Source organism: Dama dama, chromosome 7 (assembly GCF_033118175.1).
Source record: "Dama dama isolate Ldn47 chromosome 7, ASM3311817v1, whole genome shotgun sequence".
Lineage (NCBI taxonomy): Eukaryota > Metazoa > Chordata > Mammalia > Artiodactyla > Cervidae > Dama > Dama dama.
Window position 1 is genome coordinate 36,765,002 of NC_083687.1, and position 121,896 is coordinate 36,886,897.

Sequence of the window (121,896 nt, forward strand, 5' to 3'; positions counted from 1 at the left end):
TCTCTTCAACTGCTTACAGTTCCTCCACCATTTTCTGCATGTACAGTTACCATTACCTCTAATAATCTAAAGCCTGGTAAGCTACATACTGTCTCATTTGATCTAGTGAAAAACCCAGGTGAAAGACTCACGGTCATCTGTTGGGCTTTTTCTCTTTCTTCAGGAGCATGGAGGTCATTGGTGTGACAGTCATTGGTGGCATTGATATACTCAGGTTTACTCTGGGAATACTTTTCATCCTGAAAGTGATCAGGCAACTAGTTAGGGTAGTTGGGCATTCAATAGATGAACCCATTACCAGAACATTAACATGTTTGATAGGCATGTAATTTTTTAACTGGGGGGAAAAGGCATTACAAAATTTGAAAGTCACTCTTTTCCTACTTTTTCTATATATTTTTTCTATATATTCTATATTTTTTCTATATATTTTTCTATATTTTCTATATATTTCTATATATTCTCTCTATAAAAATGATTTTACATCTAACATTTCTAAGTTCAAACTTTTCCCTTCTCTATTTTATCATTATATTTTTTTATTTTTTAGTATTTGAAACAAATATAGAACTTTTGTACCAATACTTGGTGCCTCCCAGGTGATGGTAGTGGCAAAGACCATTCCTGCCTACGCAGGAGATAAAAGAAGCCTTAGGTTTGATACCTGGTGAGGAGCATCCCTTGAGAGAGGGTACAGGAGCACACTCCTAGACTCTTGCCTGGCGAATAATATGGACAGAGGAGCCTGTTGGGCTACAGTCAGTAGGGTTACAAAGAGTTGGACACAACTGATGTGACTTAGAATGCATGCATGCACCTATATTTAACCATTTAATCTCTTGTGTACTGTGATTAGAGCCACTATATTACCTTATAAGGAATAATAACAGTAATGACTCTGACTTATCTCTGAACCCACTCACTAAAAAGCTTAGTGTTCATCCCAGGTTCAGAATACAATCTTGTTTATGGTGACAAAATGATACGTCAGAAAAACATAGCATAAAGTTATAGGAAATACTAAGCAATGGACTGAGAATAATAAGAATAGAAAAATCTAACTAACACTTTGATAGAGAAAAACTAATCTTTAGCACAATTTATGAACATTTGAATACATTACTGGGAAGATTTGGACAAAAATGGACAGTCAAATGGAGGATGACCACTACAATATTGTAAAGTAATTAGCCTCCAACTAATAAAAATAAATGGAAAAAACAAAAAAATTTAAAAATATAAAAATAAAAATGGAAATACTTCGGAAAAAAAAAATGGAGGATGAAACAATAACTAGCGTTTACAAAAAACTACTTGAATTTGATAGAAACCTTTAGCACCACCTTTTATTAGCTGTCTGCTCTATTCTGTGCTCCTTGATTGATATAAAAGAATTAACATACAACTTTCATATACCTTCATCAGAAAGAGAATAATTGTTTCCAATTGTAAACTCCCCTTCTATTGTAGCTCAAAACCTATTCACTGCAAATCTTAAAACAATAATTTGTAGCATTAAAAAAACTACCATATTTCGTTTTTGTGACCAGGATTCAGCTTTGTTTAATAATTTCCATCCACCCAGTTCACTACAAAGCAGTTCTCATTTATTGGCTATTTACTCTGAGCCTGGAGAAGAAAGCCCAGAGAGACCCTGAAGGACCAGAAAATCACCATGCTTCCTTTTCCCCAATCCAAAATAAAAGTGCTTTCTGTCAGGTAGTATTATGGACTGAATGTGTGTTCTTCAAATTCATGTGTGAGAGCCCGATCTGCCAAAGCACTGTGTTTTGAAAAGGGTTCCGCCTTTTTGGCACGCCATGGTCTATAGCCCACCAGACTCCTCTGTCCATGGATTTCTCAGGCAAGAATACTGGAGTGGCTTGCCATTCCCTCCTCCAGGGAATCTTACAGACCCAGGGATAGAACCCAGATCTCCCACTGAAGGCAGATTCTTTACCATCTGAGCCACCAGCAAAGCCCATTAAGGTTAAATGAGCTCTTAGGGTGCAACACTCATCCAATAGGTTTAGTGTCTCCATGAAGCAAAACACCAGAGAATTTTTTTCTTCTGTCTCTGTGTCTGTGTGTCCTTTCCTCTGTCTCTCTTCCCCACCCCTACCCGGTGTGAGGACTCACGGAGAAGCCATCCTGGGAAGAAAGAGTTCTTACCAAACCTCACCTTGATGGTGCCTGATCTGGGACTTCTAGCCCCCAGAACTGTGAGGAAATAAATTTCTGGTGTTTATTCCACTGAGTCTAATCTACTCTTTTATGGCATTCCTAGCTGACAAATACAAAATCATTTATTTTGGAAATTTAAAGAAAGAAAATGAATGAAAGGAAATTGACACAGTTGTTGCACTTCTTTGGAAACTTTGAGATTTCACAAAACTGGTCCTTTCTTCGATTTCCACATCTTATGAGCTGACTGCGTCTTTAACGTAGAGAATGTTTTATTTGAAGTTTGGCTGATGCAGCCCTCTTGTTGAAAGGACAGTATGGCCCAGTCACTTACGCAAAGGTCCTTCTGGGAGCCTGGTGGTCAACAGTCCATGGGGTCGCAAGTGTCGGACATGACTTAGCTACTAAACGACCACCACCACAGTACTTACAAACTCATTGAACATTATTGTGGAAAGGTTATGCATGTCGTGGCACAGGATGGAGGCACGACTAAAGGTTTTTCTAAGGAACTCCAAGGGGACACCAAACACGTCAGGACCGCAGGGCGGGCATAAATTGCCTTGGCACAGGAGCAGATTTGACATGACCAGTAGCAGGAGCAGTCAGGACCCTGCTAAAATAAAAACATGAGCCATTCTGAGATGATCAGGTCACCTGAGGGTATCAAATCCATTCTGTGGAGGGAAGCCTTCTCTTTCCCTGTTGCTCTGAGCAGGAATTGGAGCTGTAGTAGCTGGGGTGGGGAAGAAGGAGCGCCTTCTGTGTGAATTTAGATGGATGATGATATTTGCAGAGATAGATAGTTGGAGAAGTAGGTTACTCCCTGCATTTTTGTATTGCTCCCTGAAGTACTTCTGTGCTCTGCAAACATTTAGAACTTAATTCTGAGCAGGAGTCTTTAGGCCATTATTTTAAGACACTTTATTGTTGGGACTCTGCAGACTCTGAGCAGCGAGGCCCTCTAGGAGTGTGTTATTTTTTCACTCTACATTGACTAGTGCTTGAATTTTAGACACGGAAATGACAAGAAGTGTACAGTTGATCTGTGTGGTTTACCATCACGCTGAGGTAAGAGTAAATACATGACTGACTGATTGCTACTATTGAGTACAGAGAGAATACTAAGAGAAAAAGGTACTGTACCTTGGATCTGCTAACTCATCTTCCTAACCACATGCATGTCTTTGATATTTTCCGAAAAGCTTTAAAACATCTTAAAAGTTGTGTTTCACAGTAACTCTGTGAGATAGCGTTCATCTTCACTGTGTTCATCAAATTATGTTAATGAAGATGCGATGCCTTGGAGAGGGCAAATAATTTTCCCCAGGTCACATTATTAGTAGATGGAGGTGACTGGGCACCAATGCAGTCATCTCTTCACTTCCTGATGTCACATCACACATGCCTGTGGGCTCTCGGTCTGTGTGTGTGTAACCAGGACCACATCAGGAGCTGTGATGACTCCCTGCTTAAAGCGAAAAATATCATGTCTTTTACTGCCAAACAAAAGTGACCCTAGAACATTGGTTTCATCCACTGGTTATGCTCTGTCTATAAAACACTCACTGTTAACGTCTTTGACAATTATCAGTGTGGGGGCCGGGTTCTCCTCACTAGCCTTTCTTCTAGGCAACGTGACAGCTCTTCTACTTTTATGCATCCTTAATCTTCTCATTAGGTTTGTTTCTTCGAGACAATGGCAGGTAAATCTCCAGATGGTCATCCAAGAATCTTGCCTCTCAGCACCAGGCCCCCATCACTGGCTCTGCGGACACGCCTGGCCTTTCCTGACTGTGCCGTTTCAGGGAGAAAATCCATACGTCTTGGGAGCACATCCTGACAACCATGGGGCTGAGTTTTCAAACCATCTCCAAACATCTCCTCTTTGATAGGAGAACTAGACCTTCATGCTTCAATGATTTACTGTAATATTTCAGAAATTATTCCTTGCCCTACCTTTGGCCAACAGAAGCATAAAATCATAGACACTTGCAAGCATGATTTTAATATTACTTTTCCTGTCTGTCCTTTGTCAGTAAGCAGAATTTAAGAAGGAGTGAGCAAGAATTGTGTCTAGACAAGAGAATTGATAAAACAGACATTTTCCTCCTGAATGAGATCTGAAAATGAATCTTTCTCCAATTTACCAGAAGAGTGATAATTTAATGAAGGATAAGATATCAGCATTTACTAGGTTTTCTCTGCTCTTAGTTAGTTTAAAGGGGCATGGTACCTAAGAATAAAATGGTTATTTAAAATTAGGTGGTGAAAATCAAAGAACTGGTTCTTAAAAAGAAGACATATAAGTTGGAGAAATTTGGGATTATCTCTCTCACCAACTATACAGACTTTTGTGACAGGCAAGGAGAATAATAGCTTCTATAATATAGAAGTATTTGTCTGCATATATTTCTGTGCATGTATACATGTGTTACGAATAAATATATGTTTAATTCCTACATGGAACTTTGGACCTTATAAAATTCAATTTTATAAGAGGCAGTAAATATAAAAGAATACCCTAATTCCTAATGTAATTGATCATTTGTTGGTAGATGACAAAATATATGATTTTTTTTTCTGTTAAAGTGTTATTTGTGTGTTTCCTTTGGTAGCACATATGTTAAAAAACTGGAATAATACTGAGAAGATTAGCATGGTCCCTGCCCAAGGAAGACACACAAATTTGTGAAGACTTCATATTTTTTCTCTAACAATTTTGAGGGGTACAATGGGAAGGAAGGTGGGAAAGAGATTCAAGAACGAGTGGACATAGGTATCTCTGTGGCTGATTCATGTTGATGTTTGGCCGAAAGTAGTAGAGTATTGTAAAGCAATTACCCTTCAATTAAAGATCAATAAATTTAATTATTAAAACTGTTATTGGGGATCATATAACAGGTTCAGATATCCACTGTATGACTAAAGAGGATCTGACTGGAAACTGATGGTGTCAATTATCATTGGTTAGTGATTCATTAACTTTATAGTTGAATGAGAAAAGTAAGCTAACAAACACTATCGTCTGTGACTCAGTGTCACAGCAAGCTATAATCCTTGTCTGCGTTCACTTTTAGGCGGTATAGCGCCCAAACTTTGAAACTGAGGCCGTTCCCAGAAGCGCACAGTCATGAGTCCTGTTCAGGGTTTCTGTTCCTGATGCTGGAGGCTTCTGTTTGCTGGTCCACTAGGTCCGAAACTTTCTCTCCTGAGCATTCTCTGGTTCTATCATGTGCACAAGTCTTTGTATTTTGGTTGTCTAATTTGATTCTCTTATTCTTTTGATCAGACTACCAAGTCTCTTTACGATTTACTTTCAGACCCTTGTGTGCTTTCATTTTTCTGATGCTCATTAGTGTATTTGCTTCCATGTCTACCTCTCTGAGTAGTTCTCAGTATCTACATAAACAATACCCTATTCGCTTACTGTCTGGATTTTGGCGTTCAGCATCAGCATATTTTTATTAACTTTATTTTCCTTATGGTGAAATTTCTGATATATAGCTTAAGCTGGTTGGCTCCCATATGGCTTGTTCGTGTTGTCTCCAAAAAACTCTGCTTTCTTTCTAGGCAATACTGTCCCTTCATTTGATACCATTGCTAATTTTCAGTGATTTCAGTTCTTGCTTCATAAGCTTTGTCTTTCTCAATCTACTGTAACTTGAGTGCTATGTGTCTCTATGTTGATATTACTATTTTATTTTATTTTGTTAATTTTAATTGGAGGCTAATTACTTTATAATATTGTATTGGTTTTGCAATATATTGACAGGAATTCGCCATGGGTGTACATGAGTTCCCCATCCTGAACCCCCTTCCCATCTCCCTCCCCATCCCATCCTTCTGGGTCATCCCATTGCACCAGTACTGAGCACCGTGGATCATTCATCGAACCTGGACTGGCGATTTGTGTCACATGTGATAATATACATGTTTCAATGTCATTCGCCCAAGTCAGACCGCCCTCACCCTTTCCCACAGAATCCAAAAGACTTCTATACATCTGTGTGTCTTTTGCTGTCTCACATACAGGGTTATCCTTAACATCTTTCTAAAAAGTCCATATATATATGTTAGTATGCTGTATTAGTGTTTTCCTTTCTGGCTTACTTCACTCTGTATAATAGGCTCCAATGTCATCCACCTCATTAGAACTGATTCAAATCTATTCTTTTCAATGGCTGAGTAATATTCCATTGTCTATATACACCACAGCTCTCTTGTCCATTTGTCTTCTGATGGGCATCTAGGTTGTTTCCATGTCCTGGCTATTATAAACAGTGTTGCAATGAACATTGGGGTACACGTGTCTCTTTCAATTCTGGTTTCCTCAGTGTGTATGCCCAGTAATGGGATTGCTTGGTCATCTGGCAATTCTATTTCCAGTGTTTTAAGGAATCTCCACCCTGTTCTCCATCATGGCTGTATTACTATTTTAAATAAATATCAACCTAGTATACCAGAGAATTAAGCAGAATAAAATTACAATAGTACTAGTAATAATACAGTCTCCCAAGCTATACTCCAGTAATGCTCCCAGTTTTAAATGACTTTCTACCCATGTGTTATTGAGGTCCCCTACTCACTCCTTCTAGGCGTTTCAATTTTGAAATAGAATGTAGAAAACAATGGAGTGGAAAATTCTGAAAATCACCTTGGATTTTAGATGCCTCCAGATTAAGTATGTAATGATTAGGTTTTTATAGTCAGTAGGGCTATTCTGAGCACACATGGCTCAATGTAGTGTGATTGCTATTGAGTGAAGGATATATACTGTGAACTTCAATCACCAATCAGGTGATTGGAAATAAAAAAAGGAATGCCAGGAAGACACAGGTTTCTGTTTTGGAAGGTAAAACTTAAAGTGTCTCTCATCTACAGTCTGATCTTCATATTTTTCAAAACACTTACTCTTCCTTTGCTCATTTAAATATTTGAGTTGTTTGATTTTTTTTTTCCTACTGAGTTGTATGAATCTCTTATATAAACTTGATATGAAGCACTTACCAATTATGTGATTTGCAAATATATTTTTTCTCATTCCATACGTCGCCATTTAATTTCACTGATGGCTTCTTTCACTGTGCAGAAGGATTTGAGTTTGATGTTGTCTCACTATTTTATTTTTCCAGATCTTGCCATTGCTTTTGATGACTGACATGTTTGAGCTGCTTGTATTTTGGAAAGTGATCCTTTATCAGTTGTTTTATTTGCTATTATCATCTCCCATTCTTACCAAAAGACACAGACTGGATGAATGGATACAAAAACAAGACCCATATATATGCAGTCTACAAGAGATCCACTTCAGTCCTAGAGATACAAACAGACTGAAAGTGAGAGGATGGACAAAGATATTCCATGCAAATGGAAATCAGAAGAAAACTGGATTGGCAATTCTCATATCAGAAAAAATAGACCTTAAAATAAAACTGTTATAAGAGATAAAGGACACTACCAAATGATCAAGGGTCAGTCCAAGAAAAGCACAAAACAATTTTAAATATTTATGAAGCCAACATAGGAGCACCTCAATACATGAGGTAAACACTAACTGACACAAAAGGGGAAATTGACAGCAACACAGTAATAGCAGGGCATGTTAACACTGCACCTATACCAATGAGCAGATCAACAAACCAGAAAATTATTAAGAAAACATAAGTCTAAAAGGAAATATTAAAGCAAACAGACCTAATTGATATCTTCAGCACATTCCATCCAAACACAGAATACACTTTCTTCTCAAGTGCAAATGGAATATTTTCCTCATCTTGGGTCACATATCAAACCTCAGTAAATTTAAAGAAATTGAAATTATATCAAGCATTTTCTCTGACAACAACACTATGAGACTAAATATAGATTATAGTAAAAAGAAACTTTAAAGAAAACAAACAGATGGAGATTCAACAACATATTTCTAAATAATAAACAGGTTACTGAAATAATAAGGGAAATCAAAACATTCCTAGAAACAAAGAAAAATGAAAACATGATGATTTAAAACCTATAGGATGCAACAAGAGCAGTTCTAAGAGGGAAGTTTATAGTAATACAAATCCTACCTCAAGAAACACATTGAATAGACAACCTAAACTTACATATCTTTAACTCTTTTAAAATTTCTCTTATCAATGTCTTAAAGGTTTTGTATAAAATCTTTCAACACCTTGCTTAAGTTTATTTCTAAGTGTTTTATCTTTTATTGATGCAGTAGTAAATGGGCTTGTTTTCTTTATTCAATTTCTGATAGTTCATTATTGATATATATGTAGGCAACAGAGTTTTGTATATTGGAATATAGTAAACACAATGTATGCTACATCTTTAAAGAATAGACATTTTCCCACAAATAAGACATATAGATGGTCAAGAGATATATGACAAGATGTTCAGCTTTGCTAATAATCAAAGGAAATGCAGATCAAAAGCACAAGAGATATCACCTCTTACCTGTTTGAACCGCTAGTACCAAAAATGTAAGAATTGGCAAATCCTGTTTAGGATGTGAGGAAAAAGCAGTGCTTATGCACTGTTGGTAAGGATGCATACCGGTGCAACTCCCATGGAAAAATACTGTGGAGGTTCCTCCAGAAATTTAAAAGAGAACTATTATGTGATCCATTATCCCACTTCTGGATATAGAGTCAAAGGAAATGAAATTATTGTCTCAAAGAGAGATCTGTATTCCCATGTTCATTGCAGCATTATTCACAGTATTTGGTATGGGAACAAGCTGAGTATCTTTCAACAGGTGAGTGGATTAAAAAAATGTGATGTGACACATATAGGTAAATATTATTTAGCCATTAGAAAAAGAAAGAAATCCTTCCATTTATGGCAACATGGATAAAATTGGAAGGCATTATACTAGATAAACTAAGTCAGACTAAGAAAAATGCAACACGATCTCAATTATAAGGAATCTCAAAAAACAATAATCTCTGTGAGAGTGGACATCATCGAGTGGCATAGTGCCTCAACGCACATGACTTTCAGTAAGCTCTGGGTGTCAGGGATGGACAGGGACGCCTGGCATGCCGCAGTCCATGGGGTCACAAAGATTTGGACACGACTGAATGACTGACTCAACTGAAGAGAATGGATCTTACCTGTGTTCTCCTCAAGAAGCAAAAGTTAAACAGGTGTGATGATGGCAATGTTACTTAATAGAAAGGGAAACTCGTTTCTAATACATGCACAAACGGGGGTGGACAAGATGATGGAGGGGTAGGTGGAAGTGGGGTACACCTCTCTCCACGATGCATCAAGAAAGTCTAAAGACGCAGCAATTCTCACTGAAGACCAGTTGAATACTGGCAGGATGCCCTGAATACTGAGAAGGAATATCCGGATCCACACAGAACTCGGTAGCACAAAGGAAAGAAGGGATGAGGAAGAAGGGGAAAGAAGGAGGAGAGCACGTGGGACCAGCCTGCACCTGGGGCTGAGGGAGCTGAAGTGCAGGGAAGAGATCCCCGCCTCCATGGCCGTCCACTGGAATGGGGGAGTCATTTGAAGCTGTTGGGGAGTGAACTAACTCTGCTGTGACCCTCTGAACAGAGTGAGAACCACATAGACAAGCCATGCTGCTGCCTTTCATACCTCGGACAGGGTTGTAAGTCCACTGGTGTCCACGGAAGCTGGGAGCTGGAGCCATGGGGATTGCAGAATGATCCCAGGAGGAGGACTCCTGTTGACCTTGGGGAGTCAGCCAGATGAAATGGGATGGAGGAAATCTGCTGCATCGAATGCTTGTTAAGGAAAGCCATGAAGCCATAAAAGCAGGGTTCAACTGCCTGTGAGGTAGAGCTATCTCTTTCTCCATGGTGGTACCTGTAGGTTGAGCAATAAAGAAAGACTTCAGTGAGGGTGGTCCTTGAGTGCCTGATGCACTAAGCAATGGAGAATTTTGAATGTCTATATACCATACCCTACCCTATTATCTGTCTAAATTGTGGTTTTTAGAATCGCAATTTTTTTTATGAACTTAAATTTCTTCTGGTAGATTTTCTGGTTTATAAATTAAGTAAATTCCTCACATCTGGCTCGTTCTTGGTATTTCAAGAAACTTTGAGAACCCTCCTTCCTCTCAAGGCTACACTGCCCTTTATTTACTACCATTGCTGATATCCCATTCTTTCACTTTTTGCCTAAATATTCTATGTCTTTCCCTATTCACTATCACTTTGGTAGTATGTGTCCCTATGTTGCTTTTAATACTTATAATAAATTATTAGCCCGATGCAGTAGAGAATCAAAAGGACTACAGGTTCAACACTAGTAGCAAATTACCCCCAAATTATAATCCATTAATGCTCCCATTTGAAACTGATTTTCAATCGATATATTAGTGAGGTCTCTTAACTCATTTCCCCTACTAGTTGGCACAAATTTGAAATGAAATATAGAAAACAATGGAGTGGTAAACTCTGGAAATTACCTTCCTTTTGATATGCCTCATTAGTAAGTATGCAAATATTAGTTTTGGGGTATTTTTTTGTTTGTTTTTTTCCCCCAGTGTGGCTGTTCTTAGTATATATTATAGTTCACTGTGGGGTTATTTCTATTGACTGAATAATGTACACTGTGAACTGTAATGTTCAAACAATTGAGTGGAGATGAGGAAAGTAATGCCAGGAGGGCACAGGCTTTTGTTGTCCTAGAAGGAAAACCTTGCTGTGTCTCTCATCTACAGTCTAATCTTCAGATTTATTGACACTCTTACTTTTCTTATGCTCCATTAGAAATTTGGATTATTTGGTGTTTTTTGCCCTTGAGTTGTATGTTTCATGCATTTTTGGATACTAAGCCCTTATGAAATATATGATTTGGAAATATCTTCTGTCAGTGTGTAAATTGCCATTTGATTTTGTCGATGTTCCTTTCTTTGGAGTTTGTTGTGGTCCCACATGTTTGTTTCTGCAGTTGTTGCTTTTCTTTTAGTGTGAAACCCCAAAACTCATTGCAAAGGCTGATGGCAAGAAGATTACCTCAATGTTTTCTCCTAGGGGTTTAATCACTTAGGTCTTAGGTTCAACTTTTTTATCCCTTTTTAGTTGATTTCTGTGTATGGTAAAAAAAAAAACAGGGACACAGTTTCATTTTTTCATAGGACTATCCGTTTTTCCCAGTGCCATTTTTGAAAAGCTTGTCCTTTCCCCACTGGATATTCTTCGCTCCTTTTTCATAAGCTAACTGACAATATATGGGTGTGTGTTTCTTTCTGGCTTTGTTGTTCCATTCTGTTGATCTATGATTCTGTTTTTGACCAGTCAATAAATATGAAGCATGTTTCCTTTTGTGTCTTTTAAACATTTCTTTCATGAATGACTTGAATATTTTCATATAGATCTTTCAACACCTTGCCTAAATTTATTGCTAAGTATATTTTTGATTCAATTATAAATGGAATTATTTATATTTCTGTAATTTTTTAGGTGTATGGATAGGTACCTGAGTCTTATATATTCAAATACAATATACAAAATGCATGCTATTTTTTACAGAATAGACAATTTTCCCCCCAAATAAGACATACAGAATGCCCAAGAAGTTTATGACAAGATGCTCAACATCACTATCAGGGAAGTGCAAATCAAAAGTACAACACATACCACCACAATCCTGTTTAAATGGCTTTTACCAAAATGTAAGAAATCAGTGTGATTGAGGATGTGTAGAAAATGGAGGTCTTAATGGATTATTAGTAGGAATGTATATTGTTGCAACTCCCATGGAATACCTTCGAGAAGTTTCTCAGGAAATTTCACACTTCTGGATATATATTCATTTCTGAATATATATTGAAAGGGAATGAAACAATTATCTCAAAGAGAAATCTGTACTCTCATATTCACTGCATCAGTATTGACAGTAGCCTGCTGCTGCTGTTGCTGCTAAGTCGCTTCAGTTGTGTTTGACTCTGTGCGGTCCCATAGACGGCAGCCCACCAGGCTCCCCCATCCCTGGAATTCTCCAGGCAAGAACACTAAAGTGGGTTGCCATTTCCTTCTCTGATGCATGAAAGTGAAAAGTGAAAGTGAAGTTGTGTCCAACTTTTAGCAACCCCATGGACTGCAGCCTACCAGGTTCCTCTGTCCATGGGATTTTCCAGGTAAGAGTACTGGAGTGGGTTGCCATTTTCTTCTCCATCACAGTAGCCTAGAAACAGCCTATTATAGGAACAATCTAAGTATCTGTCAGCTTGTGAAGAGATTAAAACAATGCGATGTGATGTTATATATGAATTTTATTTAGCCATTAAAAAATAAATTCTTCCATTTGTGGCAGCACCGATAAAATTGGAGGGCCTTATGCTAAGTGAAATAAGTTAGAGAAAGACAGATACTATATGATCTTAATTGTAAGCAATCTAAAAAAATAAAAATAAAAAGTAGAACAGAAAAACAGCATAGGAAAGTGATTGCCAGGGCTTGGAGAGTGGAGGAAATAGGAACGGATTGTAAAAGGTTATACATTTTAACATATGAAAATTATAAGGTCTGAGAATCTAATGTGTAGCATGATGACTATAACTGATAAAATTGTGTTGTTTAATTGGTGCTGTCTAAGAGAGTAGAACTTACATGTGTTCTCTTCAAAAAATAAAAGGTAAACATGTCAGATGATAGGTATGTTACTTAAGTTAATAGAAAGGGAAACTCTTTTCTAATACATATGTAAATGAGGGTCAGCACTATGGCAGAGGGGTAGGTGGAAATGGCAAGTGTACTGGAGTGGGTTGCCATTTCCTCCTCCAGAGAAGCTTCCTGACCCAGGAATTGAACCATCGCCTGTGTCTCCTGCATTGCAGGCAGATTCCTTAGCTGCTGAGCCATCAGGGAAATCCTAACAAAACTACCATATGACATAGAAATTCTACTATTGGGCATATACCCTGAGAAAATCATAATTCAAAAAGACACATGTACCCCAAAATTAATTGCAACAGTGTTTACAGTAGCCAGTACATGGAAGCAATCTAGATGTGCACTGAGATATGAACGGATAAAGAAGTTGTGGTACATCTATACAAGGGAATTTTAATTAACCTTAAAAAGAAGCGAATTTGGGTCACTTGAGCTGAGGTGGATGAAGCTACAGCCTGTTATGTAGAATGAAGTAAGTCACAAAGAGAAAACCAAATATTGTTTGTTAATGTATATATGGAATCCAGAAAAATGGCACTGGTTAACCTATTTTCAGGGCAGGAAGAGAGACACAGACAGAGAACATGTTTGTGGAAACAACAAGGGAGGTGATACAAGTTGAACTGAGAGTAGCACTGAAACACAGTACATTACCAAATGAAAAATAATAATAGATAGGCTAGCGGGAAATTGCTGTATGGCACAGGAAGCTCACCCAGTGCTATGTGACCACCTGGAGAAGAGGGACGGGGTGCGAGTGGGGGACTCAAGGGGGAGGGGGTATATGTACACTTCAGCCTGATTCACAGCATTGCACAACACATTTTAAAGAAATTATATTTCAATTAAAAATAAATTTAAAAAATAATATATGCATCTGTCTAATTCTCGTGTTATATACTTTAAATATCTTACAGTTTTATTTGCCAATTCTGTCTCAAACAATACTCTGCTTGCTAGTCACTATTCATGACATTTGTTTCACATATGTTTCATCTACATAGGAAAAAAAAAAAAACTCTGCAGTATCTACTGAGAAAGGCAAAATGGAGAATTTTTGATGCTTAAATATCACGTAAGCAAAAGGATTAATAATTAAGCAGTTATCAGTGGATGAGTAGCCTCACAGCCTCGCAACCAAAAAAATAAAACTGCTAAAAAAAGAATTATTGGTATCTTTCCAACATATTGGTTTTAAGTATGAACCTTGGAGTCCTATAGCCCTTGTACATACTTCACTCCATCACTCACTAGCCCTGAATCTTTAGGCAAGCCTTATTTTACTTCTCTCCATAATGCCATTCAAACTAGTATCTACCTCATGGAGTTGCATAAGAATTAATGAGGATAATGCAAAAAAAAAAAAAAAATTTTTTTTCAGAGAAAGACCAGAAGAAGATAAATGCTTGACCAATGTTTATCACTTCACATTTTCTTATTGTGAAGTTACAATGAGGGAGCCTTGTCAAGCAAAACCAGCAACTGGGCTGTGTAGTGAAGGGCTCAGCCTCACCCAAAGGGAAGTCTGTACTTTGCCCTTGTTTCCTGGGAGCTCCTCTCTAAACCCTTATGTTGATTCATCTGACAAAGAGTGACTAAAAGTGTCAAAGAGAAGTGCTTTTGTTTATTGAGGGTCTTGGGCCAGCCTGATAGAGATGTCAACAGTGTGATTTAGAGTAAATACTTTGGCCCACAAGACTGATTTGATTCAGGATGGTGGTTTTCGTCATGCAGTATCAGCTGCACCTCTAGAGAGGTTTGAGCCTGAGATCAGCTGTATGGACCATCAATCATGCCTTGGTGATGGAGCCCCAGTAAAAACTCTGGACACGGAGCCTGGAGTGAGCTCCCGTGTCTGCAAATCCTCACTGCCAGCACATTGGTGCTGGGAGCACAGAGCTGCCCATGACACACTGGGAAGAGGAAACCAAAATTCCATGTCTCACATTTCCTTTTGACTCTCACCTATATGACTTTTCCTGGGCAGTTTTTTATCTGTATCTTTTAAGAAGCTGCAATCCCCTGGATATATACCAAGAGAAAATCATACTTTGTAAAGATACATGCACCTCAGTGTTCCTTGCTTCATCAGGGCTCCCGTGGTGGCTCAGATGGTAAAGAATCCGCCTGCAGTGCGGGAGACCTGGGTTCGATCCCTGGGTTTGGAAGATCCCCTGAAGAAGGGGATAGCAACCAACTCCAATCTTCTTGCCTAATATTGTCCACGGGGACTGCCCCCATGGACAGATGTGCCTGGCAGGCTACAATCCATGGGGTTGCAAAGAGTCGGGCATGACTAAGCGACTAAGCATAGCAGTGTTCATTGCATCACAATTTACAATAGCCAGAACATGGAAGCAACCTAAATGTCCATTAACAGAGAAATGGGCAAAGAAGATGAAGTACAGATTTATAATGTAATGTTATTCAGTCATAAGAAGGAACAAAATAATGCTATCAGAAGCAATATGTATGGATGGACCTGGATATTGTCATACAAAGTGAGGTAAGTCAGAAAGAGAAAGACAAATGCATATGCTATCACTGATATGTGGAATATTGCAAAATGGTAGAAATGAACTTATTTACAAACAGGAAGAGAGTCACAATGTAGAAAATTATCTTATGGTTCCAGGGGGAAGTAGGGAGAGATGAATTGTGACATTGGGATTGACGTGTACACACTTATATAAGATAGATAACTAATAAGGACCTACTGTATAGAACAGGAAACTCTACTCAACTCTCTGTAATGACCTACTTGAGTTCAGTTCAGTTCATTCGCTCAGTCATGTCCGACTCTTCTTGACCCCTTGAACCGCAGCATGCCAGGCCTCCCTGTCCATCACCAACTCCTGGAGTTCACCCAAACTCATGTGCATTGAGTTGGTTATGCCAACTAACAATTTCACCCTCTGTCATCCCCTTCTTCTCCTGCCTTCAATCTTTCCCAACATCAGGTCATTTCAAATGAGTCAGCTCTTTGCATCAGGTGGCCAAAATATTGGAGTTTCAGCTTCAACATCAGTCCTTCCAATGAACATCCAGGACTGATCTCCTTTAGGATGGACTTCTTGGATCTCCTTACAGTCCAAGGGACTCAAGAGTCTGCTCGAATACCATAGTTCAAAAGCATCAATTCTTCAGCGCTCAGGTTTATTTATAGTCCAACTGTCACATCAACACATGACTACTGGAAAAAAACATAACTTGACTAGATGCATCTTTCTTGACAAAGTAATGTCTCTGCTTCTTAATATGCTGTCTAGTTTGGTCATAATTTTCCTTCCAACAAGGAAACGTCTTTTAATATCATGGCTGCAATCACCATCTGCAGTAATTCTGGAGCCCAAAAATAAAGTCAGCCACTGTCCAGTTTCACCATCTACTTGCTATGAAGTGATGGGATGGGATGCCATGACCTTAGTTTTCTGAATGTTATGATTTAAGCCAAGTGTTTCACTCTCCTCTTTCACTTTCATCAAGAGGCTCTTTAGTTCTTCCTCACTTTATGCCATAAGGGTGGTGTCATCTGCATATCTGAGGTTATTGATATTTCTCCTGGCAGTTTTGATACTAACTGTGCTTCATCCAGCCCAGCGTTTCTCATGGCGTACTCTGTATATAAGTTAAATAAGCAGGGTGACAATATACAACCTTGACATGCTCCTTTTCCTTTTTGGAACCTGTCTGTTGCTCCATGAGAAAAGAATCTAAACAAGAGTGGATATACCTGTATATACACAAGTTATTCACTGTTCAACAAAAACTGACATTTATAGCATTGTAAACCAATTATACCTCAGAAAAAAATAAAAATGAATTAAAAATAAATCAAAGATATGGAACAAACCATAACCACATCTATAACAGCGTTCAGTGAACTCTTGGAGTCCAGCTGATTATGGAACCCAAGAATGGTCTTGGGGGATCCCCAAACTTGTAATTGCTATCTGAAGTGAATAAAGTCTTGAGGATTTTCCACTCTGAAATTTGTGTCCATCAAAGGCCCCTTTCTTCATATGCATAGTCGTGATATTATCATATGGGTCAAATGGTACTTTGTCTAAGAACTAGTAATTAATTCATATTTCAAATAGGTACATGTATAGGACAGGGGGGATTCCTCAATAACTGAAAACCAAGGGAGATGCTGGAGATACTCATATATTGTTGTGAAATTCATCAAGGAGTATGCCATCTCAGACCCTCCACCTGGGGCTGCTGGTCCTTATTCAACTCCCTTAGTCCTCGGCTTCCTATCAGCACCACAGAGCATTCAGTATCCATGAGGCATTGCGTTACCTTAGACAAGTCAGCCTCCTCATTGGGTGCCATGGTCTAAATGCTTGTGTTCTTCCAAAATTCGTATGTTGAAAACCTAATCCCCAAAGTGATGATTATAGGAGGTGGGACCAGTGGGAAATGATTATGTCATGAGGGCAGAGCCCACATGAATGGGATTAGGGCTCTTGTGAAAGAGGCCTGAAATACTTGCTCATCCCTTCTATTCAGGGATATGTCCTGGAAGAGGCCCTCACTCACTCAACCATGCTGGCACCCTGATCTTGGACTTCTAGCCTCCAGAACAGTGACAAATAACATGGTTTATAAACCACCCAGACTCTGGCATTTTGTAACAGCAGCCTGCATGCACTAAAACACTGGGCATGATCAAATGGTGGGGGGGCGGGGGGGGGGATTGTCAATCTTGTTTTCCCTTCCAAGGTCATGAATATGGAACACGTAGCATAGATATTCAATTGCAAATAAAGTGTCACATGATAACATATTCCATAGAATTGCACATTTCTTTAAAATTGTACTTCTTTAACATGCTCACCTGGGAACATATTTTTTTAGAGGTAATTAACATTTATACCTATAGATTGTGGATTGTATGTGGTCAGTTGAGGGCTTAAGAGCAAAGAAAGAAGTTTCTCAAAATAAAAGCAATTCAGCCTGAAGACGGCACCATTACTGGTAGCCCAATCTCCAGCCTGTCAGCCTAAAGATGAGGCATCTGGACCCTAAGGCCTGTCAGCAGGCTCTCATCAGAATCTTAACATTACTACTCTTTGTCTTGGAAAACATACTTCACTTCTCTAGGGCTTGGTTTTCTCAACTGGAAAAGGAAAATTAGAGTAGAAAATCCTTTACCTTTCCAAAGATTATGCAAATCTTTGTATAAAACATGATTCCAAACTGAGGTTTGTTCTTTTTTCTGAAAAGAAAATTATCGATCGATTGAGCAGCTTCCCTGTTTGGATCTCTTATACTTCTCATTATTGCTCTATCTCACAATGCATTTCTCTGGCTTAGCTTTAAGAGCAAATCATCGATAGAAATAACTACTTGACTGTTATGGAACATCACTTTTATCTTTGATCTTCCATTGAAAATCAGGTGTTGCAGTTCAGTACACTAGTGAGAGAAACTGTGTCTAAATGTGAGCATGTCACCTTGAGAAGCTTGCTGTGTGTAGTTGCTCTGTCGTGTCAAACACTTTACGACCCCATGGAATGATGAACCCTTGGACTATAGCCAGCCAGGCTCCTCTGTTCATGTGGATTCTCTAAGTAAGAATACTGGAGTGATTGACATGTCCTCTTCCAAGGATCTTCCTGACCAGGGATGGAGCCTAGGTCTCCTGTACTGCACGTGGACTCTACTGTCTGAGCTGCCAGCTCCTAATGAAATGGGTCGTAAAGTATACAGAAGATGAGTGATTTGTCTACTTTTGTTTCGTTCGACAGTGGGTTTTTTTCCCAGGTAACATAATTCCCATTTCAATTTACCTGAATGCTATCTAGAATGCAAATTCTCTCTAAAAGGAAGACATTAACACAAAGGGAACCTTTTATGGAAGAGCAGTTAAGGTTTTGTTCAGTTGTCAGTTTATCCAAAATACCAGAGTCTGGGTATTTGTTTTTAATTATAGGAATAGCAGTTAAGATTTTGTCCAGCTGTCAGATTATCCAAAATACCAGAGGTTGGCTATTTGTTTTTAATTATAATATTTATCTCAGAAAGTACAAATTGCTGGCCAGTTTCTGCCATGTTTGGTACTCAATAAAAGGTAACTTCGGGGCAGTTGGCATACCCAAGTAGCCCCAGGGGAACTGAATTAAAGGATTTGGGATTGGTGTTGTTCAGATAATTAACTATAAGTCAGAGTGTGGTCAGGGAGATAAAAATGGTGAGAATGAATTTAGGAAGCCATAATTAGAAAGATGGTACTTATATCAAGGAAAAGTAGGTAACAATTCATCAAGGAGGTGAATTTCTTTTCTACCATTGAAGAGAGATTAGGTGTTTGTGTACAATGTAAGATTTTGGATTTTTAGGTTTTCCATAAAGTATTTTTTATCTGTCATGATCAGAGACTACAGCGAAGAAACTGAATCCTCTAGTTAAGTTAAGAATCCTATAGTAAAAAGTAGACTCAAGTGGCAGGTTCAGAGCACTGTCTCTAGTTCTGTCCTATTGAGCCTTTTAGTCAGTGACTCGATTATCACATTATCTTAGGACAGGAAACTATGAGGGCTAGTGTATGTGGAATAAAAGACTGAAAATCCAGTGCTTTGCGTCTAATAGGGTAACAATTAAAAGCAAATGCATCCACAGTTCTGTGAACGGAAGTCGCTAAGTCGCGTCCAACTTGTAACCCATGGACTATACAGTTCATGGAATTCTCCAGGCCAGTATACTGGAGTGGGTAGCCTTTCCCTTCTCCAGGGTATCTTCCCAACCCAGGGATCAAACCCAGACCTCCCACATTGCAGGCAGAATTTTACCAGCTGAGTGAAAAGGGAAGCCCCCACAGTTCTAGCTCTGTAATTATGTCCAAAGGGTATGAGGGTTTGGGTGGGAAGAAAAGACCTCAATGATTTTAGTTCACTGTATGCTCTGAGAGCAGCATCAAAAATTCATTGGAATTTAACTCTGCATGAATAAAAGTGTTTCATTGCACAAACACCTAACGAAGACCTGCTGGATGCAAAGATTGGACAGTAGTGAAGAGCACACATGTGGACTTTCTAAATTAGGACTTGAATTTTAATAGAAAAACAGAAATTTATTTAATTAACATATCTATTAATATCACCTCACATATTTACCTTTAAAGATGTTTTTGGTGAGAACTTTTAAGTTTTCCTCTCTTACATGTGTGCTAAGTGACTTCAGTCATGTCCAACTCTTTGTGACCCCATGGACTATAGCCTGCCAGGTTCCTCTGTCCATGGGGATTCTCCAGGAAAGAATACTAGACTGGGTCGCCATGCCCTCCTCCAGGGGATCTTCCTGACCCAGGGATTCACCCCACGTCTCTTATGCATTCTGCACTCGCAGGAAGGTTCTTTACCACTAACATCACCTGGGAAACCCCACAAATTTCAATAACACATTAGAAACCATAGTCACCTTGTTACACATTAGATCCTCAGATCTTATTCATCATCTTACAGCTTAAAGTTTATGTACTTTTACCAAATTCATTCTTAAATCATTGATTTCTCAGCACTTATTTTTACACGATCTATGACATGTTTTGTATTTATGATTTTGGTGTCAGGAAAAAAGATGTCGCCCTCCTGTTGTAAGCAGTTTAGCATTAGATCTTTGAGGGACCATCTTTATCTAGCAGCTCCATAGCCACCCCTATCATTGTCAGAAATCAAGATGATTTACACAGATAAGGAAAATAATGGAAACTGGCTTCCCTGGTGGTGCAGATGACAGAGAATCTCCCTGCAATGTGGGAACCCTGGGTTGCTCCCCTGGGTAGGGAAGATCCATTCAGAAAGGATTGGATACCCACTCCACAATTCTTGTCTGAAGAATCCTTTGGACAGAGAAGCCTTGTAGGCTACAGTCCATGGGGATCACAAAATGTCAGACATGCCTGAGCGACTAACACACAATGGGCTTTAAGGATTTGGAAGCTGTAGCAGAGCTCAGGAAAGCTTAAAAGGAAAAGCAAAACTCTTTGAGACATGCAAGAACAGGAGTGCATGAACACTTTAAGGCTACAGGGCAAAGAAGAGAATGGATATTGCAGTCTCTAAAGAGTCTTGTACACAGTTGCACCTAAAAGTGCGGGCCTCTGACTAGAGCTCTGGGCTTCAGTGGAGAGATTTGGCCACTTCACAGCAAGATAGGAGTCAGAGGAAAGAATCTATCCACGAATCTTTCTCTCCACTGACTCAACAATTTCTTTCGTCCACCACTGGCAAAACTCAAGTAGAAGTCAGAGGCAAAGAGAGCTAGAGGGATAAAGTCTGGTCTTCTCAGCCTCCAAAGGTTCATAACATAATAGAAAATGATCAGCAGGGTGCCTGAGGGGCAAATAAAGAATATCAAAACATACCCACCATTTCTGTGTAGTAGATATGTTTTCTTTATCTTATGAATTTAGTTGCAGTGATTTTTGCTAGACATTTAAAATGACTGTGTAGGATTAACTTTAATGGGAGAAGTCAGTTTGTGATTTGACCTAGACTCGAGGATTTGTCAATGTAGTTCTGGTGTGATAATATTGTTACTGGGACCCTAACTGTGATGCTTAGAGGGATTGGGAGCAGCAGGAAAAGGGGATCACAGAGAATGAGATGGCTGGATGGCATCACCAGCTCGATGGACATGAGTTTGAGTAAACTCCGGGACTTTATGATGGACAGGGAGACCTGGTGTGCTGCGATTCATGGGGTCGCAAAGAGTCGGACACGACTGATTGACTGAACTGTCTGTATACTTGATTCACTTAAACCCTTTGAAGGGACAGGTGATGTGACCAGACTTAGGAAGGGACCAGAAACTATCAAGAGATGTTTTTATCCATTGTTGAATTCATTTGGTTGATTTGTATGTGTGAGAGTGAAAACTTTTAATTCCAAACTTGTGAGAGACGTTAGTCTGAAATTTACTTTTTGTATTGCCTTTGTGTGAGTTTGATATAGAGCAATACTGGCCCCATCTAATTAGTTGGGAATGGTTTCCTACTCTTTCATTTTCTTGAAAAGATTATGGCAAATTGAACTTAATTTTTAAAATACTTGTTAGAATTCTCTGGTCAAACTATCTTGGACTGATGATTTGTTTTTCAAAAGTTTTATGTCACAGTTTCCAACTCAGTAAAGTGTATAGGAGTATTCATATGATGTATCTAATTTTGCTTCAAGTATTTTGAGATTATGTTGTTTCATGTATACATATTTAGGATTATTATGTGTTCGAGCTGGATTGACTCTTTTTTCCTTATGTAATGCCCTTGTATTCCTTTGTCCTTAGATATTGTCTTTGCTCTAAAGTCTACTTTATCTAATATTCACATATGTTTTTATCCTTTTAATTTCCAAAATATCCATGCCATTATTAAATTTTTCAGTATTTCCTGATGGCTCAGATAGTAAGGAATCCACTTGCCTTGTGAAGACCTGGGTTCAATCCCTGGCTTGGAAAATTCTCCTGGTGGAGGACATGGGAATCTGTATTCTTGCCTAGAGAATTCCATGGACAGAGGAACCTGGTGGGCTGCACTCCATGGAGTCACAATGAATCAGACACAGCTTAGCAACTAAACCACCACCTGGTGTTCCTTCACATTTATTCCTTGGGAGGAACAGCCCCACTCAGGCTGCCTTCTGATGCTAGGTTGGAGGTCAGGAATGCTGGGCCTGGGCTGTCTTCTGTTACGTGTTGCTGTGTTACTCTTCCATTCTTCAGGCCCTAAACTAGTTCACCTCCTTTTGGCCTACTATAAAAGGTCCCTTTAGTGGTCCCTTCTTATTTCCAGATTAAAAAGAGGAGTGGGCAGAAAGAGATCAAGGTCATCATGTCTGAACCAGAAGCCCAAAGTGTGTTTTATAACCTGGGGAAGAGATTTCATGGAGGCAAGTTGAGGAGGGAAGTGGAAAGGAGTCCATAGTAGGCTGGAGATGAAAGCCATGGAGCCCCTTTCTTCAGAAGTCATCAGAAGCTGAGAAAGTATTTTTTTGAGATTATATGTATATTCCGCTCTGAGTGAGTACACTTTCTGTTTCAGCAAACTGTAAGTCTTCTGTATTTTTTCATTAATTTTCTTTACAAATGCATATATATATAATGATATCATACAACATTTTATTTATTCTTCTAGACCATTTCAGTTCAGTTTGGTTCAGTCACTCAGTCGTGTCTGACTCTTTGGCACCCTGTGAACTGCAGCACGCCAGGCCTCCCTGTCCATCACCAACTCTTGGAGGCCACCAAAACCCATGTCCATTGAGTTGGTGATGCCATGCAACCATCTCATCCTCTGTTGTCCACTTCTCCTCCTGCCCTCAATCTTTCCCAGCATCAGGGTTTTCAAATGAGTCAGTACTTCGCATCACGTGGCCAAAGTATTGGAATTTCAGCTTCAACATCAGTCCTTCCAATGAACACCCAGGACTGATCTTTAGGATAGACTGGTTGCATCTCCTTGCAGTCCAAGGGACTCTCAAGAATCTGCTCCAACACCAGAGTTCAACAGCATCAATTCTTTGGGGCTCAGCCACCTTTATAGTTCAACTCTCACATTCATACATAACCACTGGAAAAACCTAGCTTTGACTAGACAGAAATTTTTGACAAAGTAATGTCTCTGCTTTTTAATTTGCTGTCTAGGTTGGTTATAACTTTTCCTTCCAAGGAGTAAGCGTCTTTTAATTTTTGGCTGCAATCACAATCTGCAGTGATTTTGGAGACCAGAAAATAAAGTCAGCCACTGTTTCCACTGCTTCCCCTTCTATTTGCCATGAAGTAATAGGACCAGATGCAGCGATTTTAGTTTTCTGAATGTTGAGCTTTAAGCGAAATTTTTCACTAGGCCACTTTTTCCAAGGCCATTTTTCAAGGCCATTGCTCTGCTTGCATTATGATTTGAGATTTAAACCCTGAAAAAAAAGAAATTTATTGTAGAATTTGGATTATTTATCAGTAGATGAATTGATGGAAAAACAAAATAACTAAAGATGATTACTTAATTGAGCTCAAACTTTATATATGAATATGAAGAGAGCTATTCATATATAATTTCATTCTTGCCCTCTTGTGGTATTCTGAGAACTTTGATTGAAGCTATATATAAAAGAAATTTCTTTATTATTATAGTTAAACAACTGGCATAAGTATGCATGTACATTCAGAATCCATTAGTCCAGTGGCCAAAAAAATGAGTGTCCTTATCCACTAGGGAAGAAAATGTTAGCATACATAGGTTATATTTTGTGTATATTTTTTAAATGGCATAATAGAATAGAAATACATATATAATATTTTTACATAATATAATTAGGTCACTGAAAGTGTGTTGTAAAATCGAAAATAATTTGGAGATTACTTCTTCAGGAAAGAGAAATTATCAAAATTTGCTGCATAAAATGTTACTTAATTTGGGACAGTTTACCAAAAATGTTTTTATGAAACCAGTTCAAGTGAAGAGAAGCAGAATATTCAGAACACCCATATCTGCATGAGATTGCATAGAGCCTCAGAGATAGAAACATTTTGAAGCTGGGTAGAAGACCAAGAGACCTGACTGGACAGGGAAAAACTGGAATCTTGAATGCAAGAAAGGGTGTTTGCTCCCCTCAGTGTGGTCTACGTTGTTTTTCTTTAAATCACCTCCCTTTCTTCATATTCATCCCCTAAACCCCATCCTCTGCTTTACTATTTCTTTTCCCACAGTAAAGAACACCTGTTAACATACCATATAATGTACTTGGATTCATGTTTATGGCAGATTATCAGTCTTCCCCCAGCTGGAATATCTGTTCCATGAGGGTAAATGTCTGCATGCTTTATTTATTGATGTAAACTAAGCACATATAAGAGTTTCTGAGTCAAGGAGGAATATATTCAATGATCAGTTGGTTAAATGACCAATAGCATAGTACTGGACAGGCCTATCGGTTTCAAAACTTTGTGGTTTCGATTAGCCATTGTAAATAAGCTGGTCCGCAGTTAATGTTACAAGGTGAAGACACGTTTCTGTTTCTTTTATCAGCATAAACATAAACTACATATGAAGCTGTAGCAGAGCTAAGAAAAGCTTAAAAGGAAAAGAAAAGTTCTTTGGGACATGCAAGAACAGGGGTGCATGAACAATTTTAGGGCCATGGGGCAAAGAAGAGAATGGATATTGCAGTCTCTAAAGAGTCTTGTACATGGCTGCAGCTAAAAGCGAGGGCCTCTGACCAGAGCTCTGGGCTTCAGTGGAGAGATTTGGCCACTTCACAGCAAGAAAGGAGTCAGAGGAAAGAATCAATCCACGAATCTTTTTCTCCACTGACTCAACAATTTCTTTTGTCCACCACTGGCAAAACTCAAGTAGAAGTCAGAAGCCAGGAGAGCTAGAGGGATAAAGTCTGGTCTTCTCAACCTCCAAAGGTTCATAACATAATAGAAAATGATCAACAGGGTTACAGAGGGGCAAATAAAGAATATCAAACACACCCACATTTTCTACATAGTAGATATGTTTTATCTTATGAATCTAGTTGCAGTGATTTTTGCTAGACACTTAAAATGACTGGGTCGGATTAACTTGAATGGGGGAGGTCAGCTTCTGATTTGACCTAGACTCGAGGATTTGTCACTGTATTTCTGGTATGATAATATTGTTACCAGGACGCTAACTGTGATGCTGGGAGGGATTGGGGGCAGGAGGAGAAGGGCACGACAGAGGATGAGATGGCTGGATGGCATCACCCGCTAGATGAACATGAGTTTGAGTAACTCCAGGACTTTGTGAAGGACAGGGAGGCCTGGCGTGCTGCAATTCATGGGATCGCAAAGAGTCTGACACGACTGAGCGACTGAACTGAACTGAACTGAACTGTATGTATACTTGATTCACTTAAACCCTTTAAAGAGATAGGTAATGTGACCAGACTTAGGAAGGGATCAGAAACTATCAAGAGATGATTTTTATCCATCGTTGAATTCATTTGGTTGATTCATATGTGTGAGAGTGAAAACTTTTAATTCCAAATTTGTCAGAGACGTTTGTCTGAAATTTCCTTTTTTGTACTTCCTTTGTGTGAGTTTGATATAGAGCAATACTGGCCCCATCTAATTAGTTGGGAATGGTTTCTTACTCTTTCTTTTTCTTGAAGAGATTATGTCAAATTGATCTTAATTTTTTAAATATTTGTTAGAATTCTCTGGTCAAACTATCTTGGATTGATGATTTCTTTTTCAAAATTTCATGTCACAGTTTCAATCTCAGTAAAGTGTATAGGAGTATTCATATGATGCATCTAATTTTGCTTCAAATATTTTGAGATTATCTTGTTAGATGTACACATATTTAGGACTACTATGTGTTCCTGCTGGATTGACTCTTTTTTCCTTATGTAATGTCCTTGTATTCCTTTGTCCTTAGATATTTTCTTTGCTCTAAAGTCTACTTTATCTAATATTCAATATGTTTTTATCCTTTTAATTTCCAAATATCCATGCCATTATTAAATTATTGAGGCTTTCCTGGTGGCTCAGACAGTAAGAAATCCACTTGCCTTGTGAAGACCTGGGCTCAATCCCTGGGTTGGGAAGATCCCCTGGTGGAGGACATGGGAATCTGTATTCTTGCCTGGAGAATTCCATGGACAGAGGAACCTGGTGGGCTACAGTCCATGGGGTCACAATGAATCAGACACAGCTTAGCAACTAAACCACCACCTGGTGTTCCTTCCATTATATACAATGAAGTCCATACAACATTTTATTTATTCTTTTAGCCATTTCAGTTCAGCTTGGTTCACTTGCTCAGTTGTGTCCGACTCTTTGCAACCCCCTGAACTGCAGCACACTAGGCCTCCCTGTCCATCACCACTCTCGGAGGCCCCACAAATCCATCTCCATAGAGTCGGTGATGCCATCGAACCATCTCATCGTCTATGGTCCCCTACTCCTCCTGTCCTCAATCTTTCCCAGCATCAGGGTCTTTTCAAATGAGTCAACTCTTCGCATCATGTGGCCAAAGTATTGGAGTTTCAGCTTCAACATCAGTCTTTCCAATGTATATCCAGGACTGATCTCTTTTAGGATGTTTGGTTGCACCTCCTTGCAGTCCAAGGGACTCTCAAGAATCTGCTTGAACAACAGAGTTCAAAAGCATCAATCTTCAGTGCTCAGTTTTCTTTATAGTCCAACTCTCACATCCATACATAACCAGTGGAAAAACCGTAGCCTTGACTAAATGGACATTTTTTCACAAATTAATGCCTCTGCTTTTTAATTTGTTGTCTAGGTTGGTCATAAGTTTCCTTCCAAGGAATAAGCTTTTTTTAATTTTTGGCTTCAGTCAACATCTGCAGTGATTTTGGAGACCAGAAAAATAAAGTCAGCACTGTTCCCACTGCTTCCCCATCTATTTGCCATGAGCTAATAGGACCAGATGCCATGATTTTAGTTTTCTGAATGTTGAGCTTTAAGCCAACTATTTCACTAGGCCATTTTTTTAAGGCCATTGCTCTGCTTTTATTATGATTTGAGATTTAAACCCTGAAAAAAAGAAATCTATTGTAGAGTTTGGATTACTAGACAGTAAATAAGTTGATGGAATAACAAAAGAACTAAAGATGATTACTTATATTACTCATATTGCATATGAAGAGAGTTATTCACATATAATTTTATTCTTGGCCCCTTGTGGTATTCTGAAAAATTTGATTGAAGCTATATATAAAGGAAATCACTTTATTATTATAGTTAAACAACTGGCATAATTATGTGTGTACATTCAGAATCAATTAGTCCAGTGGCCAAAATAATGAGTGTCCCTATCCACTAGGCAAGAAAATGTTAGCATACATAGGTTATATTTTGTGTATATTTTTTAAATGGCATAATAGAATAGAAATACATATATAAACACGCATGTTTGCATGAGATTGCATAGAGCCTCAGAGACGGAAACATCTTGAAGTTGGGTAGAAGAAAGACCAAGAGACCTGACTGGACAGGGGAAAACTGGAATCTTGAATGCAAGAAAGGGTGTTTGCTCCCCTCAGTGTGGTCTACGTTGTTTTTCTTTAAATCACCTCCCTTTCTTCATATTCATCCCCTAAACCCCATCCTCTACTTTACTATTTCTTTTCCCACAGTACAGATCACCTGTTAACATACCATATAATGTACCTGGATTCATGTTTATGGCAGATTATCTGTCTTCCCCCAGCTGGAATATCTGTTCCATGAGGGTAAATGTCTGCATGCTTTGTTTATTGATGTAAACAAAGCGCCTATATGAGTTTCTGAGTCAAGGAGGAATATATTCAATGATCAGTTGGTTAAATGACCAATAGCATAGTACTGGACAGGCCTATCGGTTTCAAAACTTTGTGGTTTCGATTAGCTATTGTAAATAAGCTGGTCCGCAGTTAATGTTACAAGGTGAAGACACGTTTCTGTTTCTTTTATCAGCATAAACATAAACTACATATGAAGATAAGGTTTTAGACCCAACATGATAGCTAAAATGCACATTTGAAAAAAATATATACTAGTTGATTTGATTTCTTTATCCAAAATAGAATTATATTCCTTTTCAAAACTTTTCCTTACATAGGTGTGTGTACATATATGTTTATATATGTAAATACAATTCCATCTAGTCAAAGCTATGGTTTCTCCATTAGTCAGGATGGATGTGAGAGCTGGAACACAAGGAAACTGAGCACTGAGGAAATGATGCTTTTGAACTGTGGTGTTGGAGAAGAATCTTGAGTGTCCATGGACTGCAAGGAGATCGAACTGGTCAATACTAAATGAAATAAACCCTGAATATTCTCTGAAAGGACTGATACCGAAACTGAGGCTCCAATAATTTTTCCACCTGATGCAAAGAACTAACTCATTGGAAAAGACCCTGATGCTGCGAAAGATGAATGGGAGGAGGAGAAGAAGATGGCAGAGGATGAGACGGTTGGATGGCATCACCGACTCGATATAAATGAGTTTGAGCAAACTGCATGAGATGGTGGAGGACAGGGGAGCCTGATTTGCTACAGTTTATGGGGACTCAAAGAGTTGGATATGACTGAGTGACTGAACTTAATTGAAGGTATGGATATGTGTTATGTACATAACATAATGATTATATGATCATTATACATAGGTCACATTGTCTAATAATGCTATTTTAGTTTCAGATGTCATTATAGATAAAAAAATATTGACATATAATGTTATTTTGGTTTCAGGTGTACAACATAATTATTTGATATATATTGCAAAATGATCACCACAAGAAGTCTGGTGAACATCTGTCACTAGAAATAGTTACAATTTTCTTCTTGTGATGAGAACATCTAAGATCTCTTAGCAGTGTTCATTAGGCAATTAGTATATTCCAGTTTTGACTTAGTGCAGTTAAATGAGACAAGTGGTTTTGAGTCTTAGAATCAAAGAATCATGTTGAAATAGTTGAGTTGAATCAAACTCTCAGTGCCAACTCATATAGAACTTTCTTGAAAAATCCATCCCTGATTAGGCCCACTTGGCTCCCATTACACGGTATGGTGTACAGGCATAGACCGGTGTTAAAGGCTTCTGCTATCTTTTCCACTTGTCCATGCAATTCTTTCTTGACATCTTTCAGTGCTTCATCCATCTCGTGTCTTCACTATCCAAACAGGTTTTGATTACAGCAGAAGACGTCTAAGTAGCTACACTCACAGTTGCTGCCCACTGGGCATTTTGAAAAGAGGCTGGAAGGAGTCATTTCAGTATTAGAGTTTTACTTACACGGGATTAGAAACCTTTTCAGTTTGAAGAGTCCATCAATACAAATACATTTCAGGAGTGAACACTGTTTAATTATTTATTTGATTAGTGATTAGCTGACTGTCTGCTAAGAGTAAGGCAATGAAGGGTTAGTAAACAAGGGAGGATTCAGGAAAAAGGAATGAGGAACTCTTGGAGAAAGTGGACACATGATTAAGGAGACCATTACCTCTATTTTGGTTAGGTTTCAGGTTTTGTTTAGGCTGGCTCTGTAAAGGTATGGGTTCTTTCCATTTTATTTCCATCCATGATCTATGCTTTACAATGTATGTCTTATTTAAGTGTTGAAAGTGACTAGAGACTTACTGCTTGTTATCACTGGGTAGTCGTGCTTTGCTTCTGGTATTTCAGATGGTCTAGCAGAGGCTCCGTAGAGTCCTTATTTCTATCATTTGCTGAAGAACCTTAACATTTGTTGGTGATTTCTGGTACTAAGTTGATGAAATACAGGAAAATAGAGCTCTGATGCTTTTGGATAAAACCTAAATTTATATCCTACCTTCTCTCTGATGTTTCATTGGTTGACTTAACTAGTCTCATATCGTTGGATGCCTTTTCTGACTCTTATGTCTGCCTCATTCCTTGCATGTGGTCAAGGTCTATTTCATTTTCTGTATCTCTCACATCTTTTGCGTCTTTTCACTTGGCAGAACTCTCTTTGATTTTTAGTGTCATAATATTCACAGCTCTTTCTGATCTCTTTCTTATTCTCTAAAAAGAGTCCCAACAGCCACAACTCCTCAATTGTCATTAAAGTTTCTCTTTTCTAATTCTGGACATTCTGCTCTCTTGTACTAAATGTTCTTGGTTTCCTGTTGTCTTATAGAATAAAGACACACTCTCCAAATTGGCATATATGATTCTCTCAAAGGAGGGTTTGATTGATTGCTTTGGGGCAGAGTATTCTGTCATGTTCTGAAAGGTTGGGTCATCCCAGGTAAAGACAGGGGCAAGACTCAGGTAAGAATAATTCTGACTATGAGGGAAGAGGTTGGTTTTGCTGGACATTGTTCCTGTATGTGGGTGAAAGTTGTCTTTGCCTAAAAGAAGATAATTTGGCTGGATTCTGTACTGAAGAGTTGCCAGGCTCTGTTCATCTCAAGAACTATGGTCTTTAGTAACAACAAAAGAATACTCCTAGTATAAAAGACAATTTAAGAAAAAGAGGAGAGAAGAGAAAATGGACATAAAAGGGAATATGAGATATTTGCTCTTAAAATATTGAAATATATATATATATATATATATATATATATATATATATATATATATGTATGTATTTGGGTCCTTAATAATACAGTGTTCTAACATCTTTTCATCCTTTACTACCCAAGTCCTTGACTCACTTTCCTTTTGCTGCTCTTCCTTCCTTCTCTCTTTCTCTTCCTTCTCTCTTATTCATCCTCCTTTCCCATCTACCTTTTGATTTCCCATTTTCTGTTTACTAGGAATTTCCAGAAAATCCCTAAAGATGCTGCATGATCAGCACAGCAGCATCACTGACTTCTTAGGAGAGCCAGTCAAGAGATTGGCCCTCATCCCTGGTTGTCTGGAGGCTGTTGAACAAGCTGAGCAACCCTAATCCAGTCACACTGCTCCAGTCTCAGTAGAGACTCAGTCTATTGAGAGGATTTTATAATTCAGGGACCTTCTAGGGCATATGTGTAAGGCCAAATAATTACTGACAAGGATAGTTGCTCTAAAAGGAAGAGAAAATGGTATCTCACTTCTCAGATAAGTGTGTTTTGAATCCAGCTTTCTGATCTACTCGGTGTCTATATGAGCAGTTGTATATTTATCTAGAGGCCCCAAGCAGGGGACAGATACACACCAGTATTTCTGCCATTCAATCGTACAGAGTGTTTATGATACATGGGTTTTCTATGGGTCAGCTAGTAGGCATATGACTGTGGGCTACTTAATGTTCTCCAGATGGTGCTTGCAGGTTGAGGGAAACAGAGAGGCTTTGGTGATTACTGCATGTGGTGAGCTGCGGGGACCAGAACAATTCCCTTGATTAAAAAGGAAACTATGACGTTGGGGATCCCCAGCTTATGAATGTCCTGGAAAACCACAAGGATCCCCAAGAGAAACACTTGTCAGTCAGGGGGAATTTCAGATCAGTCCATCTGGACCAAGAGAAGGCTACAACAGCACCATGTAAGTCAGTGATGTCAGAACTTTCCCATCTGTTACCATCTACCCTGTTCCAACATGATCCAAGGGATTGAAGATCCAGAGAGTGAGAGAGAAGGAACCTTGCAGAAATGGACACATTGATGCTTCCCGGTGAGTCCCTGGGGCCTCAGCAGGGGAGAGGGAAACATTGAATAGGCTGAATATGAGTTGGAGTTGACAGCTGACTGACGTGGCCTTGTGAAACCCAGAGTGACAGAATGTATGGAATGGTTGCAAGGTGATGCAGAAAATGAGGATGCAATGGAGTGTGGGTGAAGACAGCTACTGGAGGAGGATGGAGGCAGTTCATATTTGTATCTGCTATGGTCTCAACCTTGGTGTCCCCCAGAAATGTCATATGATGAAATCCTGATTCCCATGGTTATGGTATCCAAAGGTGGTGCCTTTGTGAGGTTCTGGAGTCATAAGGATGGAGCCTCCTCAATGAGATGAGTGCTTTTATATATAAGAGACACACAGAGTGCCCGAGCTCTTCAACCTGTGTGAGGATACAATAAGAAGTGTGTGGGATACATGAGACAAGTGCTCCGGCCTGGTGCACTGGGAAGACCCAGAGGAATCGGGTGGAGAGGGAGGTGGGAGGGGGGATCGGGATTGGGAATACATGTAAATCCATGGCTGATTCATATCAATGTATGACAAAACCCACTGGAAAAAAAATAATAATAACAAATTAGAAAACTAAAAAAAAAAAAAAAAAAAAAAGAAGTGTGTGACCAGAAAGGACCCTGCATGACCACACTGTGGAAATCCATTTCCATATTTATAAGGCTGTGATATTTTGTTATAGCAAACCCAGAAGGGCTAAGACAACATCCTAACAATCTTCAGACAGTTCAGTAAACCTCATGCTATTTGTACAAAGGTGCGAAGCACTGATCCTGTCTTGTGTAACACTGTGACAGTGGGCTGACAGTTTGTGGCTGACTTTCATAAAGGATCCTGAGGATTCAGTCTTCTTGGTAGCATGGCCAGAACCATGAACAATTGTTTAATACTTTGATTCTCATAACTTGACCCAGAATAATTTTCTGTGATTCTTACATAATCTCTTACTGGTCTTATTTGTAATGCCAGCTTCTGCTATTTGTGATTAATTTTAATAGGAGCTTCATATTCTCAATTGTAGGGGCGGATTTTCTTTTGATTTTTTATTAAATGAAAATAAGAAATGTTAACAAATTACCCTCTTAGATTTTGGCATCTCTACAGAGTCTGTGTTTACTTTTTTAGGAGGCGACAGAGCATGCATGAAAAAGCTGTATATTTCAAAGAAGCCTGCTATGGGATAGATCCTTAGCACCATCTCAGAGCTGGATGGGATGGATGTGGATTTAGCACTCGTCACTGATTCGGCATGCCAGGATCTTGGTGTACATGTCAACTTTACGTGAATCCCTGTTTAGGCACTTGAACAGGTTATAAAATGCAGAATGACGTACATCTTCATCGTCGGACAGCAGGAATGGAATTGCTGACCAGTACAAGCGTTCCTCCTCCAACTTCCGTCTGAGTGGAAGAATAATCTGAATACCCAACAGATAAATGACTTCTCATGAGTTTTATTAGTATTTCCTTATCTTTGTCCCTTGTAATTATATTATTAATATTTGGGAATCACATACAAATGTAAAACTCTCTAGATATGGATTTTCGGCCAGCCTATGAGAAAACTATTAGGAATCTATAATGTAGAAACATAACTCAAGTTTAGATTTAACTTTCTCTTTTCTTCCTTCCCACTCTCATCCTTTGATTTGAGCAGAAAAGGGAAAGAAAACAAGTGGAACTTCAATAGCAGATATCCTGGGAAACATTGAGGAAAATGCTGACCTTGGAAATTCTGTTATCTAGTTCTCCTACTCTTAAAAACATTTCAACCACCTTGCCCGGGAAGAGGCAAGCTTTTGGTGGAATTGTGTGCAATGTAAGGAAGGCTGCACATGTCAAAAAATGCACTGAAATTCTGATTCTTTTACAGTAGAATCTATCAAATGAAAAACTAGGCTCTTGCTTTATGTAGTAGGAATCTAGTATATAGAAGTCATGAATCTTTTTCTTAAAAAAATGGGATATTTCAAAACACATTGTGCATTACAGACATCAACTCTTTCATTCATGAACAATGCAAGAAAGCCCTAGGCAGGATGCTCACCTGGCTGAATTGTCTCGCTAAGATTGATTGAAGTTTGAATGATTTTCTACGACACTCTAAGGCACTTGATATGATAGTAACTGTGAGGTTTTCCTCAATCCGCGGGTCATAGGCTAGATCAAACAGAGGAGCATTCCAGAGGTACTGTATCAGGAGTATCCACATAGTAAGGTTTTCATTCTAAGCAAACATTATAAACAGTCTCATTAAAATAATCATAAAACAGTGATTTTGGTAACAGGTGATCTTTGTTCAGAGCTGCTGACCTAAAGACTTTGGTTATTCCTATGTGTATGCAGAGATTTTTGAAGGTGGTAAAAGTCACAAAATTATAAAAGGTAAGCTGTTAGTTCACACTTCACTGAATTATTATAAATCTGGGTTATTTTAGGAATTAATTCTTCTGATGAGTTCTAATTAATAATGAATTTTCTTATTTCCTCTGAAATTCTACCACCCACTTAGTGAGTTCTTTTATGTTTGTCTATTTGCGTGAGAGAAATCTAAGTATTTTTTGACAAGTCAGTATGTACCTGCAGTACTTGACCCAGGAAAGAGGCATTCTGCCTGTACCCACATCATTGTCACACAGTGATTCTTTCATATTAATGAATCAGATGAGTCATTCGTATTGACTTTCGATAGGTAATTTGTTTTGTGATATTACAACCAAGAGACAATGAAGAAGACATGACATTCCTAAACAAGTTTTCTTTCCTCAGTTGATCCCAATAGCAGCCCCCCATGCTGGCATCAGAAGAGTCTGTCTTGTTGACATGTGTCCAAGCAGAAAATGGCACAGTGTTGTCTTTAGTAACAGCATCAGTGGGATTCACAATGGGGGGTTTTCAGCCCTAGTTCACTACTACTAGCAGAATTGAGCATGAAAATCCTGGGGGCTGAAGATCTCTAGTTAATATGCTTGATTTCTTTACAGTCATGAACTGTGTTAGTGGTAAAGAACAGAGAACTGAGTAGGATTAAATATAGTAATGCACATAAAGTGCTTAGTAAAATGTATGGCCATGTAGTAACTCTCAATAAACTTTAAATTCAAGCTTATTGAAAAATCCCTCCTCCTCCTCCTTTTTGACCTTTTCCTTTACTTGATCATTCTCATTATTAATGAACTTAACAGAGGAAAAAAATTCTGGTATCATTAAGAAAGTTGTAGAGAGAAAAAAATAGAATTTTAAGGGGGGATGCATGTGAAAATATTTTAAATAATGTTAGGATGAAGGATAAAGCAGGAAATCAGAAAGGAGAGATTATAACGGTGAAAATTTGGAGCTGCCATTAATCATTGAGGCTTGATGTGTAAACTGTGTTGTCCTCAGAACAGAGCCAATTGTTGCGGCCATGAGAAGCAAAGTAATGTTATATAGGCCATTGTGGGGGAAACTTACAAATTAAAAATAAAAGGTGACAGAGGAGTTGTTGAGAATGATGAATGAGGAGGTGTCAGAGAAGTAGAAGCAGAATCAGAAGAACCTTGAAAGGCAGACACGCTGGCGCGAGTGGTGCAGTATAGGACTCCCACGTACGAGTCACTAGTAACAGTGAGTACTCAAAACTGGGGTGTGTTTCCTACATATTCATGAATTTTGTAATCTTATATTTTACACATGGAAGTTCCCATTCATTTCCTGTTTTTGTACAGAATAATAGCTGCAATCCTGTGTCTAATGCATTGCTTGAACTAAACTTGTCTGCACTGACAATTTATAGATCTGTTATTTGTTTTGCTACTACAGATCAATAGTCATCCCTTGATTTCACTCATGCTTCATCAACTGCATAAAATAATTTCTCTTCTGATGCTTACAGTTCCTCTAAAATTTTCTGCATATAAAGTTACCATTACCTCTAATAATCCAAAGCCTGGTAAGCTAAATACTGTCTCATTCGATCTGGTGAAAAACCCAGGTGAAAGACTCACGTTCATCAGTTGGGCTTTTTCTATTTCTTCAGGAGCATGGAGGGGATTGGTGTGGCAGTCATTGGTGGCATTCATATACTCTGGTTTACTCTGGGAATACATTTCAATCTGAAAGTGATCAGGCAATTAGTTGTGGTTGTTGGGCACTCAATAGATGAACCAATTACCAGAACATTAACGTTTGATAGATGTGTAATTTTTTAATCGGGGGGCATCACAAAACTTGAAAGTCATTCTTTTCCTACTTTTTCTATATATTGTCTCTATAAAAATGATTTTACATCTAACATTTCTAAGTTCAAACATTTTCCTTCTCTTTTTTATCACTATCTTTTTTTTTTTTTTTTTTTGGTATTTGAACCAAATACTTTTGTTCTTTTGAACCAATACTTAGTTTGTTTTTTTTTTTTTAGTTCTTTTGTATCAATACTTGGTGCTTCCCAGGTGACGGTAGTGGTAAAGAACATTCCTGTCAATGCAGGAGATATAAGAAGCCTCATGTTAGATCCCTTGGTGAGGAGCATCCCTTGCGAGAGGGTACAGCAGCACACTCCTGTACTCTCGCCTGGCGAATCCTATGGACAGAGGAGCCTCTTGGGCTACAGTCAGCAGGGTTTCAAAGAGTTGGAACAATGGATGTGACTTAGAATGCATGCATGCACCTATATTTAACCATTTAATCTCTTGTTTACTATGGGTTAGAGCCCGTTAGTGAACCCACTCACTAAAAAGCTTAGTGTTCATCCCAGGTGCAGAATACAATGCTGTTTATGGTGACAAAATGGTACATCAGAAAAACATGACATAAAGTTATAGGAAATACTAAGCAATGGACTGAGAAAAATAAGAGGAGATAAATCTAACTAACACTTTGATAGAGAAAAACAAATCTTTAGCGGAACTTATGAACATTTGAAGAGATTACTTGGAAGAGTTGGACAAAAATGGAGTGTCAAAAATGGAGGATGAAACAAAAACTAGTGAGTACAAAGAACTACCTGAATTTAACAGAAATCTTTAGCACTGCCTTTTATTAGCTGTCTGCTCTACTATGTGCTCCTTTATTGACCTAAAAGAATTAACATACAAATTTCAAATACCTTCATCAGAAAGAGAATAATTGTTTCCAATTGTAAATTCTGCTTCTATAGTAGCTCAAAACCTATTCACTGCAAATCTTAAAACAGTAATTTGTAGCATTAAGAACACTACCAGTATTCATTTTTGTGACCAGGATTCAGGTTTGTTTAACATGTTCCATCCACCCAGTTCACTGCAGAGCAGTTCTCATTTATTGGCTATTTACTCTGAGCCTGGAGAAGAAGCCCAGAGAGACCCTGAAGGGCCAGAAATTCAGCATGCTTCCTTTTCACTAGCCCCACCTAAAAGTGCGTTATGTCAGGTAGTATTATGGACTGAATGTGTGTTCTTCAAATTCATGTGTTGTTTCCCGAATCGCCAAAGTACTGTGTTTTGAAAAGGGTTCCGACTTTTTGGCACGCCATGGTCTATAGCCCACCAGACTCCTCTGTCCATGGGATTTCTCAGGCAAGAACAGGAATGGCTTGCCATTTCCTTCTCCAGGGAATCTCACAGACCCAGGGATAGAACCCAGGTCTCTCCCATTGAAGGCAGATTCTTTACCAACTGAGCCACCAGCAAAGTCCGTTAAGGTTAAATGAGCTCTCAGGGTGGAAAACTCATCCAATAGGTTAGGTGTCTCCATGAAGCAAAACACCAGAGAATTTTCTCTTCTGTCTCTGTGTCTGTGTGTCCTTTCCTCTGTCTCTCTACCCGAACCCCCATCCTGTGTGAGGATGCACGGAGAAGCCATCCTGGGAAGAAAGAGTTCTCACCACAGCCTCACCTTACTGGTGCCGTGATCTGGGACTTCTAGCCCCCAGAACTGTGAGGAAATAAATTTCTGTTGTTTTTTCCACTGAGTCTATTGTATTCTTTTATGGCATTCCTAGCTGACAAATACAAAATCATTTATTCTGGAAATTTAAAAAAAGAAAATGAATGAAAGGAAATTGAAAAAGTTAGTGCACTTCATAGGAATCTTTGAGGTTTCGCTATACTGATCCCATCTTCGATTTCCACATCTTATGAGCTGACGGCATCTTTAACCTGGAGAGTGTGTTATTTGAAGTTTGGCTGAAGCAGCCCTTTTGTTGAAAGGATAGTTTGGCCCAGTCACTTACGCGAAGGTAACTTCTGGGAGCCTAGCGGGCTACAGTCCATGGGGTCGCAAGTGTCGTCATGACTGAGCAACTAAACCACCACCACCACAGTACTTACAACCTCATTGAACATTATTGTGGAAAGGTTATGCATGTCGTGGGACAGGATGGAGGCACGGCTAAACGTTTCTCGAAGGGACTTCAGGCGGACACCAAACAGGTATCGACCGCAGAGCCAGCAAAATTCGCCTTGGCACAGGAGCACATTTGACATGACCAGCAGCAGGAGCAGGCAAGACCCTGCTAAAATAAAAACATGAGCCATTCTGAGATGATCTAGTCACCTGAGCTTATCAAATCCATCCTGTGGAGGGAAGCCTTCTCTTTCCCTGTTGCTCTGAGCAGGAATTGGAGCTGTAGTAGCTGGGGTGGGGAAGAAGGAGTGCCTTCTGTGTGAATTTAGATGGATGATGATATTTGCAGAGATAGATAGTTGGAGAAGTAGGTTACTCCCTGCATTTTTGTATTGCTCCCTGAAGTACTTCTGTGCTCTGCAAACATTTGGAACTTAATTCTGAGCAAGAGTCTTCAGGCCATTATTTTAAGACACTTTATTTTTGGGACTCTGCAGACTCTCAGCAGCGAGGCCCTCTAGGAGTGTGTTATTTTTTCACTCTACATTGACTAGTGCTTGAATTTTAGACACTGAAATGACAAGAAGTGTACAGTTGATCTGTGTGGCTTACATCATGCTGGGGTAAGAGTAAACACATGACTAACTGATCACTACTATTGAGAACAAAGAGAATACTAAGAGAAAAAGGATACTGTACCTTGGATCTGCTAACTCACCTTCATAACCCCATGCATGTCTTTGATACTTTCCGAAAAGCTTTAAAACATCTTAAAATTTGTGTTTCACAGTAACCCTATGAAATAGCCTTCATCTTCACTATGTTCATCAAGTTATGTTAATGAAGATGCGATGACCTGGAGAGGGCAAGTAATTTTCCCCAGGTCCCATTATTAGCAGGTGGAGGTGACTGGGCACCAATGCAGTCGTCTGTTCACTTCCTGATGTCACATCACACATGCCTGTGGGCTCTCGGTCTGTGTGTGTGTAACCAGGACCACATCAGGAGCTGTGATGACTCAGCTTAAAGCGAGAAATATTTTGTCTTTGACTATAAAACAGCAGTGACCCTAGAACACTGGTTTTATCTGTTCTGCTCTGTCTATAAAACACTCACTGTTAACGTCTTTGACAATTATCAGTGTGGGGACTTGTTTCTCCTGCTAGACTTTCTTCTAGGGAACTTGACAGCTCCTCTACTTTTATGCATCCTTAATCTTCTCATTACGTTTTTTTCTTCGAGACAATGGCAGGTAAATCTCCAGAAGGTCATCCAAGAACATTATCTGCTCAGCACCCAGCCCCCATCACTGGCTCTGCAGACACGGCCTGGCGTTTCCTGACTGTGATGTTTCAGGGAGAAAATCCATCTGTCTAGTCGGGAGCACATCCTGACAACCCACAGGGCTTAGGTTTTGAACCATCTCCCAGAATTCCGCTTTGATAGTAAAACTAGACCTTCACGCTTCCATGATGTATTGTAATATTTCAGAAATTATTCCTGGCCCTACCTTTGACCAATGGAAGCATAAAATCATAGACTCTTTTTTTTTTTTTTATTATTATTTTTTTTTTTTTCCAGTGGGTTTTGTCATACATTGATATGAATCAGCCATGGATTTACATGTATTCCCAATCCCGATCCCCCCTCCCACCTCCCTCTCCACCCGATTCCTCTGGGTCTTCCCAGTGCACCAGGCCGGAGCACTTGTCTCATGCTATCATAGACTCTTGCAAGCGTGATTTTATTTTATTTTATTTTTTTTCATGAGACAGACTCCTTAGTCAGTATATCACATTTTGTATATATTATGGCACTTATATATAATTTTTATATTAATGCATTTAATTAACTTTTGCATGTTCAAATCATTTTTTTCTCTTTTTTTTGTTTTCTGTTATTTATTTATTTATTTATTTTCAGTGGGTTTTGTCATACATTGATATGAATCAGCCATAGAGTTACATGTATTCCCCATCCCGATCCCCCCTCCCACCTCCCTCTCCACCAATTTTAATATTTCTTTTCCTCTCTGACCTTTGTAAGTAAGCAGAATTTAAGACTGATTTGAGCAAGAATTGAGTTTGGACATGAGAACTGATAAAATAGGGATTTTATCCTCCTGAATGAGATATCAACATGATTCTTTCTACAATTTACCAGAAGAGTGGTAATTTAATGAAGGATAAGGTATCAGCATTTACTGCATGTTTGCTTTGGTAGCACATATGTTAGAAAATTGGAATAATACTGACAAGATTAGCATGGCCCCCTGCCCAAGGATGACACACACATTTGTGAAGCTTTCCATATTTTTCTGTAACAACTTTGAGGAGTATGATGGGAAGCAAGGGGGAAATAGGTTCAAGAGTGAGGGGACATAGGTATCCCTATGGCTGATTCATGTTGATGTTTGGCCGAAAGCAGTACTGTATTGTAAAGCAAATAACTTTCAATTAAAGATCAATAAATTTAATTATTAAAACTGTTATTGGGGATCATATAACAGGTTCAGATATCCATTGTATGACTAAAGAGGATCTGACTGGAAACTAAAGGTGTCAGTTATCGTTGGTAGTGATTCATTAACTTTATAGTTGAATGAGAAAGTAAACCAACAAAGACTATTGTCTGTGACTCAGTGTCACAGCAAGCTATAATCCTTGTCTGCGTTCGCCTTTAGGCGGTATAGCGCCCAAACTTTGAAACTGAGGCCGTTCCCAGAAGCACACAGTCATGAGTTCTGTTCAGGGTTTTATTCCTGATGCTGGAAGCTTTTGTTTGCTGGTCCACTAGCCCCAAAGCTTTCTCTTCTGAGCATTCTCTGGTTCTATCATGTGCCCAAGTCTTTGTATTTTGGTTGTCTAATTTGATTCTCTTATTCTTTAATCGGACTACCAAGTCTCTTTACGATATATTTTTCAGACCCTTGTGTGCTTTGAATTTTCTGATGCTCATTAGTGTATTTGCTTCTTTATCAGTTGTTTTATTTGCTATTATCTTCTCCCATTCTTACCAAAAGACACAGACTGGATGAATGGATACAAAAATAAGACCCATATATATGATGTCTACAGGAGACCCACTTCAGTCCTAGAAACACATAGAGACTGAAAGTGAGAGGATGGAAAAAGATATTCCATGCAAATAGAAATCAAAGAAAGCCAAAATGGCAATTCTCATATCAGAAAAAATAGACCTTAAGATAAAAGCTATTATAAGAGATAAAGAAGACACTACCTAATGATCAAGGGTCAGTCCAAGAAAAAGACAAAACAATTTTAAATATTTATGAAGCCAACATAGGAGCACCTCAATACATAAGGTAAACACTAACTGACACAAAAGGGGAAATTGACAGTAACACAATAATAGTAGGGCATGTTAACACCGCACCTATACCAATGAACAGATCAACAAAACAGAATATTAATAAGGAAACATAAGCCTACAAGGAAATATTAGAGCAAACAGACCTAATTGATATTCAGCACATTCCACCAAATGCAGAATACACTTTCTTCTCAAGTGCACATGGAACATTTTCCTCATCGTGGGTCACAAATCAAACCTCAGTAAATTTAAGGAAATTGAAATTATATCAAGCATTTTCTCTGACCTCAACACTATGAGACTAGATATAGATTATAGAAAAAAGAAACTTTAAAGAACAAAAACACATGGAGATTCAACAACACATTTCTAAATAATAAACAAGTTACTAAAGAAATAAGGCAAATCAAAACATTCCTAGAAACAAAGAACAATGAAAATATGATGATCTAAACCTGTAGGATGCATCAAAAGCAGTTCTAAGAGGGAAGGTTATAGTAATACAAATCCTACCTCAAGAAACACATTGAATAGACAACCTAACTTTACATATCTTTATCTCTTTTTAAATTTCTCTTATCAATGTCTTAAAGGTTTTGTATAAAATCTTTCAACACCTTGCTTAAGTTTATTTCTAAGTGTTTTATCTTTCTGTGATGCAATAGTAAATGGGCTTTTTAATTTATTCAAATTTCTGATAGTTTGTTGTTGATACATAGTTAGGAAACAGAGTTTTGTATATTTGAATATAGTAAACATAATGTATGCTACCTCTTTAAAGAATAGACATTTTCCCACAAACAAGACATATAGATCATCAAGAGGTATATGACAAGATGCTCAGCATCACTAATAATCAGATGAAATGCAGATCAAAAGCACAAGAGATATCACCTCGTGCCTGTTTGAATGGCTAGTACCAAAAATGTAAGAAATGACAAATCTTGTAGAGGATGTGGAGAAAAAGGAGTGCTTATGCACTGCTGGTAGGGATGCATACCGGTGCAACTCCCATGGAAAAATACTGTGGAGGTGCCTCAAGAAATTTAAAAGAGAACTGTTATGTGACCCATTATCCCACTTCTGGATATATAGTCAAAGGAAATGAAATCATTTTCTAAAACAGCGATCTGTATTCCCATGTTCATTGCAGCATCATTCACAGTAGCCTTGTAATAGGAACAACCTGAGTACCTTTCAACAGAAGAATGGATTAAAACAACGTGATGTGACATATATAGGTAAACATTATTTAGGCATGAGAAAAAGAAAGAAATCCTTCCATTTATAGCAACATGGATGAAACTGGAGGGCATAACACTTGGTAAATTAAGTCATACAAAGAAAAATACAATAAGATCTCAATTATAAGGATTCTCAAAAAAAAATAATCTCTGAGAGAGTGGATATCATCGAGTGGTATACCGACTCAGTGGTCATGAGTTTGAGTAAGCTCCGGGTGTCAGGGATGGACAGGGAAGCCTGTGTTGCTGCCGTCCATGGGATCGCAAATAGTTGGACCCGACTAAATGACTGACTCTTCTGAAGAGAGTGAAACTTACCTGCGTTCTCCTCAAAAAGCAAAAGTTAAACATGTGTGGTGATGGCAATGTTACTTAATAGAAAGGGAAACTCATTTCTAATACATGTACAAATGGGGGTGGACAAGATGACAGAGGGGTAGGTGGGAATGGGGTACAGCCCTCTCCACCAATGCATCAAAGACATCTAAAAACACAGCAGTTCTCACAGAAGACCAGGTGAATACTGGAAGAACTCCCTGACTACTGAGGAGGAATATCCGGATTCATACAGAACTTGGTAGGACAAAAGAAAGAAGGGACAAGGAGGAAGGGGAAAGAAGGAGGAGAGCAAGTGGGACCAGCCTGCATCTGGGGGTGAGGGAGCTGAAGCGCAAGGGAGAGATCCCCACGTCCATGGCCGTCCACTGGAATAAGGAGCCATTTGAAGCTGCTGGGGAGGGAACCAACTAACCTGTTTGATCGTCTGAACGGAGTGAGAACCACATAGACAAGCCATGCTGCTGCCTTTCATACCTCGGACAGGGTTGTAAGTCCACTGGTGTCCATGGAAGCTGGAAGCTGAGGCCATGGGGACTGCGGAATGATCCCAGGGTGAGGACTCCTGTTGCCCGTGGGGAGTCAGCCGGATGGGATGGGATGGAGGAAATCTGCTGCATCGAATGCTTCTTAAGGAAAGCCATGAGGCCATAAAAGTAGGGTACAGCTTCCTGTGGAGTAGAGCTATCTCTTTCTCCATGGTGGTACCTGTAGGTTGAGCAATAGAGAAAGTCTTCAGTGAGGGTGGTCCTTGAGTGCCTGATGCACTAAGCAATGGAGAGTTTTGAATGTCTATATGCCCTACCCTACCCTATTCTCTGTCTAAATTGTGGGTTTTAGCATTGTAATATTTTTATGAACTGAAATTTCTTCTGCTAGAGTTTCTGGTTTACATATTAAGCTAACTGCTCACATCTGTCTCATTCTTGGTGTTTCAAGAAACTTTGAGAACCTTCCTTCCTCTCAAGGCATTACTGCCCTTTACTTTACTACCATTGCTGACTTCCCACACTTTCTCTTCTTCCCTACTATATTCTATGTCTTTCTCTATTCGCTATAACTTTAGTAGTATGTATCCCTATATTGCTATTAATATTTATAATAAATTATTGACCCAATGCAGTAGAGTATCAAAAGGACTCCAGTTTCAACACTAGTAATAAATTACCCCCAAATTATAATCCATTAATGCTCCCATTTGAAACTGATTTTCTATTGATATATTAGTGAGGTCTCTTAACTCATTATCTTTACTAGGTGGCTCAATTTTGAAATGAAACATAGAAATCAATGGAGTAGTAAACTCTGGAAATTACCTTCATTTTGATATGCCTCTTTAGTAAGTATGCAAATATTAGTTTGTTTTTGTTTTGTTTTCCCCTGTGAGGCTGTTCTTAGTACATATTATAGTTCACTGTAGGGTGATTTCTCTTGACTGAAGAATGTACACTGTGAACTGTAATTGTCAAACAAGTGAGTGGAGATGAAGAAAGTAATGCCAGGAAGGCATAGGCTTTTGTTGTTCTAGAAGGAAAACCTTGCTGTGTCTCTCATCTACAGTCTAATCTTCAGCTTTATTGAAACTCTTACTTTTCTTATGCTCCATTAAAAATCTGGATTATTTGGGGTTTTTTGCCCTTGAGTTGTATGTCTCATGTATTTTTGGATATTACCTTATAAAATATGTTTTTGAAATATCTTCTGTCAATGTGTAAACTGCCATTTGATTTTGTTGATGTTCCTTTCGTTGGAGTTTGATGTGGTCCCACTTGTTTCTTTTTGCACTTCTTGCCTTTCTTTTAGTGTGAAACCCAGAAACTCATTGCAAAGGCCGATGGCCAGAAGATTACCTCAATGTTTTCTTCTAGGGGTTTAACCGCTTAAAGTCTTATGTTCAACTTTTTAATCCTTTTTTATAGTTGATTTCTGTGTATGGTAAAAGACAGGGGCACAGTTCAGTTTTTCATAGGACTATCCATTTTGCCCAGTGCCATTTTTTAAAAGCTTCTCCTTTCCCCACTGGATATTCTTGGCTCCTTTTTCATAAGCTAACTGACAATCTATAGGTGTGCGTTTCTTTCTGGCTTGGTTGTTCTGCTCTGTTGATATATGAGTCTGTTTTCATGCCAGTCAATAAATATGAAACATGTTTCCTTAAGCATCTTTTAAACTGTTTTTATGAGTGTCTTGAATATTTTCATACATAGTTCTTTCAACACCTTGCTCAAATTTATTGCAAAGTGTTTTATTTTTTTGATGCAATTATAAGTGGGATATTTGTATTTCTGTAATTTCTTTAGGTGAAAGGATAGGTATCTGAGTTTTATATATTCAAATACAATATACAAAATGCATGCATTTTTTACAGAATAGACTATTTTCCCCCCAAATAAGACATACGGAATGCCCAAGAAGTTTACGACAAGATGCTCAACATCACTATCAGGGAAGTGCAAATCAAAAGTACAACACATACCACCTCACTCCTGTTTAAATGGCTTTTACCAAAAAGTAAAAAATCAGTGTGATTGAGGATGTGTAGAAAATGGAGGTCTTAATGGATTATTGGTAGGAATGTATATTGGTGCAATTCCCATGGAATACCTTCGGGAAGTTTCTCATGAAATTTCACACTTCTGGATATATATTCATTTCTGAATATATATTCAAAGGAAATGAAATAATTATCTCAAAGAGAAATGTGTACTCCCATATTCACTGCATCAATATTGACAGTAGCCTGCTGCTGCTGTTGCTGCTAAGTCGCTTCAGTCGTGTCCGACTCTGTGCAACCCCATAGACGGCAGACCACCAGGCTCCCCCTTCCCTGGGATTCTCCAGGCAAGAACACTAGAGTGGGTTGCCATTTCCTTTGCTGATGGATGAAAGAGAAAGCTGAAACTGATGTCCTCTGATTTATAGAGACTCCATGGACTGCATCATACCAGGCTCTACCGTCCATGGGATTTTCCAGGCAAGGGGACTGATGTGGGTTGCCATTTCCTTCTCCATCACAGTAGCCCAGAAACAGCCTATTATAGGAACAATCTAAGTATCTGTCAGCAGGTGAAGAGATTAAAACAGTGTGATATGATATATATATATATGAATTGAATTTAGCCATTAAAATAGAAACAAAGTTTCCATTAGTGGTAGCATGGAGGGCCTAATGCCAAGTGAAATAAGTTAGAGAAAGACAGATACTGCATGATCTTAATTGTAAGAAATCTAAAAAAAAAAAAAAAACCAGAACTCAGAAACAGCATGGGAAAGTGATTGCCAGGGCTTGGAGAATGGAGGAAATAGGAATGTGCTTGGAAGAAGTTATACATTTTAACATATGAAAATTATAAGGTCTGATGATCTAATGTGTAGCATGATGACTATAATTGATAAAACTGTGTTGTATAATTGGTGCTGTCTAAGAGAGTGGAACTTACCTGTGTTTTCTTCAAAGAATAAAAGGTAAACATGTCAGATGATAGCTATGTTACTTAAGTTAATAGAAAGGGAAACTCTTTTCTAATACATATGTAAATGAGGGTCAGCACTATGGCAGAGGGGTAGGTGGAAATGGCAAGTGTACTGGAGTGGGTTGCCATTTCCTCCTCCAGAGAAGCTTCCTGACCCAGGGATTGAACCATCGCCTGTGTCTCCTGCATCGCAGGCAGATTCTTTAGCTGCTGAGCCATCTGGGAAGTTCTAAAAAAACTACCATATGACCTAGAAATTCTACCATTGGGCATACACCCTGAGAAAACCATATTTCAAAAAGACACATGTACCCCAAAATTCATTGCAACAGTGTTTACAATAACCAGGACATGGAAGCAATCTAGATGTGCACTGAGATAGGAACGGATAAAGAAGTTGTGGTACAACTATACAAGGGAATTTTAATTAACCTTAAAAACAAGTGAATTTGGGTCACTTGAGCTGAGGTGGATGAACCTACAGCCTGTTATGTAGAGTGAAGTAAGTCACAAAGAGAAAACCAAATATTGTTTGTTAATGTATATGTGGAATCTAGAAAAATGGCACTGGTTAACCTATTTTCAGGGCAGGAGGTGAGGCACAGACAGAGAACAACAGGTTTGTGGACACAAAGGGGAGGAGAGGGCAAGTTGAATTAAGAGAGTCGCATTGAAACACAGTACATTACCATCCGTAAAATATTACCGACAGCTAGCGGGAAGTTGCTCTATGACACAGGAAGCTCACCCCGTCTGTGTGACCACCTGGAGAAGCGGGACGGGGTGCGAGTGGGGGGACTCAAGAGGGAGGGGGTATATGTACACTTATGGCTGATTCACATCATTGTACAACACATTTTAAAGAAATTATACTCCAATTAAAGATAAATTTAAAAAATAGTATATAGATCTATCAAAATTTCATGTTATATACTTTAAATATCTTACAGTTTTATTTGCCAATTCTGTCTCAAACAATACTCTGCTTGTTAGTCACTATTCATGACATTTGATTTATATATGTTGGTGTCTACATGGGAAACAAAAAAGCACTTTGCAATATCTACTGAGAAAGGCAAAATGGGGACATTTTTGATACTTAAATATCACTTAAGCAAAAGGATTGATAATTAAGTAGTTTCAGTGGGTGAATAGCACCTCAACCTCACAACTAAAAAAATAAAACTGCTAAAAAAATAGTCCCTCAGCAACACAACCAAAAAAATAAAACTGCTAAAGAAAGAATTGTTGGTATCTTTCCAATATAGTGGCTTTAACTATGAACCTTGGTGTCCTGTAGCCCTTGTATAAACTCCCACTCCACTACTCACTAGCTCTGAATCTTTAGGCAAGCCTTATTTTACTTCTCTCCATAATGCCATTCAAACTAGTTTCCAACTCATGGAGTTGCATAAGAATTAATAAATATATTGCAAAAAAAAAAGTCAGAGAAAGACCAGAAGAAGATAAATGCTTGACCAATGTCTGTCACTCACATTTTCTTATTGTAAGTTACAATGAGGGAACCTTGTCAAGCAAACCAGCCACTCAGCTGTGTAGTGATGGGCTCAGCCTCATCCAAAGGGAAGTCTGGACTTTGCCCTTGTTTCCTGGAAGTTCCTCTCTAAACCCTTAGGTTGATTCATCTGACAAAGAGTGACTAAAAGTGTCAAAGGTTGACACTGAGAAAAGTGTTTTTCTTTATGTGAGGGTCTTGGACCAGCCTGATAGAGATGTCAACAGTGTGATTTAGAGTAAAAACTTTGGGCCACAACAATGATGCAACTCAGGATGGTGGTTTTGGTCATGTAGTATCAGCTGCACCTCTAGAGAGGTTTGAGCCTGAGATCAGCTGTATGGACCATCAATCATGCCTTGGCAATGAAGCCCCAGTAAAAACTCCAGACACGAAGCCTGGAGTGAGCTCCTGTGTCTGCAAGTGCTCACTGACGGCACATCGGTGATGGGAACACAAAGCTACCCAAGACACCCTGGGAAGACGAAACCAAAGTTCCATGTTTCACATTTCCTTTGACTCTGCCCTATATGCCTTTTCCTGGGCAGTTTTTTATCTGTATCTTTTAAAAAGCTGCAATCCCCTGGATATATACCAAGAGAAAATCATACTTTGTAAAGATGCATGCACCTCAGGGTTCCTTGTTTCATCAGGGCTTCACTGGGGGCTCAGAGAGTAAAGAATCTACCTGTAGTAAGAGACAGAGAAGGAAATGGCACCCCAATTCAGTACTCTAGTCTGAAGAATTCCAGGGACGGTGGAGCCTGGTGGGCTACAGTCTATGTTGTCGCACAGAGTCAGACACGACTGAAGCGACTTAGCCCCAGCAGTACAAGAGACCTGGGTTCGATCCCTGGGTTGGGAAGACTAAGAATAGCAGTGTTCATTGCAGAACTGTTTACAATAGCCAGAACATGGACACAACCTAAATGCCCCATAACAGAGAAATGGGCAAAGAAGATGTAGTGCAGATATACAATGTAATGTTACTCAGCCATAAGAAGGAACAAAATAATGCCAGCAGAAGCAATATGGATACTGCTCCTGGATATTTTCATACCAAGTGAGGCAAGTCAGACAGAGAAAGACAAATGCATATGATATCACTATTGTGGAATATTAAAAAATGGTACAAATGAACTTATTTGCAAAGAGGAAGACAGTCACAATGTAGAAAAATATCTTCTGGTTCCAGGGCAAGTAGGGAGGGATGAATTGTAACATTGGGATTAACGTGTACACAGTAATATATATAAGATAGATAACTAATAAGGACCTATGTGTAGAACAGGAAACTCTACTCAACTCTCTGAAATGACCTACTTGAGTTCAGTTCAGTTCAGTCGCTCAGTCATGTCCGACACTTTGCTGCCCCATGAACCACAGCATACCAGGCCTCCCTGTCTATCACCAATTCCCAGAATGTACCCACACTCCTGTCCATTAAGTCGGTGATGCTACCTAACCATTTCACCCTCTGTCATCCCCTTCTTCTCCTGCCTTCAATCTTTCCCAATATCAAGGTCTTTTCAAATGAGTCAGCTCTTCGCATCAGGTGGCCAAAATATTGGAGTTTTAGCTTCAAAATCAGTCTTCCAATGAACACCCAGGACTGATCTCCTTTAGGATTTACTGGTTGGATCTCCTTGCAGTCCAAGGGACTCTCTAGAGTGTGCTCCAACACCATAGTTCAAAGGCTTCAATTCTATGGTGCTCAGCTTTCTTTATAGTCCACTCTCACATCCACACATGACTACTGGAAAAAACATAGACTTGACTAGATGGAACTTTGTTGACAAAGTAATGTCTCTGCTTCTTAATATGCAGTTAGTTGGTCATAACTTCCCTTCCAATGAGGAAGTATCTTTTAATTTCATGGAGCAGTGACCATCTGCAGTGATTTTGGAGCCCAAAACAATAAAGTCAGCCCCTGTCCAGTTTCCCCATCTACTTGCCATGAAGCGATGGAATGGGATGCCATGATATTACTTTTCTGAAAAGCTTTAAGTCAAGTTTTTTGCTCTCCTCTTTCACTTTCATCAAGAGGCTCTTTAGTTCTTTACTTTCTGCCATAAGACTGGTCTTGTCTGCATATCTGAGGTTATTGATATTTCTTCCGGGAATCTTGATTCCAGCTTGTGCTTCATCCAGCCCAGTGTTTCTCATGGCGTACTCTGTATATAAGATAAATAAGTAGGGTGACAATATACAACTTTGACAAACACCTTTTCCTTTTTTGGAACCTGTGTTGCTCCATGAGAAAAGAATCTAAACAAGAGTGGATATATGTTTATATATATACAAGTTATTCACTGTTCAACAAAAACTGACATTTATAGCATTGTAAATCAATTATACTTCAGTAAAAATAAAAAAATAAGTTAAAAATAAATCAAAGATCTGGAACACTGGGAAGACCCAGAGGAATCAGGTGGAGAGAGAGGTGGGAGGGGGGATCGGGATGGGGAATACGTGTAAATCTATTGCTGATTCATGTCAATGTATGACAAAACCCACTGGAAAAAAAAAAAAAAAGATCTGGAACAAACCATAACCACATTTATAACAGCTTTCAGTGAGCTCTTAGAGTCCTAGCTGATTATGGAACCCAAGAATGGGCCTGGGAGATCCCCAAACTTGTAATTGCTATCAGAAGGTAGTAAAGTCTTGAGTGTGGACTTTCTACTCTGAAATTTGTATCTGTCAAAGGCCCTTTTCTTCATATGCACAGTCGTGATATCATCATGTTGGTAAAATGGTACTTTGTCTAAGAACTCAGTAATTAACTCATATTTCAAATAGGAACATGTATAGGAGGGGGGAATCCTCAATGACTGTTAACCAAGGAAGATGCTGGAGATACTCATATATTGTTGTAAAATCCATCATGGAGTTTGCCATCTCACACCCTCCACCTGGGGCTGCTGGTCCTTATTCAACTTCCTTAGTCCTTGGCTTCCTATCAGCACCACAGAGCATTTAGTATGCATGAGGCATTGGGTTACCTTAGACAAGTCAGTCTCCTCGTTGGGTGCCATGGTCTAAATACTTGTGTTCTTCCAAAATTCATATGTTGAAAACCTAATCCCCAAAGTGATGATTTTAGGAGGTGGGACCATTGGAAAATGGTTAGGTCATGAGGGCAGAGCCCACATGAATGGGATTAGGGCTCTTGTGAAAGAGGCCTGAAATACTTGCTCATCCCTTCTATTCAGAGATAGGTCCTGGAAGAGGCCCTCACTCCCTCAACCATGCTGGCACCCTGATCTTGGATTCTAGCCTCCAGAACAGTGACAAATAACATGGTTTATAAACCACCCAGCCTCTGAAATTTTGGAACAGCCACCTGCATGCACTAAAACACTGGAGGGGAAGACCCAGAGGGATCGGGGAGAGAGGGAAGTGGGAGGGGGGATCGGGATGGGGAAGACATGTAAATCCATGGGTGATTCATGTTGATGTATGACAAAAACCATTATAATATTGTAAAGTAATTAGCCTCCAACTAATAAAAATAAATGGAAAAAATTTTTTTAAATAAATAAATGGGGAAAAAAAAAAAAAGTCAATCTTGTTTTCCCTTCCAAGGTCTTGAATGTGGAACAGGTAGCATAGATATTCAATTCCAAAAAAGTGTCACATGATAACATATTCCATAGAATTGCATGTTTCTTTCAAATTGCACTTCTTTGACATGCTCACATGGGAACATATTTTCTTAGAGGTAATTAACATTTAAACCTATAGATTGTGGATTGTATGCGATCAGTTGAGGCCTTAAGAGCAAAGAAAGAAGTTTCTCAAAATAAAAGCAATTCAACCTGAAGACGGCACCATTACTGGTAGCCCAATCTCCAGCCTGTCAGCCTAAAGATGAAGCAAATGGACCCTAAGGCCTGTCACTGGGCTCTCATCAGAATCCTAAAATAACTACCCTTTGACTTGGAAAACCTATCTTTACTTCTCTAGGGCTTGATTTTCTCCACTGGAAAAGGAAAATTAGAGTAGAAAATCCTTTACCTTTCCAAAGACTATGCAAATCTCTGTATAAAACATGATTCCAAACTGAGGTTTGCTCTTTTTTCCTAAAAGAAAATTATCCATTGGTTGATCAGCTTCCCTGTTTGGATCTCTTATACTTCTCATTATCTGCTCTATCTCACAATGTATTTCTCTAGCTTAGTTTTAAGAACAAATCATTGATAGAAATAATTACTTGCCTGTTGTGGAATATCAGTTTTATTTTTGATCTTCCATTCAAAACCAGGAGTTGTAGTTCAGCACACTAGTGAGAGAAACTGTTTCTAAATGTCAGTATGTCAACTTGAGAAGTTTGCTGTGTGTAGTTGCTCTGTCCTGTCCAACACTTTACGACCCCACGGACTGATGACCCAATGGACTGCAGCCCGCCAGGCTCCTCTGTCCATGGGGATTCCTTAAGCAAGAATACTGGAGTGGTTTGACATGCCCTCTTCCAGGGATCTTCCTGAACATGGATAGAGCCCAGGTCTCCTATACTTCAGGCTGACTCTTTACTGTCTGAGCCTCCAGCTCCTAATAAAATGGGTCTTGAAGCATAGAGAGGATTAGTGATTTGTCTACTTTTGTTTCCTGCAACAGTGGGTTATTTTCCCAGCTAACATATAAGTCCCATGTCTATTTACCTGAGCACTATCTAGAATGCAAGTTCTCTCTAAAAGTAAGATACTAACACAAAAGTAACTTTTATCTGGAATAGCAGTTAAGATTTTGTCCAATTGTCAGTTTATCCAAAATACCGGAGGCTGGCTATTAGTTTTTAATTATAATATTTACCTCAGAAAGAACAAATGGCTGGCCAGTATCTGCCATGTTTGATACTCAATAATGGTGAAACAGATCACCAGCCCAGGTGGGATGCATGAGACAAGTGCTCAGGCCTGGTGCACTGGGAAGACCCAGAGGAATCGGGTGGAGAGGGAGGTGGGAGGGGGGATCGGGATGGGGAATACGTGTAACTCTATGGCTGATTCATATCAATGTATGACAAAACCCACTGAAATAAATAAATAAAGGAGAAATTGAAAAAAAAAAAAAAAAGAATAACTTCAGGGCAGTTGGCGTACCCATGTAGCCCCAGGGTAACTGAATTAAAGGAGTGGCGATTGGTGTTGTTCAGATAATTAACTATAATGTAAGTCAAATGTGGTCAGGGAGATAAATATGGTGAGAATGAATTTAGGAAGCCATCAGGAAGAAGATGGCACTTTCATCTAGGAAAAGCAGGTAACAATTCATCAAGGCAGTGAATTTCTTTTGTACCTTCAAAGAGAGATTAGGTGTCTGTGTACAATGTAAGAATATTTGATTTGTAGGCTCTCCTTAAAGTACTTTTATCTGTCATGATCAGAGAGTACAGCTAAGAAACTGAACTCCTCTAGCAAAATTAAGAATCCTATGGTAAAAAGTAGACTCAAGTGGCAGGTTCAGAGCATTGTCTCTAGTTCTGTCCTATTCACCTTTTAGTCAGTGATTCAATTATCACATTATCTTAGGAGAGGAAACTCTGATGACTATTGTATGTGGAATAAAAGACCAAACATCCAGTGCTTTCCATCTAATAGGGTAACAATTAAAAGCAAATAAATCCACAGTTCTGTGAAAGAAACTCGCTCAGTAGTGTCTGACTTGTGACTCGATGGACTCTAGAGTCCACGGAATTCTCCAGGCCAGAATACTGGAATGGGTAGCCATTCCCTTCTCCAAGGACTCTTCCCAACTCAGGGATCACACCCAGACTTCCCACATGGTAGGCAGATATTTTACCAACTGAGCCACAAGGGAAGACCCCACAGTTCTAGTTCCATAATTTTGTCCAAATAATTAGGGTATGAAGATTTGGGTGGGAAAAAAAGACCTCAATGGTTTTAGTTCACTGTATGCTGTGAGAGCAACATCAAAAACTCATTGGAATTTAACTCTGCCTGAATGAAATGTTTCATTGAACAAACACCTAATGAAGGCCTGCTAGGTGCAAAGAATGGACAGTAGAGAAGAGAACACATGTGGACTTTCTAAATTAGGACTTAAATTTTAATAGAAAAGGAGAAATGAGGGAAATTTCAAAGTTAAATATTGCACCATAATTGGGACATGTGTCAAGAGGGAAAAGCACAGAATGCCATATGTCCACATAACAAGGAGACCTGAGCTGTCTCAGAATATGAAAGGCTGCTTTGTGGAACTGGTTTTCACTGAGATCTGAAAGATGTCGGGGAAGTCATGAGGTGAAAGAGCTAGGGTGTTCCAGGGAGAAGAAATGGCTTTGATAAAGAATTTTAGCCATAAGTGAGAATATAGAGTGAGAAGAACAGACATGCCAGGATTGAACCTTCAAGGAATTTAAGTTATTTGGTAAAGCTTATGCTAACTGTACACTGAATACAAAGCAGAATATGATCACTTCTGTGAAAGAGATAAGAAGCAAGTTTTGCAGCGCATAGGAGATATTTCCAATTGCTGGGTAATTCGGTAAAGTTTCCCCTAAACCTAGGAAATGTGGTTTCTATTGCTGCTTTTGCATCGAGTTTTATGTTTAGATAAGTGACTTAATCATTTTTGGATTTACTTATATATACTTAATATGGGAGGATGTCTAGATAATGTCCAAGATTTCTTCCATTTCTGAATATCCAGTGAATCCCACTGGTTATTATCTGGAATAAAGAAAACCGTTTTACATACCAATAGTAATGGCTGAAATATCTACAATATTATATAAAAAGCATTGAAATTCTTCTTTTTGTTGTTGTTCATTTTTTTAAAATATAATTTCCAGATAAAATGGCAAGATGTTTAAAGTATACATGACAATTTAAATAGGTATATATGATTAATGGATTCCTTCATTTATTTAATTAACATATCTGTTCATATCACCTCACATATTTACCTTTAGAGATCTTTTTGGTGAGAACTTTTAAGTTTTCCTCTCTTACATGTGTGCTAAGTGACTTCAGTCATGTACAACTCTTGTGACCCCATGGACTATATAGCCTGCCAGGCTCCTCTGTCCATGGGGATTCTCCAGGAACAAATACTAGAGTGGGTTGCCATGCCCTCCTCCAGGGGATCATCCTGACCCAGGGATTCACCCCATGTCACTTATGCATTCTGCACTAGAAGGAGGGTTCTTTACCACTAACATCACCTGGGCAACCCCACAAATTTCAATAACACATTACAAACCATAGTCACCATGTTACACATTAGATCCTCAGATCTTATTCGTTATCTTATAGCTTAAATTTTGTGCATTTTTACCAAATTCATTCTTAAATCATTGATTTCTCAGCACTTATTTTTACACTACCTGTGACATGTTCTTGTATTTATGATTTTGGAGTCAGAAAAAAGATGTACCCTCCTGTTGTAAGCAGTTTAGCATTAGATCTTTGAGGGACCCTCTTTATCTAGCAGCTCCATAGCCACCCCTATCATTGTCAGAAATCAAGATGATTTACACAGATAAGGAAAATAAAGAAAACTGGCTTCCCCTGTGGTGCAGATGACAGAGAATCTCCCTGCAATGTGGGAACCCTGGGTTGCTCCCCTGGGTCAGGGAAGATCCATTCAGTAGGGAATGGTTACCCACTCCACTATTCTTGTCTGAAGAATCCTTTGGACAGAGAAGCCTTGTAGGCTACAGTCCATGGGGATCACAAAATGTCAGACATGCCTGAGCGACTAACACACAATGGGCTTTAAGGATTTGGAAGCTGTAGCAGAGCTCAGGAAAGCTTAAAAGGAAAAGCAAAACTCTTTGAGACATGCAACAACAGGGGTGCATGAACAATTTTAGGGCCATGGAGCAAAGAAGAGAACGGATATTGCAGTCTCTAAAGAGTCTTGTACATAGCTGCAGCTAAAAGCGAGGGCCTCTGACCAGAGCTCTGGACTTCAGTGGAGAGATCTGGCCACTGCCCAGCAAGAAAGGAGTCAGAGGAAAGAATCAATCCACGAATCTCTTTCTCCACTGACTCAATAATTTCTTTTGTCCACCACTGGCAAAACTCAAGTAGAAGTCAGAGGCCAGGAGAGCTAGAGGGATAAAGTCTGGTCTTCTCAGCCTCCAAAGGTTCATAACATAATAGAAAATGATCAACAGGGTTCCAGAGGGGCAAATAAAGAATATCAAACACACCCACCATTTCTTTGTAGTAGACATGTTTTGTTTAACTTATGAATCTAGTTGCAGTGATATTTGCTAGACATTTAAAATGACTGGGTAGGATAACTTGAATGGGAGAGGTCAGCTTCTGATTTGACCTAGACTCGAGGATTTGTCACTGTATTTCTGGTAAGATAATATTCTTACTGTGATGCTGGGAGGGATTGGGGGCAGGAGGAGAAGGGGACAACAGAGGATGAGATGGCTGGATGGCATCACGGGCTCAATGGACATAAGTTTGTGTAAACTCCACAAGTTTGTGATGGACACGGAGGCCTGGTGTGCAAAGAGTCAAACACGACTGAGCGAGTGAACTGAACTGAACTGAACTGTCTCTATACATGATTCACCTAAACCCTTTGAAGAGATAGGTAATCTGACCAGACTTAGGAAGGGACCAGAAACTAACAAGAGATGTTTTTATACATTGTTGAATTCATTTGGTTAATTTGTATGTGTGAGAATGAAAATTTTAATTCCAAATTTGTGAGAGACGTTAGTCTGAAAAATACCTTTTTGTACTGCCTTTATCTGATTTTGATATAGAGCAAAACTGGCCCCATCTAATTAGTTGGGAATGGTTTCCTACTCTTTCATTTTCTTGAAGAAATTATGTCAAATTGATCTTAATTTTAACATATTTGTTAGAATTCTCCGGTCAAACTATCTTGGACTGATGATTTGTTTTTCAAAAGTTTTATGTCACAGTTTCAATCTCAGTAAAGTGTATAGGAATATTCATATGATGTATCTAATTTTGCTTCAAGTATTTTGAGATTATGTTGTTTCATGTATACATATTTAGGATTATTATGTGTTCAAGCTGGATTGACTCTTTCTTCCTTATGTAATGTCCTTGTATTCCTTTGTACTTAGATATTTTCTTTACTCAAAGGCTACTTTATCTAATATTCATATGTGTTTTTATCCTTTTAATTTCCAAATATCCATTCCATTATTAAATTTCTCAGGCTTTCCTGGTGGCTCAGACAGTAAGAAATCCACTTGCCTTGTGAAGACCTGGCTTCAATCCCTGGGTTGGGAAGATCCCCTGGAGAAGGACATAGGAATCTGTATTCTTGCCTGGAGAATTCCATGGACAGAGGAACATAGTGGGCTACAGTTCATGGGGTCCCAATGAATCAGACACAACTTAGCAACTAAACCACCACCTGGTGTTCCTTCACATTTATTCCTTGAGAGGAACAGTTCTATTCAGGCTGCCTTCTGATGCTAGGTTGGAGGTCAGGAATTCTGGGCCTGGGTTGTCTTCTGTTACATGCTGCTGTGTTTCTTATCCATTCTTCAGGCCCTAAACTAGTTCACCTTCTTCTGGCCTACTATAAAAGCTCCCTTTAGTGGTCTCTACTTATTTCCAGAATAAACAGAGGAGTGGGCACAAAGAGATCAAGTCATCTTGTCTGAACCAGAAGCCCAAAGTGTGTTTTATAACCTGGGGAAGAGATTTCATGGAGGCAAGTTGAGGAGGGAAGTGGAAAGGAGTGCACAGTAGGCTGGAGATGAAAGTCATGGAGTCCCTTTCTTTAGAAGTCATCAGAAGCTGAGAAAGTATTTTTCTAGATTACATGTATATTCAGCTCTGAGTGAGTACACTTTCTGTTTCAGCAAACTGTAAGTCTTCTGTATTTTTTCATTAATTTTCTTTACAAATGCATATATAAATAATTATATCCATACGGCATTTTAATTATTCTTCTAAGACATTTCAGTTCAGTTTGGTTCAGTCACTCAGTCGTGTCCGACTTTTTGCGACTCCATGACTGTAGCACGCCAGGCCTTCCTGTCCATCACCAAATCTCAGAGGGCACCGAAACCTATGTCCATTGAGTTGGTGATGCCATGCAACCATCTTATCCTCTGTCCTCCCCTTCTCCTCCTGCCCTCAATCTTTCCCAGCATCAGGGTCTTTTCAAATGAGTCAGCTCTTCGCATCACATGGCCAAAGTATTGGAGTTTCAGCTTCAACATCAGTCCTTCCAATGAACACCCAGCACTGATCTCCTTTAGGACGGATTGCTTGGATCTCCTTGCATTCCAAGGGACTCTCAAGAATCTGCTCCAATATCCCAGTTCAAAAGCATGAATTCTTCAGTGTTCAGCTCTCTTTATAGCCCAACTCTCACATCCACACATAACAACTGGAAAAACCATAGCCTTGACTAGACGGAACTTTTTGACAAAGTGATGTCTCTGCTTTTTAATATGCTGTCTAGGTTGGTCATAACTTTCCTTCCAAGGAGTAAGCGTCTTTTAATTTTTATCTGCAATCACCATCTGCAGTGATTTTGGAGACCAGAAAAATAAAGTCAGCGACTCTTTCCACTGTTTCCCCATCTATTTGCCATGAGGTAATATGGTCGGATACTGTGATTTTTAGTTTTCTGAATGCTGAGCTTTAAGCCAACTTTTTCACTAGCCCATTTTTTTCAAGACAATGACTCTGCTTTTATTTTATTTGAGATTTAAACCCTGAAAAAAGAAATCTATTGTAGAGTTTGGATTATTTACCAGTAGATAAGTTGATGGAATAACAAAATAACTAAAAATGATTACTTAATTGAGTTCAGAATGATATATATGCATATGAAAAGAGTTAGTCACATATAATTTTATTATTGGCCCCTTGTGGAATTCTGAGAACTTTGATTGAAGCTATATATAAAAGACATTCCTTTATTATTATAGCTAAACAACTGGTATGATTATGTGTGTACATTCAGAATCCATTAATCTAGTGGCCATAAAAATGAGTGTTCTCATCCACTGGGGAAGAAAATATTAGCATTTCCATTTCTTGCTATTTTTATCTCCCTGTCATTAGGTTATATTTTGTGTATATTTTTAAATGTCATAATATATTAGAATAGCATTGCATATATAATATTTTTACATAGTATAATTAGGTCAATGACTGTGTGTTGTAAAATGGAAAATAATTTGGAGATTAGTTCTTCAGGAAAAAGAAAAGTATCAAAATTTGCTGCATAAAATATTACTTAATTTTGGGGAGTTACCAAAAATTTTTTTATGAAACCAGTTCAACTGAAGAGAGGCAGAATATTCAGAACATCTATGTTTGCATGAGATTGCATAGAGCCTCAGACACAGAAACATTTTGAAGTTGGGTAGAAGAACAAGAGACCTGACTGGACAGAGGAAAACTGGAATCTTGAAGGCAAGAAAGGGTGTTTGCTCCCCTCAGTGTGGTCTAAGTTGTATTTCTTTAAACCACCTACCTTTCTTCACATGCATTCCTGAAACCCCATCCTCTGCTTTACCATTTCTTTTCCCGCAGTACAGATCACCTGTTAACATACCGTGTAACGTACTTAGATTCATATTTATTGCAGACTATCTGTGTTTCCCCAGCTGCAAAACTGGTTCCATGAGGGTAAATATCTGCCTGCTTTGTTTATTAATGTAAACTAAGCACCTATAAAAGTTTTTGAGTCAAGGAGGATTTAAGTCAATGATCAGTTTTTTAAATGACCAATAACAGTGTACTGCGCATGCCTATAGATTTCAAAATTTGGGGTTTTTGATTAGCTATTGTAAATAAGCTGTTCTGCAGTTAATGTTACAAGGTTAGGACACATTTCTGTTTCTTTTATCAGCATAAACGTAAACTACATATGAAGATAAGGCTTTAGACCCAATAATAGCTAAAATGCACATTTCAAAAAAAAATATACTAGTTGATTTGATTTCTTTATCCAAAATAGAATTATATTCCTTTTCAAAACTCTTCCTTACATAGGTGTGTGTACACATATGTTTATATATATAAATATAATGCCATCTAATCAAAGCTATGGTTTTTCCAGTAGTCTGGATGGATACGAGAGCTGGACCATAAGAAAACTGAGCACTGAGGAATTGATGCTTTTGAACGGCTGTGTTGGAGAAGATTCTTGAGAGTCCTCTGGACTGCAAGGAGAACAAACCGGTCAATACTAAAGGAGATCAGCCCTGAATATTCATTGAAAGGACTGACCCAGAAGCTGAGGCTCCAATAATTTTTCCACCTGATGCAAAGAACTGACTCATTGGAAAAGACCCTAATGCTGGGAAAAACGGATGGCAAGAGTAGAAGGAGATGGCAGAGGATGAGATGGTTGGATGGCATCACCGACTCGGTGGACATGAGTTTGAGCAAGTTCCAGGAGATGATAGAGGACAGGGGAGCCTGATGTGCTACAGTTCATGGGGTCTCAAAGATTTGATATGACTAAGTGATAGAACTTAACTGAAGGTATGCGTATGTGTTATGTATATAACATAATGATTATATGATCATTATATATAGGTCACTTTGACAAATAAAGCTATTTTAGTTTAAGGTGTCATTATACATAGATAATATTGACATATAATGTTATTTTGGTTTTAGGTATACAGTGTAATTATTTGATATATATTGCAAAATGATCACTGCAATAAGTCTGGTGAACAGCTGTCACTAGAAATTGTTACAATTTTCTTCTTGCAAAGAGAACTTCTAAGATCTCTAGGCAGTGTTCAAACAGGCAATAAGTATATTCCAGCTTTGACTTAGTGCAGTTAAATGGGACAAGTGGCTTTGAGTCTTAGAATCAAAGAATCATGTTGAAATAGTTGAGTTGAATCAAACTTCTGAGTGCCAACTCATGTGAGCTTTCTTGAATAATCCATCCCTAATTAGGCCCACCTGGTTCCCATCACATGGTATAGTGTGCAGGTACAGATCGGTGTTTAAGGCTTCTGCTACCTTTTCCACTTGTCCATGCAATTCTTTCTTGACATCTTTCAGTGCTTCATCCATCTCCTGTCTTCACTATCCAAACAGGTTATTATTACAGCAGAAGATGTCTGAGTAGCTACACTCGCAGCTGCTGCCCACTGGGCATTTTGGAAAGAGGTTGGGAAGGAGTCCTTCCAGTATTATAGTTTTACTTTCAGGGGATTAGACACCTTTTCAGTTTGAAGAGTCCATCAATACAAATATATTTCAGGAGTGAACAAGGTTTAATTATTTATTGATTAGTGACTAGCTGATCGTCTGCTGAGAGTAAGCCAATGAAGGGTTGGTAAACAAGGGAGGATTCAGGCAAAAGGAGTGAGGAACTCTTGGAGAAAGTGGACACATGATTAAGGAGACTATTACCTCTATTTCGGCCAGTTTTTAGGTTTTGTTTAGGCTGACTCTGTAAAGGTATAGGTTGTTTCCATTTTATTTCCATTCATCCTCTATGCTTTACAATGTATGTTGTATTTAAGTGTTGAAAGTGAGTAGAGACTTACTGCTTGTTATCACTGGGTAGTCGTGCTTTGCTTTTGGTATTCCAGAGGGTCTAGCAGAGGCTCCGTAGAGTACTTATTTCTGTCATTTGCTGCAGAACTTTAACATTTTTTGGTGATTTCTGGTACTAAGTTGATGAAATACAGGAAAATAGAGCTCTGATGCTTTTGGATAAAACCTTAATTTATCTCCTCCCTTCTCTCTGATATTTCATTGATTGACTCAACTAGTCCCATATCGTTAGATGCCTTTTCTGACTCTTATGTCTGCCTCATTCCTTGCATGTGGTCAAGGTCTATTTCATTTCCTGTATCTCTCACATCTTTTGCGTCTTTTCACTTGGCAGAGCCCTCTTTGATTTTTAGTGTCATAATATTCCCAGCTCTTTCTGATCTCTTTCTTATTCTCTATGAGTCCCAACAGCCACAACTCCTCAATGCACATTAAAGTTTCTCTTTTCTAATTCTGGACATACTGCTCTCCTGGACTAAATGTTCTTGGTTTCCTGTTGCTTTGTAGAATAGAGACAAACTCTCCAAATTGGTATATATGAATCTCCCTAATGCATAAAAATCCATACATGTATTTCTCCATTCTAACCCTACAATAATATATACATTATATCATGGGAGCATAATCATGAGAGATACAACATGAATAGTAAAAAATGAACAATACTTGTGTTTTTGTCAGACTTGATTATTCACTGATATCTTATAATGCTATATGTATTAATATCTCATTTGCCTTGATCTAGGATGCCTGAGATCCTTACTTCTTGCTGCTGCTGTTGCTGCTAAGTGGCTTCAGTCGTGTCTGACTCTCTGTGACCCCATACACGGCAGCCTACCAGGCCCCCTTGTCCATGGGATTTTCAATCAAGAGTACTGGAGTGGTTTGTCATTGCCTTCTCCATCCATACTTCATAAGATGATCCGGAATTAATTGACAGATATACTGTTTTCCTATTTTGGCATATCAATATCCCATCAACCTTTCGAAACTCTATCATAAAGTCATCCCATTTGCATACTCTTATGACACACTCAGATGGCTCCTAGCTTTACCTCAATCTACTCTAGCAACATGTTGGCATCATATCTTATTCTTCTTCACTCTACCCTAGCAATATAGTAATTTGTGTGTTTATATCAACCTCTCCTTCTCCACAAGTGGAGGGCCTGCTTCTGGAAAATAGAGACTTTTTCAAACTTCAGTTTAAGTCCTCACTGTAACCTTGACATGTGACTTACTAATCTATAAGGTCAGTGAACTTCAAAGATTCTTCATTTGTTTGTTTCCCTTTGGTAACCACCGCTACTATTCCTGATATAGCAGAACCATTTCTTCAAATGTAATCTTACATGGAAATCTGCAAAAGAGGGGAAAATCAACGCTTTCTGGATGGCAAGGGAGTGATTGTTAAATCCTGTCCAACTATCCCCTCCTTGGCTATGCCTGACTGAATCTATAGAATATCTATGGCTCTGTTCAATATTGTCTGAAATCTATAGAATTCACTTTATATGTCACGGTCAAGCAAGGATAGCACTCTCAATGTCACCACCTCTGTTCTTGACGTAAACTCCTAAATTCATGCTTGAAATAAATTTTCTGAGACAAATATAATGAAGATGTGTGTGGTCTATTGGTGAGTGTATGTTTCCTCCAATTGCATTGTCCCCCTTATTGCCAAATGTTTCCTCTAATAAATACCATCCTCCCTGCTGGAAATATCTAGACATTGAAGGAAAGAAAGGTAAGCAAGTAACACAATAGAATTAGATGTTTCGGGCAGTAAATGACTTAGAAAGTGCTTACAGGATTTTTTTCACGGTCTTTTAACTTTTGGAAGAAGAAAGTGAAAACACAAGAAAGCTGACACTTTACATGCATGAAGGAGGCAAAGGAGGGATTGATAGATTGCTTTGGGGCACTCTGTCATGTTCTGAAAGGTTTCGGTCATCCCAGGTAGAGACAGGGACAGAACTCAGGCAAGAATAACCCTGGTTATGAGGGAAGAGATTGGTTTTGTTGGACAGTATTCCTCTATGTAGGTGAAAGGTGTCTTTGCCTAAAAGAAGATAATTTGGCTGGATTATGCCCTGAGGCATTGCCATGATTTAGTCAACTCTAGAACTATGGCCTTTAGTAACAACAAAAGAATACTCCTAATATAAAGGACAATTTAAGAAAAAAGAGGAGAGAAGAGAAAATGGACATAAAAGGGAATATGAGATATTTGCTCTTACTATATATATATATATATATATATATATATATATACACACACACACACACATATATTTGGCTCCTTAAAAGTAAAGGGTTCTAGATATACTCGTAAGTATTTTATTCTTTTTGTTGCAATGGTGAATGGTATTGTTTCCTTAATTTCTCTGTCTGTTTTTTCATTGTTAGTATATAGGAATGCAAGGGATTTCTGTGTGTTAATTTTATATCCTGCAAGTTTACTATATTCATTGATTAGCTCTAGTAATTTTCTGGTAGAATCTTTAGGGTTTTCTATGTAGAGGATCATGTCATCTGCAAACAGTGAGAGTTTCACTTCTTCTTTTCCTATCTGGATTCCTTTTACTTCTTTTTCTGCTCTGATTGCTGTGGCCAGCACTTCCAACACTATGTTGAATAGTAGTGGTGAGAGTGGGCACCCTTGTCTTGTTCCTGATTTCAGGGGAAATGCCTTCAATTTTTCACCATTGAGGGTGATGCTTGCTGTGGGTTTGTCATATATAGCTTTTATTATGTTGAGGTATGTTCCTTCTATTCCTGCTTTTTGGAGAGTTTTAATCATAAATGAGTGTTGAATTTTGTCAAAGGCTTTCTCTGCATCTATTGAGATAATCATATGGTTTTTATCTTTCCATTTGTTAATGTGGTGTATTACATTGATTGATTTGCGGATATTAAAGAATCCTTGCATTCCTGGGATAAAGCCCACTTGGTCATGGTGTATGATTTTTTTAATATGTTGTTGGATTCTGTTTGCTAGAATTTTGTTAAGGATTTTTGCATCCATGTTCATCAGTGATATTGGCCTGTAGTTTTCTTTTTTTGTGGCATCTTTGTCTGGTTTTGGAATTAGGGTGATGGTGGCCTCATAGAATGAGTTTGGAAGCTTACCTTCTGCAATTTTCTGGAAGAGTTTGAGTAAGATAGGTGTTAGCTCTTCTCTAAATTTTTGGTAGAATTCAGCTCTGAAGCCATCTGGTCCTGGGCTTTTGTTTGCTGGAAGATTTTTGATGACAGTTTCGATTTCCTTGCTTGTGATGGGTCTGTTAAGATCTTCTATTTCTTCCTGGTTCAGTTTTGGAAAGTTATACTTTTCTAAGAATTTGTCCATTTCATCCAAGTTGTCCATTTTATTGGCATAGAGCTGCTGGTAGTAGTCTCTTATGATCCTTTGTATTTCAGGGTTGTCTGTTGTGATCTCTCCATTTTCATTTCTAATTTTGTTAATTTGGTTTTTCTCTCTTTGTTTCTTAATGAGTCTTGCTAATGGTTTGTCAATTTGTTTATTTTTTCAAAAAACCAGCTTTTAGCTTTGTTGATTTTTGCTATGGTCTCTTTAGTTTCTTTTGCATTTATTTCTGCCCTGATTTTTAAGATTTCTTTCCTTCTGCTAACTCTGGGGTTCTTCATTTCTTCCTTCTCTAATTGCTTTAGGTGTAGAGTTAGGTTATTTAATTGGTTTTTTTCCTGTTTCTTGATGTAAGCCTGTAATGCTATGAACCTTCCCCTTAGCACTGCTTTTACAGTGTCCCATAGGTTTTGGGTTGTTGTGTTTTCATTAGGAGTATATCTACCTAAAGAAACAAAGGACCTATACATAGAAAACTATAAAACACTGATGAAAGAAATCAAAGAGGACACAAACAGATGGAGAAACATACCGTGTTCATGGATTGGAAGAATTAATATTGTCAAAATGGCTATTCTACCCAAAGCAGTCTATAGATTCAATGCAATCCCTATCAAGCTACCAACGGTATTTTTCACAGAACTAGACCAAAGAATTTCACAATTTGTATGGAAATACAAAAAACCTCGAATAGCCAAAGTAATCTTGAGAAAGAAGAATGGAACTGGAGGAATCAACCTGCCTGACTTCAGACTCTACTACAAAGCCACAGTCATCAAGACAGTATGGTACTGGCACAAAGACAGAAATATAGATCAATGGAACAGAATAGAAAGCCCAGAGGTAAATCCACGAACCTATGGACACCTTATCTTTGACAAAGGAGGCAAGGATATACAATGGAAAAAAGACAACCTCTTTAACAAGTGGTGCTGGGAAAACTGGTCAACCACTTGTAAAAGAATGAAACTAGAACACTTTCTAACACCATACACAAAAATAAACTCAAAATGGATTAAAGATCTAAATGTAAGACCAGAAACTATAAAACTCCTAGAGGAGAACATAGGCAAAACACTCTCCGACATAAATCAAAGCAAGATCCTCTATGACCCACCTCCCAGAATATTGGAAATAAAAGCAAAACTAAACAAATGGGACCTAATGAAACTTAAAAGCTTTTGCACTACAAAGGAAACTATAAGTAAGGTGAAAAGACAGCCCTCAGATTGGGAGAAAATAATAGCAAATGAAGAAACAGACAAAGGATTAATCTCAAAAATATACAAGCAACTCCTGCAGCTCAATTCCAGAAAAATAAATGACCCAATCAAAAAATGGGCCAAAGAACTAAACAGACATTTCTCCAAAGAAGACATACAGATGGCTAACAAACACATGAAAAGATGCTCAACATCACTCATTATTAGAGAAATGCAAATCAAAACCACAATGAGGTACCATTACACGCCAGTCAGGATGGCTGCTATCCAAAAGTCTACAAGCAATAAATGCTGGAGAGGGTGTGGAGAAAAGGGAACCCTCTTACACTGTTGGTGGGAATGCAAACTAGTACAGCCGCTATGGAAAACAGTGTGGAGATTTCTTAAAAAACTGGAAATAGAACTGCCATATGACCCAGCAATCCCACTTCTGGGCATACACACTGAGGAAACCAGATCTGAAAGAGACACGTGCACCCCAATGTTCATCGCAGCACTGTTTATAATAGCCAGGACATGGAAGCAACCTAGATGCCCATCAGCAGATGAATGGATAAGGAAGCTGTGGTACATATACACCATGGAATATTACTCAGCCATGAAAAAGAATTCATTTGAACCAGTCCTAATGAGATGGATGAAGCTGGAGCCCCTTATACAGAGTGAAGTAAGCCAGAAAGATAAAGAACATTACAGCATACTGACACATGTATATGGAATTTAGAAAGGTGATAACGATAACCCTATATGCAGAACAGAAAAAGAGACACAGAAACACAGAACAGACTTTTGAACTTTGTGGGAGAATGTGAGGGTGGGATATTTGAAAAGAACAGCATGTATACTATCTATGGTGAAACAGATCACCAGCCCAGGTGGGATGCACGAGACAAGTGCTCCGGCCTGGTGCACTGGGAAGACCCAGAGGAATCGGGTGGAGAGGGAGGTGGGAGGGGGGATCGGGATTGGGAATACATGTAAATCCATGGCTGATTCATATCAATGTATGACAAAACCCACTGGGAAAAAAAAATAATAATAATAAAAATTAAAAAAGAAAAAAAGAAAAAAAAAAAAAAAAGTAAAGGGTTCTAACAACTTTTTATCCTTCATTACCCAAATCCTTGACTCACGTTCCTTTTGCTGCTTATCCTTCCTTCTGTCTTTCTCTTCCTTCTCTCTTATTCATCCCGCTTTCCCATCTATCCTTTGATTTCCCATTTTTTGTTTACTAGGAACTATTGCTAAAGGCATAAAGATGCTGCAAAACCAGCCCAGGAACATCACTGACTTCTTAGGAGAGCCAGTCAAGAGATTGGCCCTCATCCCAGGTTGTCTGGAGGCAGTTGAACCAGCTGAGAAACCCTAATCCATTCACATTGCCCAGTCTCAGTAGAGACTCAGTCTATTTGGAGGATTTTTAATTCAGGGACCTACTAGGGCATGTTTGTAAGGCCAAGTAATTACTGCCTAGGATTGTAACTCTAAAAGTAAGACAGAATGGTATCTCACATAAATGTGTTTTTGAATCCAGCTTTCTGATCTACTCGGCGTCTGTGTGACCAGTTGGACAGTTGTCCAGAGCCCCAGGCGGGGACAGATACACACAAGTATTTCTGCCATTCAGTTGTTCAGAGTGTTCATGATACATGGGTTTCCTGCGGGTCAGCTAGTAGGCAGCTGACTGTGGGCTACTGAATTTTCTCCAGATGGTGCTTGCAGAGTGAGGGAAACAGAGAGGCTGTGGTGATGACTGTGGGTGGTGAGCTGTGGGTATCAGAATATTTCCCCTGATTAAAAAGGAAACTATGATGTTGGGGATCCCCAATTTGTGAGTGTCCTGGAAAATCACAAGGATACCCCATAAGAGAAACACTTGTCAGTCAACGGGAATTTCAGATCAGTCCGTCTGGACCAAGAGAAGGCTACAAGAGCACCATGTAAGTCAGTGATGTCAGAACTTTCCCATCTCGTTACCATCTACCCTGTTCCAACATGGCCCAAGGAATGAAGATCCAGAGAGGGAGAGAGAAGGAACCTTGCAGAAATGGACACATCAATGCTTCCTGGAAGGTCCCCTGGGCCTCAGCAGAGTAGAGGGAAACATTGAATAGGCTGAATATGAGATGGAGTTGACACTTGACTAACCTGACCTTGTGAAACCCATAGTGATAGAATATATGGAATGGTTGCAAGGTGATGCAGCAAAAGAGGATGCAGTGGAGTGTGGGTGAAGACATCCACTGGAGGAGGATGGAGCCAGCTAACATTTGTATCTGCTATGGTCTCAACCTTTGTGTCCCCAAGGAATTTCATATGATGAAATCCTGATCCCCATGGTTATGGCATCCATATGTGGTGCCTTTGTGAGGTGATGGAGTTATAAGGATGGAGCCTCCTCAGTGAGATGAGTGCTTTTATGTATAAGAAATACACAGAGCTCCTGAGCCCTTCCCCCTTTTTGAGGATACAATAAGAAGTGTGTGACCAGAAAGGACCCTGCATGAACACATTGTGGAAATCCATTTTCATTGTTTATAAGTCCGTAATATTTTGTTATAGCAACCCAGAAGGTCTAAGACAACATCCTAACAATCTTCAGACAGTTCAGTAAATCTCATGCTATTTGTACAAAGGTGCGAAGCACTGATCTTGTCTGGTGTAACACTGTGACAGTGGGCTGACAGTTCGCGGCTGGCTTTCATAAAGACTCCTGAGGATTCAGTCTTCTTGGTAGCATAGCCAGAACCATGAACAATTATCTAGTACTTTGATTCTCATAACTTGACCCAGAATAATTGGCTGTGATTCTTATGTAATCTCTTAATGGTCTTCTTTGTAATGCCAGCTTCTGCTATTTGTGACTAATTTTAATAGGAGCTTCATTCTTTCAATTGTAGGGGTGGCTTTTCTTTTGATTTTCTATTAAATGAAAATAAGAAATATTAACAAATTACCCTCTTAGATTTTGGCATCTCTACAGAGTCTGTGTTTATTTTTTTAAGAGGAGACCTATTTCACAGAGCATGCATGAAAAGCTGTAATTTCAAAAAAGCTTGCTAAGGCATAGATCATTAGGACCATCTCAGAACTGGGTGGGATGGATGCGGATTTAGCACTCGTCACTGCTTCGGCATGCCAGGATCTTGGTGTACATGTCAAGTTTATGGGAATCCCTGCTCAGGCACTTGAACAGTATATAAAATGCAAAATGACGTATATCTTCATCACTGGATACAAGGGATGGGAGTCCTTGCCAATATATGAGATCCTTAGCCAACTTCATCCTGACTGGAACAACAACCTGAATAACCAAAAGAAAATGACTTATTATGTGTTTTCTTAATATTTACTTATCTTTGTCCTTTGTAATTATCAAATTAAGATTTAGGGAACACATAGGAATATAAAACTCTCTAGGTATGGATTTTAGAGCCAGCCTATGAGAAAACATTCAGGAATCTAAAAAGTAGAAACATAACTCAAGTTTAGCTTTAACTTTCTCTTTTCTTCCTTCCCACTCTCATCCTTTGATTTGAGGAGATCAGAGAAAGAAGACAAAGGGAACTTCAATAGCAGATGTCCTGGGATACTTTGAGGAAAATGATGAGCTTGGAAATTCTGTTCTGTTTTTCTCTTGCTGTTGAAAATATTTCAACCGCCTGTGCCCAGGAAGAGGCAAGCTTTTGGTGGAATTATGTGCAATGCAGGGAAGGCAGCACACGACAAAAATTGCAGTGAAATTCTGATTCCTTTACAGTTGAATCTATCGCTATGAATGACTAGGCTCCTGCTGTATTTAGGAGCAGTCTAGCATATAAAAGTCATGAATCTTTTTCTTACAAAATGAGATATTTCAAAACTCCTTATGCATTACAGAGTCATCAACAAAGCAAGAAAGCCCTCTGTAGGATGCTCACCTGGCTGAATTGCCTCTCTAAGATTGTTTGAAGTTTGTGTAATTTTTTAAAATTCTCTCTGGCACTTGATAGGATAGTATCTGAGAGATATTTCCCAAACCGCAGGTCATGGACTAGGGCATACAGAGGATCTCCCCAAAGGTACTGTAACATGAGTATCCACTTAGTAAGGTCTTCATTCTAAGCAAACAGAAGAAAAAGTCTCATTAAAATAATCATAATTCAGTAGTTTTGGTAACATGTGATCTTTGCTTAGAGCAGCTGACCTGAAAGACTTTTGGTTATTCCTATGTGTATGGAGAGATTTTTGAAGGTAGTAAAAGTTGCAAAAGTATAAAATTAGGCTATTAGTTCACACTTCACTGGATTATTAAAAATCTGGGTTAATTTAGGAATTATTCTTCTGATGATTTCTAATTTATAACATGAATTTCTTTTTTCTTCTGAAATTCGACTACCCACTCACTCAGTTCTATTATGTTTGTATATTTGCATGAGAGAAATCTAAATATAGTATGACAAGTCAATATGTGCCGGCAGTACCTGACCCAGGAAAGAAGCATTCTGCCTGTGCCCACATCATTGTAACCCAGCAGTGATCTTTCATATCAATGGATCAGATGAGTCATTCATATTGATTTTTTGATTCATGGTTTGTTTTATGATATTAAAACAAAGAGACAATGAAGAACAGAAGACATTCCTAAACAGGCTTTCTTTCCTCAGTTGATCCCAACACCAGCCCCCATGCTGGTATCAGAAGAGTCTGTCTTGTTGACTTGTGTCAGGGCAGAAAATGGCACAGCGTTGTCTTTAGTAACAGTATCAGTGGGATTCACAATGGAGGGTTTTCTCCCCTAGTTAACTACTCCTAGTAGAATTGAGCATGAAAATCCTGGGGGCTGAAGATCTCTAGTTAATATGCTTGATTTCTTTACAGCCATGAACTGTTTTAGTGGAAAAGAACAGAGAACTGAGTAGGATTAAATATAGTAATGCACATAAAGTGCTTAGTAACATGTATGGCCATGTAGTAACTCTCAATAAACTTTAAATTCAAGCTTATTGAAAAATCCCTCCTCCTTCCCTTCTTTGACCTTTCCCTTTACTTGATCATCCTCATTATTAATGAGCTTAACAGAGGAAAAGAATGCTGATATCATTAAGAAAGTAGTAGAGAGAAAAGATAGTATGTTAAGGGGGGATGCATGTGAAGATATTTTGAATAATGTTAGGATGAAGGAAAATGCAGGAAATCAGAAAAGAGAGATTATAATGGTGAAAATTTGAAGCTGCCATAAATGATTGAGGCTTGATATATAAACTGTGTTGTCCTCAAAACAGAGACAATATTTGCGGCCATGAGAAGCAAAGCAATGTTATATAGGCCATTTTGGCAGAGACTTACAAATTAAAAATAAAAGGTGACAGAGGAGTCATTGAGACTGATGAATGAGGAGGTTTTAGAGAAGTAGAGCAGATTCAGGAGAGCTTTGAAAGGCAGTTGCGCTGGCTCGAGTGGTGCAGTATAGGACTCCCAAATAGGAGTCACTAGTAACAGGGAGTACTCAAAACTGGGGTGTGTTTCTTACATATTCATGAATTTTGCAATCTTATATTTTACACATGGAAGTTCCCATTCTTTTCCTGTTCTTGTACAGAATAACAGCTGCAATCCTGTGTTTAATGCATTCCTTGAACTAATCTTGTCTGCATGGACAATTTATTGATCTGTTATTTCCTTTGCTACTACAGATCTTTAGTCATCCCTTGATTTCGCTCATGCATCATCAACTGCATAATATAATTTCTCTTCAACTGCTTACAGTTCCTCCACTGTTTTTTGCATGTACAGTTACCATTACCTCTAATATTCTGAAGCCTGTTAAGCTACACACTGTCTCATTCGATCTGGTGAAAAACCCAGGTGAAAGACTCACGTTCATCTGTTGGGCTTTTTCTGTTTCTTCAGGAGCATGGATGGGATTGGTGTGGCAGTCATTGGTGGCATTGATATACTCCGGTATACTCTGGGAATACTTTTCATCCTGAAAGTGATCAGGCAATTAGTTAGGGTTGTTGGGCATTCAGTAGATGAACCCTATACTAGAACATTAACATGTTTGATAGACGTGTAATTTTTTAACTTTGGGGGGGGCATCACAAAATTTGAAAGTCATTCTTTTCCTACTTTTTCTATATATTGTCTCTATAAAGATGATTTTACATCTAACTTTTCTAAGCTCAAATTTTCCCTTCTCTATTTTATCACTTTTTAAAAATTTTTTAGTATTTGAACCAAATATAGTACTTTTGTACCAATACTTGGTGCTTCCCAGGTGACAGTAGTGGTAAAGAACATTCCTGCCAATGCAGGAGATATAAGAATACTCAGGTTGGATCCCTTGGTGAGGAGCATCCCTTGCAAGAGGGTACAGCAGCACACTCCTGGACTCTCGCCTGGTGAAACCCATGGACAGAGGAGCCTGTTGAGCTACAGTCAGTAGGGTTGCAAAGAGTTGGACACAAATGATGTGACTTAGAATGCATGCATGCACCTATATTTAACCATTTAATCTCTTGTTTACTGTGGGTTAGAGCCAATATACTCCCCTATAAGGAGTAATACAGTAATGACTCTGACTTATCTTTGAACCCGCTCACCAGAATGATTAGTGTTCATCCCAGGTGCAGAACACAATACTGTTTTTGGTGACAAAATGGTATGTCAGGAAAACACGGCATAAAGTTATAGGAAATACTAAGCAATGGACTGAGAATAATAAGAGTAGAAAAATGTTAACTAACACTTTGATAGAGAAAAACTAATCTTTTGCGGAAGTTATGAACATTTGAAGACTTGGAAGAGTTTGGAAAAAATGGAAAGTCAAAAATGGAGTATGAAACAAAAACTAGTGAGTACAAAAAACTATGTAAATTTAATAGAAACCTTTAGCACTGCCTTTTATTAGCTGTCTGCTCTACTGTGTGCTCCTTGAGTGACCTAAGAGAATTAACATACAAGTTTCATATACCTTCATCAGAAAGAGAATAATTGTTTCCAATTGTAAACTCTGCTTCTATAGTAGCTAGAAAACTATTCACTGCAAATCATAAAACAATAATTTGTAGCATTAAAAAAACTACCAGTATTCGTTTTTGTGACCGGGATTCAGCTTTGTTTAACATGTTCCATCCACCCAGTTCACTGCAGAGCAGTTCTCATTTATTGGCTATTTACTCTGAGCCTGGAGAAGAAAGCACAGAGAGACCCTGAAGGACGAGAAAATCAACATGCTTCGTCTTCCACAATCCCACCTAAAATTGCTTTCTGTCGGGTTATTATGGACTGAATGTGTGTTCTTCAAATTCATGTGTTAGAGCCCGAACTGCCAAAAAACTGTGCTTTGAAAAGGGTTCTGACTTTTTGGCACGCCATGGTCTATAGCCCACCAGAATCCCCTGTCCATGGTATTTCTCAGGCAAAAATACTGGAGTGGCTTGCCGTTCCCTTCTCCAGGGAATCTTACAGACCCTGGGATAGAACCCAGGTCTCTCCCAATGAAGGCAGATTCTTTACCATCTGAGCCACCAGCAAAGCCCATTAAGGTTAAATGAGCTCTCAGGGTGGAAAACTCATCCAATAGGTTAGGTGTCTCCATGAAGCAAAACACCAGAGAATTTTCTATTCTGTCTCTGTGTCTGTGTGTCCTTTCCTCTGTCTCTCTTCCCCACCCCACACCCTGTGTGAGGACGCATGGAGAAGCCATCCTGGAGAGAAAGAGTTCTTACCAGAACCTCACCTTGCTGGTGCCTGATCGGGGACTTCTAGCCCCCAGAGCTGTGAGGAAACAAATTTCTGTTGTTTTTTCCACTGAGTCTATTGTATTCTTTTATGTATTCTTAGCTGACAAATACAAAGTCATTTATTTTGGAAATTTTAAAAAGAAAATGAAAAAGGAAATTGACACAGTTGTTTCACTTCTTTGGAAACTTTGAGATTTCACAAAACTAGTCCTTTCTTCAATTTCCATGTCTTATGAGCTGACGGCGCCTTTAACCTAGAGAGTGTGTTATTTGAATTTAGGCTGATGCAGCCCTCTTGTTGAAAGGACAGTATGACCCAGTCACTTACACAAAGGTCCTTTTGGGAGCCTGGAGGTCAACAGTCCATGGGGTCACAAGAGTCGGACACGACTTAGCAACTAAACCACCACCACAGTACTTACAAACTCATTGAACATTATTGTGGAAAGGTTATGCATGTCGTGGGACAGCCTAGAGACACGGCTAAACGTATTTCTAAGGAACTTCAGGGGGATGCCAAACACATCAGGACCGCAGGATGGGCATACGTTGCCTTGGCACAGGAGCAGATTTGACATGACCAGCAGCAGGAGCAGGCAGGACCCTGCTAAAGTAAAAACATGAGCCATTCTTAGATGATCTAGTCACTTGAGGTTATTAAATCCATCCTGTGAAGGGAAGCCCTCTCTTTCCCTGTTGCTCTGAGCAGGAATTGGATCTGTAGTAGCTGGGGTGGGGAAGAAAGAGCGCCTTCTGTGTAAATTTAGGAGGATGATGATATTTGCACAGATACATATTTGGAGAAGTAGGATACTCCCTGCATTTTCATATTGCTCCCAGAAGTACTTCTGTGGTCTGCAAACATTTGGAACTTAATTCTGAGCCAGCATATTTAGGCCATTCTTTTAAGACAGTTTAATGTCGGGACTCTGCAGACTCTGACCAGAGAGGCCCTCTAGGAGTTTATAATTTTTTCACTCTACATTGACTAATGCTTGAATTTTAGACACGGAAATGACAAGAAGTGTACAGTTGATCTGTGTGGTTTACATCACGCTGGGGTAAGAGTAAACACATGACTGACTGATCGCTACTATTGAGTACAGAGAGAATACTAAGAGAAAAAGGATACTGTACCTTGGATCTGCTAACTCACCTTCGTAACCCCATGCATGTCTTTGATACTTTCCCCAAAGCTTTAAAACATCTTAAAATTTGTGTTTCACAGTAGCCCTGTGAGATAGCCTTCATCTTCACTGTGATCATCAAGTTATGTTAATGAAGATGCAATGCCTTGGAGAGGGCAAGTAATTTTCCCCAGGTCCCATTATTAGTAGATGGAGGTGACTGGGCACCAATGCAGTCATCTGTTCACTTCCTGATGTCACATCACACATGCCTGTGGGCTCTCGGTCTGCATGTGTGTAACCAGGACCACATCAGGAGCTGTGATGACTCTCTGCTTAAAGCGAAAAATATCTTGTCTTTTACTGCCGAACAAAAGTGGCCCTAGAACATTGGTTTCATCCACTTGTTCTGCTCTGTCTATAAACCACTCACTGTTAAAGTCTTTGACAATTATCAGTGTGGGGGCTTGATTCTCCTGGCTAGACTTTCTTCTACTGATATTTCTTCTACTTTTATTCATCCTAGTCTTCTCATTACATTTGTTTCTTTGAGACAATGGCAGGTAAATCTCCAGATGGTCATCCAAGAATCTTACCTCTCAGCACCCAGCCACCCATCACTGGCTCTGAGGACACGGCCTGGCCTTTCCTGACTGTGACGTTTCAGGGAGAAAATCCATCTCTCTGATCAGGAGCACATCCTGACAACCATGGGGCTGAGTTTTCAAACCATCTCCAAACATCTCCTCTTTGATAGGAGAACTAGACCTTCAGGCTTCCATGATGTATTGTAATATTTCAGAAATTATTCCTTGCCCTACCTTTGGCCAACAAAAGCATAAAATCATAGACTCTTGCAAGCGTGATTTTAATATTACTTTTCCTGTCCGTCCTTTGTAAGTAAGCAGAATTTAAGACTGAAGTGAGCAAGAATTGAGTTTCGACATAAGAACTGATAACATAGGGATTTTATCCTACTGAATGAGATTCGACATGATTCTTTCTACAACTTACCAGAAGAGTGGTAATTAATGAAGGATAAGATATCAGCATTTACTAGGTTTTCTCTGCTCTTAGTTTAAAGGGGCATGGTATCTAAGAATAAAATGGTTATTTAAAATTAAGTTATGAAAATCAAACAAGTGATTCTTAAAAGGAAGACATATAAGTTGGAAAAATTTGGGACTATCTCTTTCATCAACTAAAGACCTTATTGTGACAGGCAAGGAGAATATAGCTTGTATAACATAGATGTATTTGTGTGTATATATTTCTGTGCATGTATACATGTGATATGAATCAATATATGCTTATTCCTATGTGGGACTTTGGACTTATAAAATTCAATTTTATAAATGGCAGTAAATATAGCAGAATATTCTAATTCTTAGTGTAATTGATATTTTGTTGGTAGATGACTAACTATATGATTTTTTATTCTGTTAAAGTGTTACTTGTGTGTTTGCTTTGGTAGCACAAATGTTAGAAAATTGGAATAATACTGACAAGATTAGCATGGCCCCTGCCCAAGGATGACACACAAATGTGTGAAGCCTTCCATATTTTTCTAACAACTTTGAGGGTTGCGATGAGAAGGAAGGTGGGAAGGAGGTTCAAGATCGAGGGGTATAGGTATACCTATGGCTGATTCATGTTGATGTTTGGCCGAAAGCAGTACAGTATTGTAAAGCAATTAGCCTTCAATTAAATATCAATAAATCTAATGATTAAAACTGTAGTTGGGGATCATGTAACAGGTTCAGATATCCATTGTATGACTAAAGAGGATCTGACTGGAAACTGATGGTATCAATTATCATTGGTTAGTGATTCATTAACTTTATAGTTGAATGAGAAAAGTAAGCTAACAAACACTATTGTCTGTGACTCAAGTGTCACAGCAAGCTATAGTCCTTGTCTGCGTTCGCCTTTAGGCGGTATAGCGCCAAACTCTGAAACTGAGGCCGTTCCCAGAGCGCACAGTCATGAGTCCTGCCCAGGGTTTCTGTTCCTGATGCTGGAGGCTTCTGTTCACTGGTCCACTAGGTCCGAAACTTTCTCTCCTGAGCATTCTCTGGTTCTATCATGTGCACAAGTCTTTCTATTTTGGTGTCTAATTTGATTCTCATATTCTTTTGGTCAGACTACCAAGTCTCTTTATGATTTACTTTTCAGACCCTTTTGGGCTTTCATCTTTCTGATGCTTATTAGTGTATTTGCTTCCATGTCTACCTCTCTGAGTAGTTCTCAGTATCTACATATACTCTACCCTATTCGCTTACTGTCTGGATTTTGGCGTTCAGCATCAGCATATTTTTATTAACTTTATTTTCCTGAATAAGTTCCTGAAGTTTCTGATATATAGCTTAAGCTGGTTGACTCCCATCTGGCTTGTTCGTGTTGTTTCCAAAAAATTGGAGAACTCTGATTTCTTTCTAGGCAATACTGCCCCTTCATTTGATACCATTGCTAATTTTCAGTGATTTCAGTTCCTGTGTCATAAGCTTTGTCTTTCTCAATCTACTCTAACTTGAGTGCTATGTGTCTCTATGTTGGTATTACTATTTTATTTTATTTTATTTTTTTAAATTCAATTAGAGGCCAACTACTTTACAATATTGTGGTGGTTTTGCCATACATTGACAGGAATCTGCCATGGGTGTACATGTGTTCCCCATCCTGAACCCCCTTCCCACCTCCTCCCTATCCCATCCTTCTGGGTCATCCCAGTGCACCATCCCAAGCACCATGGATCATGCATAGAACCCGGAATGGTGATTTGTGTCACATGTGATAATATACATGTTTCAATGCCTTTCTCCCAAGTCATCCCACCCCCGTCTCTCCCACAGAGTCCAAAACGCTTCTATACATCTATGTGTCTTTTGCTGTCTCGCATACAGGGTAGATACCATCTTTCTAAAGTCTATATATATATGTGTATATGTTAGTATACTGTATTGGTGTTTTTCTTTCTGGTTTACTTTCTGGTTTCTTTCTTTCTGGTTTACTAGGCTCCAGTTTCATCCACCTTATTAGAACTAATTCAAATCTATTTTTTAATGGCTGAGTAATATTCCATTGTCTATATGACCACAGTTTTCTCATCTATTCATCTGCTAATGGGCATCTAGATTGCTTCCATGTCCTGCCCTTTATAAACAGTGCGGCAATGAACATTGGGTACATGTGTCTCTTTCAATTCTGGTGTCCTCGTTGTGTATGCCCAGTAGTGGGATTGCTTGGTAATCTGGCAGTTCTCTTTCCAGTATTTTAAGGAATCTCCACCCTGTTCTCCATAGTGGTTGTATTACTATTTTAAATAAATATCAATCTAGTATACCAGAGAATTAAAGGGAATAAAATTACAATAGTATTAGTAATAATACAGTCCCCCAAATCATAATCCAGTAACGCTCCCAGTTTTAAATGAATTTCTACCCATGTATTACTGAGGTCCCCTACTCACTCCTTACTAGGTGTTTCAATTTTGAAATAGAATGTAGAAAACAATGGAGTGGAAAATTCTGAAAATCACCTTGGATTTTAGATGCCTCAAGATTAAACATGTAATGATTAGTTTTTTATAGTTAGTAGGGCTAGTCTGAGCACACATAGCTCAGTGTAGGGTGATTGCTATTGAGTGAAGGATGGATGTATGCTGTGAACTGCAATCACCAAACAGGTGATCCAAAATAAAGAAAGCAATGCCAGAAACACACAGGCTTCTGTTTTGTAAGGAAAAACTTACAGTGTCTGTAATCTACAGTCTGATCTTCAGATTCTTCAATACATTTACTCTTCCACTGCTCATTTAAATATTTGAGTTGTTTGATTTTTTCCTACAGAGTTGCATGAGTCTCTTATATAAACTTGATATGAAGCCCTTACCATATATGCGATTTGCAAATATATTTTTTCTCTCTCCATAGGTTGCCATTTAATTTTATTGGTGGCTTCTTTTACTATGCAGAAGGTTTTGAGTTTGATATGGTCTCACCAGTTTATTTTTGAAGCTCTTGCCTTTGCTTTTGATGACTGACTTATTTGAGCTGCTTGTATTTTGGAAAGTGATCCTTTATCAGTTGTTTTTTTTGCTATTATATTCTCCCATTCTTACCAAAAGTCACAGACTGGATGAATGGATAGAAAACCAAAACCCATATATATGCGGTCTACAAGAGATCCACTTCAGTCCTAGAGACACATAGAGACTGAAAGTGAGGGGATGAAAAAAGATATTCCATGGAAATGGAAATCAGAAGAAAGCTGGATTGGCAATTCTCGTATCAGAAAAAATAGACCTTAAAATAAAAACTATTATAAGAGATAAAGAAGGACACTACCAACTGATCAAGGGTCAGTCCAAGAAAAAGACAAAACAATTTTAAATATTTATGTAGCCAACATAGGAGCACCTCAATACATGAGGAAAACACTAACTGACACAAAAGGGGAAATTGACAGTAACAAAATAATAGTAGGCCATGTCAACACTGCACCTGTACCAATGGGCAGATCAACAAAACAGAAAATTAATAAGGAAACATAAACCTACAAAGAAATATTAGAGCAAACAGACCTAATTGATATTCAGCACATTCCATCACATGTAGAAAACACTTCAATCTCAAGTGCACATGGAACATTTTCCTCATTGTGGGTCACAAATCAAACCTCAGTAAATTTAAGGAAATTGAAATTGTATCAAGCATTTTCTGTGATCACAAAACTCTGAGATTAAATATAGATTATAGGGGAAAAAAACACCTTTAAAGAACAGAAACAGATGGAGATTCAACAACACATTTCTAAATAATAAACAGGTTACTAATGAAATAAGGCAAATCAAAATATTCCTAGAAACAAAGAACAATGAAAACATGATGATCTAAAACCTATAGGATGCAACAAAAGCAGTTCTAAGAGGGAAGGTTATAGTAATACAAATCCTACCTCAAGAAACACATTGAATAGACAACCTAACTTTACATATCTTCAGCTCTTTTTAAATTTCTCTTATCAATGTCTTAAAGGTTTTGTATAAAATCTTTCATCACCTTGCTTAAGTCTACTTCTGTGTTTTATCTTTTTGTGATGCAATAGTAAATGGGCTTTTTTACTTTATTCAACTGCTGGTTCATTGTTGATATATAGTTAGGAAACAGAGTTTTGTACATTTGAATATAGTAAACATAATGTATGCTACATCTTTAAAGAATAGACATTTTCCCACAAATAAGACATATAGATGGTCAAGAGGTATATGACAAGATGCTCAGCATCGCTAATAATCAAAAGAAATGCAGATCAAAAGCACAAGAGATATCACCTCGTACCTGTTTGAATGGCAGGTACCAAAAATGCAAGAAATTACAAATCTTGTTGAGGATATGGAGAAAAAGGAGTGCTTATGCACTGTTGGTAGGGATGCATACTGGTGCAACTCCCATGGAAAAATACTGTAGAGATTCCCCAAGAAATTTAAAAGAGAACTGTTATGTGATCCATTATCCCACTTCTGGATATATAGTCAAAGGAAATGAAATCATTTTCTCAAACAGAGATCTGTATTCCCATGTTCATTGCAACATCATTCACAGTAGCCTTGGTATAGGAACAACCTGAGTATCTTTCAACAGATGAATGGATTAAGACAGTGTAATTTGACATATATAGGTAAATATAGCCATTAGAAAAAGAAAGAAATCCTTCCACTTATGGCAACATGGATGAAACTGGAGGACATTACACTAGGTAAATTAAGTCAGACAAAGAAAAATAAAATCCGATCTCAATTATAAGGAATCTCAAAGAAAAAAAATCTCTGAGAGAGTGGACATCATCAAGTGGCATACCTACTCAACAAACGTGAGTTTGAGTAAGCTCTGGTATTGGGGATGGACAGGGAAGCCTGGCGTGCCACAGTCCATGGGGTCGCAAATAATCGGACATGACTGAAAAACTGACTCAACTGAAGAGAGTGGAACTAACCTGAGTTCTCCTCAAGAAGCAAAAGTTAAACGTGTGTGGTGATGCCAATGATCTTAATATAAAGGGAAACTTGTTTCTAATACATGCACAAATGGGGGTGGACAAGATGACGGAGGGGTAGGTGGAAGTGGGGTACACCTCTCTCTACCAATGTATCAAGAAGGTCTAAAGACTCAGCAGTTCTCACAGAAGACCAGTGAATACTGGCAGGATGCCCTGAATACTGAGAAGGAATATCCGGATCCACACAGAACTCAGTAGGACAAAGGAAAGAAGGGATGAGAAAGAAGGGGAAAGAAGGAGGAGAACACGTGGGAGCAGCCTACAACTGGAGGTGAGGGAGCTGAAGCGAAGGGGAGAGATCCCGCGTCCATGGCCGTCCACTGGAATGGGGGAGTCATTTGAAGCTGCTGGGGACTGAACGAACTAAGCTGTAACCATCTGAATGGAGTAAGAAACACATAGACAAGCCATGCTGCTGCCTTTCATACCTCGGACAGAGTTGTAAGTCCACTGGTGTCCATGGAAGATGGAAGCTGGAGCCATGGGGATTGCGGAATGAACCTGGGATGAGGACTCCTGTTGACCGTGGGGAGTCAGCCGGATAGGATGGGATGGAGGAAATCTGCTGCATCGAATGCTTCTTAAGGAAAGCCATGAGGCCATAAAAGTAGGGTACAGCTTCCTGTGGGGTAGAGCTATCTCTTTCTCCATGGTGGTACCTGTAGGTTGAGCAATAGAGAAAGACGTCAGTGAGGGTGGTCCTTGAGTGCCTGATGCACTAAGCAATGGAGAGTTTTGAATGTCTATATACACTACCCTACCCTATTCTCTGTCTAAATTGTGGGTTTTAGCATCATAATATTTTTATGAACTTCAATTTCTTCTGGTAGAGTTTCTGGTTTACAAATTAAGCTAATTGCTCACGTCTGTTCCATGTTTCACATTTCCTTTGACTCTGCCCTATATGCCTTTTCCTGGGCAGGATTTTATCTGTATCTTTTAAAAAGCTGTAATCCGCTGGATATATACCAAGAGAAAATCACACTTTGTAAAGATACATGCACCTTAGTGTTCCTTGCTTCAACAGGGCTTCCCTGGGGGCTCAGATGATAAAGAATTGACCTGTAGTGTGAGACAGAGAAGGCAATGGCACCCTACTTCAGTACTCTTGCCTGAAGAATCCCAGGGTCTGCGGAGCCTGGTGGGCTACTGTCTATGTGGTCACACAGAGTCGGACATGACTGAAGCGACTGAGCAGCAGCAGTGTGAGAGACCTGGATTCGATCCCTGGGTTGGGAAGATCCCCTGGAGGAAGGGATGGCAACCCACTCCAATCTTCTTGCCTATTATTGTACACGGGGACTACACCCATGGACAGATGTGCCTGACAGGCTACAGTCCATTGGGTCGCAAAGAGTCGGGGACGACTAAGTGATTAAGCATAGCAGTGTTCATTGCAGCACCGTTTACAATAGGCAGAACATGGAAGCAACCTAAATGTCCATTAACAGAGAAATGGGCAAAGAAGATGCAGTGCAGATATACAATGTAATGTTACTCAGTCATAAGAAGGAACAAGATAATGCTATCAGAAGCAATATGGATGGACCTGGATATTGTCATACAAAGTGAGGTAAGTCAGAAAGAGAAAGACAAATGTATATGATATCACTGATATGTGGAATATTGCAAAATGGTAGAAATGAACTTATTTACAAACAGGAAGAGAGTCACAATGTAGAAAATTATCTTATGGTTCCAAGGGCAAGAAGGGAGGGATGAATTTTGACATTGGGATTGACGTGTGCACACTAATATATATAAGATAGATAACCAGTAAGTACCTACTGTATAGAACAGGAAACACTACTCAACTCTGTAATGAACTACTTGAGTTTAGTTCAGTTCAGTCACTCAGTCGTGTCCTGCTCTTTGCGACCCCATGAACCGAGCATGCCAGGCCTCCCTGTCCATCACCAACTCCCAGGATCTACCCAAACTCATGTCCATTGACTCGGTTATGCCACCACACAATTTCATCCTCTGTCATCCCCTTCTTCTCGTGCCTTCAATCTTTCCCAACATTGCGGTCTTTTCAAATAGGTCAGCTCTTCGCAGCAGGTAGCCAAAATATTGTAGCTTCAGCTTCAACATCAGTCCTTCCAATGAACACTCAGGACTGATCTCCTTTAGGATGGACTGGTTGCATCTCCTTGCAGTCCAAGGGACTCTCTAGAGTCTGCTCCACACCACAGTTCAAAAGCTTCAATTCTATGGTTCTCAGCTTTCTTTATAGTCCAACTTTCACATCAACACTGGACTACTGGAAAAAACATAACCTTGACTAGACGGAAGTTTGTTGACAAAGTAATGTCTCTGCTTCTTAATATGCTGTCTAGGTTGGTCATAACTATCCTTCCAACGAGGAAGTATCTTTTAATTTCATGGCTGCAGTGACCATGTGCAGTGATTTTGGAGCCCATAAGAACAAAGTCAGCCACTGTCCAGTTTCCCCGTCTACTTGCCATGAAGCAATGGAACGGGACGCCAAGAACTTACTTTTCCGATGTTGAGCTTTAAGCCAAGATTTTCTCTCTCTTCTTTCACTTTCATCAACAGGCTCTTTAGTTCTTCTTCACTTTCTGCCATAAGGGTAGTGTCATCTGCATATCCGAAGTTATTGATATTTCTCCTGGCTATCTTGATTCCAGCTTGTGCTTCATCCAGCCCAGCGTTTCTCATGGTGTACTATCTTTATGAGTTAAATAAGAAGGGCAACAATATACAAACTTGACATACTCTTTTTCCTTTTTGGAACCTGTTTGTTGCTATATGAGAAAAGAATCTAAACAAAAGTGGATATACATATGTATATACAAGTTATTCACTGTTCAACAAAAACTGACATTTATAGCATTGTAAATGAATTATACTTCAGTAAAAATTAAAAATGAATTAAAAATAAATCAAAGAACTGGAACAAAATATAACCACATCTATAACAGCTTTCAGTGAGCTCTTGGAGTCCTAGCTGATTATGGAACCCAAGAATGGGCCTGGGAGATCCCCAAACTATCTGAAGTGAATAAAGTCTTGAGGACTTTCCACTCTGAAATTTGTATCTGTCAAAGGCCTTTTTACTAATATGCATAGTCGTCATATTATCATGTTGGTCAAATGGTACTTTGTCTAAGAACTCAGTAATTAACTCATATTTCAAATAGGAACATGTATAGGAGGGGGAATCCTCAATGAGTGTTAACCAAGGAAGACACGGGAGATACTCATATATTATTGTGAAATCCATCAAGGAATTTGCCATCTCAGACCCTCCACCCAGGGCTGCTGGTCCTTATTCAACTTCCTTAGTCCTTGGCTCCCTATCAGCACCACAGAGCATTCAGTACGCATGAGGCATTGGGTTACCTTAGACAAGTCAGTCTCCTCGTTGGGTGCCATGATCTAAATACTTGTCTTCTTCCAAAATTCATATGTTGAAAACCTAATCCCCAAAGTGATGATTATAAGAGGTGGGACCATTGGGAAATGGTGAGGCCATCAGGGCAGAGCCCACATGAATGGGATTAGGGCTCTTGTGAAAGAGGCCTGAAATACTTGCTCATCCCTTCTATTCAGAGATATATCCTGGAAGAGGCCCTCACTCACTCAACCATGCTGGCACCCCGATCTTGGACTTCTAGCCTCCAGAACGGTGACAAATAACATGGTTTATAAACCGCCCAGCCTCTGAAATTTTGGAACAGCCACCTGCATGCACTAAAACACTGGACATGATTAAATGGGGAAAAAAGAAAAAGTCAATCTTGTTTTCCCTTTCAAGGTCTTGAATGTGGAATAGGTAGCATAGATATTCAATTCCAAATAAAGTGTCACATGGTAACATATTCCATAGAATTGCACATTTCTTTAAAATTGTAGTTCTTTGACATGCTCACCTTGGAACATATTTTCTTTGAGGTAATTAACATTTAAACCTATAGATTGTGGATTTTATGCAATCAGTTGAGGGCCTAAGAGCAGAGAAAGACGTTTCTCAAAAAGCAATTCAGCCTGAAGATGGCACCACTACTGGGTACCCCAATCTCCAGCCTGTCAGCCTAAAAATGAAGCAACTGGACCCTAAGGCCTGTCACCGGGCTCTCATCAGAATCCTAACATAACTTCTCTTTGACTTGGAAAACCTATCTTTGCTTCTCTATGGGTTGGTTTTTTCAACTGGAAAAGGAAAATTAGAGTAGAAAATCCTTTACATGTCCAAAGATTATGCAAATCTCTATATAAAACATGATTCCAAACTGAGTTTTTTTCTTTTTTCCTAAAAGAATATTATCGATTGGTTGAACAGCTTCCCTGTTTGGATCTCTTATACTTCTCATTATCTGCTCTATCTCACAATGTACTTCTCTAGCTTAGTTTTAAGAACAAATCATTGATAGAAACAATTACTTGCCTGTTATGGAATATTACTTTTATCTTTGATCTTCCATTGAAAAGCAGGAGTTGTAGTTAGGCACACTAGTGAGAGAAACTGTTTCTAAATGTCAGTATGTCAACTTGAGAAGTTTGCTGTGTGTAGTTGCTCTGTCCTGTCCAACACTTTATGGCCCCATGAACTGACGACCCCTTGGATTGCAGCCCGCCAGGCTCCTCTGTCCATGGGGATTCTCTAAGTAAGAACACTGGAGTGGTTTGACATGCCCTCTTTCAGGGATCCTCCTGACCATGGATGGAGCCCAGGTCTCCTGTACTACAGGGGGACTCTTTACTGCCTGAGCTGCCAGCTCCTAATAAAATGAGTTTTGAAGTATACAGAAGATGAGTGATTTGTCTACTTTTGTTTCCTGCAACAGTGGAGTTTTTTTCCAGCTAACATATAAGTCCCGTCTCTGTTTACCTGAACGCTATATGGAATGCATGTTCTCTCTAAAAGAAAGACACTAACACAAAGGGAAGTTTTATCTGGAATAGCAGTTAAGATTTTGTCCCATCATCTGTTTATCCAAAATATCGGAGGCTGGCTATTTGTTTTTAATTATAGGAATAGCAGTTAAGATTTTGTCCAGTTGTCAGATTATCCAAAATGCCAGAGGCTGGCTATTTGTTTTTAATTATAATATTTACCTCAGAAAGGACAAATGGCTGGCCAGTTTCTGCCATGTTTGATACTCAACTACAAGTAACTTCAGGAGAGTTGGCATACCCATGTAGCCCCATGGGAAGTGAATTAAAGGATTTGGGATTGGTGTTGTTCAGATAATTAACTATAAGTCAGAATGTGGTCAGGGAAATGAAAATGGTGAGAATGAAGTTAGGAAGCCATAAGGAAGAAGATGGTACTTTCATCTAGGAAAAGTAGGTAACAATTCATCAAGGAGGTGAATTTCCTTTGTACCTTTGAAGAGAGATAATGTGTCTGTGTACAATGTAAGAATATTTGATTTGTAGGCTGTACTTAAAGTATTTTTATCTGTCATGATCAGAGGGTATAGCTAAGAAACTGAACTTCTCTAGCGAAGTTAAGAATCCTATGGTAAAAATTAGATTCAACTGGCAGGTTCAGAGGACTGTCTCTCAGTTAGGTTCAGTTCAGTTGCTCAGTCGTGTCTGACTCTTTGCGACTCCATGAATCACAGTACGCCAGGCCTCCCTGTCCATCACCAGCTCCCGGAGTTTACTCAAACTCGTGCCCATCCGGTCGTTGATGCCATCCAGCCATCTCAGCTGTCGTACCCTTCTGCTCCTGCCCCAGTCCCTCCCATAATCAGGGTCTTTTTCCAATGAATCAACTCTTTGCATGAGGTGGCCAAAGTACTGGCGTTTCAGCTTCAGCATCAGTCCTTCCAATGAACACCCAGGCCTGATCTCCTTTAGGATGGACTGGTTGGATCTCCTTGCAGTTCAAGGGACTCTCAAGAGTCTTCTCCAACACCACAGTTCAAAAGCTTCAATTCTTTTGTGCTCAGCTTTCTTCACAGTCCAACTCTCACATCTATACATGACCACAGGAATAACCATAGCCTTGACCTGATGGAACTTTCTTGGCAAAGTAATATCTCTGCTTTTTAATATGCTATCTAGGTTGGTCATAACTTTCCTTCCAAGGAGTAAGCATATTTTAATTTCATGGCTGCAGTCACCATCTGCAGTGTTTTTGGACACTCTTTCCACTGTCTCCCCATCTATTTCCCTTGAGGTAATGGGACCAGATGCGATGATCTTAGTTTTCTGAATGTTAAGCTTTAAGCCAACTGTTTTACTCTCCTCTTTCACTTTCATCAAGAGATTCTTTAGTTCCTCTTCGCTCTCTGCCATAAGGGTGGTGTCATCTGCATATCTGAGGTTATTGATATTTCTCCGAGCAATCTTGATTCCAGCTTGTGCTTCTTCCATCCCAGTGTTTCTCATGATGTATTCTGCATATAAGTTAAATAAGCAGGGTGACAATATACAGCCTTGACGTACTCCTTTTCCTATTTGGAACCAGTCTGTTGTTCCATGTCCAGTTCTAACTGTTGCTTCCTGGTCTGAATACAGGTTTTTCAGAAGGCAAGTCAGGTGGTCTGGTATTCCCATCTGTTTCAGAATTTTCCACAGTTCATTGTAATCCACACAGTCAATAAAGCAGAAATAGATGTTTTTCTGGAACTCTCTTGCTTTTTCAATGATCCAGCAGATGTTGGCAATTTGATCTTTTGTTCCTCTGCCTTTTCTAAAACCAGCTTGAACATCTGGAAGTTCACGGTTCACGTATTGCTGAAGCCTGGCTTGGAGAATTTTGAGCATTACTTTACTAGCGTGTGAGATGAGTGCAATTGTGAGGTAGTTTGAGCATTCTTTCCGATTGCCTTTCTTAGGGATTGGAATGAAAACTGACCTTTTCCAGTCCTGTGGCCACTGCTGAGTTTTCTAAATTTGCTGCCATATTGAATGCAGCACTTTCACAGGATCATCTTTCATGATTTGAAATAGCTCAAATGCAGTTCCATCACATCCACTAGCTTTGTACGTAGTGATGCTTTCTAAGGCCCACTTGACTTCTGGCTCTAGGTGATTGATCACACCACTGTGGTTATCTGAGTCGTGAAGATCTTTTTTTGTACAGTTCTTCTGTGTATTCTTCCCGCCTCTTCTTAAAATCTTCTGCTTCTCTTAGGTCCATACCATCTGGCCTTTATCGAACCCATCTTTGCCTGAAATGTTCCCTTGGAATCTCTAGTTTTCTTAAAGAGATCTCTAGTCTTTCCCATTCTTTGTTTCCCTCTATTTCTTTGCATTGTTCACTGAGAAGGTTTTCTTATCTCTCCTGGCTATTTTTTGGAACTCTGCATTCAAATGAGAATATCTTTTCTTTTCTCCTTTGCTTTTCACGTCTCTTCCTTTCACAGCTATTTGTAAGGCCTCCTCAGACAACCATTTTGCCTTTTTGCATTTATTTTCCATGGGGATGATCTTGATCCCTGTCCTGTAAAATGTCACGAACCTCTGTCCATAGTTCATCAGGCTCTCTGTCTATCAGATCTAGTCCCTTGAATATATTTCTCACTTCCACTGCATAATCATAAGGGATTTGATTTAGGTCATACCTGAATGGTCTAGTGGTTTTCCCTACATTCTTCAATTTAAGTCTGAACTTGGCAGTAAGGGCTTCATGATCTGAGCCACAGTCAGCTCCTGGTCTTGCTTTTGCTGACTGTATAGAGGTTCTCCATCTTTGGCTGGAAAGAATGTAATCAATCTGATTTCAGTGTTGACCACCTGGTCCATGTGTAGAGTCTTCTCTTGTGTTGTTGGAATAGTGTGTTTGCTATGACCAGTGCGTTCTCTTGGCAAAACTCTATTAGTCTTTGCCATGCTTCATTCTGTACTCCAAGGCCAAATTTGCCTGTTACTCCAGGTGTTTCTTGACTTCCTACTTTTGCATTCCAGTCCCCTATAATGAAAAGGACATCTTTTTTGGGTGTTAGTTCTAAAAGGTCTTGTAGGTCTTCATAGAACCATTCAAGTTCAGCGTTACTGGTTGGGACATAGGCTAGGATTACCATGATATTGAATGATTTGCCTTGGAAATGAACAGAGGTCATTCTGGCATTTTTGTGATTGCATCCAAGTACTGCATTTCGGACTCTTTTGTTGACCATGATGGCTACTCCATTTCTTCTAAAGGATTCCTGCCCACAGTAGTAGATATAATGGTCATCTGAGTTAAATTCACCCGTTCCAGTCCATTTTAGTTCACTGATTCCTAGAATGTCGACATTCACTCTTGCCATCTCCTTTTTGACCACTTCCAATTTGCCTTGATTCATGGACCTAACATTCCAGGTCCCTATGCGATATTGCTCTTTACAGCATCAGACCTTGCTTCTATCACCAGTCACATCCACAACTGGATTTTTTTGCTTTGGCTCCATCCCTTCTTTCTTTCTGGAGTTATTTCTCCACTGATCACCTACCGACCTGGGGAGTTCTTCTTTCAGTATCCTATCATGTTGCCTTCTCATACTGTTCATGGGGTACTCAAGGCAAGAATACTGAAGTGGTTTGCCATTCCCTTCTCCAGTGGACCACATTCTGTCAGAACTTTCCACCATGACCCGATCATCTTGGATGGCCCCACATGACATGGCTTAGTTTCATTGAGTTAGAAAAGGCTGTTGTCCTGTGATCAGATTGACTAGTTTTCTGTGATTATGGTTTTAGTGTGTCTGCCTTCTGATGCTCTCTTGCAACACCTACCATCTTATTTGGGTTTCTCTTAACTCAGACATGGGGTATCTCTTCATGGCTGCTCCAGCAAAGTGCAGCCGCTGCTCCTTACCTTGGACGAGGGATATCTTCTCACTGCCGCCCCTCCTGACCTTGACACCTTGAACGTGGAGTAGCTCCTCTCAGCCCTCCTGCGCCCCACAGCAGCTGCTCCTTGGAGGTGGGGTTGCTCCTCTTTGCCGCCGGCCCTGACCTCGGGCATGTGGTAGGTCTTCTCAGCCGCCATTCCTGACCTCTGGTGTAGGTTAGCTCCTCTCGGCCAATGCTCCTGACCTCAGACTTGGTGTAGCTCCTCTTGGCCGCTGCCCCTGACCTCGGACGTCGGGAAGCTCCTCCTGGCCATCGCTCTCACCGTGTCACAGCCTGGCTCTCTAGGTCGCTATCCCTGACCTTGGACAAGGGGTAGCTCCTCACAGCCACGCTACTGCACAGACTGTTTCTAGTTCTGTGCAGGTCTTCACCTTTTAGTCAGTGACTCAATTATCACATTATCTTAGGACAGGAAACTGTGAGGGCTAGTGTATGTGGAATAAAAGACCAAACATCCAGTGCTTTCCATCTAATAGGGTAAAAATTAAAACAAATGCATCCACAGTTCTGTGAAAGAAAGTCACTCAGTCATGTTGAACTTGTGACCCGATGGACTCTAGAGTCCATGGAATTCTCCAGGCCAGAATTCTGGAGTGGGTAGCCTTTCCCTTCTCCAGGGAATCTTCCCAAACCAGGGATCAAACCCAGATCTCCCACATTGCAGGCAGATATTTTACCAGCTGAGCCACAAGGGAAGCCTCCACAGTTCTAGTTCTGAAATTATGTCCAAATAATCAGGGTATGAGGGTTTAGGTGGGAAGAAAAGACCTCAATGGTATTAGTTCACTGTGTGCTGTGAGAGTAGCATCAAAAATTCATTGGAATTTAACTCTGCACAAATAAATGTGTTTAATTGCACAAACACCTAACAAAGACCTGCTGGATGCAAAGAATGGACAGTAGTCAAGAGCACACATGTGGACTTTCTAAATTTAAACTTAAATTTTAATAGAAAAGGAGAAATGAGATAAATTTCAAAGCTACATGTTGCACCATAATTGGACACGTGTCAACAGGGAAAAGCACAGAATGCCATATGTCCACATAATAAGGAGATTTGAGCTGTCTCAGAATCACAAAAGGCAGCTTTGTGGAAGTGGTTTTTACTTAGATCTGAAAGATGTCGGGAAAGTCATGAAGTGAAAGAGCGAGGGTGTTCCAGGGAGAAGAAGTGCCTTTGATAAAGAGCTTTAGCCATAAGTGAGAATATAGAGTGAGAAGAACAGACATGCCAGGATTGAACCTTCAAGGAATTTATCTCAGTTGTTAAAACTTACGCTAACTGTACACTGAATACAAGGCAGAATATGATCACTTCTGTGAAAGAGATAAGAATCAAGTTTTGCAGAGCATAGGAGATATTTCCATTTCCCGGGTAATTCGGTATGATTCCCCTAAACCTAGGAAACTTGCTTTCTATTGTTACTTTTGCATCGAGTTTTATAAGTTTGGATAAGTGACTTAATCATTCTTGGATTTACTTATATATCATTAATATGGGAGAATTGTCTAGATAATTTCCAAGGGTTCTTCCATTTCTGAATATGCAGTGAATCCGACTGGTTATTATCTGGAATAAAAAAAAAAAAAAAAAAAAAAAACGCTTTTACATACCAAGAGTAATGGCTGAAATATCTACAATATTATATAAAAAGCATTGAAATTCTTGTTTTTTTTTTCTTTGTTCAGTCTTTTAAAATATAATTTCCAGATAAAATGGCAAGATGTTTAAAGTATACATGACAATTTATATAGGTATACATGATTAATGGATTCCCTCATTGATTTAATTAACATATCTATTAATATCACCTCACATATTTACCTTTAAAGATGTTTTTGGTGAGAACTTTTAAGTTTTCCTCTCTTATATGTGTGCTAAGTGACTTCAGTCATGTCCAACTCTTGTGACCCCATGGACTATATAGCCTGCAAGGGTCCTCTGTCCATGGGGATTCTCCAGGAAAGAATACTAGAGTGGGTCGCCATGCCCTCCTCCAGGGGATCTTCCTGACCCAGGGATTCACCCCACGTCTCTTAGGCATCCTGCACTCACAGGAGGGTTCTTTACCACTAACATCACCTGGGAAACCCCACAAAAGTCAATGACACATTACAAACCATAGTCACCATGTTACACATTAGATCCTCAGATCTTATTCATCATCTTATAGTTTAAAGTTTGTGCACTTTTACCAAATTCATTCTTAAGTCATTGATTTCTCAGCACTTATTTTTACATGACCTGAGACATGTTCTTGTATTTATGATTTTGGAGTCAGAAAAAAGATGTACCCTCCCTGTTGTAAGCAGTTTAACAATAGATCTTTGAGGAACCATCTATCTAGCAGCTCCATAGACACCCCTATCATTATCAGAAATCAAGATGATTTACACAGATAAGGAAAATAAAGAAAACTGGTTTCCCTGGTGGCGCAGAAGATAGAGAATCTCCCTGCAATGTGGGAGCCCTGGGTTGCTCCCCTGGGTCAGGGAAGATCCATTCAGTAGGGAATGGTTACCCACTCCACTATTCTTGTCTGAAGAGTCTTTTGGACAGAGAAGCCTTGTAGGCTACAGTCCATGGGGATCACAAAATGTCAGACATGCCTGAGCGACTAACACACAATGGACTTTAAGGATTTGGAAGCTGTAGGAGCTAAGGAAAGCTTAAAAGGAAAAGCAAAACTCTTTGAGACATGCAAGAACAGGGGTGCATGAGCAATTTTAGGGCCACGGGGCAAAGATGAGAATGGATATTGCAGTCTCTAAAGAGTCTTGTACATAGCTGCAGCTAAAGCGAGGGCCTCAGACCAGAACTCTGGGCTTCAGTGGAGAGATTTGGCCACTTCCCAGCAAGAAAGGAGTCAGAGGAAAGAATCAATCCACGAATCTCTTTCTCCACTGACTCACCAATTTCTTTTGTCCACCACTGGCCAAACTCAAGTAGAAGTCAGAGGCCAGGAGAGCTAGAGGGATAAAGTCTGGTCTTCTCAGCCTCCAAAGGTTCATAACATAAGATAAAATGATCAACAGGGTACCTGAGGGGCAAATAAAGAATATCAAACACACCCACCATTTCTATGTACTAGATATGTTTTGTTTATCTTATGAATCTAGTTGCAGTGATTTTTGCTAGACATTTAAAATGACTGGGTAGGATTAACTTTAATCAGTTTCTGATTTGACCTAGACACAAGGATTTGTCACTGTATTTCTGGTATGATAATATTCTTACTGGGACCCCAACTGTGACGCTGGGAGGGATTGGCGGCAGGAGGAGAAGCAGATGACAGAGGATGAGATGACTGGAATGCGTCACCGGCTCGGTGGACATGATTTTGAGTAAGCTCCAGGAGTTTGTGATGGACAGGGTGGCCTGGTGTGCTGCAATTCATGGGATCACAAAGAGTTGGACACGACTGAGCGACTGAACTGAACTGAACTGAACTGTCTGTACACTTGATTAACTTAAACGCTATGAAGAGATAGGTAATGTGACCAGACTTAGGAAGGGAAGAGAAACTATTAAGAGATGTTTTTTTACAGTGTTGAATTCATTTGGTTGATTTGTATGTGTGAGAGTGAAAACTTTTAATTCCAAATTTGTGAGAAATGTTAGTGTAAAATTTCCTTTTTATTCTGCCTTTGTCTGATTTTGATATAGAGTAATACTGGCCCCATCTAATTAGTTGGGAATGGTTTCCTACTCTTTCATTTTCTTGAAGAGATTATGTCAAATTGATCTTAATTTTTAAAATATTTGTTAGAATTCTCTGGTCAAACTATCTTGGATTGATGATTTCTTTTCCAAAAGTTTTACATCACAGTTTCAAACTTAGTAAAGTGTATATGAGTATTCATATGATGTATCTAATTTTGCTTCAATAGTTTGAGATTATGTTGTTTGATGTATACATATTTAGGATTATTATGTGTTCCTGCTCGATTGACTCTTTTTTCCTTATGTAATGTCTTTGTAGTCCTTTGTCCTTAGATATTTTCTTTGCTCTAAAATCTACTTTATCTAATATTCAATATGCTTTTATCCTTTTAATTTCCAAATATCCATGCCATTATTAAATTATTCAGTATTTCCTGGTGGCTCAGACAGTAAGGAATCCACTTGCCTTGTGAAGACCTGGGCTCAATCCCTGGGTTGGGAAGATCCCCTGGAGGAGGACATGGGAATCTGTATTCTTGCCTAGAGAATTCCGTGGACAGAGGAACCTGGTGGGCTACAGTCCATGGGGTCCCAATGAATCAGACACAACTTAGCAACTAAACCACCACCTGGTGTTCCTTCACATTTATTCCTTGGGAGGAACAGCCCCACTCAGGCTGCCTTCTGATGCTAGGTTGGAGGTCAGGAATGCTGGGCCTGGACTGTCTTCTGTCATGTGCTGCTGCATTTCTCTTCCATTCTTCAGGCCCTAAACTAGTTCACCTTCTTCTGGCCAACTATAATAGGTCTCCTTTAGTGGTCTCTTCTTATTTCCAGAATAAACAGAGGAGTGGGCACAAAGAGATCAAGGTCATCTTGTCTGAACCAGAAGCCCAAAGTGTGTTTTATAACCTGGGGAAGATATTTCATGGAGGTAACTTGAGGAAGGAAGTAAAAAGGAGTCCATAATAGACTGAAGATGAAACTCATGGAGTCCCTTTCTTTAGAAGTCATCAGAAGCTGAGAAAGTATTTTTCTAGATTATATGTATATTCCGCTCTGAGTGAGTATACATTCTATTTCAGCAAACTGTAAGTCTTCTGTATTTTTTCATTAATTTTCTTTACAAATGCATATATAAATAATGATCTCTATACGACATTTTATTTATTCTTCTAGGCCATTTCTGTTCAGTTCGTTTCAGTTACTCAGTTGTGTCCACTTTTTTGCAACCCCATGAACTGCAGCATGCCAAGCTTCTGTGTCTATCACAAACTCTCAGAAGGCGCTGAAACCCAGGTCCATTGAGTCAGTGATGCCATCCAAGAGTCTCATCCTTGGTCTTCCCCTTCTCCTCCTGCTCTCAATCTTTCCCAGCCTCAGGGTCTTTTCAATTGATCAGCTCTTCGCATCACGTGGCCAAATATTGGAGTTTCAGCTTCAACATCAGTTCCTCCAATGAACACCCAGCACTGATCTCCTTTAGGATGGATTGCTTGGATCTCCTTGCATTCCAAGGGGCTCTCAAGAATCTGTTCCAATACTCCAGTTCAAAAGCATGAATTCTCGGTGCTCAGCTTTCTTTATAGCCCACTCTCACATCCATACATGACCACTGGAAAAACCATAGCCTTGACTAGATGGACATTTTTGATAAAGTGATGTCTCTTCTTTTTAATATGCTGTCTAGGTTGGTCATAACTTTCCTTCCAAGGAGTAAGCGTCTTTTAATTTTTGGCTGCAGTCACCATCTGCAGTGATTTTGGAGACCAGAAAAATAAAGTCAGCCACTCCTTCCACTGTTTGCCCATCTATTTGCCATGAGATGATAGGACCGGATGCTGTGATTTTTAGTTTTCTGAATGCTGAGCTTTAAGCCAACTTTTTCACTAGGCCATTTTTTTTAAGCCAATTACTCTGCTTTTATTTTATTTGAGATTTAAACCCTGAAAAAAAGAAATCTATTGTAGTGTTTGGATTATTTACCAGTAGATAAGTTGATGGAATAACAAAATAACTAAAAATGATTAATTAATTGAGCTCAAAATGATATATATGCATATGAAAAGAGTTATTCACGTATAAGTTTTATTCTTGGCCCCTTGTGGTATTCTGAGAACTTTGATTGAAACTATATATAAAAGAAATTCTTTTATTATTATAGTTTAACAACTGTTATGATTATGTGTGTACATTCAGAATTCATTAATCTAGTGGCCATAAAAATGAGTGCCCTCATCCTCTGGAGAAGAAAATATTAGCATTTCCATTTCTTGCTATTTTTATCTCCCTGTCATTTAGGTTATATTTTGTGTATATTTTTTAAATGTCATAATATATTAGGATAGCATTGCATATATAATATTTTTACATAGTATAATTAGGTCAATGACTGTGTGTTGTAAAATGGAAAATAATTTAGAGTTTAGTTCTTCAGGAAACAGAAAAGTATAAAATTTGCTGCATAAAATATTACTTAATTTTGGGGAGTTACCAAAAATTTTTTTATGAAACCAGTTCAACTGAAGAGAGGAAGAATATTCAGAATATCCAAGTTTACATGAGATTGCATAGAGCCTCAGAGACGGAAACATTTTGAAGTTGGATAGAAGACCAAGAGACCTGACTGGACAAGGGAAAACTGGAATCTTGAATGCAAGAAAGGGTATTTGCTCCCCTCAGTGTGGTCTACATTGTATTTCTTTAAATCACCTCCCTTTCTTCACATACAGTGTACAGTGTAATTATTTGATATATATTGCAAAATGATCACCGCAAGAAGTCTGGTGAACATCTGTCACTAGAAATAGTTACAATTTTCTTCTTGTGAAGAGAACTTCTAAAATCTCTTAGCAGTGTTCAAATAGGCAATAAGTATATTCCCGTTTTGACTTACCGCTAAGGAACTTCAGTTGTGTCCAACCTGAGCGACCCCATCCCTGGGATTTTCAGGGCAAGAACACTGGAGTGAGTTACCATTTAAATGAGACAAGTGGCTTTGAGTCTTAGAATCAAAGAATCAGGTTGAAACAGTTGAGTTGAATCAAACTTATCAGTGCCAACTCATATGAGCTTTCTTGAAAAATCCATCCCTGATGAGGCCCACTTGGCTCCCATCACATGGTATGGTGTGCAAGCATAGATCGGCGTTTAAGGCTTCTGCTATCTTTTCCACTTTTCCATGCAGTTCTTTCTCGACATCTTTCAGTGTTTCCTCCATCTCCTGTCTTCATTATCCTCAGGTTATTATTACAGCAGAAGACGTCTAAGTAGCTACACTCACAGTTGCTGCCCACTGAGCATTTTGGAAAGAGGCTGGGGAGGAATCCTTCCAGTATTAGAGTTTTACTTTCAGGGGATTAGAAACCTTTTCAGTTTGAAGAGTCCATCAATACAACTATATCTCAGGAGTGAACACTGTTTAATTATTTATTGTTTTAGTGATTAGCTGACCATCTGCTGAGAGTAAGGCAATGAAGGGTTAGTAAATGAGGATTCAGCAAAAGGAATGAGGAACTCTTGGAGAAAGGGGACACATGACTAAGGAGACCATTACTTCTATTTTGTTTAGGTTTTAAGTTTTCTTTAGGCTGGCTCTGTAAATTTTTAAGGGATGATTCCATTCTATTTCCATTCATCCTTTATTCTTTACAATGTATGTCTTACTTAAGTGTTGAAAGTGACTAGAGACTTACTGTTTGTTATCATTGGGTAGTCGTGCTTTGCTTCTGGTATTCCAGAGGGTCTAGCAGAGGCTCCATAGAGTACTTCTTTCTATCATTTGCTGCAGAACCTTAACGTTTCTTGGTGATTTCTGGTACTAAGTTGATGAAATACAGGAAAATAGAGCTCAGATGCTTTTGGATTAAACCTTAATTTATCTCCTCCCTTCTCTCTGACGTTTCATTGATTGACTCAACTAGTCCCATACGGATGCCTTTTCTGACTCTTATGTCTGCCTCATTCCTTGCATGTGGTCAAGGTCTATTTCATTTCCTGTATCTCTCACAACCTTTCTGTCTTTTCACTTGGCAGAGCCCTCTTTGATTTTTAGTGTCATAATATTCCCAGCTCTTTCTGCTCTCTTTCTTATTCTCAACGAATTTCATAGCCACAACTCCTCAATGCACATTAAAATTTCTCTTTTCTAATTTTGGAGATTCTGCTCTCTTGAACCTAATATTCTTGGTTTCCTGTTGTTTTGTAGAATAAAGACAAACTCTCCAAATTGGCATATATGATTCTCCCAAATGCATAAAAATCCGTACAAGTATTTCTCAATTTTAACCCTACAATAATATACACAGTATATCATGGGAGCATAAGCATGAGAGATACAACATGAATGGTAAAAGATGAACATTTCTTGTGTTTGTGTCAGACTTGATTATTCACTGATACCTTATAATGCTATACATAGTAATGTCTCAGGTGCTCTGATCTTGGATGTTGGAGATTCTTACTTCATGCTGCTGCTGCTGCTGCTGCTGCTAAGTGGCTTCAGTCGTGTCTGAATCTGTGCGACTCCATACACGGCAGCCCACCAGGCTCCCCATCCTTGAGATTCTCCAGGCAAGGACACTAAAGTGGGTTGCCATTTCCTTCCTAATGCATGTAAGTGAAAAGTGAAAGTGAAGTCATTCAGTGGTGTCCGACTCTTAGCCACCCCATGGATGCAGCCTACCAGGCTCCTCCGTCCATGGGATATTCAGGCAAGAGTACTGGAGTGGGTTGCCATTGCCTTCTTCCTCCTTACTGCATAAGATGATCCTAAATTAATTGACAGATATACTGTTTTCCTATTTTGGCACATAGGTATCCCATCAACCTTTCAAAGGCTCCATCATAAAGCCATCCCATTTGCATCACTCTTATGACACACTCAGATGGCTCCTAGATTTACCTCAATCTACTGTAGCACCGTGTTGGCATCACATCTTATTCTTATTCACTCTACCATGCAACATAGTAATTTGTGTGTTTATATCAACCTCTCCTACTCCACAAGTGGAGGGCCTGCTTCTGGAAAACAGACACTTTTTCAAACCTCAGTTTAAGTCCTCACTGTATCCATGACATGTGACTTACTAATCTATAAGGTCAGTGAACTTCAAAGATTCTTCATTTGTTTGTTTCCTTTTGGTAAACACTGCTACTATTCCTGCTATAGCAGGACCATTTCTTCACATGTAATTTTACATGGAAATCTGTAAAAGAGGGGAAAATCAACGCTTTCTGGATGGCAAGGGAGTGATTGTTAAATCCTGTCCAAATATCCCCTCCTTGGGTATGCCTGACTGACTCTAAGAATACCTATGGCTCTGTTCAATATTGTCTGAAATCTACAGAATTCACTTTATATGTCACTGTCAAGCAAGGACAGCACTCTCAATGTCATCACCTCTGTTCTTGATGTAACGTCCTCAATTCATGCTTGAAATAAATTTTGTGAGACAAATACAATGAAGATGTGTGTGGTCTATTGGTGAGTGTATGTTTCTTCCAATTCCATTGGCCCCTTATTGCGAAATTTTCCCTCTAATAAATACCATCCTCCCTGCTGGAAATATCTAGACATTGAAGGAAAGAAACTTAAGCAAGTAACACAAAAGAATTAGATGTTTTGGGCTGTAAATGACTTAGAAAGTACTTACAGGGTTTTTTCATGGTCTTTTAACTTTTGGAAGAAGAAAGTGAAAATACAAGAAAGCTAACACTTTACATGCATGAAGGAGGAAAAGGAGGATTTGATAGATTGCTTTGGGGTAGAGTATTCTGTCATGTTCTGAAAGGCTTGGGTCATCCCACAGAGACAGGGGTAGGAGAATATTCAGACAGTTCAGTAAACCTCATGCCATTGTACAAAGGTGAGAAGCACTGATCCTGTCTGGTGTAACACTGTGACAGTGGGCTGACAGTTTGTGGCTGGCTTTCATAAAGACTCCTGAGGATTCAGTCTTCTTGGTAGCATGGCCAGAACCATGAACAATTGTCTAATACTTTGATTCTCATAACTTGACCCAGAATAATTGGCTGTGATTCTTACATAATCTCTTAATGGTCTTCTTTGTAATGCCAGCTTCTGCTATTTGTGACTAATTTAAATAGGAGCTTCATTCTGTCAATTGTAGGGGTGGATTTTCTTTTGATTTTCAATTAAATGAAAATAAGAAATGTTAACAAATTACCCTCTTAGATTTTGACATCTCTACAGAGAATGTGTTTTTTTGTTTTTTTTTGTTTAAGAGAAGACCCATTTCATGGAGTATGCATGAAAAAGCTGTAAATTTCAAAGAAGCTTGCTATGGGATAGATCATTAGCACCATCTCAGAGCTGGATGGGATGGATGTGGATTTAGCACTCGTCACTGATTCGGCACGCCAGGATCTTGGTATACATGTCAACTTTACGTGAATCCCTGGTCAGGCACTTGAACAGGTTATAAAATGCAGAATGATGCATATCTTCATGACTGGACAGCAGGGATGGGAGTCCTTGCCAGTATACGTGATCGTAGGCCAACTTCAACCTGACTGGAACAACAATCTGAATACCCAAAAGAAAAGTGACTTCTTATGTATTTTCTTAGACTTGCTTCTCTTTGTCCCTTGTAATTATTAAATTAAGATTTGGGGAACACATATGAATATAAAACTCTCTAGATATGGATTTTGGAGCCAGCCTATTAGGAAACAATCAGGAATCTAACAAGTAGAAACATAACTCTAGTTTAGTTTTAACTTTCTCTTTTCTTCCTTCCCACTTTCATCCTTTGATTTGAGGAGAACAGAGAAAGAAGACAAGTGGACTTTAAGAGCAGATGTCCTGGGATACTTTGAGGAAAATGCTGAGCTTGGAAATTCTGTTCTCTAGTTCTCTTACTCTTGAAAATATTTCATCCACCTGTGCCCAGGAAGAGGCAAGCTTTTGGTGGAATTATGTGCAATGCAGGGAAGGCAGCACATTACAAAAATTGCAGTGAAATTCTGATTCCTTCACAGTTAAATCTATCGCTTTGAATGACTAAGCTCCTGCTTTATGTAGTAGCATTTTAGCATATAGAAGTCATGAAACTGTTTCTTACAAAATGAGGTATTTCAAAACTCCTTATGCATTACAGAGTCATCAACAAAGCAAGAAAACCCTCTGCAGGATGCTCACCTGGCTGAATCGCCTCTCTACAATTGTTTGAAGTTTGTATAATTTTTAAAAATTCTTTCTGGCACTTGATAGGATAGTATCTGAGAGGTCTTTCTCAAACCACAGGTCATGGACTAGATCATACAGAACATCTCTCCAGAGGTACTGTAACATGAGTATCCACTTAGTAAGGTCTTCATTCTAAGCAAATATAAGAAACAGTCTCATTGAAATAATCATAATTCAGTGGTTTTGGTTACATGTGATGTTTGCTCAGAGCAGCTGACCTGAAAGACTTTTGGTTATTCCTATGTGTATGCAGAGATTTTTGAAGGTAGTAAAAGTTGCAAAATTATAAAATGTAACGTATTAGTTCACACTTCACTGAATTATTAAAAATCTGGGTTATTTTAGGAATTAATTCTTCTGATGAGTTCTAATTTATAACATGAATTTTCTTTTTCCTCTGAAATTCTACCACCCAATCAGTTTGATGTTTGTATGTTTGTCTATTTGCGTTATAGAAATCTAAGTATATTATGACAAGTCAATATGTGCCTGCAGTACCTGACCCAGGAAAGAGGCATTCTACCTGTGCCCACATCATTGTCACACAGTGATTCGTTTGTATTAATGGATCAGATGAGTCATTCATATCAATTTTTATTGGTAATTTGCTTTATGATATTACAACAAAGAGACAATGAAGAAGACATGACATTCCTAAACAGGCTTTCTTTCCTCAGTTGATCCCAACACCAGCCCCCATGCTGGTATCAGAAGAGTCTGTCTTGTTGACATGTGTCCGGGCAGAAAATGGCACAGCGTTGTCTTTAGTAACAGCATCGGTGGGATTCACAATGGAGGGTTTTCTCCCCTAGTTAACTACTCCTAGTAGAACTGAGCATGAAAATCCTGGGGGCTGAAGATCTCTAGTTAATATGCTTGATTTATTTACAGCCATGAACTGTTTTAGTGGTAAAGAACAGAGAACTGAGTAGGATTAAATATAGTAATGCACATAAAGTGCTTAGTAAAATGTTTGGCCATGTAGTAACTCTCAAAAAACTTTAAATTCAAGCTTATTGAAAAATCCCTCCTTCTCCTCCTTTTTGAACTTTTCCTTTACTTGATCATCCTCATTATTAATGAGCTTAACAGAGGAAAAGAATTCTGGTATCATTAAGAAAGTTGTAGAGAGAAAAGATAGTATTTTAAGGGGGGGATGCACATGAAAATATTTGAAATAATGTTAGGTCGAGGATAATGCAGGAAATCAGAAAGGAGAGATTATCACGGTGAAAATTTGGGGCTGCCATTAATCACTGAGGCTTGATATGTAAACTGTGTTGTCCTCAGAACAGAGGCAATAGTTATGTCCATGAGAAGCAAAGCAATGTGATATAGGCCATTGTGGGGGAAACTTACAAATTGAAAATATAAAGTGACAGAAGAGTCATTGAGAATGACGAATGAAAGAGGTGTCAGAGAAATAGAAGCAGAATCAGGAGAGCTTTGAAAGGCAGTTGTGCTGGTTTGAGAGGTGCAGTATAGGACTCCCACGTATGAGTCACTAGTAACAGTGAGTACTCAAAACTGGGGTGTGTTTCTTACATATTCATGAATTTTGCAATCTTATATTTTACACATGGAAGTTCCCATTCATTTCCTGTTTTTGTACAGAATAATAGCTGCAATTCTGTGTCTAATGCATTGCTTGAACTAAACTTGTCTGCATGGACAATTTATAGATCTGTTATTTATTTTGCTACTACAGATCTTTAGTCATCCCTTGATTTCGCTCATGCTTCATCAAGTGCATAATATAATTTCTCTTCAACTATTTAGAGTTCCTCCATCGTTTTCTGCATGTACAATTACCATTACCTCTAATAATCTGAAGACTAGTAATCTACATAGTGTCTCATTTGAATTGATGAAAAACCCAGGTGAAAGACTCACGTTCATCTGTTGGGCTTTTTCTATTTCTTCAGGAGCATGGAGGGGATTGGTGTGGCAGTCATTGGTGGCATTCATATACTCAGGTCTTACCTGGAAATACTTTTCATCCTGAAAGTGATCAGGCAATTAGTTAGGGTTGTTGGGCATTCAGTAGATGAACCCATTACCAGAACATTAACATGTCTGATAAATGTGTAATTTTTTAATGGTGGGGCATCACAAAATTTGAAAGTCATTCTTTTCCTACTTTTTCTATATATTGTCTCTATAAAAATGATTTTACATCTAACTTTTCTAAGCTCAAACTTTTCCTTCTGCAATTATCATTATCTTTTTTTTAATTTTTAGTATTTGAACCAAATATAGTACTTTTGTACCAATACTTGGTGCTTCCCAGGTGAAGGCAGTGGTAAAGAACATTCCTGCCAATGCAGGAGATATAAGAAGTCTCAGGTTTGATCCCTAGGTGAGGAGCATCCCTTGCGAGAGGGTACAGCAGCACACTCCTGGACTCTTGCCTGGCGAATCCTATGGACAGAGAAGCCTGTTGGGCTACAGTCAGTAGGGTTGCAAAGAGTTGGACACAACTGATGTGACTTAGAATGCATGCATGCACCTATATTTAACCATTTAATCTCTTGTTTACTGTGGGTTAGAGCCAATATATTCCCTTATAAGGAGTAACGCAGTAATGACTCTGACTTATCTCTGAACCCGCTCACTAAAAAGCTTAGTGTTCATCCCAGGTGCAGAATACAATGTTGTTTATGGTGACAAAATGATACGTCAGAAAAACACAGCATAAAGTTATAGGAAATACTAAGCAATGGACTGAGAATAATAAGAGTAGAAAAATCTAACTAACACTTTGATAGAGAAAAACTAATCTTTAGCGGAAGTTATGACTAAATGAAGAGATTACTTGGAAGAGTTGGGAAAAAATGGAAATTCAAAAATGGAGGATGAAACAAAAACTAGTGAGTACAAGAACTATATGACTTTAATAGAAACTTTTAGCAGCACCTTTTATTAGCTATCTGCTCTACTGCATGCTCAATGATTGACCTAAAAGAATTAACACACAAGTTTCAAATACCTTCATCAGAAAGAGAATAATTGTTTCCAATTGTAAACTCCCCTTCTATTGTAGCTCGAAACCTATTCACTGCAAATCTTAAAACAATAATTTGTAGCATTAAAAAAACTACCAGTATTCATTTTTGTGACCAGGATTCAGCTTTGTTTAACATGTTCCATCCACCCAGTTCACTGCAGAGCAGTTCTCATTTATTGGCTATTTACTCTGAGCCTGGAGAAGAAAGCCCAGAGAGACACTGAAAGACCAGAAAACCAACATGCTTCCTTTTCCCCATTCCCACCTAAAAGTGCTTTAGTCAGGTAGTATTATGGACTGAATGGGTGTTCTTCAAATTCATGTGTTAGAGCCCGAACTGCCAAAGTACTGTATTTTGAAAAGGGTTCTGACTTTTTTGCACGCCGTGGTCTATAGCCCACCAGAATCCTCTGTCCAAGGGATTTCTCAGGCAAGAATACCAGAGTGGCTTGCCGTTTCCTCCTCCAGGGAATCTTAGAGACCCAGTGATAGAACCCAGGTCCCTCCCATTGCGGGCAGATTCTTTACCATCTGAGCCACGAGCAAAGTCCATTAAGGTTAAATGAGCTATTAGGGTAGAACACTCATCTAATAGGTTAGGTGTCTCCATGAAGTGAAACACCAGAGAATTTTCTCCTCTGTCTCTGTGTCTGTGTGTCCTTTCCTCTGTCTGTCTTCTCCACCCCACACCCTCTGTGAGGTTCTTAACAGAACCTCACTTTGCTGGTGTCCTGATCTGGGACTTCTAGCCCCCAGAGCTGTGAGGAAATAAATTTCTGGTGTTTATTCCACTGAGTCTATTGTATTCTTTTATGTAATCCTAGCTGAGAGATACAAAACCATTTATTTTGGAAATTTAAAGAAATAAAATGAATGAAAGGAAATTGAAAAAGTTGTTGCACTTCTTAGGAAACTTTGAGATTTAACAAAACTGGTCCTTTCTTCATTTCCACAATTTATGAGCTGATGGCATCTTTAACCTAGAGAGTGTGTTATTTGAAGTTTGACTGATTCAGCTCTCTTGTTTAAAGGACAGTATGGCCCAGTCACTTATACGAAGGTACTTTCTGAGAGCCAGGTGGGCTACAGTCCATGGGGTTGCAAGACTTCGCAACTAAACCACCACTATCACTGTACTTACAAACTCATTGAACATTATTGTGGAAAAGTTATGCATGTCATGGGACAGCCTGGAGGCACGGCTAAACGTTTTTCTAAGGAACTTCAGGGGGACGCCAAACACATCAGGACCGCAGGACGGGCATAAGTTGCCTTGGCACAGGAGCAGGTTTGACAGGACCAGCAGCAGGAGCAGTCAGGACCCTGCTAAAATAAAAACATGAACCATTCTGAGATGATCTAGTCACCTGAGGTTATCAAATCCAACCTGTGGAGGGAAGCCTTCTCTTTCCCTGTTGCTCTGAACAGGAATTGGAACTGTAGTAGTGGGGTGGGGAAGAAGGATCGCCTTCTGTGTAAATTTAGATGGATGATGATATTTGCACAGATAGATAGTTGGAGAAGTAAGTTAGTCCTTGTAATTTTGTATTGTCACTGAAGTACTTCTGTGCTCTGCAAACATTTGGAACTTAATTCTGAGCCAGAGTTGTTTAGGCCATTCTTTTAAGACAGTTTAATGTCAGGACTCTGCAACTCTGAGCAGCGAAGCCCTCTAGGAGTTTGTATTTTTTCACTCTACACTGACTAATGCTTGAATTTTAGATACTGAAATGACAAGAAGTGTACAGTTGATCTGTGTGATTTACCATCACGCTGGGGTAAGAGTAAACACATGATTGACTGATCGCTACTATTGATTACAGAGAGAATACTAAGAGAAAAATGTACTGTACCTTGGATCTGCTAACTCACCTTCATAACCCCATGCATGTCTTTGATACTTTCCCAAAAGCTTTAAACATCTTAAAATTTGTGTTTCACAGTAGCACTGTGAGATGGCCTTCATCTTCACTATGTTCATCAAGTTATGTTAATGAAGATGCAATGACTTGGAGAGGGCAAATAATTTTCCCTGGTCCCATTATTAGCAGATGGAGGTGACTGGGCACCAATACAGTCATCTGTTCACTTCCTGATGTCACATCACACATGCCTGTGGGCTCTCGGTCTGTGTGTGTGTAACCAGGACCATAACATGAGCTGTGATGAATCTGCTTAAAGCGAAAAATATTTTGTCTTTGACTGCAAAGCAGGTGTGACCCTAGAACACTGGTTTTATCCACTTGTTCTGCTCTGTCTATAAAAAACTCACTGTTAGTCTTTGACAATTATCAGTGTGGGGGTTTGGTTCTCCTGCTAGACTTTCTTCTAGGCACCTTGACAGCTCTTCTACTTTTGTGCATCTTTAATCTTCTCATTACGTTTGTTTCTTTGAGACAATGGCAGGTAAATCTCTGTGCATATATTTCTGTGCATGTATACATGTGTTATGAATAAATATATGTTTAATTCCTACATGAAACTTTGGACCTTTTAAATTCAATTTTATAAGAGGCAGTTAAGACAGCAGAATACCCTAATTCCTAATGTAATTGATCATTTGTTGGTAGATGACTAACTATATGATTTTTTTTTTTCTGTTAAAGTGTTATTTGTGTGTTTGCCTTGGTAGTACATATATTAAAAAGTTGGAATAATACTAGAAGATTTGCATGGCCCCTGCCAAAGGATGACACACAAATTTGTGAAGCCTTCATGTTTTTCTCTAACAACTTCGAGGGGTGCGATGGGAAGGAAGGTGGGAAATTGGTTCAAATCAAGGAACTTAGGTATCCCTATGGCGATTCATGTTGATGTTTGGCCAAAAGCAATAGTAATGTAAAGAATTACCCTTCAATTAAACATCAATAAATTTAATGATTAAAGCTGTAGTTGGGGACCATATAACAGGTTCAGATGTCCATTCTATGACTAAAGAGGATCTGACTGGAAACTGACGGTGTCAATTATCATTGGTTAGTGATTCAATAACTTTTTAGTTGAATGAGAAAAGTAAACTAACAAACACTATTGTCTGTGATTCAGTGTTGTAGGAAGCTATAAGCCTTGTCTGCGTTTGCTTTTAGGTGGTATAGTTCCCAGAACTGTTCCCAGAAGCAAAGTCAGAAGTCCTGCCCAGGGTTTATGTTCCTGATGCTGGAGGCTTCTGTTAGCTGGTCCACTAGGTCCGAAACTTTCTCTCCTGAGCATTCTCTGGTTCTATCCTGTGCACAAGTCTTTCTATTTTGGTGTCTAATTTGATTCTCTTATTCTTTTGATCCACTACCAAGTCTCTTTATGATTTGCTTTTCAGACCCTTTTGTGCTTTGATTTTTCTGATGCTCATTAGTGTATTTGCTTCCATGTCTACATCTCAGAGTAGTTTTCAGTATCTACATATACTCTACCCTATTCGCTTACTGTCTGGATTTTGGCATTCAGCATCAGCATATTTTTATTAACTTTATTTTCCTTATGGTGAAGTTTCTGATATATAGCTTAAGCTGGTTAGCTCCCATCTGGCTTGTTCGTGTTGTCTCCAAAAATTTGGAGAACTTTGCTTTCTTTCTAGGCAATACTGTCCCTTCATTTGACACCATTGCTAATTTTCAGTGATTTCACTTCCTGCCTCATGAGCTTTGTCTTTCTCAATCTACTGTAACTTGAGTGCTCTGTGTCTCCTTGTTGGTATTACTCTTTTATTTTATTTTGTTAATTTTAATTGGAGGCTAATTACTTTACAATATTGTATTGGTTTTGCCATACATTGACAGGAATCCGCCATGGGTGTACATGTGTTCCCCATCCTGAACCCCCTTTCTAACCCCCTCCCCATCTTATCCTTCTGGGTCATCCAAGTGCACCAGCCCCGGGCACCCTGGATCATGCATAGAACCTGGACTGGCGATTTGTGTCACATGTGATAATATACATGTTTCAATGCCTTTCTCCCAAGTCATCCCACCCAGCCTCTCCCACAGAGCCCAAGAGACTTCTATACATCTGTGTGTCTTTTGCCATCTCACATACAGGGTTATCGTTACCAATTTTCTAAAATCCATGTATATGTGTTAGTATACTGTATTGGTGTTTTTCTTTCTGGCTTACTTCACTTGTATAATAGGCTCCAGTTTCATCCACCTTTTTAGAACTGATTCAAATATATTCTTTTAATGGCTGAGTAATATTCCATTGTGTATACGTACCACAGCTTTCTCATCCATTCGTCTTCTGATGGGCATCTAGGTAGCTTCCATATCCTGGCTATTATAAACAGTTCTGCAATGAACATTGGGGTACACGTGTCTCTTTCAATTCAGGTTTCCTTGGTGTGTATGCCCAGTAGTGGGATTGCTCGGTCATAAGTAGTTATATTTAAGTGTTTTAAGGAATCTCCACCCTGTTCTCTATAGTGACTGTATTACTATTTTAAGTAAATATCAATGTAGTATACCAGAGAATTAAAGGGAATAAAATTGCAATAGTGTTAGTAATAATACAATCCCCCAAATTATATCCAGTAATGCTCCCAGTTTTAAATGAATTTCTACCCATGTATTATTGAGGTCACCTACTCACTCCTTACTAGGTGTTTCAATTTTGAAATAGAATGTAGAAAACAATGGAGTGGAAAATTCTGAAAATCACCTTGGATTTTAGATGCCTCAAGATTAAACATGTAATGATTAGTTTTTTATAGTTAGTAGGGCTAGTCTGAGCACAGATAGCTCAGTGTAGGGTGATTGCTATTGAGTGAAGGATGGATGTATGCTGTGAACTGCAATCACCAAACAGGTGATCCGAAATAAAGAAAGCAATTCCAGGAAGACACAGGCTTTTGTTCTGGAATGAAAAACTTACAGTGTCTCTCAACTACAGTCTAATCTTCAGATTTTTCAAAATACTTACTCTTTCTTTGGTCATTTAATGTTTTTTGTTGTTTCATTGTTTTCCTTCTGAGTTGCATGAGTCTCATATAAACTTGTTATGAAGCACTTACCAAATATGTGATTTGAAAATATTTTTTACATTCCATAGGTTGCCATTTAATTTCATTGATGGCTTCTTTTACTATGCAGAAGGTTTTGAGTTTGATATGGTCTCACTAGTTTATTTTTGCAGCTCTTGCCTTTGCTTTTGATGACTGACTTGTTCGAGCTACTTGTATTTGGAAAGCGATCCTTTATCAATTGTTTATTTCCTATTATCTTCTCCGATTCTTACCAAAAGACACAGACTGGATGAATGGATACAAAAATAAGACCCATATATATGCGGTCTACAAGAGACCCACTTCAGTCCTAGAGACACATAGAGACTGAAAGTGAGGGGATGAATAAAGATATTCCATGCAAATGGAAATCAAAAGAAAGGCAGATTGGCAATTCTCATATGAGAAAAAATAGACCTTAAAATAAACACTGTTATAAGAGATAAAGAAGGACACTACCAAATGATCAAGCGTCAGTCCAAGAAAAAGACAAAACAATTTTAAATATTTATGTAGCCAACATAGGAGCAACTCAATAGATGAGGTAAACACTAACTGACACAAAATGGGAAAATAACAGTAACACAGTAATAGTAGGGCATGTCAACACCGCACCTATACCAATGGGCAGATAAACAAAACAGAATATTAATAAGGAAACATAAGCCTACAAGGAAATATTAGAGCAAACAGACCTAATTGATATCTTCAGCACATTCCATCCAAATGCAAAATACACTTTCTTCTCAAGTGCACATGGAACATTTTCCTCATCTTGGGTCACATATCAAACCTCAGTAAATTTAAGGAAATTGAAATTATATCAAGCATTTTCTCTGACCATAACATTATGAGACTAGATATAGATTGTAGAAAAAAAAAACAATTTTTTCCCTGTAATTGAGATCTAATCTTACTGCACTGTGGTCAGAAAAGATGACTGGAATGATTTCAATTTTTTTGAATTTTCCAAGACCAGATTTATGGCCCAGGATGTGATCTATTCTGGAGAATGTTCCGTGTGCACTTGAGAAAAAGGTGAAGTTGATTGTTTTGGGGTGAAATGTCCTATAGATATCAATTAGGTCTAGCTGGTCCATTGTGTCATTTAAGGTTTGTGTTTCCTTGTTAATTTTCTGTTTAGTTGATCTATCCATAGTTGTGAGTGGGGTATTAAAGTCTCCCACTATTATTGTGTTACTATTAATTTCCTCTTTCATACTTGTTAGCGTTTGCCGTACATATTGCGGTGCTCCTATGTTGGGTGCATATATATTTATAATTGTTATATCTTCTTTTTTGATTGATCCTTTGATCATTATGTAGTGTCCTTCTTTGTCTCTTTTCACTTCCTTTATTTGAAAGTCTATTTTATCTGATATGAGTATTGCGACTCCTGCTTTCTTTTGGTCTCCGTTTGCATGAAATATTTTTTTCCAGCCCTTCACTTTTAGTCTGTATGTGTCTCTTGTTTTGAGGTGGGTCTCTTGTAGACAGCATATATAGGGGTCTTGTTTTTGTATCCATTCAGCCAATCTTTGTCTTTTGGTTGGGGCATTCAACCCATTTACATTTAGGGTAATTATTGATAGGTGTGGTCCCGTTGCCATTTACTTTGTTGTTTTGGGTTCACATTTATAAAACCTTTCTGCATTTCCTGTCTAGAGAAGATCCTTTAGCATTTGTTGAAGAGCTGGTTTGGTGGTGCTGAATTCTCTCAGCTTTTGCTTATCTGTAAAGCTTTTGAATTCTCCTTCATATCTGAATGAGATCCTTGCTGGATACAGTAATCTAGGTTGTAGGTTATTCTCTTTCATTACTTTCAGTACGTCCTGCCATTCCCTTCTGGCCTGGAGGGTTTCTATTGATAGATCAGCTGTTATCCTTATGGGAATCCCTTTGTGTGTTATTTGTTGTTTTTCCCTTGCTGCTTTTAATATTTGTTCTTTGTGTTTGATCTTTGTTAATTTGATTAATATGTGTCTTGGGGTGTTTCGCCTTGGGTTTATCCTGTTTGGGACTCTCTGGGTTTCTTGGATTTGGGTGGCTATTTCCTTCCCCATTTTAGGGAAGTTTTCAGCTATTATCTCCTCGAGTATTTTCTCATGGCCCTTCTTTTTGTCTTCTTCTTCTGGAACTCCTATGATTCGAATGTTGGGGCGTTTCACAGTGTCCCAGAGGTCCCTGAGGTTGTCCTCATTTCTTTTGATCCTTTTTTCTTTTTTCCTCTCTGCTTCATTTATTTCCACCATTTTATCTTCTACCTCACTTATCCTATCTTCTGCCTCCGTTATTCTACTCTTGGTTCCCTCCAAAGTGTTTTTGATCTCATTCATTGCATTATTCATTTGTAATCTCAATTACAGGGAAAAAATTGTTAAAACTTCAAACATATGGAGGCTAAATAACACGCTTCTGAATAACCAACAAATCATAGAAGAAATCAAAAAAGAAATCAAAATATGTATAGAAATGAATGAAAATGAAAACACAACAACCCAAAACCTATGGGACACTGTAAAAGCAGTGCTAAGGGGAAGGTTCATAGCATTACAGGCTTACATCAAGAAACAGGAAAAAAACCAATTAAATAACCTAACTCTACACCTAAAGCAATTAGAGAAGGAAGAAATGAAGAACCCCAGAGTTAGCAGAAGGAAAGAAATCTTAAAAATCAGGGCAGAAATAAATGCAAAAGAAACTAAAGAGACCATAGCAAAAATCAACAAAGCTAAAAGCTGGTTTTTTGAAAAAATAAACAAAATTGACAAACCATTAGCAAGACTCATTAAGAAACAAAGAGAGAAAAACCAAATTAACAAAATTAGAAATGAAAATGGAGAGATCACAACAGACAACACTGAAATACAAAGGATCATAAGAGACTACTACCAGCAGCTCTATGCCAATAAAATGGACAACTTGGATGAAATGGACAAATTCTTAGAAAAGTATAACTTTCCAAAACTGAACCAGGAAGAAATAGAAGATCTTAACAGACCCATCACAAGCAAGGAAATCGAAACTGTCATCAAAAATCTTCCAGCAAACAAAAGCCCAGGACCAGATGGCTTCACAGCTGAATTCTACCAAAAATTTAGAGAAGAGCTAACACCTATCTTACTCAAACTCTTCCAGAAAATTGCAGAAGAAGGTAAGCTTCCAAACTCATTCTATGAGGCCACCATCACCCTAATTCCAAAACCAGACAAAGATGCCACAAAAAAAGAAAACTACAGGCCAATATCACTGATGAACATAGATGCAAAAATCCTTAACAAAATTCTAGCAAACAGAATCCAACAACATATTAAAAAAATCATACACCATGACCAAGTGGGCTTTATCCCAGGAATGCAAGGATTCTTTAATATCCGCAAATCAATCAATGTCATACACCACATTAACAAATTGAAAGATAAAAACCATATGATTATCTCAATAGATGCAGAGAAAGCCTTTGACAAAATTCAACACTCATTTATGATTAAAACTCTCCAAAAAGCAGGAATAGAAGGAACATACCTCAACATAATAAAAGCTATATATGACAAACCCACAGCAAGCATCACCCTCAATGGTGAAAAATTGAAGGCATTTCCCCTGAAATCAGGAACAAGACAAGGGTGCCCACTCTCACCACTACTATTCAACATAGTGTTGGAAGTGCTGGCCACAGCAATCAGAGCAGAAAAAGAAGTAAAAGGAATCCAGATAGGAAAAGAAGAAGTAAAACTCTCACTGTTTGCAGATGACATGATCCTCTACATAGAAAACCCTAAAGATTCTACCAGAAAATTACTAGAGCTAATCAATGAATATAGTAAAGTTGCAGGATATAAAATTAACACACAGAAATCCCTTGCATTCCTATATACTAACAATGAAAAAACAGACAGAGAAATTAAGGAAACAATACCATTCACCATTGCAACAAAAAGAATAAAATACTTAGGAGTATATCTACCTAAAGAAACAAAGGACCTATACATAGAAAACTATAAAACACTGATGAAAGAAATCAAAGAGGACACAAACAGATGGAGAAACATACCGTGCTCATGGATTGGAAGAATTAATATTGTCAAAATGGCTATTCTACCCAAAGCAGTCTATAGATTCAATGCAATCCCTATCAAGCTACCAACGGTATTTTTCACAGAACTAGACCAAAGAATTTCACAATTTGTATGGAAATACAAAAAACCTCGAATAGCCAAAGTAATCTTGAGAAAGAAGAATGGAGCTGGAGGAATCAACCTGCCTGACTTCAGACTCTACTACAAAGCCACAGTCATCAAGACAGTATGGTACTGGCACAAAGACAGAAATATAGATCAATGGAACAGAATAGAAAGCCCAGAGACAAATCCACGAACCTATGGACACCTTATCTTCGACAAAGGAGGCAAGGATATACAATGGAAAAAAGACAACCTCTTTAACAAGTGGTGCTGGGAAAACTGGTCAACCACTTGTAAAAGAATGAAACTAGAACACTTTCTAACACCATACACAAAAATAAACTCAAAATGGATTAAAGATCTAAATGTAAGACCAGAAACTATAAAACTCCTAGAGGAGAACATAGGCAAAACACTCTCCGACATAAATCAAAGCAAGATCCTCTATGACCCACCTCCCAGAATACTGGAAATAAAAGCAAAACTAAACAAATGGGACCTAATGAAACTTAAAAGCTTTTGCACTACAAAGGAAACTATAAGTAAGGTGAAAAGACAGCCCTCAGATTGGGAGAAAATAATAGTAAATGAAGAAACAGACAAAGGATTAATCTCAAAAATATACAAGCAACTCCTGCAGCTCAATTCCAGAAAAATAAATGACCCAATCAAAAAATGGGCCAAAGAACTAAACAGACATTTCTCCAAAGAAGACATACAGATGGCTAACAAACACATGAAAAGATGCTCAACATCACTCATTATTAGAGAAATGCAAATCAAAACCACAATGAGGTACCATTACACGCCAGTCAGGATGGCCGCTATCCAAAAGTCTACAAGCAATAAATGCTGGAGAGGGTGTGGAGAAAAGGGAACCCTCTTACACTGTTGGTGGGAATGCAAACTAGTACAGCCGCTATGGAAAACAGTGTGGAGATTTCTTAAAAAACTGGACATAGAACTGCCATATGACCCAGCAATCCCACTTCTGGGCATACACACTGAGGAAACCAGATCTGAAAGAGACATGTGCACCCCAATGTTCATCGCAGCACTGTTTATAATAGCCAGGACATGGAAGCAACCTAGATGCCCATCAGCAGATGAATGGATAAGGAAGCTGTGGTACATATACACCATGGAATATTACTCAGCCATTAAAAAGAATTCATTCGAACCAGTCCTAATGAGATGGATGAAGCTGGAGCCCATTATACAGAGTGAAGTAAGCCAGAAAGATAAAGAACATTACAGCATACTGACACATGTATATGGAATTTAGAAAGGTGATAACGATAACCCTATATGCAGAACAGAAAAAGAGACACAGAAATACAGAACAGACTTTTGAACTTTGTGGGAGAATGTGAGGGTGGGATATTTCAAAAGAACAGCATGTATACTATCTATGGTGAAACAGATCACCAGCCCAGGTGGGATGCACGAGACAAGTGCTCCGGCCTGGTGTACTGGGAAGACCCAGAGGAATCGGGTGGAGAGGGAGGTGGGAGGGGGGATCGGGATTGGGAATACATGTAAATCCATGGCTGATTCATATCAATGTATGACAAAACCCACTGGAAAAAAAAATAATAATAATAATAAAAATTAAAAAAAAAAAAATAAAATAAAATGGGGAAAAAAAAAAAAAAAACTTTAAAGAACACAAACACATGGAGATTCAACAACACATTTCTAAATAATAAATAGGTTACTAAAGAAATAAGGCAAATCAAAACATTCCTAGAAACAAAGAACAATGAAAACATGATGATCTAAACCTATCGGATGCATCAAAAGCAGTTCTAAGAGGGAAGGTTATAGTAATACAAACCCTACCTCAAGAAACATATTGAATAGACAACCTAACTTTACATATCTTTAGCTCTTTTTAAATTTCTCTTATCAATGTCTTAAAGGTTTTGTATAAAATCTTTCAACACCTTGCTTAAGTTTATTTCTAAGTGTTTTATCTTTCTGTGATATAATAGTAAATTGTCTTGTTTTCTTTATTCAACTTTCTGATAGTTCTTGTATATATATAGGTAGGCAACAGAGTTTCATATATTGGAATATAGTAAACATAATGTAAGCTACATCTTTAAAGAATAGACATTTTCCCACAAATAAGACATACAGATGGTCATGGGGTATATGACAAGATGCTCTGAATCACTAATAATCAAAAGAAACGCAGATCAAGAGCACAAGAGATATCACCTCGTGCCTGTTTAAATGGCTAGTACCAAAAATGTAAGAAATGACAAATCTTGTTGAGGATGTGGAGAAAAAGGAGTGCTTATGCACTATTTCTAGGGATGTACACCAGTGCAAATCCCATGGAAAAATACTGTGGAGGTGCCTCAAGAAATTTAAAAGAGAACTGTTATGTGATCCATTATCCCCTTTCTGGATATATCGTCAAAGGAAATGAAATCATTGTCTCCAAGAGAGATCTGTATTCCCACATTCATTGCAGCATTATTCACAGTAGCCTTGGCATAGGAACAAGCTGAGTATCTTTCAACAGGTGGATTAAAACAACATGATGTGATATATATAGGTAAATAATATTTAGCCATTAGAAAAAGAAAGAAATCCTTCCAATTATTGCAACATGGATGAAACTGAAGGGCATAACACTTGGTAAATTAAGTCACACAAAGTAAATACAATACAATTTCAATTATAAGAAATCTCAAAAAAAAATAATCTCTGAGAGAGTGGACATCATCAATTAGCATACCGACTCAATGGACATGAGTTTGAGTAAACTCTGGGTGTCGGGGTTGGACAGTAAAGCCTGGTGTGCCGCAGTCCATGGGGTCACAAACAGTCGGACACTCTGAATGACTGACTCAACAGAAAAGAATGAAACTTACCTGTGTTCTCCTCAAGAAGCAAAAGTTAAACAGGTGTGGTGATGGCAATGTTACTTAATAGAAAGGGAAACTCGTTTATAATACATGCACAAATGGGAGTGGACAAGATGATGAAGGGGCAGTTGTAAGTGGGGTACACCTCTCTCCACCGATGCATCAAGAATGTCTAAAGACACAGCAGTTCTCACAGACTATCAGGTGAATACTGGCAGGACGCCCTGACTACCGAGAAGGAATATTCAGATCCAAACATATAACGGTAGGACAAAGGAAAGCAGGGATGAGGAAGAAAGGGGAAAGAAGGAGGAGAGTACGTGGGATGAGCCTGAGGCTGAGGGAGGTGAAGCGCAGGGGAGACATACCCGCCTCCATGGCCGTCCACTGGAATGGGAAAGTCATTTGAAGCTGTTGGGGAGTGAACTAACTAACCTGTGACCATCTGAACAGAGTGAGAACCTCATAGACAAGCCATGCTGCTGCCTTTCATACCTCGGACAGGGTTGTAAATCCACTGGTGTCCACGGAAGCTGGGAGCTGAGGCCATGGGGATTGCGGAATGATCCCTGGGTGAGGACTCCTGTTGACCGTTGGGAGTCAGCTGGGTGGGATGGGATGGAGGAAATCTGCTGCATCCAATGCTTCTTAAGGAAAGCCACGAGGCCATAAAAGCAGGGTTCAACTGCCTGTGGGGTAGAGCTATCTCTTTCTGCATGGTGGTACCTGTAGGTTGAGTTATAGAGAAGACTTCAGTGAGGGTGGTCCTTGAGTGCCTGATGCACTAAGCAATGGAGGGTTTTGAATGTCTATATACCCTACCCTAATCTCTGTCTAAATTGTGGGTTTTAGAATCATAATATTTTTATGAACTTAAATTTCTTCTGGTAGAGTTTCTGGTTTACAAATTAAGCTAATTCCTCACATCTGACCTGTTCTTGGTGTTTCAAAAACCTTGAGAACCTTCCTTCCTCTCAAGGCATTACTGCCCTTTACTTTACTACCATTGCTGACTTCCCATACTTTCACTTCTTGCCTACTATATTCTATGTCTTTCTCTATTCACTATAACTTTAGTACTATGTGTCACTATGTTGCTCTTAATATTTATAATAAATTATTAACCCGATGCAGTAGAGTATCAAAAGGACTCCAGTTTCAACACTAGTAATAAATTACCTCCAAATTCTAATCCATTAATGCTCCCATTTGAAACTGATTTTCTATCGATGTATTAGTGAGTTCTCTTAACTCTTTTTCCTTACTAGGTGGCTCAATTTTGAAATGAAATATAGCAAACAATGGAGTGGTCAACTCTGGAAATTACCTTCCTTTTGATATGCCTCATTAGTAAGTATGCAAATATTAGTCTCTCCCCACCCCCAGTGAGGCTGTTCTGAGTACCTATTATAGCTCACTGTGGGGTGATTTCTATTGACTGAGGATTGTACACTGTGAACTCTAATTGCAAACAAGTGAGTGAAGATGAAGAAAGTAATGCCAGGAAGACATAGGCTTTTGTTGTTCTAGAAGGAAAACATTGCTGTGTCTTCATCTACAGTCTAATCTTCAGATTTATTGAAACTCTTACTTTTCTTATGCTCCATTAAAAATCTGGATTATTTGGGGGTTTTTGCCCTTGAGTTGTATATCTCATGTATTTTGGATATTAAGACCTTATGAAATATATGATTTGGAAATATCTTCTTTCGATCTGTAAATTGCCATTTGATTTTGTTGATGTTCCTTTCTTTGGAGTTTGATGTGGTCCCACTGGTTTGTTTTTGCAGTTGTTGCCTTTCTCTCAGTGTGAAACCCAAAAACTCATTGCAAAGGCCGATGGCAAGAAGATTACCTCAATGTTTTCTTCTAGGGGTTTAATAATTTAAAGTCTTAGATTCAACTTTTTAATCCCTTTTTAGTTGATTTCTGTGTATGGTAAAAGATAGGGGCACAGTTTCATTTTTTCATAGCACTATTCAGTTTGCCCAGTGACATTTTTGAAAAGCTTCTCCTTTCCCCACTGGATATTCTTCACTCCTTTTTCATAAGCTAACCAACAATATATGGGTGTGCGGTTCTTTCTGGCTTTTTCATTCCGCTCTGTTGATCTATATGTCTGTTTTTGTGCCAGTCAATAAATATGAAACATGTTTTCTTTTGTGTCTTTTAAACATTTCTTTCATGAGTGTCTTGAATATTTTCGTACCTAGATCCTTCAACACCTTGCTTAAATTCATTTCTAAGTATTTTATTTTGATGCAATTATAAGTGGAATTATTCATATTTCTGTAATTTCTTTTGGTGAATGGATAGGTACCTGAGTTTTATATATCCAAATACAATATACAAAAAGCATGCTATTTTTTACCGAGTAGACAATTTCCCCCCCAAATAAGACAGGCAGAATGCCCAAGAAGTATATGACAAGATGCTCAACATCACTATCAGGGAAGTGCAAATCAAAAGTACAACACATACCACCTCACTCCTGTTTAAATGGCTTTTACCAAAATGTAAGAAATAAGTGTGATTGAGGATGTGTAGAAAATGGAGATCTTAATGGATTATTGGTTGGAATGTATATTGGTGCAACTCCCATGGAATACCTTCAGGAAGTTTCTCATGAAATTTCACACTTCTGGATATATATTCATTTCTGAATATATATTCAAAGGAAATGAAATAATTATCTCAAAGAGGAATGTGTACTCCCATATTCACTGCATCAATATTGACAGTAGCTTGCTGCTGCTGCTGCTAAGTTGCTTCAGTCGTTTTCGACTCTGTGAGACATCATAGACGGCAGACCACCAGGCTCCCCAGTCCCTGGGATTCTCCAGGCAAATTCACTAGAGTGGGTTACCATTTCCTTCTCTGATGCATGAAAGTGAAAAGTGAAATGATGTCATGTCCGACTTTTAACGACCCCATGAACTTCAGCCTACCAGGCTCCTCCATCCATGTATTTTCCAGGCAAGAGTACTGGAGTGGGTTGCCATTTCCTTCTCCATCACAGTAGCCTAGAAACAACTTATTATAGGAACAATCTAAGTATCTCTCAGAAGGTGAAGAGATTAAAACTATGCGATGTGAGATATATATATATATATATATATATATATATATATATGAATTTTATTTAGCCATTAAAAAAGAAACACATTTTTCCATTAGTGACAGCATGGAGTGCCTAATGCCAAGTGAAATAAGTTAGAGAAAGACAGATACTGTATGATCTCAATTGTAAGAAATCTAAAAAAGAAAAAAAAGGTAGGTGGAACTCAGAAACAGCATAGGAAAGTGATTGTCAGGGCTTGGAGAGTGAAGGAAATAGGAACGGGTTTGTAAAAGGTTATACATTTTAACATGAAAATTATAAGGTCTGAGGATATAATGTGTAGCATAATGACTATAACTGATAACATTGTGTTGTATAATTTGTGCTGTCTGAGAGAGTGGAACTTACCTGTGTTCCTTCAAAAAATAAAAGGTAAACATGTCAGATGATAGCTATGTTACTTAAGTTAATAGAAAGGGAAAATGTTTTCTAATACATGTGTAAATGAGGGTGAGCACTATGGCAGAGGGGTAGGTGGAAATGGCAAGTATACTGAAGTGGGTTACCATTTCCTCCTCCAGAGACGGTTCCCGACCCAGGGATTGAACCATCTCCTTGTGCCTCCTGCATTGCAGGCAGATTCTTTACCTGCTGAGCCATCAGGGAAGTTCTAAAAAAACTACCATATGACCTAGAAATTCTACTATTGGGCATATACCCAGAGAAAATCATAATTCAAAACGACACGTGTACCCCAAAATTAATCACAACAGTTTTAAAATAGCCAGGACATGGAAGCAATCTAGACATGCACTGAGAGAGGAATGGATAAAGAAGTTGTGGTACATCTATATGAGGGAACTGTAATTAACCTTAAAAAGAAGCAAATTTGGGTCACTTAAGCTGAGGTGTACGAACCTACAGCCTGTTATGTAGAGTGAAGTAAGTCACAAAGAGAAAATCAAATATTGTATATTAATGTATATATGGAATCTAGAAAAATGGCACTGGTTAACCTATTTTCAGGGCAGGAAGAGAGACACAGAGAACAGGTTTGTGGATAAAATGGGGGGAGGAGAGGGCAAGTGATTTGAGAGACCAGCATTGAAACACAGTATATTACCATATGTAAAATGTTAACAGATAGCTAGTGGGAAGTTGCTGCATGACACAGGAAGCTCACCCCATGCTGTGTGACCACCTAGAGAAGTGGGATGGGGTGCGTGATGGGGCAATTCAAGTGGGAGGGAATATATGTATACTTATGACTGATTCACATCGCTGTACAACACATTTTAAAGAAATTAAAAGTAAATTTAAAAAATAATATATACATATTTCAAAATTTCATGTTATATACTTTAAATATCTTAGTTTTATTTGCCAATTCTGTCTCAAACAATAGTCTGCTTCCTAGTCACTATTCATGATATTTGATTTATATATGTTGTTGTCTACATAGGAAAAATAAAACTTTGCAGTATCTACTGAAAAAGGCAAAATGTAGACTTTTTTGATGCTTAAATATCATTTAAGCAAAAGGATTCATAATTAAGTAGTTATCAGTAGATGAATAGCCTCTCAGCCTCGCAACCAAAAAAATAAAACTGCTAAAAAAAAGAATTGTTGGAATTTTTCAAACATAGTGGCTTTAAGTATGAACTTTGGAGTCATGTATCCCTTGTACATACTCCCACTCCACCACTCACTAGCCCTGAATGTTTAGGCAAGCCTTATTTTACTTCTCTCCATAATGCCATTGAAACTAGTGTCTACCTCATGGAGTTGCATAAGAATTAATGAAGATAATGCAAAAAAAAAAAAAAAAAACATTTCAGAGAAAGACCAGAAAAAGTTAAATGCTTGACCAATGTTTATCACTTCCCATTTTCTTATTGTGAAGTTACAACAAGGGAGCCTTGTCAAGCAAAACCAGCCACTCAGCTGTGTAGTGATGGGCTCATCCTCATCCAAAGGGAAGTCTGGACTTTGCCCTTGTTTCCTGGGAGCTCCTCTCTAAACCCTTAGGTTGATTCATCTGACAAAGGGTGACTCTTTGTCAGATTCTGGTTTCCTTGCTCTGTATGCCCAGGAGTAGGATTGCTGGGTCATATGGCAGAAGACACGTGTACCCCAATGTTCATCGCAGCACTGTTTATAATAGCCAGGACATGGAAGCAACCAAGATGCCCTTCAGCAGACGAATGGATAAGAAAGCTATGGTACATATACACAATGGAATATTACTCAGCTATTAAAAAGAATACATTTGAATCAGTTCTAATGAGATGGATAAAACAGGAGCCCATTATACAGAGTGAAGTAAGCCAGAAAGATAAACAACAATACAGTATACTAACACATATATATGGAATTTAGAAATATATTAACGATAACACTATATGCAAGACAGAAAAAGAGACACAGATGTATATAACAGACTCTTGGACTCTATGAGAGAAGGCGAGGGTGGGATGATCTGAGAGAACAGCATCAAAACATGCACATTATCAAGTGTGAAACAGATCACCAGTCCAGGTTGGATGCATGAGACAAGTGCTCGGGGATGGTGTACTGGGAAGATCCAGAGGGATGGGATGGGGAGGGAGGTGGGACGGGGGTTCAGATTGGGGAACACATGTAAATCCATGGCTGATTCATGTCAATGTATGGCAAAAACCACTACAATATCGTAAAGTAACTGGCCTCCAACTAATAAAAATAAATGAAAAGAAAAAAGGGGTGACTAAAAGTGTCAAAGATGACACTGAGAAAAGTGCTTTTCTTTATGTGAGGGTCTTGGGCCAGCCTGATAGAGATGTCAACAGTGTGATTTAAAGTGAACACTTTAGGCCACAAGAATGACGTGATTCAGGATAGGCGTTTTGGTCATG

General features: G+C 38.8%; 2 protein-coding genes, 3 non-coding genes and 3 pseudogenes across 5 annotated transcripts; 4 read left to right on the plus strand and 4 right to left on the minus strand.

Moving 5' to 3' along the window:
* The window catches only part of LOC133059171 (placental prolactin-related protein 3-like), a 12,624-nt pseudogene extending 2,774 nt beyond the window's left edge, over positions 1 to 9,850 (minus strand).
* Positions 4,787 to 4,895, plus strand: LOC133060014 (U6 spliceosomal RNA). The gene has a single exon (XR_009693683.1). It is a non-coding gene; the product is annotated as a U6 spliceosomal RNA (small nuclear RNA).
* Positions 9,851 to 33,187: 23,337 nt separating the features above from the next.
* Positions 33,188 to 43,829, minus strand: LOC133059319 (chorionic somatomammotropin hormone 2-like). The gene is made up of 5 exons (XM_061146299.1): positions 43,655 to 43,829; positions 38,249 to 38,430; positions 35,948 to 36,055; positions 34,009 to 34,188; positions 33,188 to 33,379 (listed from the first exon to the last, which is right to left on the minus strand). Exons 1-5 carry the CDS (start codon positions 43,827 to 43,829, stop codon positions 33,188 to 33,190), a joined length of 837 nt encoding a protein of 278 aa, XP_061002282.1.
* On the plus strand, positions 40,476 to 40,581 carry LOC133060019 (U6 spliceosomal RNA). The gene has a single exon (XR_009693688.1). It is a non-coding gene; the product is annotated as a U6 spliceosomal RNA (small nuclear RNA).
* A 25,562-nt stretch (positions 43,830 to 69,391) lies between the features above and the next one.
* On the minus strand, positions 69,392 to 81,793 carry LOC133059173 (placental prolactin-related protein 3-like). The gene is made up of 5 exons (XM_061146200.1): positions 81,619 to 81,793; positions 74,429 to 74,610; positions 72,140 to 72,247; positions 70,200 to 70,379; positions 69,392 to 69,583 (listed from the first exon to the last, which is right to left on the minus strand). Exons 1-5 carry the CDS (start codon positions 81,791 to 81,793, stop codon positions 69,392 to 69,394), a joined length of 837 nt encoding a protein of 278 aa, XP_061002183.1.
* Positions 76,588 to 76,700, plus strand: LOC133060012 (U6 spliceosomal RNA; annotated as a pseudogene).
* Positions 81,794 to 100,026: 18,233 nt separating the features above from the next.
* On the minus strand, positions 100,027 to 116,611 carry LOC133059174 (placental prolactin-related protein 3-like; annotated as a pseudogene).
* Positions 106,505 to 106,612, plus strand: LOC133060034 (U6 spliceosomal RNA). The gene has a single exon (XR_009693701.1). It is a non-coding gene; the product is annotated as a U6 spliceosomal RNA (small nuclear RNA).
* Positions 116,612 to 121,896: the final 5,285 nt, after the last annotated feature.

What these genes read in the sequence shown, in the direction of transcription:
- LOC133059319 (XM_061146299.1), bottom strand. Translation starts at nt 43,829, where the DNA reads ATGGCCTCATGGCTTTCCTTAAGAAGCATTCGATGCAGCAGATTTCCT. An exon ending in AAAAAGCCCAACTGATGAAC is followed by an intron (nt 34,189 to 35,947) that starts GTGAGTCTTTCA and finishes ATGTTTGCTTAG; the next exon opens with AATGAAAACCTTACTATGTG. An exon ending in TAGCGAGACAATTCAGCCAG is followed by an intron (nt 33,380 to 34,008) that starts GTGAGCATCCTG and finishes TTGGGTATTCAG; the next exon opens with ATTATTCTTCCACTCAGACG.
- LOC133059173 (XM_061146200.1), bottom strand. Translation starts at nt 81,793, where the DNA reads ATGGCCTCATGGCTTTCCTTAAGAAGCATTCGATGCAGCAGATTTCCT. An exon ending in AAAAAGCCCAACAGATGAAC is followed by an intron (nt 70,380 to 72,139) that starts GTGAGTCTTTCA and finishes CTGTTTGCTTAG; the next exon opens with AATGAAGACCTTACTAAGTG. An exon ending in TAGAGAGGCAATTCAGCCAG is followed by an intron (nt 69,584 to 70,199) that starts GTGAGCATCCTA and finishes TTGGTTATTCAG; the next exon opens with GTTGTTGTTCCAGTCAGGAT.